The 143,875-nt window shown below is 41.2% G+C and overlaps 5 protein-coding genes across 15 annotated transcripts in view; 2 read left to right on the forward strand and 3 right to left on the reverse strand.

Moving 5' to 3' along the window:
* Positions 1 to 12,394: 12,394 nt before the first annotated feature.
* CASP3 (caspase 3) lies at positions 12,395 to 24,655 on the reverse strand. Of its 2 annotated transcripts, XM_030238786.2 has the most exons (8): positions 24,499 to 24,655; positions 20,275 to 20,411; positions 19,086 to 19,178; positions 18,105 to 18,229; positions 17,487 to 17,615; positions 15,445 to 15,620; positions 14,832 to 14,949; positions 12,395 to 13,787 (listed from the first exon to the last, which is right to left on the reverse strand). In XM_030238786.2, exons 3-8 carry the CDS (start codon positions 19,157 to 19,159, stop codon positions 13,561 to 13,563), a joined length of 849 nt encoding a protein of 282 aa, XP_030094646.1. In that variant the 5' UTR covers positions 19,160 to 19,178; positions 20,275 to 20,411; positions 24,499 to 24,655; the 3' UTR covers positions 12,395 to 13,560. The 2 variants fall into 2 exon arrangements, with proteins under 2 accessions (XP_030094646.1, XP_030094647.1); XM_030238787.2 differs by lacking the exon at positions 18,105 to 18,229.
* Positions 24,656 to 24,665: 10 nt separating this feature from the next.
* On the forward strand, positions 24,666 to 39,700 carry PRIMPOL (primase and DNA directed polymerase). Of its 5 annotated transcripts, none has more exons than XM_050974040.1 (15): positions 24,666 to 24,888; positions 25,686 to 25,836; positions 27,110 to 27,180; positions 28,368 to 28,552; positions 29,390 to 29,481; positions 30,444 to 30,585; positions 31,896 to 32,043; positions 33,313 to 33,597; positions 35,270 to 35,432; positions 35,838 to 35,935; positions 36,335 to 36,421; positions 36,507 to 36,615; positions 37,841 to 37,923; positions 38,002 to 38,048; positions 39,035 to 39,700. In XM_050974040.1, the coding sequence occupies exons 3-15, from the start codon at positions 27,162 to 27,164 to the stop codon at positions 39,338 to 39,340; spliced, it is 1,764 nt and encodes a 587-aa protein (XP_050829997.1). In that variant the 5' UTR covers positions 24,666 to 24,888; positions 25,686 to 25,836; positions 27,110 to 27,161; the 3' UTR covers positions 39,341 to 39,700. The 5 variants fall into 5 exon arrangements, with proteins under 5 accessions (XP_050829997.1, XP_050829998.1, XP_009099170.3 ...); XM_050974041.1 differs by lacking the exon at positions 25,686 to 25,836 and adding an exon at positions 26,737 to 26,832; XM_009100922.4 differs by lacking the exon at positions 25,686 to 25,836.
* Positions 39,701 to 39,835: 135 nt separating this feature from the next.
* Positions 39,836 to 51,218, reverse strand: CENPU (centromere protein U). Of its 2 annotated transcripts, XM_018926577.3 has the most exons (11): positions 50,786 to 51,213; positions 49,273 to 49,390; positions 47,774 to 47,879; positions 47,362 to 47,452; positions 46,210 to 46,282; positions 45,073 to 45,190; positions 44,617 to 44,695; positions 43,534 to 43,581; positions 42,165 to 42,226; positions 40,798 to 40,954; positions 39,836 to 40,130 (listed from the first exon to the last, which is right to left on the reverse strand). In XM_018926577.3, exons 1-11 carry the CDS (start codon positions 50,834 to 50,836, stop codon positions 39,993 to 39,995), a joined length of 1,041 nt encoding a protein of 346 aa, XP_018782122.2. In that variant the 5' UTR covers positions 50,837 to 51,213; the 3' UTR covers positions 39,836 to 39,992. The 2 variants fall into 2 exon arrangements, with proteins under 2 accessions (XP_018782122.2, XP_018782123.2); XM_018926578.3 differs by lacking the exon at positions 43,534 to 43,581 and having other exon boundaries at positions 50,786 to 51,218.
* A 1,321-nt stretch (positions 51,219 to 52,539) lies between these two features.
* Positions 52,540 to 90,723, reverse strand: ACSL1 (acyl-CoA synthetase long chain family member 1). Of its 3 annotated transcripts, none has more exons than XM_018926569.3 (22): positions 90,605 to 90,673; positions 89,957 to 90,051; positions 81,488 to 81,715; positions 75,451 to 75,565; positions 75,017 to 75,081; positions 73,684 to 73,785; positions 69,978 to 70,077; positions 69,635 to 69,813; positions 66,864 to 66,896; positions 66,635 to 66,686; positions 65,772 to 65,845; positions 64,947 to 65,024; positions 62,566 to 62,700; positions 60,809 to 60,943; positions 59,936 to 60,031; positions 58,858 to 58,930; positions 58,118 to 58,206; positions 55,656 to 55,772; positions 55,154 to 55,297; positions 54,539 to 54,640; positions 54,368 to 54,439; positions 52,540 to 54,169 (listed from the first exon to the last, which is right to left on the reverse strand). In XM_018926569.3, the coding sequence occupies exons 3-22, from the start codon at positions 81,680 to 81,682 to the stop codon at positions 54,029 to 54,031; spliced, it is 2,097 nt and encodes a 698-aa protein (XP_018782114.1). In that variant the 5' UTR covers positions 81,683 to 81,715; positions 89,957 to 90,051; positions 90,605 to 90,673; the 3' UTR covers positions 52,540 to 54,028. The 3 variants fall into 3 exon arrangements, with proteins under 3 accessions (XP_018782114.1, XP_018782115.1, XP_009099143.1); XM_018926570.3 differs by having other exon boundaries at positions 89,957 to 90,048; positions 90,605 to 90,667; XM_009100895.3 differs by lacking the exon at positions 89,957 to 90,051 and having other exon boundaries at positions 90,605 to 90,723.
* Positions 90,724 to 142,439: 51,716 nt separating this feature from the next.
* Positions 142,440 to 143,875, forward strand: part of HELT (helt bHLH transcription factor) — a 1,910-nt gene continuing 474 nt past the window's right edge. Inside the window, exons 1-4 of one of the 3 annotated variants that reach the window (XM_018907029.3) lie at positions 142,440 to 142,770; positions 143,138 to 143,242; positions 143,389 to 143,485; positions 143,609 to 143,720. In XM_018907029.3, the coding sequence (XP_018762574.3) occupies positions 142,744 to 142,770; positions 143,138 to 143,242; positions 143,389 to 143,485; positions 143,609 to 143,720 (341 nt within the window). In that variant the 5' untranslated portion in view covers positions 142,440 to 142,743. Of the gene's footprint in view, positions 142,771 to 143,137; positions 143,243 to 143,388; positions 143,486 to 143,608 lie in introns of all 3 variants that reach the window. The other 2 variants (XM_018907028.3, XM_009100879.4) reach the window with 2 other exon arrangements.

Genomic DNA, 143,875 nt, shown 5'->3' on the forward strand with positions numbered 1-143,875 from the left:
AAAAAATTACCAGGAGACAATCAACCTTGTTTTTCAGAGGGACTGTCTCTTGAAGTAGGCTAGTGGAGTCAGTGCCAGCTCAGACTCAGGAAATTTGTTACCTTCCCAGTCTTACCCGTTTGCTGTGAGTTTTCCTCACTACCTTTATTTCTCTCAGACTACATGGATGATAAGTTCCCAGAGATAAGAGCTGTCTCTTATTCAGTGTTACAGTGTCTGGTACAAAAGTGTGTCTCTCTCTCAGGAACCCTGCTCTTGTGCAGTGCTGCAAAAATAATACTGTTTTGTATGGTGGTTCTCCAGTAACACAGGTAATTTGTGCTTGTGTTTTTAGAATTTCAAATAAATCAACAACGATCAGAAGCAACAATTTAGGCAATGTAAATCTAGGAGAAATTTTGCTTCCTTAGCTCTGGAAGTCATGGCATGACACCTGTACCCATGAACCCAACTGGATTTCAGTAGTACATTATGATAGTGGGACTATTTTGTAAAACATAATTCAGGTGCTTGTGGTCACTATTTGCACCTTGCTTTCAGTAATTACATGTAGGGTGGCAAATACTCCTTCTAATGGAAGGAGTACTTCACAGGTATATGTGTTATGATGCTTATAAGCAGTAACCAACCCTGAAGGAAAGCTTTAGTATGCAGATACCAGAAGGAGAGGCAAGAGTAAACAGCTACCAAGCTGAGGCAGAGTTCCTTCTTTCACAGTAAAGTAGTTCCATGGGAATGCTGACTCACCTGCTCTTTGTATAATAGAGGTGGAGAAAATGCAATTATGTATAATTTCACTGCATTTCGTTTCCTCCCGCGCTGCCATTTCACTTGTGGAGTGGATCTGGCTGAAGAGTCAAGAGCTCTCTGTATGGGAAGGCCTTATAAAATTATACCTTGGCTGGACAGGTAAAAGTCTGATAAGCAGGTGCTAATAGTTCCCAATCAGCCTCAAAGAAAGGGTAGTGTTTCACGGCTTGGCAAACCAAATCTTAATGCACATAAACCTGTGATAAATAGTTTGTGGAATAGTAGCAGAGAACATTTACACAAAAGCTGTTAGAAAATCTGCTGGTAGTGTTTGTGCAGACTTACCCACTCTTTTCCAACTGAATTGCTTATTTAAGGTTTCCATCACATTCTCTCCCCTTTCTTCCCAACACAGGGAATCTTGTTCTCCTCCTTGAAAGAAGAACATTTCAGCTCATCTGCAAGTATGTGCTCATCTGCTGGTACTGGTCCATGATCAGTTGTCCAAAGCAGTGTGACTTTTAGCACCTGGCACTCTCAGCAACAACATTTCACTTCACCACTTGAGAAGTCACAGCCTGCCCAGTCAATGACTTCTCTCCCTTGGCCAGAGCCAAATACCAGTACATTAAATGTTTTCATGTGCAAAAGGAAGCAGACATGGAAGATAGCTCTGAGAAGAGCTTCACCAGGTGGCCTATCATCACTGCTGATTATGTCAAGAACTTCAGCTGTACTGTTGCTTTCCTGTCCCTCAACTTGACAGCACAGCTAAACTGTAATACCAACCAGAACTGATCAAGATACACTATTGTTTTTTGTCCTCAAGTCACAGGGTCTGGATTCATAGAATCAATAGAATGGCTTGGGTTGGAAGGGACCTTAAAGATCATCTAGTCCTAACACACTTGCCATGGGCAGGGACACCTTTCATTAGACCAGATTGCTCAGAGACTTATACAGTCTGATCTCAAACACTTCCAGGGATGGAGCATCCACAACTGCTTAGGGCAACCTGTTCCAGTGCCTCACCACCCTCACAGTAAAGAATCTCTTCATTCCATCTAATCTAAACCTGCCCTTTTTCAGTTTGAAGCCATTCCTTCTTGTCCTGTTGCTACATGTCCTTGTAAAAAGCCTCTCTCCGTCTGTCCTGTCGGCCCCCTTCAGGTACTGGAAGGCCTCAGATAGATCACCCCAAAGCCTTCTCTTCTCCAGGTTGAACAACCCAAATTCTCTCAGCCTTTCCTCAGAGGAGAAGTGTTCCACCCCTCTAAACATCCTGATGTAGGTTCACTCCAAAGGTCCATGTCCTTCCTGTGCTGAGGACCCCAGAGCTGGACTCAATACTCCATGTGGGGGTGTCACCAGAGTGGAAGAGAGGGGCAGAGTGACCTCCCCTGACCTGATGGCCACACTGCTTTTGATGCAGTAGCTGTGATAGCCCTGATGAGCTGAAGACATGAGGAAGGTAAAAAAAGACAGGTTGCTCAAAATGCCCCTTTGTCCCACTTTGTTCATGGTTCTGGTGAAAACATGACCTCTCCCTAAAAGCCCAGTGCTCTTCACATCCTCATCTCCCACTGAAGCCAGAACTTCAGTGCTGCTGCTTGCACACTAAGGCTGGTTGTTTTGTTAACTTAAAGGAAAAATGCACAAAGGACAAAACCCACAGAGCTTGGAGGGCTCACTGAGTGTCCATTATCACAGGACTGCTGTCCACCTGCCTTTGTTATTCCATGATTGTGAAAACTGGGAATAGTGGATACACAGCCCCCAGCCCACCTGACCCAACATGGCTGTCTGGATTTTACCAGGCCAAAGCCAGCTAATCCCTGCTGGAAGTTAAACTTCTGTGAGACAGCAGGGCTTGATGCACTGCCAGGTACCACAGCAGTCAGTGGGGGCACACAGGTAAGACCCCAGGTAAGGCCTCTCCTCGCTGCCCAACACTGTGCCTATGAGGCTGGCAGGGCTGACTGTGCCTTAAAATGCCTTTTCTCCCATCCCCTCCCAGCCCCCACTCAGGATCTCACTTTATCTCACTAGATGTGAGCTTCAGTTTTGCCATTTCCCAACCCAAATGCCCCAGTGAGCTGAGTTGCAGAGGTTGGCTGTGCTGCTGTGTCCCACGCACGCCTCCGAGCCGGGGAGCAAAACCAGCCTGGCCACGGGTGGCACTTGCAGTGCTGTTGACTTATGCCTGCAATCAGTGTTTGGAGTGTTTTGCAATATTTTTCAAGATGGCAAAACAAATGACCCTCTGTTTTAGAAAGGAGGTAAATGGTGAACTCCACTACAGATACCTTATCTCTTGCAGTTATGGGGTGATCAGGACACAGTCGAAAAAAGAAGCCTGAAGTGCAGGAAGCTTGCCTCTGTTTTTACACTTTTTCAGCTCTTTGGGTCGCAGAGGTTGGTGGCATTTTTCTCCAATCTTTTGTGGGGCCCTTGCCCAGAAATATCTTGTTGCTCAGAGCCAAATCTACACGTGCATCCATGCTGGAATGTCATTTCCCAGTTTAAGTGTGATACCACCATGGGTTTTTTTCCTTGCTATCGTGATTCAACTGCAGGTGTGATTCCAAGAGACACAGCTTAGAGCTCAAATACAGAGTAAGGCTAATGGGTGAACTGGCTCCCAGCACATTTCCCCAAAGCTTCATCCTTGTAACCTAAATGCAAGATAGTGGCAAGTTCAGTGGGGTAATTATCAGTCCTGTGAAATGTAGATTCTTTTTAAATCACCTCCATCATTAAAATGAAGGAATAGTAGAGGGTCACAATGTCTTTGCACTGCTTTCATTCTGCTCAGCTGCACACAGGTTTCAACACCCTGTTAGTCCCTGGGCCACTGCAGACACCAGTGATGATCAGTGCAAGAACAAACCGCCCTCAGCAGCTGTCACTCACTTTCGCTCTGGTGAAGAAACATGCATAGGAGTCCTTTGCCACAGCCACCCAAAAAACCCTGATGAGACCTCACCCCTTCGTATGTGTGGCATGAAAGGAACATAAACAGGAAGCAAAAGCCACAGGAAATTTGACAACTGAAGTTTCCCTGTTCATAGGGTTTGGGTTTTTTCTAGTCCTATGTCTTATGTCAGTAAAGAGTGTTTGCTTTCTCACTCTGTTTAGACCTTTGGTAAGAAACGTATCCAAGGTATTATCCCTTTAGATTATGGATTGCTTTTTGTTCTGCCTCCTGCAGTGTTACAACCTGGTAACACCAAGCTCTAAATATTCTCATCAGGGGATGCTGAAACCCAGCCACAGGGACACAGCTTCAGCCAGAATGTGTGGAGACTGTATCAATGGGAATATTGTATTGATTTAAATGGGTCTGTAGAGCTCGGCACCTGTTGCCAAGGCTGCTGCTGTCACTTGTGCATGCACTCAGCGTCAGTAATAAGACAGCCTTCGGTTGCAGGACTTGTTTCAGTCACTAGGACAAGGCTGATAATTACTATTTTGTTTTGAAGTAAGGGGGGGAAAGGTATGTGCTTTGTAGCATCTCTCAAAGCACTCTTTTTAGTCCTTCACAACACCTCTTTTTCTGCTTCTCTCAGCAAAATTCTCCAATCTATGAATTTCATAGATGAGCTGTTTTACTCCCAAATATTTCCAACTTTCAGCCGTGAATGACGAACACTCCATGCTTTTCTCCTCCTTTTGTCCTGACTCACCTCTCCTCAGGGATTTCTTCATTCACAGACACAAACTCCATTCCCTCCTGCGTGCTGGTGATCCATGATCCTGCCAAACTGAAACCCGGGTGTACTCAGAGGCAGGACAGAGTGAAAGCTGAAGCTTCCAGGTCAGTCAATCCTAAATAACCTCTCTCTCTATGGGTGTGTCTGCACTGTGAGCTGGCAGGGAAGCAGCACGGGAAGACCTCAGCACCTTTCCAAAGGGGGAAGCAGCCTGTGATGGACACCGGCAGAGCTCACCTTCCCTACAGGCTTGCCTGCCGGGGATCCGTGACCCGGCGTTTGCAGGGCATCCCCACAGCTATAACACTTGCTCAAGAGCTCCACAGCTTGGCTGCCGCCAGTGCTTTGCTGGCCGTCCCGCAGGTGGCTTTAACCCAGGGACAGCCTCCTGGAGGTGGCTGTGCTGCTGGTTTTCCCAGTCCAGCGCTGGCCATTGCCCTCTCTCTTCCTCTCGCATCTCTCTGCTCCTTCATTGCTCTTTTCCAAAGAGCTTTTTTACACAACTTGCTTGTCTGTTTTCAAGGCTTTTCCTGGACCCCATGCCCACCGAATCCACCCTTTCCCCACTGCCCAGCAAATGCTCCTCCTCTTTCTTCCCAGCTGCCACTCCCATTTGGATGATGCTCTAGAGCAGAATCCTGCAAATCTCCTGGCATCTCTCCAGTTACTCCTTAAAATTCCTCCATATTAACTTAGAAAAACCCACAGCAGGTCTCTTTCTACACTGCCTGGCATCATTTCCTTGCCTCCTTTTCTGCCCCACTGATCCTGCCTGCTGTATCCTTTGCTTGTGAAGACACAGAATCACAGAATCATTTAGGGTGGAACAGACTTTTAAGAGAATCAAGACCAATTCTTGACTGATTATCATCTTGTCAACTAGATCACAGCACTAAACACCAGGCTCAATCTTATCTTGAACATTTCCAGGAATAATGACTACAAAATTGAGGAGTTTTAGTTGGATGACTCCAAAGTTTGAGGCTGCAAAGTTTGGGCCTTTCCAGGGAGCTTTCCTGGAGCTTTCCTCAACTCTCTGAAAGAGCACAGGTCCAGCAGCCACTGCTGCTCAAACTCACAGCTGATAGAATCAGCTGCTCCTGGGTACATCTGGCTCCTGGCCCATCTCACAGGGCTGGGCATGACTCTCAGCTAGAGCAGGTGCCTCAAGCTGCTGGTCACTCACAGCTTGCATTTCTCCTTCCCTACCTCCTTTTCCCTCTCTTTCTGCCAAACTCCATTAAATGCTTCCCCTGAACACAATTAGCACTGATGGTGTACCTGGAGGTTTTTACTTCCAATATTTAGGGCATTTGCTTACTTTCAGGTTATGCTGATTTAGCCTTTTTTATTGCAGGTTATTGTTGTGTTTTAACTCTGAGGTAAGCCTGGCCCATGCCTGGACTGGGGTCCCCCACAGTGATTGTCCTCCCTCCTCCCTAATTTTCTCTGTTCCCTGGCCTGTTCCCCCTTGTCCCTCACCCCCTGTTTTGTAAGGCAGGCTGCTTCCTCTTTCCCCCTCTCCCTGGGACAATTTTTTGAGTATTTTTTTAGCACTTCTGTTTTTCAGACTTGCTGTGCAGCCATAGATGACAAAGGTACAGCATCTTTAGCAGACCCTGGAGTAACCCTCTGCTTCCAACTGCCTGTGCTGCCTGTGTGGCAGCACATTTTAATCTCATCAACAACTGCACAAACTATTTATAATCAGCTCTCTGATTACATTCCTGAGGTCAATATCCAAGTTAAAAGACTCAGTGTAGCTGATATACTGCTGCAAAGCCTCTTCCCTCCCAGAGGTTTCCAGAGCTGCTGGTCAGTAGTTCAAGGCTGCAGTCAGAGGTGTCATCTTCTGACCTCCTGATCAGGTCCCCCACCTCACTGCTGCCCTTCTTGCTTCTCCTGCCTTCTCCCATGCCTCTCACAGTGGTGCCTTTGGGAAAAGCTGACCAAAACATGCCTGTGTTGACATGGCCCAGGGGGTAAAGCCTGCATTCCATATTCCCCAGCAGGGTCTCCCCAGCTCACCCAGCCTGTGTCTGGCCCTGAGGGCACCCAGCCCTTGCAGCACCCAGCTGGTGACACAGATTCCATTGCCTGCCCTGCTGCTGTCCCTCCTTGCTGCTCAGGCTGTTGTTCTGCCATCACCACAGAGCCAGGTCACTTTGAGCAGCTAAGGCACATCTTGTTTTTGAACTGATTTCAGTATGACCCAAACCCTCAGTCTTCTTTTGTGACTCACTGATCAGTGCCAGCCTCTGGGCTTCCCTACAGAAACCTGGAGTCCTGTGGGCCACCAAGCCCTGTGCACCACTGGCCCTTAGAGGTGGTCTAAAGGAAGTCCCACTCGAACAGGATGCTGGCCAGGGGGCTTACACATCACATGTAGGCATAAAATACGGGAGCTAGTGAAAGGGGTGGAGGAATCTGGGTTTCATTTTGCTTTTGGATATGGGTTGGTCACCCTGGTGGAGGGAAGGCTCTGGAATGACCTTACTGCAGCCATTTAATACCTGAGGGGTTCTAAAAAAGCTGAAGAGGGTCTTTTTACAAGGGCATGTAGTGATAGGACACAGGAAAATGGAAAGAGGGTAAATTTAGATTCGATAATGGGAAGAAATTCCCTACTGTCCAGAGAAGTTCTGGATGTGCCATCCCTGGAAGTGCTAAAGACCAGGTTGGATGGGGCTTTGAGCAGTGCAGTCTGGTGGAAGCTGTCCAGGCCTGTGGCAGGGATTGTTGAAACTAGGCAGGGACTCTAAGGTCCCTTCCAACCCAAACCATTCTGTCAGTCTGTGCTTTCACCCAGCAGCATTTCAACAAGCAGAAGCTACCAAACATAAGGCCGAGCTCCTGCTGTGCTGCTGGAGACTCAGTAAAGCTGGATCCTTCTTCTGATGCTTCTCCCATCTTCCACAGATCTCAGGAGACAATTTTATCACAATAGTGCATGCATTCTTATATAGAACCCATCCTGGGAAAGAGAAGGTTGACCAAGAATTATGGACTCTTGGTTTTAAATGTCAAGCCTGAAGAACAGTGAGATCAAAGCCCTCTTGGGGGTTTTTACTGGCTTCCTGAGGTCTTAATAACAGGCAGGCTGAATGAAGAAAGCAACTCCTGTGGGGTGTATTACCAGCAGTCTGGGCAATGGAGCCACATGGCAGGTGGGGAAGCCACAGTCTCCTGAGTGCATGTCCAGGCCCAGGACTCATGTCTCCTGCAGCCACAGCATCCCCATCACCTGAAGGTCATCCCTCATCCAGAAAGCTCACAGCCTCAGCTGAAGCCAGGTGGGAGCGTGCTGGGCACGGGGAGCCAGCTGAGGATGAGGAGGCAAAGAAGAGTGAAGAGGCTCAGCAGGAAAAGCACTCTGTGCAGTGAAGGTTACTCCTGCCTTAATCAGCCTGTTTGCATTGCATCATGCAGGAGAGGTATGGGCTGTGCATTTGAGGAAGTGGCTTTTAGCTGAATGGAATAAAAGGGAACACAAAATGTTCTGTGTTCAGTATCAGAAATAGAAAGAGGAAATGCTTGTGTCTGTTGAGAAGGATCTTGCAAATTTAAATCACCCTGTTAGTGTTTACTATTAATCATTTACCAACATCTGCTTTTATGCAGATGTTGGTAAATTGCACAGCGATGGCTCTTTCCACTGTTCTTTGTAAAGGTCTTGTGGTTAAATAAATAGAACCAACATTTTTAATGGTCATGGAGTACTGTGGTTTGTACATCTTTGCATCAGATACTCTCAAACCACTCAGACAATATTACTACTGCTTTGTGCAAATTCTGCAAAACCTGCTACTAGTCATCCTTCAGAGGTCATGAGACAGATTTGCCTGGTACCTTTCTGTATACCATTTGAAACCAGGACCATCTAGGTTGGTCTTGTAACACCCCATCCTATGGAAGTTCATCAGGTAAGTCCCTGTAAAGCTCACCATGTTCAGCTAGACAGAAATATTCTGGTCTTGTGCTCAGCAGCAAAGACAAAGCATCATTGCCCGTCCTTTGACAGCGGGGCAGCACTGGTGAGCAAGTTAACCTGATGTCAAATCTTGCCTGCAAAAACTAAGCAAAATCTCTTTTGGAAAATGACTGCTGTGCATCTTGTTTTCTTTTGAGACACTTTAATTATGCAACCATTTTCATGACAGAACATCTTGGTCTCTAGGAAGAAAAGAACATTGCTTCATTTGTTAGGAGAAGACAGGTCCTAATTTTTTTTTTTGTTTGTGACTATGCAGGAATATCTGAACTTCAGAATTTGATTTGAAGTCATGAAATTAAAATTAAGAGCTTACAAGGTTTTGTTCTCTCTGTTTCCACTAATTGACTGTGATGATGCAGGCAAAGCAAGCTATTGCACCAGTCTTGTTTGAAGACCATCACCACAGATACAGCAGAAACCCCCCCCATGTTTTGGGGGGGGGTGCTGTGGATTTTTGAATTAAATATAACAGGACTATCAGTGGTATGGCAGGTATCTCCAGGGGGACATGCTCCATAGTTGGAAGTATTCTCTGTGTAGGTCTAGGGCAGCAAAGACAACACTTTTTGCCCCAAAATCAGCCAATTCTTGTTTACTGAGATATGCAAAAAGACAGTGTGGCTTTCTTGGGAAGCAGCAATACGATGTTCTCCATGCTTTGGGTGCAAGTCCCAGGATGCAATAAACACATCAGCTGACAGCAACCAACCAGTGACAGCTGTAAAAGCATTGCTGCATTCAGCAGGCCTTTGGATTTCATTTTCCATGACTCATTAATGTGGGCTTTGGAGATTATTGTGCTGTCTGCAGTGACACCCGGTGGTGATGAAGCAGTAGTTTACTTCCTGATCCCTCAGAAAGCCAGAGTTCTGTGACTGTTCTGCTGTCTGCAATCAAGAGCAGGAGGAAATACACAGCTGAAAGGTTGTTTTTCTTGGTAATGAGTACCATTCCTTACAGAATATGAGGTGACAAGTCTTAATTTAGTTGTTACTCTTCATACTGCTAATATTTCTAATCACTAGATGTGATTTCATATGCATACCGACTGGCTTTAGCAAAAATGAACTGATATTATAGTTTAAAATATGAGTTGCATGTGATTGTATTGTAATCCAGTTAATGTATAGTAATGCAATTTAAAATTTAAGGAGAAACCTTATAAACTTCCAAGGGCAATGCATCATGCATAAAAGGAGACCCAGTACATGTTAACCACCATATCATCATAGAAGCAAAGAATGATTTGTGTTGGAAGGGACATTTAAAGACCATACTGTCCACCCCTCCTGCAGCAAGCAGAGATACCTTCCACTAGAGCAGGTTGCTCAGATCCTGTCCAACCCAACCCTCAGAATTTACAGGGATGGAGCTTTACTGGGCAACCTGCTCCTGTGTTTCACCACCCTCATCATACAGAACTTCTTTCTCAAATTTAATTTGAATCTACCCTCTTAGTTTAAAGCCATAATCCCTTTCCTATGCAACAGGCCCTGCTAAAAAACTGTCCAAGCCCTCTGATACTGTCTGCTTGCTGCTCTAAGGTCTCGTTCGCGGAGCAACTCTTCCCGCGACTGCGCCACCACATTTGTATTTTACAGTCCGTCCCTGGGTTTCTTCTGGACAGATCCTACACAGTGTGGCTTTTGTTTTCAAGGAAGGAAAGAGTGTTCATCTGGGTTTACCAGCATTAGGTCTACTGCTTCTGTTAACAAGCTCATATTTGAAACGGGCTCTCTCAGAGCGATCGGAAGAAGGCCAGACTGCCTCCATCCACATACGGATTTGCTTAGTGGCGGGGACTATTCGGCCTGCGTAAATCAGACAGCATGGGGTGCCTCCCCAGTTTCGCCGGGGTCTTTTCCTTTCTTCCTCCTTCCATTGCTTCACATACAAAGGGTTTCTTCCACCCCGAACTTGCTCTGGTCTTCTAGGTTTGGTTTTCGGTTTGGTTCCTACGAACCCGTCCCAGTTGTTCCCTTCATCTGCCCCTTCTTTTTTTCCCTTCTCCCTCCTTTTTTGAAAAGTTTGTGGTTCTGTTGGCTTTTGCCGTCCGCCCCCTACTCCTGTCAGACTTTCAAAGCCTTCTGGGCTCCCATTTGCGTTCTGGCCTTAGGGCCCACTGTGATCCCAGTAAGGGGGCCTTGGGTAGGAGGCAGTGAGATGCCCCGTTTCTTCCAAGTAGGTGGTTAGCACGCACATGCGAACCATTGGCGCCCCCGTTCGGCTATGCGAAAACAAAAACTAGGTTCCTTCATCTCCCTCTCGCCTTCACCGGCTGTCTCTCAAAAAGTCTTCCAGACGGACCCCCATCCTCAGTTACCCGTATTTTCGGTGCATCCTGGCAGTGTTTGACGGAATTACTGATCTTGTGAACAAATGTGGCTCTTGTCCTGCACAGGCTTGAGGGCTACCTCATCTCCTAAGCCCTACCTCTACTAAATGATTGGTGCTTTGAGTATAGAAATTCATCAGAAAATAAACTCCCCTGCTTTCCAACTAGTCCTCAGAGAGGCTGGGTTTAATTTCTGATTATAACCAATTGAGCACTGTTAAGTCTGGCTGTGTTCAGAAAGATCTCAGATGGACAATATGGGCTGCACTCTAAGCCTGGCCTCATTCATGACCACACACTAACAAATAGTGCAGTTCACTTGAGCAACAGGCAATCTAACAGATTCTTGTTGGATTGCCAGTGATAAATTCACTAGACCCACACAATCTGAGAGCACAGCACTACGCCCAAGTGTTTCCAGGCATGCTCTGGTGCAGGTGGAAATCTTACCAGAGATGTCCCATCTTTAGGGAGGAGACAGGAGCAAGCCCATCACCTTGTCTGCATGGTGGTCACATTCTCATCCTCTGCCATGGAAGATTTCAAATACTTCCTGGAGAAGTGAGACTGTAGTCATGTATTCTGTTACTGTCATAATGAAGAGTGGGGTGGTCCAGCCACTTTTATACATAAAAGAGGGATATGGAAAGAGTTACAGAGAGAGAAACTACAGAGACTGTGGGTCATGCCCAGGTAGACACTACATGTAGTGTCACTCCCTCTTCCATCTGGCCAGCTGCAGAGCTAAGCTAAGATTAATGAGAACCCCTGCCCCCCATCACCAGGCCATCATGCCCACTGTAATCCCTCCAGCACCTATCTCACAGCATACCTCAGGAAATCCCTTTACCACACATGCCACACTGTATCTCATGGCTGCAGGCCTCATTCCTCCAATTGGCTACTCATTGTAGCCTAGCTTAGGTTTTGTTTTGCTCTATTTTAAGGACCAGTGGAAAAGTCGTACAGTAATTTTCCTTTAAAGGACCAAGACAAATTAAGACCAGAACTTACTAAATCTAAGGGAAGAGCAAACTCTGTGACAGGAGTTTTTCCTAGCAAAATAACTAAGAACTCAAGGAATGTCCCTATGCCCAATTATTCTGAAGCAGATAAGAAGTCCTGTCAGTCACTTACAACATATAACCTTGCAAATGCTTGTTAAAATTCACAACCTACGAGAAGAAGAGGCGTATTTAATTTTTCAACAGAAGCATGGGCAAGAATCTGCCCAGAAGTTAAATTTCAGGGAGTTAAAACAGACCTACCCTCTCTAACAGAACATTTCTATAAAAGAGAGACAGGATTGTTCCTATCCCGCAGGCAGTCATCAGGGAACTCATCTACAATGTTTAAAATTGCCTCCTCTGCATCCCTTTTGAAACTGCATTTCCCATGTCTCAGTCACTACCCTACTACCTGGCTATACAATGGCATACAATGCTTTAAAGTGGATTATTTTTAATTTCAGGTGGCAAGGCCAATGGGGGAGAAAAAGGACAATAGTAATTTGAGGAAAGAAGGATAGAATTAAAGTTAAAATTAATCTGCAAAAGCTATCAGATCCTAAACAAATAACACACATAAAAAAGCATGAAACAATCCAGGAAACAGTATTTAATTAAAAAAAAAAGTACAAAATGCCTCTGGAAATGGACATCAATTTGCCAACATTGTTTTTGCTACACAATTTTAAAAGGATTTCAAGTCTTGTTTCTCAAGCACCTATAATAATTTTATATTCTGTCTTTCACTGATCTTAAGAAGACTACTACAAGTTGAAATATCAGCAAAAATGTTTTGCAATTTTGTAGAAGTCTGTCTCACAAAATTCAGAGTCAAGAGATATAAATTTACTATTTGTTAACACATGGAATTAGCATTATGAAGTGAAATTTCTCCAGTACCACAAATCTAGGTTTTCACACAGATTACATGTGGCATACACAGAGCCAACCCATTCTTATTTAAGGCTAAAAAGAGGAAAGCAGACTGCTCAGAATGCATACTTCCTTTTGCACTGATTCTTATAGCCCCAAATATGCCCCAACAGCTCCACCCTTAGGGAGCTGCAGAAAAAGACATTTTGGAAGACTGGTCCCTTGGGCACTCAGCTTCAAGGTCAGAATACAAAATTTATTTTCAAACAGCTACCATGCTGATATAATTGTTTTATCTAATATTCCATATACAAAGTTAGTAAATTATCACAAATTATCATGAAAAACTGACTGTACTCTAAACATGCTTTGTAACTGTATGCAAAAATATGAACTGGCTGTTTTCCACAGTTTATGCCCAAAAGTGTAAAAATGGTTTAGGTTAGTTTATAACCTAAACTTGTAGAACTTGAGTTAAGAAGAAATGTGTGATGACACTACTATCATATTACCAGCAATGATATCCTGAATCTTCTTTGTAAGATTTGAAACCAAACTATTTACAAGAGCTGTTTATTTTCTGTGCCCCTTCAGCAAAGTGAAATGTAGCACCAAATGGCTCCAATAAACGATCTGATCTTTCTTCAGTCTCCCTTTCCTAATTCTCTGCAATACTCAGAGCACTACTTTCAAATCTGCTTCAGCTACTCAGCTTTGCATTTCTACACAGCCATACTATGTTTTATCTCTAACAACAGACAAAATCTAACTTTGAGACACTTAATTGTGCCACACACAGTAGTGAACAGTTATTCAGATTTAAAAGTGGTATTTTGTACTAATATTGCATATGAAATGCAGATAAATAGCATCAACTGAAAAATTATTTTAGGAAGGGAAATAAAATTCTTTGGTGAGCATAGAGACAATACATGGAATCTGTTTCTTTGCATTAAAATCCTGTAGAGTTGAGCAGGACTCATACTCTGCCACTTTGCGATTGACACGAGTTAAAATCTGCATGAGTTCAAGTTTTCCTGCATGTTTCTGCAGCATTTCACACAGTGACTGAATAAACCAGGAGCCTTGAACTGAATTCCTCCAGGAGTAATAGCCTGTGGAAGAGAGCAATGTCAAAGTGATGAGACGGAGCAGCCTTTGATACAGGACAGGTCAGCAATTAGGAGAACAATGCATTGTTTCCAATGGCAACCAATGTTTTAAAATAACTCAAAACCACCAACCAACAACATTTTATAATCTCCACAAATTCCAATTCAAAATTTTTTTCTAATCCTGTCACCTTTTATAATCTAAGAAAACTTTCCTGACTTTTGATTTTCTTCCTACTTAAGGTTATTTTCTGCTGCAGCAATCCTAGTCATTAATCACTTACTACTTTTCATGGGGTACACAAATACAAAGAAGTGACAGTACAGGTAGAAAATGGGTTTCAGGGTCATTAGCTTCACGAATATGTGCAGAATTAAAGACTGAACCTACTTCTGCTAAATGGAAATAGGACATATGAAGGGCTCTGCCACTACCAATTTTGCTTAAGTATGCAATACAAATACAGTCAATAGACAAATAATATGCTAGTACTTATCCATTTCTGCATATCTGATTGTTTTGTTCTCTGAGAATAATATCTTTTCCTCTTGCCGGAAATTATCTGCACAACTCCAATTAACTGAATTTCCAGCAGATGAACATTTGAGGGTTTGCTGGTGAGAAGGATATATTCAGGGTTTGGTAAGGGTTTTGTAGGAATCAAGAACAGCAACTACTTCAACAAGAAATCAAGTCAAATTAAAAAAAGTGATTGAGGGAAGTAAATATTTATATCCATGAAGGGGTGTATTGGGTCTGGCTGAGCAGGAGTTCATTTTCCTACAGCACCCACACAGTGCTGTGCTCTGCACTGGTAGCTGGAAATGTACTGATAACACCCCAGTGCTTTGGCTACTGCTGAGCAGTGCTGCCTCCCCAGCAAGGGGGTAGGACTGGGCAAGAGCCTGTGAGGGGACACAACTAGGACAGCTGACCCAGAGTGATCAAAGGATATTCCACACAAATGAATTCACCCACTGGCTGGGTCCCACTCCAAGCTGTAATTTATAGCATGAGTACAGGCTGACATGGATACAGTGCCTCACCTGGAGCTGTAGAATAGGCATACAGGAAGTCTGCCTCTACAGGTATTTTCTGACACATTGTTTCTTCTGATCCACTGTCTGTCTCAATACCCGAATCTAATTCTGTCCCTCTACAAGCCTATTTAGTAGAAAGAAGAATGGAAAATAATGTTAAAATAGAAAAGTAAAGGCAGTGATCATTATAAAAACATTTATATTTTGTGTTTTAAAAATTATAATATCATGATTAAAAATCTGCAAAAATAACAAGAATTTATGTGTCACATTTCCATTAGACAGACTCAGAAGAAAACTAGTAACATTAATTTGAATGAGCTACACAGTTTGGGTAAGATAGATATCCATTCAAAACTGCACTCAGAAACTCATTAAAATATTACCTAATATTTTATTTAATACATAGAATTAATGCAATGCCAGCTGTTATAAATACAGCCTACCTAACAGGGAAAATTGTGCCACTTCAGATCTGAAGGGAATCTTACTTTGAAAGTAATTACATTCAAATCTATTTTAGAAAGGATTAACTTATTGCACTAATAATTAGTGGGAAATGGTTTATTTTTTTCAACTCTCTGGCTGATTTGATCATCATTGTCCAGCTGTACATCACCTGAATGAAGAAGAGCTTGGGTTTTCCTGCTAAGCTTCTGCACCTGTCACCTCTGAAAAGGCTTGTTAGTGCTTTCAGTTCAAGAGGCCCATCTGTACCATAGATCAATCCTTCATCGCCATGGCTTAGCAAGACGCAAACAAAACTGCTTCGCTTGCTGTGATCTTCTTCAGAAACTTGAAAGAAAAAAAAGACTTAACTTCCTGTACTCTGTAAAAATTTGGAACATTCGATCCTTCCTAGGTCACAGAGGTCTTTAAGAACTAATTTGCATGTTTAGAAACCTCCAAAGAGTTTTCATTTCTGAACACCAGAAGCCTGCCTACTTTACTTCAGGAGGTTGGGCATAGGAAACCCCAAATTGAGTGCCAACCCTCCCCATTGCAAGACATGGCCACAGAGCTAGGCCAGGAATACTGTCAGGAGACAAAAAGGATATTCCCACAGTATCTCAAAGTTGGAATGATACACCTCACTCATGCAATAATGGTCAACCTCATGGTCTGGGATTGGACTGATGGAATACCCCGGGTTTTGGGAAAGAAAGGAGAAGTCCTTCCTCTCTTTCCAACTGGGGATGCTTCAACTACTTGGATTACGTGAGAACTAAATGTAGCATGGTGGCTGTTGCTGCTCCTGCAGGTACTAGCAGGACATTTCTCTCTCACTTTTTACCTGGGGTGAGGTCTAGAAAGATTTCTCAATCCTCTTAATTTTGTACTTACAGTTATTTAGGCTTGATATAAAGTGTCTGTAGTTTTATACTTTTTTTTTCCATCTTGTGGTATACAAATAGCATAGAATCTATATTCTCCAATGTCTTTTGTTGCCTGACAGTGTGGGAAATGTATTTGAGGACCAAGATGACTTTTTCAAATTTATGAAAAGATACAAACAAAGTTAAAATAAAGGATCCAAAAGAAATTATGAGTGGTAACTCAAAAAGATGCAAGAGTTTGTAGATGAAAAATAAAAACAGTCCCTAAATCTGAAGTCTTACTGGTTTGTGCTTAACAAAACACTAAATTTCTGTTCTGGAAGAAATTAATTGTTTCAACTTTACTCAAGGGATGTACACTCAGGCATTTCTACAATTTATGGACAAGCACTGCATTTAGAAGAGTCACATTTTCAGCTACTTTCAACAGACCAGCTACAACAACACTAAGGAATTAACCATGTCTGGGAACATTTTCTGGCACAAATATTAACTGGCACTAAAGACCTACATCTATGTTAGCAAACACTTTCATTAAAACAAACAAACAAACAAACAAACCAAACAAAACCAAATACAAAAACCGAGACCAGGATTGCTGCAGGCTAACTGCCGTTGGGAATAAACACTGAAAGTGTTCCAGTGGTTAAGTATGACCTGGAACAGTCTGGGAGAGAACTAGTGGGCATGGGGCCCAGTCATGGCAGAGAACCTTCCAAGAGTTAACTAGAATGGCCTGTGTTCCAGGGCTACTGATACCTCCAGGCACCATTTAATGTATGGGTCTAAATGTAGTCAAGTCTAAATGAAGCAGGACTGACACAGTAGTATAAAGCTCTCACTTGAAAGAAGGGAGTTTTGTTTGACAAGTTAAACAAAATGTGAGTTGTTTATCCAAACGAAAATTCAGTCCACACACCTGCAGTTCTGGTCCCTCAGTCAGAACCCCTCTTTGGGCCACACCACTAAGCATTAAGCACAGAAAACCTCTACCCAATCTAGCAGCTTTCTTTCCAACTCACAGAGCTTCAGTGATCCCAGGGTCAGAATATAAATCAGTCTGCATTTAAGTTTCAGCCTTTTTTCCAGCCTTCTTTAGAGGATGAGAAAGGATACGGAGACAACAGTCATGGCACAAAAGATGGAGAGACAGCTAAGATGAATAAACATAGAAACTATGATGCACATGTCATCCTTAGCAATAAATCACCAGAAGGTGTGAAATAGCATCTAAAAGAACCCAGAAAGAAGAGATGTGAGGGCAACAGATGTATTTGGAAACAGCAGTTGACTTAATGCACATGCAGAACATATAATAACTTACCATTTTTCAATAGTTTAAAAATGTCCCCACATGAAAGATCATTGCTGATCTTTATTTTATATCCCAACTTCATAAAAACTTCTCTGACACTTGCAGCATCTGCATCTGTACCTGAACGGGGTGACATCCCTATATACAAGAGAAATGTGTTATTTTTTCATATTATATGGATGGCATGGTCTGATTGAGCCAAATTATTTTTCTTGTTTATAGCTGTATCAGTCTGAAATATTTCATTATTCCAGATCCGCTCTAGCAGAGACAACATTGAACTGTTACATGGACATACCATCTCCCACCCTCTGTACCTACTGTAGATTTATCTGCAACTTATTTTTATACCTACTTAAGGACATAAGAAGAATTTCATTTGCAAAACAGAAATCATGACCAAAAGGTAAGATAGACTTATACTGCAGATCAGTTTTCCTCCTCATTACTGCTATGCCCTTATGTGTTCCCTCTATGCATATCTGGAAGAATGGACTGAAATGAACCACACCCATGACTTAATTTTAGAGTGCACTTAAAACTGGTCTGCATATTTAATTTTGAAGAGTAACACACAGCACAAATATATCTAAATTAAGAAAAAAGTAAAAAACTTGTGAGCAGTACTGGTATGTCGCTGGAAGTTCTTATTGTTTATTATTACACATTCCCCCATCTCTGGATAATCCATTCTGTAACTGTGCTCTGGCAGAATTCCAGAGTCCATAGACTTGCTAGCAGGTAGGCTCTTTCTGTATAGAAACCAGACAAAATTTAGTTTAGTGTTAATTTCTGATCTCTCTCTTCTCCAAATAATGACAATAGGCTACTTTAGCAAGCCAAATGAAACTGGTGAGACTGGATTTGTAGTAACCTTCTGTGGAACTTGCAACTTCAATTTCTTGCTTGAAATTAAAAGAATCAAGGAAGAACTGTATTCAAAATTGTAATGCCTCTGCACAGGAGAATATGAAAACTATGAAAACTTAGTTTAAGGATGCCAGTTACTGTATCAACAAGAAACCAGTTGGGCTTTTTTACTATCATCTTTTGAAATCTATGTACCTGGAGGAAAGGTTACCTCTGAGAAATCAAATCTGTTCTGAATTCTAAACAAAAGTTATTATGATTGAATTTCCACAATAAAACATTCAAAACCTAAAAAGATGCAGCAGATGCGTGCTCCTTTTCTGCTTAAGCAATAGCCACCAGTGTGATGGCTACATCTGGATGAAGCCGGACTTTGGGGAGACAGCTAACACAATAGCTAAGAGCCATAAGTCTTCCTCAGCATCTAAGGGCTAGCTGAGCATGCACTATCCCAAAACATGGCTCATATGCAAGTGTGACTGTAAGTCACTTGTCCTACTCCACATACAGCAGGCTGCACACCAGGATCTCCCCTCAAGCAGAGATGCCTCTCTCAGTTACTCCTCGAGGCTGAGACATCCCTGGCCACAACAGCTTCTTGGCAAGTAATTGATAGCATGCTAAACTTTAAAATCTAGCTCAGTGATATTAAGGATCGATTGTGCACATATAATCCCTGAGACATAAACTGCTGACCAGTCTTAAATTGAGGACTTAAACCAAAAGCACCTCACTTACCCTTTAAAACCTGGAATAGATTTTGCATCTGCCAGATCTTTCCCCAGATGTGGTCCATCTCCCATGTCTGTCATTATTGCTTTCAATTATCAGCTTGAAAATGCAAGAAAATAGAAGTATTATGACAGTTCACAGAATAACTTTAGCCTAGGATATTAGTAGGCAAAAAAAAAAAAAAAAAAGCTTTCTGAGTAATCTCTACACATTTTATATTTGAAAGAAGAACATTAATTATTGCCTTCTAAAAGAGCTCTGGGTAAAAGTCTGCAGATCCCTATGAACAAATCTTTAAAAGACTTACAAAAAGCAAGGTAAGAGAGAAACAAATCAAAAACAATCCTGAAAATACTGTAATGCCCCCAGAAGCATCAGAATTAAGAACCAAAAATCAAGTAATACAAGTTATTAGATACATGCAAAGACCAACATAGATTAGAAATAAGGTCATGGTAGTTTGAGAAACGAGTAATTTCTCTGCATTCCATTTCAAATGAAACATTATTGCATCCTATTTCTAACTGGTGTATGTGAAGGCAATTGCAATAGTAGTAAAATAAAACCACAACAATATAACTTAAATCATTTGATGGAATGACCCCTATGCTGTGGGCTATTTACTTTTATGAGGACACAGGCCAATAAATTATGAAGGATAGGAAATCAGAAATAAATTTAAAAGCATTAAACCTCCTCCACAGTTACTTTGTGTATACTCATGGAACATACTACCAAAACTTACCTTAAACTCATGTGTCAGAAAACAGTTATGCATCATAAATTTAAACCACCAGATAGAACAAAGTAATAATTGCTTAGTAGTGCCAAGACCTCAAGAAGGTCAAACAAGGCATTACAAGGCAAAAATTTTAAGAAAACTTACTTCAGCAAATATATTTATGGTAAAAAAGAAGGTATATGTAACCAGACCAAGTAGCAAGATTTGCTGGTCAGATGTGATGAAGATTCTTAATTAAGGCTTCTTTGGGGCAAACTATATTTGCCATCTTACATCATGATATTATTATTATTAGCATCATTATCATATTAAGCCTCAACTTTGTATCAGTACTCTTGTTAGTACAACACAAACATCCCTTTTTGTGGCAACAATTACTGATGCATCAGAAGCACTAATTTGGTTATGTATAACCTGCTTTCTTAATGTGTTTCTAGGAAGACATTTACTTACAGTTTTAGTGGCTTCAAAAGATCTTCCGTGTTGCTCTGAATATTATTTCAGAGCACTGATGTAATTAAATCTTCTTCTTCACCAAATTATTCAAGACTTGACAACTGTATTATGTAATGCAGCAAACAGGAAATTTCCTGAAAATCAAATTACCAAAATACAGAATAAACTTAGTATTTTAGAAATAAAATGTCTAAAATACATTTTATCATTATATTTTAGAAATTTACTTTAAAGGCAGTATCATAGGGTAGGAACTAAATCTACAATGCTGAACTAGACTGCCTAGCCTCTTGATCTGGATTCATCCATCCTAACTTCAAAGTCTAATTCATTAAAAGTACCCTGTGGGAAGAAAAAGGCAAGAAACTCCAAAGGGCAATTCAAATACCTATGACCTGATAATGATCCAACCCTATGCCCTAGAGAGCAGGGAACATTAGCACTGCCAGCAAAGTCTAGTCTACAGTGACAACTGGTGTGTGCACCCAGCTCTAATTGAAGGGCAGAGCTCCTGATCCCCAGCAATTGGAAAAAGCCTTTCATTGACAAGGATTCTGTAAGTTCTCCTGCTCCAGTACAGCCCAGCTTCAGGATTTTCTATGGCTTTTTCAACTATCCTTACTACAATATCCTTGGCTTTGGGTCGCAGCTTTCCTGAGCTCTCAGCCTGAGCAGAATTTGTAGGAAAACATCCAAGCAGACTGACCCACCATTCTGATGCCACTCATACTCTTCCTCCTCCTAGAGAAGAACTAGGTGCACAAGCACAACCCAAACCCTTTAATGTGGCTGGGATTAATAAGAGAGATAGGGAAATTATTAACTTCCTTCATCTGTTCTTTGTCTAACAACAGTCATAAACAGCCACACCATATAAAAAAGCACAGCATCATGTGTCAACTCTATTATCAAAACCAGGTAGCAGGTGCACTGACAGCAGAGCAGCCATGTCAGCACAGAAATCAACTTCTGCTAAACCCCAGGTGCTGATCCCAGCTGTTTGGCACTGTGAAGTTCTGCAGCGCCAGTGCTGCAAGTCCATGAAGGAGAGAGTGTAAATTAGAAAATATGTGCCTCCATAAGATGTGGCTAGCCCCTGTTTATCAGATGAGCCACATACCAAGAGCTGCTTGAAGAAAGACTCAGCCAAAGTACAGGGAAAGCTAACACTCTCTGGCCAACAGATAAGCCTTTGGAATCTTGAGGGAGGCTAAGAGGCTTATTAGGCTCTCCTGCATTCACATCAACCAATCTGCTGAACAGCAGCAGCCTCAACGAAGCTAACTGCAGATCCTGAGAACACTGAATGCTGAATGCCCAAGCACAACATAAATGTTAAGGCAGGATGCAAACACTAAGAGAGATCTTCAACATTTAAGTGACCTTAAAATAAGACTTATGTCCTTGACCCTTTAGCGACCTGAAATTTTAAAGCTTTCAAACTGCTGTCCTTGATCCAGTGCCAAAGAAACTATGAAACTGGAAGAAGTAGCTAGCAAAACCTACAATTACAACAAACTATATTAGTTTCTTTCTGAAAAATTTAAAACACAACTTGCAATACTGTATCAAAAAATATTTCTTACTAAGGCCTCTGGGAGCCTAGTTCACAGCCTACAGTTTCAATTATTCAATGAAGTGTTAAGAGCTTCCTGCACTCTACTTCATCACAACTGGAGCTAGTCTGAGAGACTTTACAGAAGCTATGGGGATTGTCTAGAAAAACTGGTTGTAACATGTTGAGTATTTGAAATGCACATGGTTTATCATCAGAACGGAATCCGTAACTCACTTTTAATATCCATCAATTCCTGAGCACCCTCGGGCACCAGGTCACCTGCACTCTTTAAAGAACAAAAAACACCCACAAAGAGGCATCTCCTTGTTGCTAGGCACTCAAATGCCGTGTTTGAGCCAGCAGGATATTCTGTGCTCTAAAGCACCAGTCAGGGTAACAGCAATGCTCTCCGGAGGATGGTGCTGATTCTGACAGGCTACTAAGAATTGCCTCATCTTGCTTTAGGTAATGCAGTGATGCCATGCATTTCCCTATGGAGGATGATCTCATCCTGGTGGGGGGGAGATGTGGGGGGAAGAAACCACGGCAGTGCTTTAAAAATTTATTACAGATTTTTATTCTGCTCTTTGATATTATTTTCTCTGAAAGCTTATATAAAATGAGGTTTCAACTGAAAGGAAATATAAAAATCAAGTTCTTGAAAAGAACAACAGTATTTTTATAATCTAGCAAAATATATTCTGTAGATTTTAGGAAGCTTATTTTATAATACTGTGTCTGCAAAAAATACAATAAAAAGAAAAAGTAACAGCAAATATAAAGGTGATGCTACTATGATCTTTACACATACTAAGTAGTAAGAAATAAAGTAGCTCAAATAGGTCCAAAGCTATGCTCTGCTACCAAAAAATGAACAATGTCTCTCTGTGCAGCAATAAGAGCAAAAATATTTTACCCCTACATAAATGCAGTTGTTCTAATGATTTTCTTTTGATAAGAGAAAACAATAAATAAAACAACTTTTTACTTCATTCCAGCCTGGATTTACTTATTCTACCTGGGCCTAATGAAAATAAATTTACATCATCGTGTGTCACCACTGCCATAAGAACCACCAGGTTTCTTTTAAAAGCAGTATTTATTTGAAATTACAATCAACAACAGAAATGAATGGCATGTGATAAAAATAATACCAAAGATTCTGAGACGGGAGAAAGCAAATAACTAAACTGTCTTTAGTTACCAACTGGATCCTGAAATATGCAAACCACAGGAGACAACACATATTTAGTATATATCTGCCCTTACAAAGCAATGAGTACAGCACTATTAAAACACATGCTCAAAATAGACATCAGCAATGTAAAACATCTCCCTAAACATAGGAAAAGGGCAGTTTTCCACATCACATGACTGCAAGAGAAAATGTCAAGCCTTCAAAGAAGGTATTTTTTGTATATGAACATAAACATGATACTAATGCAGACATGCAAATTAAAAATTCCCCACTCTACAATGTAAAACATTAAACAGTAATTATCTGACTAACAACAGAAAGAAAATATAGATGCAGACTATATGAAAAAACAAAAAACATTTGAAATATACCACTACATTTTCTGTGTGACATTACCCCCTACTAAATACTGCTACCACAGATGGAAGCAGGCTGAGACCGCTCTTCCCATTGCTTCTGGTCTGGATGCAGTTGCTGGAAAGCCCTGACACTGGGCCAGCATTCTGATCTTCCAAAACAAACAGACTTTTAGGTACTCAGCATGAAGCTGTAAAATCAGTTGAAATTACTCCGTGTGTAGCTGGGACCCCTGAGTTACTAATTCACCTGTAGCTATTAATCACATCACCACTGCTATAAGCAAGTTATCAGCCGTATCAGGTTCCTTAACATGAAGGGCACGGTGTGGTAGTTCGAAACCCACACCTGGCAAGGGATACCTGAAGGAAGAGCTGTGAGTTACAGGGTAAAAGACGACACAGAGCCAGCCCTATCCTTCAGCCCAGCAGGGAATAGACAGGACACAACACACCTGGGGCAGGGCCTTTTACACGCTATCAAAAGCCAGCCTCAGTGCCTGCCAGGACCCCAAGCATGCTTTTCGTCAGTACAGACGAGGATTAGCACGCTTTGTTCGGGAAGATCCAAACACGGCTTCTGACCCCGTGTTTCCGGTTAATGGGCTACGAGGGGTCCCCAGAGAGCAGCTCGGAATTACAGCGCCTTTCTTTTCTTTTTGCCCTCTGTTCCGACAGCTTCTCCACAGAGACAAGCTGAAAGGGAACAAACTAGCTACCTTAGGCTTTTGGAAAGCTAACACCTGAGGCCCGCGCTCTGCCCCCGGGCAGGGGAAGCGGCGGCGCTGGGCTGGCACCACGGCCACTCTCTCCCGCCCGGCCCGGGGGCAAGGCCGGGGCTCATCCGCCCCCACCACCGACAGACCGACCGCGGGCCTGCGGGGCCGGGAGCCCCGGGGGAGCGGCGCTCTCAGCCGGGCCCGCCCCAGGCGAGACGCTGCTACCCCCCTGCTCCCCTCAGCCGATTTCCTCGGGGAGAGGTACGGGCGGCCACGCGGACCTGGAGAGCCACAGCCTGGTCCACCCTCCCTACCCCCCTCCGCTTTGTTTGGCCGCGCCGCCGCACCCGCATCCCGGCACCGCCACATCCCGGCACTGCTGACACCCACCGGTTTCACCGCCTGCTCGCTGCACTCCGACCAGCGTTTTCCCGAATCTGGCTTAGCGGAGCGCTGCTCGGTCCGGAAAAGCCCCGCCACCGCTGCCCGGCCCGCCCGGCGCCCCGCTGGCCCCGCCCCGCGCAGGCCGGGCAGCCCGCGCCAATGGCGGCGGGGAGCGGGAGCGGGCCGTGAGTCCGTGCCGGCGGGAGAGGCGCGGGCGAGGCGGGCCCGGCCGTGCGGGCCCTCCAGGCGCGGAGAGAGGGGTGCGAGGCCAGGCATAGGAGGCACGGGGTGGCTGCTCTGCTCTGCTCTGCTCCGCTCTGCTCCGCTCTCCCGGCGGAGCTTGCCGGCCCAGCCCTATGGCGGAACACTGAGCCACCGCGTCCTGTGGTGAGCCGGGTACGGCTGTCCTTGCTGCTCTTGGGTGTGAATGGTGTAACCCAAACCTTGGCAGGTTTGCGCTGTTGCTTGAGTTCCTCTGCCTGCTGAAACAAATGTGCCGTTCTGGTACATTTATACTATATCGGTGCGGCCTCAAATGCTGTGTGCAGTTTTGGGCACCATGAGGATGGTGAAGGGCTTTGGGGGGAAGCCATATGAGGAGCAGCTGAGGTCACTTGGTCTGTTCATCCTGGAGAAGATGAGCAAACCAAGATGAAAAGAGGTTAAGGGGAGACCTCATTGTGGTCTTCAACATCCTTGTGAGGGGAAGAAGAGGGGCAGGCAGGCACTGATCTCTGTGGTGACCAGTGACAGGACCCAAGGGAACGGCCTGAAGCTGTGTCAGGGGAGGTTGAGGTTGAATATTAGGAAAAGGTTCTTCACCCACAAGGTGGTGGGCACTGGAACAGGCTCCCCAGGGAAGTGGTCACAGCACCACCCCACAAAGAGCTCAAGAAGCATTTGGACAACATTGTTAGGTGGTGGCTCTTGGAGGTGGTCATGTGCAGGGCTGGGAGTTGGATTAGAGATGATCCTTCCAACTCAGAATATTATGTGATTTTGAAGGAATGGTGGTTTGTAAAGGAAATGGCCATTTAGAGTAATCAGTGGGGACAATTACTAAATGAGCAGCCCCCCTCATGACCTCAGTGAGCGAGATCCCTGCGGGTGAGCTGTCCCTGTACCACAGCAGGACCTTCTCTTGGACAGGGTTTTTGCCCACCTGCATGGTGACTGTCCCTGGCTGCCCACAGACCTGCCTTGCGCAACAGTGCTCTGACGCTGAGGGCTGATCTTGGCTTCATCATCAACTTTCATGTCAGTTGGTTTCATATTTGTACATCGGCCTTCAGTAGCAGAAGTCAGATAACATGGGAAGCTGTGTATTCCAGTTTCTCATAACAGGTACGAACCTACTTTTTCAGGTGTTATCACCGGGTCTAATGTACTGAGTTTTGCCCTTGCAATCTTTATTTGAGGAACAGGTTGTCCAGAGGAGTTGTAGAGTCTCCTCCACTGGAGCTACTCAGGAACTGACTGGACACAATCCTGGACACAATCCTGTGCCACGTGCTCTACGATGATCCTGCTTGAGCAGAGAGGTTGGACCAGATGACTCATTGTGGCCCCTTCCAGCCTGAGCCATTCCATGATTCTGTAGTTGTAGAGGCTGCTTCCCCTAGTAGGAGGGCAAGATGAACATTTGTTGTTGGGAAGATGAGTAGTGTTTGTTAATATGCCACTTGTCAGCTCAACGTAAGGATAGCTGGGCTAATTCTCTCTAACATTAAGGAATTTAATGTGTTCTTCTAAGGCTGAATCAGTAGCTGGGAGAAAATCTCATGGATTTATTTGTGTCAAGGACCATGAATTTTGCCATAGAACTGTGTTGCATGATACACACAGGAAACAAGTGTAATGTTATTTTGAGTAGCAATTGATTTGCATGTCTCAGCTTCAATTGTCAGCAGGTGTGGGTAATATGTTTTGTTGTTATCATGGGAAGTAAAGGGAGAAGTAGTATTCCATAAAATAGAGAAAATGAAATAGCAAGTTCTTTAAGTCATTGCTCAGGAGACATTTTTCCAGGCTCTCCATGCAGTCATCCTGCTGAGTCACTTACACTGAAGTCCAAACATGTTGGTGACAAAATTTCTTTCAGTCAAGTCAAACAAAAATAAGTACTGCCCTTATTTCTGGTGGGACATAAGAGTGGAAGATGAAGTGAGAATTTCCCAGTGAACTCAGAAGGCTGGTCTGTAAGTGCTGATTGTATGTGCTCTGAATAGATGTGTTGTGTTACAGTTCACACAGGAATTGAAATTGCCTTGAAAAGACATGTTGGACTCTTGAGAGACTGAGTGTTTGGACTGCAAGAACCTTGATAGGTTTCAGTTTAAAGTAAGGGTCATCGCCCTTCTCCCAGGTTCAGATGTCTTCCCAGCTGTGTTCCTGCAAAAATATGGCCTGCTATAACTAGAAAGTTTAAAATTAATAAAGAATTATGGGGCTTCTCCTTTGCTTTTCTTTTTTAATGGTCACCTTGTGGGAAAATGCTGATGTAGGGTTGTCTTTTGCAGCCAGTTAATTTACAGCCAGCAGCATGAAAATGAAACTGAAAGTTTTGTTAGCACTTCTGAGAAATGCTGATTGTTATCTGTAATCTTTTCATTCCCAGAGAAGAAACTAAGAGCACAGAAAAGGAGTGAAGAAAATGCACAGGTCAGAAGATGGACAAGGGGGATAGAGGTAATATGTTTGATCCCTGTTGGAGAAAAAACATTCTGGTTTTAGACTTGATGCAGGCACTGACTATCAAGACATTGGCAGGCTTAGCACAGTGGGCAGAAATATAAGTGTCCAGGAACTTCTGCTGTGGAAAACTTGCAGGGGGAAATAAGAGGATCAAAAATCTTCGGGGCTCCACAAGAATATTTAAATACTTAAATTTGCCTTGTGGATCCAGCTTGTTAAAGGTTTGAGTACTTTTGAGTATGCGTATTTTCATTTTTATCTTTCACTGCAACCCTGGAGCTGTTAGGAGAACCAAGTGGTTGTGCTGGGCAGAACAAGAAGATTCCCCTTCATGTTTGTTACTTCTTGCCTCTCTTCCTCTGTTTCACAGTTTCCTGGCTGTGCTTTTTATTGATTTGCAGGTGTTCTGTTTACAGATAATTGTACACGTGTGTGTTTATGCTTTACTACATTACTCTGCAGCATTTGAATTGCTTTATGGGACTAGAAGCCTAAAGGTTGCAGATAGCAAGAGTCACTACATGCTTCTGTTTCTTGAAAAGAGATAAGATTGCTGTTTTAAAGTTGTGAAAAATACATGAGCTTTTAAAGCAGGTGAAAGTATGAGTGATCGATAGCAAAGGTCAGCAGTGGAGAATGGAGCCCTCATTTTTGATTTCAGTTCTTTTACTTTGAAATACAGAGCTCAGAGCTAATGTCACTGAAGTCTTAACTCCTCCTATGAACTTAAATATTGTACTATCCATACACATTAATGATCTCATTTGTCTCCCCAACCATAAAGGAAAAATATTTTTTTACTCTTAGTTTTTTTTTTACTCCTTACTGATGTTATGTGCCTAGTCAACAGTTTGTTTACTTTCTGAGGAGTGTAATACCATTCTGTAGACAACAATGAAATTCCTAAGCCTTTTTTCACTGTCTTTATTCTGTTGTGTTTATCTTTGATAGTGTTAATATGAAGCTATGGTACTTCCAAAACAGTGTAGAGACATTTAATATTAAAATGACTATCATAGCAAGGTTGGGCATTGGTTTGGAATATTGGCTGCTCCCAGGTAATTAATAAATTACATTCAACAAAACCAGAATGAAAACCAGTGAGGAGTGCAGGATATATTCGAATTAGAATTGCCTTGCAAATGGACTAATACTGATTTGACTATTTGTAATTGCTTTAGGAGAAATGAAGAGAAAATGGCAAGAAAGACTGAAGAAAGTGGAAGAACTAGCATCTTACTATGAAAGAAATCCTCTTCCTGCAGTTTATAGACCAAGACTGTCCAAACCCTCTATGCCATCCTCCATTTGGAAAATATTTTCTCGACAGGCTGAAGCTTTTAATTATGTAAAAACCTGCAAAGAGGTATGTTATGTGTTAGGGAAATGTCTCTAGTCTTTATATACTTTCAAGATTGAACATAATTAAAAAGTGCTGCTGGCAAGTGAAGTCTTTATCAATTTACAAGATCTTTTTCTTCCCAATCCTGAAACTGTGAGGTTTTTTTTTTTTTTGTCCTTGTAAATCACATTGCACTGGAGGTATCTCTTAAGTTGAAGTACTAGTTCTGTTCTAACATACAAGTTGATATGTGGTGTTAACATGGAACAGTAAAAGTGCTTTTTGGGAACATGGTAGTGATAAATTTGCTCCTTCTCAAGATGAACAAGCTGTCAGGGTGGGCAGGAGAATGGGAAGGTAGTGAGAATTGAGTAGGAAGAAAGATGAGGAAGAAAAAGAGATGAAGGAGAGGCAGAGACTAAATAAAAACAATAGAACTCTCCAGTGGCATTTGAGTAGCAAGTTCAGATGATTAGAAGTGATTAGCCAAATAAATATTGTGTGAAAGGTATCCTCTGTTTTCAGTTTAACACTTTTTAAATTGATTGCTATTTTTAAGGAAAGTAATGTGTTTTTTTCCATACCTGTTTCAGGTATTAAAGTAAACCAAGAGTTTAAAGAGAAAACAGTTTAAATTAGTGCACAACAAAGAAAAGCTTCAAAGGTTTACCCATGTAACTGAAATCAGAATGATGTTCTCAATTAAAACTAGATGCTACTGAGTGTGGAAAAGAATAAGTGATCTGTTTATAGTTCTCCACTATTTACTAACCTTTAACGATGCCAAGTAGGAACTTAGAAAGATTTAAACTGTTTTTTTTAATAAAACTAAGAACAATGTCAATGTTTTTACTTAAAAAGGATGTTCATGTGTTTGCTTTGGAAAAGAACACACAGAGTGGACAGAGGTTTTACCTTGTGACAACATATCAAGAGCTTTGGTTTTATTACACGTGAGTATTTGAGCAGGTGCCCTGTATGTTACTAAAAGTTAGTGCTATACTGGATCTGCTGCCTAGTTAGAGCTGTCAGGGGACAGGTATTCCCAGGAGCCATCTGCTGCTCTGAGTAGCACAGAGCTGTAATGGGTTATCTGAGGTTTCATCTTGGCAATGGGAAAAATCTTCACAAGGACAAAACAATATATTCTATAGTGGGTTTCAACTTTCTTTTGAGTAGCAGGTTGCCATTATTTCCTGTGAATTAAGTACTCCGTGTGTTGAACTGAAATTTATTACCAGTAGATTTGCTTTTGCTATCAGCTTTCCTCGGGGGATCATACTAACACATGACTAAAACATACTTCTCTGACTAATCATACACCAGTTTCAATGGGCGTTAATGCAGATGTCTGGAAACTGATTTATGGGTTTGCATTTGCATGATGTAGTTCCATGTACTGACAATTCAGTCATGTACTGAACTTTCCTCCCCATTTATTTCTTTTACAATAAAACATTTGGCTATGAAGTGAAAGAAATCTGAGACTATTTTTATACATAAAGCCTGATTTTTTTATGAAACTGGCCATGGGATTATTTTTTAATTTAATTAGAAAAAACTCCATATAATCTGTTTGTGCTAAAGACATATGAGTAATAACTGATGTTTTTTACTGTAGTTTTCATAGTTCCTTGAATTCTCAATATTTCTGTATGTATTGTAAGACTGCGGGGGCATGGAGAGGAGAGTACTCTACAAAATTAAATTCTAGGCCAGAGAATCTTTGCTGATACTTGATGCTGGTGTTAGTTACAAATTTTTCAAAACATTATAGGGCTACTGCATTTTTTAAATAGGAATAGTTGATTCCAGAACAAAATATGTGGGATCCTTGTTTGCAACTTATAAGCATATTTATCATGCTCATAATGTTTATCATGAGAGGTTGTGATTTGTTTTTATTTCTCCTTAGTCAAGGTTGCAAAACAAGTCTTATGCATTGTTATGAAGTAATTCCTGAAAAAGATGCTTGCAAACTTTATTTTGACTTGGAGTTTTACAAACCAGCAAATCCTGATGCAGATGGCAAGAGTATGGTCATGAAGTTAATTGAGGTAAACTGGAGCAAGGTCATGCTGTGGATGAACATGAATTCGTTGTTAATTTAATATGAAACCAAAGTATTTACTTTATATTGATTATGTTATAGTAAAATTAAAAGAATTGCAGACCCAGTGATTGTTTTTAATTAAGTAAAAATACTATATTAAATAAAGCAAAGGTTTAATCTAAGTGAGACAAAAATTTAATTGAAAGAAAAAAATAAAGAATGATGGCTGTTGGACTGTTTGTATTCATGGTAGGTTTACTGACATGGTAGGTTTACTTTTGAAGATTGTTTTATGTGCTCTGCCACTTCAAAGCTGTAAAATGGAAGGAATCTTTAAGGTACCCTTTAGTTACTCATCAATAAAAGTTCCATTCATATATTCCTCAGTTTATTCCCTTTGCCTAATGGTGCAAAGTCAAATATCAAGGCTTAGACGAATCTCTCCTGAAAGTTTCTTTAGATGACAGGTCATTATAATTTAGTTAAATGATGATCTAGAAAGTATCATGTGACTGCATTTACCAATTTGTTTGGTTTTAATAACATCTCATTGTGAGTAGATGTCTGTTTGTGACACTTCTGCCACCTACATGTCTCTAGCTAGAAGTGAAAAAAAGTAAAAGATTATTGAGGTAATTCCTTCATAAAGAACCCTTTATTGATACAGAACCTAGAGAGGTTTATCCATTGTGGATTTCTACTCTGAAATGCAGAGATCCCTTAGGTTAAGATTTTGGATTTGCTGGGTGGAGGATCTGAGCTGCTAAAACCCAAAGCTCCAGATCTTAGGTTCCGTGTCCCAGTCCTAAACGTGAGTGATCTCTAGCTTGGTTTATAAAAGGGTTTTTAGAGCTAATTTAGAGTGAAATCTGTTTTCTGCTTAGTTGTTCATTGAGTGATACCAATGAATCAGCTAAATCATCCCAGTGAATTAGCTCACCAGTCCTGTGTATCATGACAGCCTACATCTTCCACTCCTGGTGAGTCTGCATTGCAAACATTGCCACTGTGGGTGTGAACTGCTTGGTGGTGGAAAACAACCTGCAGGGTAAAGCCTCCTAACCAGACTTTGACCTGAGAAACTGGACCTCTTCTCAGCTTATCACTGTTAGTTAAGTGACTTGCATATTTAAGGAAAAAAGTCTGTATCAAACTTGGTTAAAACTTGATATGGGTTAGTTTGAATTAAATTATTTGTATGCTCAAAATGAGGGAAAAAAAAGAACTTGAGAAAAATGTAGAATCTGAACTTGTGTTAGGTTTTGTAGATACAACTACTAGAGTAAAATAACATAATAATGTTTATAATTTCAGCTTGTCAGCCAAAAATTAAAAGAATTTTATGATGTAAATTGTTCGTCAAAAGATGTCTTGAACTTGGATTCCAGTACTGATGAAAAATTTAGTCGGCATTTAATTTTTCTACCCCAAAAGACAGTATTTAAGGATAACACTCATATTGGTAAGTGTGTTCTTTTCTCTTACACCTAGAATTAAAAGGTGTCTTTAGACCGTGCCATCTCCCATATGAGTATTTATTTTAATGGCATTATATGTGGAAACAAATATGTATTCCCAGCATACACATAATTACTCTGTTTCATTAAGCCTCATTTTTCCTCATCTTCTACTTTCTTTTCCTATAATTAGCACGTGTTTACAAAACTGTAACTTTTTTTGTGCCTGTATGTTTTATTTACAAAAATACTGATTTCTGTGAAACTGGCAAGTCTATGGCTCCTTAATTTTCAGATTAATGTCAGTCTTAACAATTAAAGCTGCTGGTTTTTGCTCTAAATACAGTTAATTTCTGCTCAGCACGTTGTCAAAAAGGCAGGACAAAGATGATTTCAAGCCACCTGTGCATAAACATGCTTAAGAGAAAGGTGAAAGCAATTTTAATTGTTTACATGAGTCAGGATTTCTTAGATATGGCAACTCCAACACAGAGAATTGCCAGTTTAGTGTTGTCTTGACTCATTTGTGTGCCCCAGTATAGTCCTGTAATGAATTATGAGGATGATGATTTTGATGCTTGATATCCTGAGTCATGCTGCTGATATGTAGCATGGGAGGAACAGTATTTTATACTTATTCATGTTCCCCAGGAAAGCTTCATCCAACAGTGCAGAATCATCCTTGATAGTATTCCTTCCACTTCATAGTTTTTTCCCACATCTTGCTTTCTCCCTAGAACTAATTTGGCCATAGTTTTTATTTGTCTGTCTTTTGCTTACCATCTAGCAGAGCCTGGAGTTACAATGAATTACAATACTGGGAGTTTGAAAAGTCATTACAAAATACTTTTGTAAAAGTAACTTTTTGTTTGGTCAAGCTCTTATATCAGTAAATACACCATGAAGCTGCAAGTAAACATTTCAATCATTCTGAAAGTGAAATTAGGGAAATCAATAGTGAGGGGGACAGTCACAGCCTTTTTAGAATCCTAAATCTGAGCTTGTTAGTATTTAGGGGTTTGGGTTTTTTTTAAAGAAGTTTAATACAAATTCTTGTGAGGCACTGGTTTCTCAGTCACTGGCCAGAACTATTTTATACAGTGGGCTGGTCAAAAGATTTCTTTCTAAAAATCCAGAAGGGCTAAAAAGACCCTGAACTTCAACCACTTCTGTCTTGGCTGTTTTGAAAAATGTTTGCGCAGAAGCTCTCTTAATTTCTTTCTTGACTCATAAATGATGTCTCCTGCTTCTGGCCTTTTTTGGTTGTTTTTAAGGTAACTTTGTGAGAACCATTTTGCAGCCTGCCATAAGATTAATGCAGAGTAGGGCTGCTGTGATTCCAACAGAAGAAGCAGGGAATGCTTTCCAGTGTTCTGCAGGAGCTGGATTAGATGGTTCTCTTACAAACCTCACAGCTGTTGAAGATGATTCTAAAGACATGCCAGCCATTGCTCATAAAACAAAGGATATGGGAATGCCACACCAGGGAGAAAATTTGGATTTTTCCTTCCTAATAGTCAACAATAAAGAAGGCAACAAGCAGCTTTTTGTGGATCTAGGTAAGTATAAGACCTCTTTGGCATGCAACAAAGTTTAAGAATGAAATGTTCCTTAATCTTCGATTAGTGTTGTCCCTGTGGTCAGACTTTAAATACATGCTGGAACTGTCATCCTAAGTGCTGTGCTTCAAAGGAGCCTTAGATTCATGGTCTGTGGAACTTCTTACATTACTACATTTAATTATTTTGTTATAAAGTTTAGAGTAGTTCTTTCCACACAAGACAAATTTTTTTTTCCCCTTAAGGGCTTGGTGCTCCCATTTGGATTGAAAGAGTATAGCATATATTGCATTTTTGTTATTTCAGTTGAATTACAAGCTGCTTAATAAAGGAACAAGTCTTACAGGCATGGCTTTCTGTATTCTTCTACGTGTATGAATTGAGCCTTCTTTCCCTGTTTGGAATGGCAGCTGTGAGCTTTCAGTCATGAAATAATAGGAATTTTGGATTGGGCACTTCATGGCCCAACTGGGCACAGGCTGTTCATGGTATTAAAATATTACAAATCTCCAGGAACACAACCCCATAGTCAAACTAGACTTTGAAAGTTCCACCCTTCTTTAACTCCATATCTGGTGGTGGTTTTTTTTTTTTGTTTTTTTTTTTTTTAATTTTTTTTTTTTCTTTTTGCCTTATCTCAGGGAAATGAAAATAGCTTAGCATGCTATTACACAGCAGTGTGTTACACATTTCAGGACTTTACCTTGGATTTTTTCTTCAGACTCTTCTGAAGAACCTCCATTCCTTCAAATTCTTCTCATGGAATTCAGGATCACTTTTACTGTGGGCCTCCTCAGTATGTCTGATCTATTGAAATGGAATCCCAAAATTGGCTACAGTAGGCTTCTCTGTTACTGAGTCAGAAAGGTTACTTTCACCTACTATTCAAAATTCCTTCAAGTGTATTTGTAAATGGAATTTAAATCTAAACAATTTGTTTCCTGTCTCACTTTTTAAGAATTTTATGTTAGTTTCCCATAATTAACCATTCTCAATATTTATGTTACACTCATTACCTCAAAATTGGAAAGCTAAAGTCAGAATTGCTGAACTACTGAATTATATCATGAGGCTGCAGTGACAGAAATCTCTGTGATGTTCTTCTTGTATGAGCTCTGTAAGTGCTTTCTCTTAATGAAAGTCAAATGCAACCTGCAAATAAAACTCATTTTCTCAGTCAATTGTTAGATAGATTATGCAATGTTAAGATACCTGGTTGTTGTTTTGTTGTTTGAGATTGGAATTAAGCTTTCCTGATAACATGCCTCAGAAAAGCTGAGCAGCAATCCACAGAAAACAGAAAGTTTGATTAAGTTATTTCTGGTTAAAATAATTGTGCAGCTTTTTGGGCTCAGTTGTATTTCACAAAGTTATTGTGAAAGAACCAATTTCTTGTCCTGAAGGAAAACTTTTAACAATTCTAATGTCAGAATGATTAAAATGCCAATGTAGAGGTGTTGAGCATTTGTCTTAATTAAACATAAACATGTACATGTGTGCATGTTCTTGCTGTTTTGCATTTCTTCTATGGGACGTGAGCCAGTCAGTAACAGTTTTTGTCCATTCATTAGAGTCTTAGCTGGACCTAAGGAAAATTATTTAATTTACAAGTGCTCAGTGTCTTAATTCCTAGCCAGCACTGCCATTTTAAGAAATGTCTGTTTTCCTGTAGGAGTTTATACAAAGAATAGAAATTTCCGGATGTATAAGTCATCAAAAGCAGGAAAAAATGTGATTCTGAAGATAGCAGAGGATAATAAGTTTATCCCCAACTGTGAAAAGGATGTTTCCTTGGAAGAAGCATATTTTCTTTCCTCTTTAATCTGCAACACTGGGTAATTACTTAATTCCAGTCAAATGTATGGTATTTTTAAATATCTATTTTAATGATAATCTCCTGTAGCAGTTACAAATAACTATTGTGAATAAGCAATTATTCAATTAACATTGTTACAGTGTAATTTAGGAGTTCCTAGTAGAATTTCTTGGTTTTGAAGAAAAAAATTTCTTGGGAGTCTTGCTCTTTTGTTAAACTTGCCTTCAAATCTGTTACAACCTCTGAATTGTGCCTGAATTGTGAATCACAGGCTGGTCAAAGTTGGCAAGGGACCTCTGGAGGTCTCCTGGGCCCACGGCTGTGTCATGTTGTGCCACCGTGTGGGATGTTGCAGGGAGTTATATTGTACTATGTTATGCTGTAGGAATCATACTCTTCTCTTTGTATTCTCCCCTTTCCTTAGAGCGAGGGATGACATAAAAGTTCTGTCATCTGGCTTTTCAGAGGAGGAGAGAAAAATGTCTGCTTTTTTAAACAGTAAATCTACCAGAAGCAGCAGAGGTACCTCAAGCCCTTCCTACCACATAGACAAAAATACTCTTAATGTGGATGTTGTGTGACTTGTACGCCTGGTAATTTCTGGGAGGGCCCTTCTTCAGCTGCCTTTCTGCAGGAGGCAGAGTACATCTGCACTGAAGGATGCTCTGCAGCACCTGAATGCACTGACCCTCCCTCCTGTACCACAGCTGTCTTGCTTTGCCCCAGCTCCCTCTGCACCTTGGGGGTGGGGGTGGCACTTTAAAGACCTACAAGAAAGTAACAGTGGCTTCCTCCCTGGTTTTATTTAAGAGGGTGATTCATGTACATTTTCTGCCTATGGTCTATATAAAGTGTGTTACAATGGGATATTACAGTGGCAAACCCTCTAACAGTGTGTGTTTGTGCCCTTTGGTTTAACAGATCCCATGGAAGGTTACCAGGGTTCGCCATATCCAGAAATTGATAATTTTGTTCGTTCCGTGGTTAATAAAGATGGGCTACAAGGAGGTAAAGAAACCATCTTACTATGTACAAATGAGTCTTCTGCAGCACTATTTCTAAAGAATTTAAAGTTTTTGGTTTTTTTCCTCAGGGATAAGACAATGGAGTTACTTCTCTCTCAAAGAACTACTTATTTATGATATTTCTGGTTACCGTTGGTGTGAAAATATCAGAAGAGCTCACAAAAGTAACAATATAATGTATGTTCTTTAACTATTCAATTTTAAACAGCTTTATTTATTTTCCTGTTCAACTGTTATTCTCTAGAAATGCTGAAAACTCTTATGGATAGAATCAGCAACTGTTACAATTTTTGCTGCCTTGCTCTGTGGGGATACAATGTTTTAATTACAAAAATAAAACCCTACAAAACCAAAGAAACTATTTATCCCTTCCCCAAGTTTACTTTGTGATAACTGGACTTTTATTTCTAATAATTCTATGAAGTAATCTTCATGGTATTTTAAATACGGGCCCAAAGATGCTAACATAGAGTATGTTAAAGTTATTAAACAGTACTATGTTTTGATACTTCCCAGCTAGGAAACTGAAATTTAAAAAGCACTGTAAATTAATTTAAAAGCAGTCTGCTTGCTTTCTTATTTTTCATTCTTATACTATTAAAATGACTCTGTCATTTTGCAGGAATTACCATTCTAAAATGTGGCAGGAATTACCAGGAATGACTCTGTCATTTTAATAATTGAGAATTGCCATTTTAGAATGGTAATTCCTGCCACATGAATCAAGATGAGTTTTGCTAGTGACTCTACAAGGACTCAGACTTCCTACAGTTTAGCAAAATAAATGACAGAAAAGCAGTTTTTTAGGTTATATTAGAATTATGGTATATAATTATTATAAATATTTTAACTTAAAAATAATTTTATGTAACATTTAAAATCACTGAAACATAAGGAATGTGTTTCTGAGAAACAAGGATGTTCCAAAAACCCCACAGCTGGATGAACTTTCTGTTTCTCAAGTGAGTTGCTTGAAGTTTGGTGTTTCTAAAGCACAGCTGAAAAAGCTGGGTGGCCTAATCAGTTGACAGAAAATAGTGATTTTATGAGGCTTTTATAATGAAATTATCTGTAACAGCAGCAGCACAAAATATTATCTAATCGTTAAGTCCCATATGCTAATCTTAATTTGATGACTTTCTCTTCCAAGCTTAATGTAATGAAATTGACTAAAATTTAACTTTCAGATGTTAATCTTAAAAATTTATTTCTTTAAACTTAAAAAACCTGAAGTTACTAAAATTGTACAAAACAAGTATGTAGTAAGTATGCCAAGAGTATGAAAGCAATGTCCATAGCTGAGGACAAACAAAACTTGTTCATTTACTGTTAGAGTTTCCTACCATATGAATTCACTTCATTTATGTACTGTTACTAAAAACCAAAATAATTTCATTCTTAGGATTCTGGTAGATCTAAAGAATGAAGTCTGGTATCAAAAGTGCCACGATCCTGTCTGCAGAGAACAAAACTTCAAATCACAAAGTATGTAGCCTGTGATCTCAATTATACTTAATACATTTTGGAATGGTAACTTTAATTAATGTCTTGTATTTGATTTAGGTTTCCCATTGCCGCCTGGGATATGCCTCCCATCTCTTTTCAAAGAGGTATGTTTTTGTCCTGTTGACATGCTCAAGTTCTTCTGAGGCTCTGGAAGTCCTTGGATATTCCCACTAACATCCCAGTCTGCTGGGAGAGCCCCACACACTGTTCCAATGGTATAGAAGAGGTTCCCAGAGCAGCTGTGCTGGTGTGGTAGCTCCATATATTCATTTTTAGGTTCCCCAGCAATTCTAAGTTTCTGGAATTGTCTAACTTCACCTGGAACTAAAGACTTTCTGTTCTGATGTGAACAGCAGTTCCCCATATCTAAGCTTCAAGGTCACTCCAGGTGCAGAACAGAGAAACTGCCCAAGTTTAGCTCTGCTGTGCATGTCTGACTTCATGCAAGGTAAAACAGAACTGGTTCTGGAACACTTGAGTCAGTCAGAGTCAAATGTAAGCCAGCAACCCTCATTTCTGAAATTCATTTATCTCCACTGTAGTGTACTAAAGCAGCACATTTCCCCAGACGGGCAGAATATTTAAACTGACCTGATCCTGCACCTAGACTCCAGGTGAACTCACCGAACAGACAAGTTTTTCCAGTGCTTAGGCAATAAGAATTGGTATTTTTTTCAGCTTTTAAATTTAACTATACAGCTCTAAATATCATACAGCAGAATGCACATTAAGCTCTACTGAATAGAGTAGAATAGCTTTTCATTTTCAGAAAATGTCATTTAACTGTATTTTCAGGTCCTGACAGTATCTTTGAACAGACACTTAGGTTAGCCTTAACCTTGTATTATTCTATGAAACTGTATTCAACAGGCTACTTGTAGGCTGCTAGAAAAACAGTGAAATTCTACTTCTCTTAAAATAGGCTTCCACAGGTTAATGTGGCTATATATGAAAATGTTGGAAAATCTAGGGTTGGCCAGCTTTCTGCAGTGTCCATTCTGTGTGACAGCACAAACTCCAAACTTGCAGAGCAGCTGAAAGTATCAAGAGTATCTGCATATGAAATAAGTAGTGTTTTTGTTTCTCAAAGGAAGAAGAGTCCATGCTAATGGACGACGGGGGGCACACAGAAGGAAAAGTACATCCACATTTTAATGTGTCAGACTTGTCAAAATGCTCAGTATCTCCAGAGAACAGCTGGTCTCAAGACTTCCTGTTGTCAGACAGTGAGTGGGAAAACACAAGTGATGATGCCTGTTTCCTAGAAGCTGCTGAAGATGTGGAACTAGCTGAAGCTGCAGATGACAGTCTGAATTATGCCATGGAGGAAATCCCAGATGAAATTCTTTTGGAAGCTTTAAGGAAAGAAGACCTCTACACTAAAGAAGGGAGTTAAGCACAGGCCTGGCCAGCAGTGAATGACGCTTGTGTGGCGCATGCTGTGTGAAAGGTCCTGCGGGGTGGTTCACAAGCACCACTCCAGAGCTGCAGGACAAAGAATGGAGTGCGTGGGTGAACTTCAGCAGGCATGAGGAGATCATGGAAGGTTATGGGGGGCTGAAGAGGACTAAAATATTCATTATGAATGCTGCTCCAAGCTTAGCACTTTTAACGGTCTTTGCTGTACAGTTTGTTTTGTTAGTTGTATGTCCAAGTTTTATTGAGAAGCCAACAGAACAGACTTATTTCCATAAACAAGATTAGATAATTTATTTCAAATACAAATTTAATAAAAATATTTGTTTATTCATCTTTGTTGAACCAGAGTCTGTGTTCTCTTTATGAATATATTCCTCTCAAGATTACTTTAATAGGACAAGATTAACACCCAACATTGTTCAGAGTACAGAAAAGTTTTATTAACTGTGACCTCTATTTCCTTTCATTGATATTCTGAGACTATTTGACAATAAAAAGATACAATCTCTAAGCTGCTGACTTCTTTTAAACACTGAAACAAAATAGAATAACAATGATTAAACAAGCTTTAAGCACTGACACTTCTAATAACTGTTCCCACTGAATGTCTGAAAGTCTTAAAAGGACACTTAATTTTTCTTTGATTTCTGCTCTTTTTGTACAGCCAGAGCCTCTTCAAGTTTCATATTGATACTCTCAAAGTGCCTTTCTGCTCCTAGAATCCTCCGAGACTCCACCAGAAGAGCAGGGAGGCTGGACGTTCCATACTGTTGATAAAGAAATAAAATTACAAGGCAACATTTTTAACTCTTGAAAAGATAACTTACATATCAATATTTATTTTTCCTCTCAAGTGGCACAACATGACCTTTAAAAGTGAGCAACAGGCACAATTAGAGTGTCTACTGAAATGTGAGGATTTCCCTTGCGCAAGGCAGGTGTGTAAGCCTTGTCCACAGAAAGTACCATGTCAGGTCCTGGGTACAAAGGGAATGGGTTCTAAAGCTACATGTGAAGTTACTCTGGTCATGACATACCAGCACTGTTCTCAGCATTAAATATCTTACATGGAAGTGCCAGAGCTTTCCCTACTTCTGAACAACAACAACACAAAAACTTAATTACTTCCGTCCCACTGTTAATCTTCAATGTCTATTAAAAAAAGTTACAACTAAGGACAGCTGTTTTATTTCTATGTCCTTTGAATGCCTGGATACGGAGAGCAAGGCAGCAGAATCTTCTCTGAAATACTCCAGCTTCTAATATGAGACCAAAAAAACAAGTGATATAATACAGTAAAGTTGAGCAGTGATTCTCAAGCTGCTTCCACAAAGACAATTAACATAATACTGCTACTTAAAAAATGTTAATAAATTTCATAAATTAAAATAAAAACACTTAGAAAACTGAAACACGTGCAGAATATGTACTTACTACCAGTTTTTCTTTTGGGTTTTCTTCTCTGTAATCCAAACAGTCTTGCTGTAGCTCCTCTAAATCAGTAATTAATTCAATTGTTTGCCTCAAGGAAGATTTCCTTTCCTGTAACTCAGCATATTCTCTTTGTAGTTGTGTCAGTTGCGGTTCAGCTCTGAAAGAAGATCAAGACTTTGATGCTTACATCTGCATATTTATTGCATGAATAACCATGACCCTATTTCCTCTAAAGGAATTCTTAAAAGGTTGGTCAGAAATACAAAACACAGGTTACTATGGTATAGTGCTTAGGCAAAACAAGCATAGTACTAAACAGGGGCATGAGTCCAAATACGCCAAAAAGACTCAAAACTCTTTTGAGTCTGCCACTCTTTCTTAAGCATTTACATTTTTGAAGTGTAGTTTCTTAAATACAAGGTGTTCTGCTTCTGCACACCCCTGCCTGCAAAGCTCAGTTCAGTGCTTATGCTGAAGCATATTCAGGACCTACAAACTACCTACACCTCTGCTAAATAAACTGGAGTGCCCAATCCATTAAAGAAGCACTCCAAACACCGAGCACCAACAGTGATTTTCATACAACAGGGTTGCATGAAAAAAGCTTTCTTAAAATGATCAAAGGATTAAAACACAACATGTAAAAATGTGAAGACAGTTTTCAGGGGCTATAAATAATTCTCTGAGAAAAGTTTGTCCATAGCACTACTAAGAAAAACACCTCTCATGGCCATAGGGAAAAGGTTTTTACCCTGTTTTTGTGGATCCAAGCCCACGGCTCCCTACAGAGATACCTTACAGGGTGTATGTTAAATGCAGCTTCAGTACAAAGCTTTTCACTAGCAACCTGAGGGATTTGGAGAAGTATAATTGTTCTTCCAACCACATAATTCCGGTGCTGTGTATCTAAATGACACTTAAGATTAATGCCAAGTCAGAGAAGGGGAATTGTGTGGCCACCTGAGAAGGAAATAAATAAACCATGTACTAAGAGCAACCCCTGCCCACCTGTAGAGCTGAAATACACTCTCCCATCTCAGAAACAAAGTTCTCTGTATTACCTTTGTAATTTATGATCCAGCACCTTTGCAATTCAAATCCTAACACTGGTGTTCGTCCTATCAACATATGGTGTGAAACACCCTCCCAGTAACTAGACAGCTAAGAAAATTTGCAAGAATGACTGCCTAGGCAACTGAAATATGTAAAGGAGAGGTTACCATGAGCTTGTGTAAAAACAAAAAGCAAAGTGGTAACTTCATCAAAATAAAATGAGAGAACAAAAAAATTTACTTTCCCTTCTGAGTTACAAAATACCAGACTCTTTAAGTTCTTCAGGCTATTGTTGTCCATCGTTAGAAACACACCCAATTAGCTCTTCTCTGACTTGCACCAGTTGCTGCCTTTTCTTTTTGATGTTGGTTATTGCCTGAAACAAACAGTGAGCAAAGTCTGTGAAACAGTTTCTAAAACTTCAAAGGCAAACGACTCGAATTTTGCTGCCTTTTTTTTCTCTGAAGTTTTAGGCTGATTGTCATTGTGGGATATTCTAAGATACCAGATCTGAAAAACTGTGATCTGTTACATTTCTATTTGAAACAATTTAAAGCTGTTCAAAGTGTCAAACTCTAATCTCCATCCAAAATTTTTCTTAAGAAACATTGGATTTACAAGCCTACAAAAGGAGTTTGTGATTTTTTGATTGCAAACATTATGAACTCTAGGAGGTTTTAGGTTTAAAGATGAAAATTAATGTGAAGGTATGTTCAGGATGATTGCCATAACCAAGTAAGCTTTCTTTACTATAGCTCATACTAAATTTAAATTTAGCAACTAAAAATTTAATTTTAAACAAATGCCTAAGAAGCAAACTAAGGATAAATCTGAGTGGCTGTGAATGCTAGGTGTGTATTAAGATTTTCATTTTACATGCAGGGCAGAGTACCATATCACCCCAGGTCAACAAGACTTTAGCATATTAATTGCTACTTCCCAGGATAAGCTTTATGTTGACTATTTGTTAAAGCTATTTTGCCACTGAAAATTTTGCAGAGGATGTTAATTTGGGCAGACATCCAGACAGTGCCTAAGCTGCTCTTAAATTTCTCTTCTGTAGGGCATTCACCTCTCCCTGATGAAACCACTGCAATGTTTTTCTGCCCTTACACTAATGCCTCCTTCTGTCAACATTCCTATTGCATTTTCAGCAAATTCCTACTTGCTATAAATGAAGAGAGGACCTGTCTTCCTCTGAACAAAAATTCTGCATCTGTTTAGGGAATGCTGCTGCCTGAGTCTTCCCTTCTTTAAATTAAGTAATCCCATTCTATCCTCACAGGTTGCTATCTTTGCTGCTCTCCTAGATTTTTTTTTTTATTTATGTCTTGCGGAGGTTAGTTCTCATTATTTAACTGGCTCTCCAGAGGCCTCACTCATTAACAAAAAACCAAACCAAAAAGCCAAAAGAGTAACTGATATGCACAGATCTTACCCATCCTACTGTGCACTCATTCTTTTTACACCATATAGCAGTAAACATCTGGAGTTTGCAATCCACCACATTCACTCAGATCTTTTCCAAAAAATCCTCCTTTGGTTTCCTAACCTCTGTTTGTGCAGTTGATTCTGAGTACAGTACACCTTTCTGTAAATCATTTTGTCTCTTCCAGTCAAGTTCTCAATATTTCAATGCCCACAACTGCATGCTCTACAATCTAGTGATATGTGTGTATTTACCTTAGCATTTTTTTTCTTCATATTCTTTAATTCCTGGACTCCTGCTATCTACAGAGAAGAAGAATTACAGGTTGACAGGTCATCACTACCCTCCTAAAAATATGGTTGCAAGAATTACTTTGGAATAACATAAAAACTTGGGTTTTTATTAAAAAAAAACCCTGGTTCAAAGGGACATCACCACTTGTGTATTGATTCTTTCCTCTCTCCTCATGCCAGAGGAAAACTGTTGCATAAAAGGAATTAGTGCAAATAATACTCCTAGTACCAATTCCTATAATAATACTGACTTTAATTTTTCTACATCTTTATATAGATGTATAAATCTGGTAATTCCAATACTTGTTGCTGCTAATGAACCACTCAGAACTATAGCTTTAGTAGTTAGCCACTGTACTTGGCACAACTCCTGCAAAGTTCTGAGTTCATTTTACTCATCGTAATCACCTTAATCTTTCCAGCCAATAAATCACACGATGGCTCAGGTTGGAAGGGACCACAGTGGGTCTTCTGGTCCAACCTCCCTGCTCAAGCAGGGTCATCCTAGAGCACATGGCACAGCATTGTGTCCAGATGGTTCTTGAATATCTTACACTTACAGTTATGTTCAAAATGTTAATTAAAAAAGGATGATTTTCCCTGAAATATGTTAGAGGCCTTGCTAAGAAGTCACTGAGACAGCACAAAAATTAAACCCACCTTTTAAAACTCTAGTCAATGAGCTTTGAAAACAGTGTTTGACATAGCTGTATGCCCATCTAAATTATGCAGCTCACCAGTTTTACTACATAATGATTTAAATATGACCAACATTTCAGGATTATTGGATGCTTCCCTATTCTCAAAAGGTGACAATTTGGCAAAGTACTTGCATGACCCCAGTGTCGTGTCTAGAGGCAATTCTTGTGAAAACCTGCACAGAGGCAGCCAATTCTAACCTGCACACAACAAACTGTGTTTTCTTATTACTGACACTGACAAGAGATTGGAAACTTCTACAGCTAGTAAAATGAATGTGTAAAGGGCAATATAAAACCATAGGTATTTTGACCACAAAACTGATTTTATCTCTGGTGTACTTACAAGATCAGTGATTTGATCCTTGAAAGCAGAAGAAAAGTCACTGATAGCCTTTCTGCAAATCTTTGATTCTATGCTTTGTCTGCAGAAGTCAGAGGGACAAAACATATTTGGTTTAGTAAAGGGGAAATCTCATCCAAAACCCTTAATCTGAGTAACAAAACTCAAAGTTAAGCAGCTAGACAACTGCAAATCTTTCGTATACTAGCAATAGCTTCATTTGTAACTTGAAAAAAAGCAGCTGAGATGTGTTGTTCCTGTTTGGAAAAATATCAAATCCCTGGACACCATGTCAAGATTACATGTGAAGAAACATTTGTATCATAGATACTTAATAATCCTTAACATCAGAATGTAACCATGCAATACTGATTCCCTAAAGGAGAGCCCATTACCAAAACCACAGATATTTCCTTTTAAAACTTTGAATATCCAGCCATGGAAAAGCAGAATATTTACCTGTAATTCGTTGCTATCTTCTCAACTTCAGCCAGAACAACATCCAGTTCTGTAATGTCTCTAGGAGATCTCTTCAGCTCTTTGGGACACCAAACCTGCACAGAATGTGGGCTATCCACTGGAACAACAGAATGAACATAAGCATTGCACAATTCTGGTACACATTGTAAAACAATAGAAAAACTCTTATGACCACCATCAAAATAACCATCTAAAGTTATGAATACTTTAACATGAAATTTGAGAAGAGGAATATTCTAATTATTTCATCTGTCTTTGCCTGTGCAACTATGATAGATTTAACTGGGAACACCTTAGAACTGGGATGATCAATGACATGTAACTTAATTCTTATTCTTTACTGATTCAAGCAAGCCCAGGAACGCATCAGTAAACTAAGTAATAAACTACATAGTGTACTGTAGATGTGATTTTTTGTGTTAAAAAACTATTAGCATGAATTTGCAACTTGCATTACTCAAAGAATCACAAGCTTTTATATTTGTATACATTCTTTTAGTAATATCATATATGCTTCAAAAACCCACTACACACAAATAAATTTCGTTAAACTTTGAAATAGCATTATAAAACCAATTCCACAAAAAGTTAAACCATGTTTCTTCACACACTCCCCAGTGTAAATCCAGTACTAAAATGTGATGGGGTTCTGTTCAAAGGAAGCAAGATGACCCAAGGGACAGTTTCTTCCTACTGAAAATGCCACTGTCTTGGAGCTCCCTGTCTCAAGGGTCTTTACACCGACAGCTGCTCCTGCGTGGCAGTCAGGGGCACTCCAAGTTCTGCTTGAACTTGAGCACAGCTGCTGCTCCAGCTTCCAGACCAAGGAATGTGCTGACATCTCCTACAGCTTCATAGCCATAGCTCCAGGCTTCCCTCCCAAGGAAACCAGGCTGACTTAGAGGTATAATGCACACCTATGCTTTACCCCTTCAGCAGAGGAACAGGCAAGTCCAGGGATGCAAACCATGGGGATCACACGGGGGTCTATACCGAAACTGAAACTTCCCATTTCTAGAAGCACTGTGCTGCTACATTCCAGAAATGACAACCATTGAAAAACTTCGATCTTGAATGAAGAAAAGATATATGGGAGTTCTAAAAAGTATACTTTACCAGAAGGATCTGATGTGTTCTCCTCTGGAGACTGCTCCTTTTTTGCCTGGCATTGAGTAGTTTTCAGAGTTTTCTGTGACAAGAAAAGCAGATTAACTTCCAGAAGAAACCCTAGGTTTACTCATCTGAACTCCTAGAGATGACAATCAGGCAGCATGCAGAAAGCATTTCCTGACTGAAGCATCAGTAAACATTTCCTTTGGCCTGTTCCACCAGTCCCAGCCCAGTGGTCACCCTGCTGCAGGACAGAGGCTGCCTGACTGCACTGGCCACCGATCCATCAGCCACTGGCCAGGCAGCAGGGCTGGAGACATCCTAAGGAGCCTAAGGACCCTTGGTTCAGCACACTCATTGCCCAGGATTAACATTTCTCTGATCAACAGTGCCTGCTCACCTTCCTTTTCACCCACATTCTGTCCCAATCCTTTCTCTGTTTTGACTCCTTTGTGACCCCAAACAGCACTTGTACAAGAGTGCTGCTTGCATCCAGCCTACTGATGAAATACTAACACTCTGTACTGAGTGTACAATTCCAATAAATTTCAATACATAAAAAACTCTTGGTCCAACTACTGCACAACTTCTTTCATTATAGGATACTTTCTTGAGCCTGCAGACAGTTGATTCCTGCTGTATGTTTGGCAGTTAAGTCGGCCACAAGCATCTTACACTAATTGTGGAGTAAGTGCTCAAAAACACTCATTCAAAACTGAATGGCTTTTAATTCTAACACATATTCAAAATTCATTTAATCAATATTCTTTTTTCCATAAACCTGTTTTGCTTCAATATCAAACAAGTACAAAGGATTCATGTTCCATCTAGTATGCCATTCCTCAAGAACATATATTCCAGATACAAAGAAGATAATTGAAAAAAGGAAAGAATATACTCCCAAACCAACAAGAGAATAGGCTATAGGATCCAGGAACACCTGGCTATTATATTCCTGGTTGACGTGATGACTTGTAGCTTTAAGCATTTCACTTGGCCACCTCATTGGAATCCTCTGAGGACTGATTATTTGGGATACAATTAAGTACTAAGAAACAAATGGAAGGTCTTTTTCTCCTCCCACCCTCTAATGCAGGCATGGCATGAAGTAAACTAAAATTAAATTGACTGATAATAATCATGAAACTTTTTTGGTACCTCAGTCTCCTTAAGGGGTTTCTCTCCAGCATCAACTGTGTTGAATTCCTGAACTTCATCACTGGAGGGCTTTGAGTGACGTGGCTTTTTACTGGGAAAAGAAAAACATACACTACTACCCTCTGAGGAATGATGATCCATATACACAAAACCTTGTGTTTTGGGGAACATTTTGTACAGCTGTATCTCATATGAGTACTATTAAAATTCTTACTTGAATTAAACAGCAAGACAATTTCAGATTTAAACCAAATTGGATTAAACATATGAGAAATATACTAAAATGTTAATTAAAATATTTGTAAAATAATTTTCTTTGTTACATATCATTTAAATAGAACACTTTCCCCTTTAAATCTAAAAATCTAAAGATTAAATTAAATGCTGACAATTGTATTTTTTTCCAACAGACCGTCTGTCTGTATTTTGCTTTTGAGGTGCTGAAACACGACCAGGTGCCTCATTTTGTGAATGTTCCTCTCCATAAGCATCCACAGCAGTACTGTGCAAAGGGTGATCTATAAAGAACAAAAAATAATCTGAATGAGCACTGCTCCCATCTGTTAAGGCAAAGAGCACTGCCAGAAATTAGGCATTTACTTAAGAATATTTGTGGTTTGCTAACTAATAAAAAGGAAGTTCTTGTTACAAGTATTATTTGAGGAATATGGAAAAACATACAGTGAAAGGTTTCATAGTTTCTGTACCCATCCACCTGCTTTTTCTTTAGGAACCCAAACCAAAGGTAGCTCAGCATGTACACATGGCACAGAGCAAGCAAAGTACCTGGTACAGATTATTACAAGTCCCTCTTTGTTATGGCATACGTAAATCTTCTACACATTCAAACAACTACTTTCTTTCTTTCTTTTTAATATAGATTTTAAGCTGCTTTAGTGGGTGTTAGAAGGCAATCATGGTTGCTACAGAATATTTGTAAATGTAGAATTCTTGAAGGTAGCTACCAAAATAGATTAGAACTCTGAAAAATTTAGGTTTTAGCATGCCTTCCACAGTATAAATTTCTTTTTCAAGCACACTGCCACAAAACTTTTGTGTTAGTTTACATTAGTGTCAGTGGGCATTCTTTTTGCAGTCTAAATACATACCACAGAAACAAGGAAAAGAGCATTTCATTTTGCAGCCTTGCCTCACAAACAACCCTTTTGCTAAATTGTTTTTTATAGCTCATTGTCAATGCTGTTCCTAAGTCATTTATATTTTGTAGTTTGCTCAGAGTAATAACTACTACAGTTGAGAAATAGCTCTTAACATTTTCTCTACAGCTTCTAATTATACACTGGTTTTCAAAAACCATAACCAGATATAACAGAGGTCTCCAGACAGAGGAGCATCTATGACATCTAAATTGAGTCTCTTCCTGTATATTGAGGCCTCATTACAGAATTCCAATATAAAGCATGGAAGTGGTTTTAATCCTTCACCAAAAATTGTATGGCTTTATGTTATTTTTTTAAGTAACACCTGAAAGTGGCAGAAAAATACCCCTGCAAATGACCAAGTCTGCTAACATGAATACTCTTGCAATGGTAAAAATGTCACTTCATAATTTGTGTAATTTAATAAAGAATAAGTTAAGATATTGAACTTTGGTTTTTAACTGTAAGTTCTTACACAACTGCAATATTATGATGTGTGAAATGCTACCATCCGGACTATAAAGGCAGAATAGCCAGTATTTTTCCACAGACTTTTGTTTGCACATACTACAGCATTATTCCTGTTACTTCCCAATTACAGAAAATAACACAAAATCCCATCTGTCTCTCCTCTCCATTACTTTCTCTTGCAAAGAACCAAAACCTTTTCCTAGGCAAGCACCTGAAGTATTCTGTCCATGTGGTTGGTTGTGAAAATCCTACATTAAATGACATTCAAGGTAATACTAACCAAAGGACTCATCAAGCTCCTCAAGTTGATTTGTTTCTGCCACCTTCAATATCCTTGAGACATCCGGTTCCTCGAGAGGAAGTGATTTCCAGCGAAGATTGGAGTCAGCTTTGTGCTTCTGGATGGGTATGAAATTAACAGCCACTTTACCCAGCTCTTTGAGTGTACAACAGATTAAACGTTGACACTAAATTTCAAGAACATTTGGCTAGAGATACAACCACAACCATACTGACTCTTAAGCTATGACATAAGGATTTAAAGCATATTTTCATCTCAGGCTATGGGGTTTTTCCTCCAAAAGAAGTGATGGCATAAAATGTTTATTTCTGCTATTTGATACTATATTCTACTGCAAGCTTTTTCTTATTTCATAAAAGTGTACAAGCTTAGAAATCTTATAGCACTCTAATACCTGGTTTCTATGATCTGTAGTCTTTTTCTTTTCAGGCATTAAAATATTTCTTCTTTCATCTGTATATCACATAAATTTCCACCCTTGTCCAATTTAATTACTTTCATCTTAAGAAACTGAAAAGCTATAGAGTAACTCCTTATGAAAGAAGAGGTGGAATTTATAAATAAAGGATTACAGAGACACTTCTGTAAAGCAGAAGGGTAAGGGAGAATGACTCCAGTTTATGAAACAGTTGTGAAAACAGTTGTGTGCCATTCACAAAATGTGCAAGTGACTTTCCTCATTAATTTCTGTGTGTACTTGTAGGGTGAATTATAACGAGAAAAGACTGACCTCTGGAGCTTTTTAACTTTACCAATGCTTAAGAGCACTCCAGCATTTCTATTATAGCACCAAATATACATATCAACTACTTTCTCTATAAATCTTCTTTTATGAGATTGTTTTTAAACTTTTGCCTGTTTGAAAATCAATGGTCCATTTTGTGCTACTCCTAAAAGGAAAAAAGAAAACTCCACATCAGCACCCCAAGCCCACCCCAGCAGTTCCCAGTGCAAAGCAGGCCCTGCATAGGTGGATGCACAGGCCCCCTGTGCATCCACCTCCGGAGACAATGCCATAACTGCACAGTAACGCAACACAGAATCACAGAATATCCTGCACTGGAAGGGATCCACAAGGCCTTGCACAGGATACCCCGAGAGCAACACCATGTGCCCAAGAGTACTGTCCAAACAGTCCTTGAATTCTGTCAGGCTTGGTGCTGTCACCACTTGCCTGGGCAGCCTGGGCCAGTGTCCAACCGCCCTCTGCGTGAAAAACTTCTAATATCGAACCTCAACCTTTGAGGCCGCTCCCCTTGGTCCCCTCGCTGGTCACCAGAGAGAAGAGGTCAGTGTCTGCCCCCACAAATCCCTTGGTGAGGAAGCTGAGCCCACGATGAGGGCTCCCTTCAGACTCCAGCTGAGCAGACCGAGAGACCTCAGCCAGCCCTCACACGGCTTCCCCTCAGGCCCTTCACCTTGCCCGCCTTTGAAAACTCTACAAAACCGAAACACTGGCTGTTTGAATTCTGCCCAACCCAACGAAACTTACCTCTAGCTTATAGCTGGTATGATTCTTCTTTGTTTTCTTCTTTGAGGACATTTCGCTGTTCAGTGTATGGCGTTGAATACAAAACCGAGGATGAAGTTAGTGAAAAATTGTCCCCGATACAAATCAGCTTTCTCTGTGTCGGTACTTAGGAGAGAACGGGAAATCTCAGTTACTTCAGACTATTTGTTCCTTCAAGCTATCATGTTCAGCTCACTTCAAGAGCGGTAGAACCCCGTCCCCGCCGGCCCGGCTCCTCAGGGCAGCCTCCCGCCGCCGCCTTTGGAAAGCGCGCGCAGCGGGCGGGAAGGAAGGGGAGGCGCTGCCAGGCCGGAAGGGGAAGCGGGACAGCGCCGCCACAACAGCGCTCCGCTGGAGCCCGCTCAACACTCCGAGGAGTTCTCCTCACCACCACTCCCCTCCGTAGTTTTCTGTTAATTATTCTGATTGAACAAAAAAAAAAAAAAAAAAAAAAAAAAAAAAAAAAAACAAACAAGAACGTGCCGGTTTTTTCTCCCCTCCCTTTCCCTAAACTGACATTGTGCATCTGGAAAAGCAAGCGAAAGAGGTCGCTTCTGCAAAGATAAAGTGAAAGCTATGGTCAGAAACAGTTAAAAATAATTATAATTTAAACAGCACAAAAAAAAAAAAAAAAAAGGAAAAAAGGGGGGGGAGGGGGGAAGGGGGAAAGGCAGGCATAGGCTTTAGCTCGAAAATGTAAAATTCCATCTCTGGCAATTAAATTGTTCAGAGGAGATTTAGCAATTTGTCAAGTCCCGTCAGTTGGGAGGGTCTGCCACACCTCTTTATCCATGGGGTGGTGACACTGACACCCACACCCACCCCTTTGGCTTAAGCCAGACAAACTAAAACAGTGAAACAGACACTTTAGGTTTAAGAGGTGATAAGCTCTCTTTACACTTCTGTTTTGCCGGCTATAGCACCTACCTCCATGAGCCACAAACTGTACAAATTTGTTTCTGTAGTGATAGATGCTTTTCCAGAAAGGTTTCTTCAATAGAATGTTGTTAAGAACATAAACCTTGGATCCAGCTCTCATCCATTTCTCAACTATCTCCAGTAGGAGATATGTGGTGACACTTCCCTGCCTTTCTGAGCAGCATACAGCTTTGAGTAATTTACTAAGTGATAAATTTGGTTTAGGTTTCCTTCAGTATGGAAGAAATGTACAAAGGAACATACCAAATTACTTAAAAGGAGAAACTCTAGTTAGGAACAGAAGTTAGCTTCGCATCTTGCCCTGACATCTATATTGGCATGGAGCTTTAAACAGTGTGCAGGTGGTGGTGCTTCCTCTCTCCTGGTCTGGTAACTCCATCTCTGAAATCTCTCAAACCATACCCCTGATTTAAGCCAAATGCATGGTGTGAGGGCAGGAATAAGGAAACCCACTACCACCCAGGCAGAGTTTCAGAAAACTCCACCTTTCACTTAAGTCATCTGAGTTGATGATAAGAACACAACTGCCAGGAAAACGACAAAAATAAAAGATTTGCTTGTTTAGTAATGTACTGAAAGAGCAAGTTACATACAAGAGCATCCTTTTCTTACAAATATTGGCCAACACCTTAAACATAAAAAGTCACTTTCCAAAAGCAAAAGTGTAAACAACCAGACTTTATACTGTATTTAGTATGTCTGTAGCAGTGGAGTTTTACAGCTTGTCAGTTAGAATATTACACCTGGACTTGTTAATCAGCAGCATTTTTCCTTGATAAACAAACACATCACAGCACTGAAATGCAGAAATATTTATTTTGGTTTCCTTCATTGGTTTTGAAAATTGTTTTGGTTTTATAAAACATAGAAATAGCCAACACTAAGCAAACATTTGAATTTCAATGTAAAACTACTGCTCTAACAGTTGACTTGGATTTGTGTACCTGAATTGTATACACATACGAAATTATGCTACAGAGTAGTGCATTACAATCACACACAAATCTTAGTGCAAACCTTGTTGTGCTTGTATTTTACATATATCCATGTTTTCAAAAAACAGCAATGAATGTTAATGCAAAACCAACTCTGTTAAGGATAGCAAAAGACTTATGCTGTAATAAGGCTTATTTCTGCTGATTTTTCAAACAAAAGATAATAACTAGTTATTATTTTGCAATTTATCTGGGAATTAGGTTTTTATCCCTGAACAAATACCTATCCTGGGCCAACACACAGTTCTGCTGGCATGTACAAATCATTCCAATTGCTGCAAAGCATCAGGCAAAAACATTCTACCTGACCTATTTTGCTATTCAGTGAAGAGTACTCAGTGGCTCATACAGAAAGCACAGAAAACAGATTATGTCAGAAGCTCTTCCACTTAGAGAGGGCCTGGCACATTTTTAGAAAACACATTTTAAATACAAGTTCATTACAGGAAAACAAGTGTCTGGTACAGGTGTAATGTTTACCCTGACTGTTAGCATAGCCCAGCCTTCTGATTTGGTTTTTAGGTCTCTAGTGTTCTTGCTGAGTTGGGATCTGCTCATTTGCACGGCTGGCACCACCCCAGATTCATGCTAATGCAGCACAGGCTACACTTGCTGAATGAACTGCATCCACACAGCGCAGAACCACAATATGCAGACTCTGAGGAACTTCTATTCATCAGTCTTCTTTGTGTGGAGTGATGACTTCTACCTTATAGAAGTACATCCCATTACTGGCTGCAGATGTAGAGGGGAGATACAGCTCAGATGCCTTGGCCCAATTAATATTGGGACTAACAAAAGATGTGATACCAGCCATGCAAACTGTAAGGGTTTGGGGTTTGTGGTGGTTGAGTGGGGGGTTTTTTTTGAACAGCTTAAGTAATTTTTCTGAGGATGCAAGATACTTAGAGGCATCTTCAAAGCTGCCAAATCCTTTGTGGAATTGACAACTGCAAAACACTGCAGACAGCAAACATGCTGGCAATAAAACCTTAGCTCCTTGGTGACGGTGAGTCCCATTTTTGACCAAGGAAATATTAAATAACTTACATATAGTTACCATTTATAGTTAAGGCTCTTTTTGGAAATTGTAGGTCACCATAAAAACAATATGCAACATGACTTGACAGTAAGGCAGTGTTCCATTTCTTCAATGTTCCTATGGCAAGTACCCATTTTTGTACAAGGTAATGATTGCACAGTTTCCTTCCCTATTTTTGCTGTAGTCAAAATATAGATACGAAGGCAAACAGTAGACAGACGTGTGCCACTTTGCTCATTCCACTTGCAGTTACATTTTGGCATTAGCATAGAGTTCGTCTATCTGTGACTGGAAGTATTTTCGCAGTTCTGGTCTCTTCGCCTTCAGTGTTGGTGTCAACAGGCCGTTTTCAATAGAAAACATTTCAGTATGCAGGACAATGTCTTTCACCTGGAAAATAAAGAGTTACTAGGTAAGCTGTATTCCTTGAAATAGACAAGACTATTAAAAACTTGCCCAGACATCTAACAAAGCCCATCACTTGAAAAGTTTTCCAGACACAAATTAAAAGCAGTTTTTGGGGAATCAGATCATACTGGTGTTGACAAGTTTAAAGAATTAGGTATTTGGTTCTCATAAGCATCATACCTGTTCAAATGACTTCAAACCAGATTCTTTCCCAACTCTCACCATGTCCTCCAGAATATTTTTTTTTACATCCTGTGGATACAGAAATACATTGTATAGCTTCAGCTCCATAAGCAGCAACTTGAAAAAGTTGTTGCCGAACAGCTAACTGTTCAGTTAGATATGCCTTACCTTGTTTTTGCATAGCTCTTGATAGGAGCCTTCAAATCCCTTTTTCTTGGCCCAGTTGTGCAGAGTATCAGGATCAGGTACCACGACACCTACTAAGAAGGCCTAAAAAAAAGGGAGAAGCTTGAAAAATTCCTAAGTCAACACTTTAGTTCCTACACATTTCTTTGGGGAGCATTTCTGATCCTGCTGTTAAGTCACCAGCCTTGTCTGATGCCTACCTGAACACAGCAAGTGCAGTTCAGTTCAGCTGAATTAAAAGAATTAAGACCTGCATTTTTATTTACACTTGAAAACTCCCAAGATATTCAGGTTCTTTCTTTGTGTGCACGGGTTTCTGTTTTGGTTTTTGGGTTTTTCCCACTGCACACTGTTAGCAATTTATATACAGTCATTAATATACAAATTAGTTCAGCTTCACCACCTGCTGTGAAACAATCCAGAAACATGCTATGTAACTGCTGGAATCCAATCAGAACCAAAATTTAAAATGATAACAGTTTACAATAAAAATTTAAATTTCAGTCCCTAAGTTTGGGCTGAAAGGAAAGAAGAAAGGAAGACTTTTCTGCAGTCTCTTTTTGCATTAATTTTTAAAATTACCTGAAAAATGCTTACCTGCAAGCTCTCTCCATGGACAAACACCTGTGCAACAGCTTCACATCTCAGGTACACATTTTCTATTTTCTCTGGTGCTATGTATTCTCCCTGGGCTAGTTTAAATATGTGTTTTTTCCGGTCAATGATCTTCAATGTACCATTCTGTTGGGAGAAGTAACTTTCACTCAGAGGAGGCACTTCAAGTGAAAAACCAATCTACACACCTTAGGCATGCCACACTGGCACGGTAAAACTGTGCTAGAGCCAGACAACTGTCAAACTAGTGTTTGAAAATAGGTTACATATCCATCTAATCTAAACTGGGGAAAGCCTCAGCACTGGCACTGTCAATACCTTTTTTTAGGCCCAGGCACACAGATTCAGCAACAACAGAGATTATCCACAAATTCTTGTCTTTCACCTAACTAATTCTATTCAATACCAAAAGCTTTCTAATCTGGTTATTAAATTTCTGCCAGTAACTATGAAAGTATCATTCCAACTGTGTAAGTTAACTTACTGGTAGCCATTTCCCAATATCTCCTGTGTGAAGCCAGCCATCTTTGTCCAGAGCTTCTGCTGTTTTTTCTGGATCTTTCAAGTAGCCACGAAACACATTTACCCCTTTAACACACACCTGGAAAGAGCCATTTATTAATGTATACCACAAGGAAGGAAAGTTAGCAATCATTACTATCAATGCTTCCTCCAATGGTTCTTAATGTCCATTAAAAAGGCAAGAAGTAGTTTGTGTTTGTACAGGAACTTCTGCTCATGGTTTTTGGAGACCTAATGTTTTCCATTGGTGTGAAATAGAATAAGAAGCAATTAGAAGGATCTAATCTCTTCCAGTCTAGCAGTAGTCTTCCTATCCACTGTTTGAATAACTGGAACCTATCAGAAGAAATTTCATTTTATTTATGTAAAAAAATTCTGCTAGATCCAGAAATACTATCTCTCAGCCTGGAAACATGTTCTTTTCAGCTTTGGTAAACAGCAGGGGCATTGTGCTAAAACTGGTGGAGAAAAAACAGTTGTTTATCAAGCAAATGACACATACGTTGTCCAAAACTTAGGAAAGAAGGAATTACTAATGTAGCTCAGTAATCAATTTTTGAAAAATTTTCAGTGCCTACCCTGTATGCTGGTGAACTACAACACAATGAACATAAGATGTTGTCAATAGGAGGGACATCAGAGTATTACTGAGGTTTCTCATGACCTTATGGTGACAGTACTAAACCAAACTAAAGTAATATTTTGCAAAAGCAAGTCATTTCTGTTCTAAAATAGACTTTATCTGTAAGGATTCAAATAAAAGAAAACTCTACATGTCCCAGTCAAGTCAAAGACTGACCAATCAAATGTTAATTTTTCACAGCCCCTAAGATCACAGGAAGGCAGTAGGTGACAGCTTTTCCCAGGAGAGACAGCCAACCATTTATCTGTATCCTGCTAGCTGACACTGAGACCTCCTCTGCATATGCTCATATGTAATTCTATTCACATATTTATTCTTCTTGACTGCCAAAAGTGGAAATCAAGGCTGACAGAGCAGAGAATATTGCAAGCTTACTCTCAGAGAAGGGGACTACAAATATTTAACCCAGATGAAAAGCAGAAAATAAGAAAGAATATTTCTTTTAGGCATAAGGAGAGCCAATTCAAAAGCCATGGGCTATGAGTTCTGTGAAGCAAATTACAATGCTTTTTTGTTATATTTAGAATGGTTTATACTGAGGAAGTTAGGCCTGAAAGACTAAGATGGCACCTTTACATTAAGGGGCTACCTTTTTTATTCAAGTCCAAACTAATTCCTAATGCAGCACATTTTCATATTAAGTTAAAGCAAAACACTTTTAGGAGATTTTTTAAAGCTTTTTAACTATTTCTCATTATAAGAACTTATACTCAGTTCCTCTAGCAAACCAAGCTCTAAGAACATACTGAAAGTGAAGCAAAACTTGCTGTTGAAGACTAAATGTGGAGTCATATGCAAGATAAAACAATTTTGACATCGTTCTTCACTCGCAAGCAGTTTCCCACCTCTAAGGCCAACTAAATCCTTGAGTATTTTTGGGAGTTAAAGCTCAATGATTTGTTTCTAGTCTCTTCATATGAATCACAACCAAAACAAATAAATATTATAAATCCTTTATAGCCACAGATTAGTTACTTGCTTAAGCCACTTTTAATTTCTCACTCCCCCAGTTGCCCCCACAGCTTCTTGAAAGCATATGAAAGACCACAGTTAATCTGCTTTTGAGGCTTGGGGAAAAATTACTACATGAACATCTGTTTAAAGTACATACAAAGTTAAATCTGTATACACTTGGAAAAAATATTTTAAAAGACAGCCTTTAGCATCACATATAAAGCTGAGTCCTCAAAATACAAATTGAAACATACGTGTTCAATTTGTGCAGATTACATTAAAAAGCTCAGAAAAATGTGCAGGCAGGCGTCACAAATCATCAGAAACCTTCATGGCACTTGATCTCCATTTCTCAGAAGTTCCCAGCCACTTTAAATTACCTCATCTCACACATCACAAGCTGGGTAACTGGCTGTATGCATCAGCTGTTCTCTGGCCCTTGGCAGTAGGGCAGGAGGAAAGCCCTCTGCCAGCATTCTGCTGAAGGGTAGCTGCAGTATGAGGCAGCCACACTTCCCAGCTAATCCACAGCTGGAAGATGTTGCCTTGTCAAACAGCCTTATGTATGGTCATAAAACCATCTGTTCACCTGTGGGCTAACACTGCTATGTAAGCTCTTTCTTCTCCCCTCCCATATACTACTTCCTGATTTACTTCTGTGAATCATTAAGTGGTATGGCATGCAGGCATCTTAGATTTTAGGTAGCAGGCCACATTTAGCACTTTTACTAAACTCAGTTATTTCACAAACAAAAAAAAAAACCAAAAACACCACATTTTCCAAAATTTCCCAAGGGGCTCATAATTGACTTTCTGAAATTACTTACCTCACCCTCTCCTTTGGCAGCCAAGTAATTCATTTCTTGTACATCAACAAGCTTGATGATGTTGCATGACATTGGTGCTCCAACATGACCTATTAAATAGAGTAACACTTCAATACCCTGATGCTTTTTAGTCAGATTCTGAAAAAAATAAGCTGCTTACACACTCAAGAAAGATGGAAAACTGATTTCTGGTAGCCTAAATTTGCTAGGACTGAAACATTAAATTCTCTGATATCCCTAAGAATGTTACAAACTGAACCGTGTATTCAAGCTTGCTTTTTCTTATAATCAGGATTCCTCACTCTACAAACATATTTAAGTAGCAGCCATGTAGTTTCCATTAGCAATATTATTTCAGTTAGGGAGCTAGAGATGTAACAGCTGAAGGAAGTGCAAACTCTGGATTCCAAACACCAAAAAATTTCCAGTACTGCCTTTCTACACAAAAGATTTGTGCTTGATAGAAACTACAAGTGTTAATACTATGAGCTCCCTTCTCCTCAAGCCACTTCAACTTACAAGAACAAATCCTATTAAAAGTCTGAATTACTGAACATTCATAGCTATTTAGGGGCAGAAATGTGAAGGGATCTCTTCAAAATTTTTTTATTTCACTTGAAGAAAACCAATCTTATCCTTCATTATAGGTCTTACTGAAGGTCAAATAAAGTGATCAGGGACCTCTAAAAATTTCAGTAATCCTAAAATTTAACAGGCAGGTAGACAGTTGAACATCATACCTGCAGTCCAGTCACCAGGCAATGACAGGGAGCATCCAGCTGTGCATTCAGTCTGTCCGTAACCTTCATAGAACTAGAAGGTGAAATCACAATATAACCTAAGGACCATTACTTTTCAACACAAAGTTTTTTCATTAAAATGGAATTAATATGTTTATTTTCTTTAATTGTTTAAATTTGAGTGTACCTCAGGCACCTTCTAAAAAACCCCTGAAATATTAGTTTTATCACAATACAGTTTTAAGTGCTAATATTCCATCTTCAGCTCCAATATGTACTCAAAAGTTTCACACAGCATGTGACACCTGCTTAGATTAAAACAAAAAATAGCAGAAGAAGCCAGAAAGAAGTGAAGAACCATAGCACTAGCAGTGACTCCATTCACATAATATAAAAATAGGTTTGTCTGAGACAGCCAGAAATGGAATCCCTACGCCCCATGACAGCTCTGTGATTGCTATACACAAGAAAGGCTTCCCTTTTCTATGCTAAGTGCATTATTACACCAGCACACCACTGAAAAACTTCAGGAAATTATGGAAGCCTGATATTTAAGATTATTTTTGCTTTCTATCCTTGAAATTTATCTAATGTCAACACATTTGTTCTATTTTATGCCATTGCTGTTCAAATTTTACCTCCAAAAGCATATACTTTGAAGAGACTCTGAAGATAAATGCCATGTGTGCAATTTGATTCACCTGCCTCGCGTTCAAAACAGCAACACTACAATATTACCACATTGATTATTAGATTTTCTACAGTAGTTAAAAATACTTCTGTAAGTAAGGCAAACTCCAGAAAATTAAATAAAGTAGGTAATTTATTGCTTACTGCAGCCCACGAAAAAAATCTTTCCTCTAAGAAGGTCAGCTGGTTACTTCAGTTAAAAGACTTTGGGATGAATACAGAAATTTCAGGGAACTGAGAGAAACTCAGGAAAAGAGCATGCACTTGTATCATCTCCAAGAATACTAGAAAGAGTTATCCACATAATCAGACTGCTAGAAAAGCTCTAACAAAGCTGGAGCCAGGTGTTAAAATATTTAGTGTTTGGGACTAAGGCCAGGCAACTCACCTGACAGCCAAGAGCTGCTCTCAGGAAGGTCAGTACACTTGCAGACACAGGTGCTGCTCCTGTGATCATCAGCTTTACTCTTCCTCCCAAACTTGCCTACAACAGACACAAGATACTGTGGACACCAAAAGCAATTTAGAAATATTTCCAGAGTCATCTTCTATGTCACCCTTAGCCACTGTTCACCTACAGTGCCACCCACAAAAGTTAGAGAGTAAAAGTTTAGTCTGCTATTGCAAGCTGCTTTTCTTGCAGTGTTTCTAGTCTCATTAATGGCTGGAAGATCTGGATTCTCAAACAAAGTACATGGTGTCACTGCAATGCAGACTCTACAAAAAGGAGCTTAAGCCATAGCCTTACAGTGATGGCTTTATATTTCCCTGCCTTGTATCAGTTTCTCATACATCCTGAATGCTAGAATAGCATAGAATATGCTATTCTATATATAGGATAAAATATGCTACAAAAAGCAGAAACATAGGCATGTTGTACAGCCAAGGTTAAGGCCATAGCAGGTGAGTGTCAGGTATAACAGCAGGCATGGCTCACTAGTGACCAACAGGGAGAAGACAGTGGGGGCTACAGGTGGCACTGTGTCATTCTTAGCATTCTTCCTTCAGAAGGACAATGTTTGCTTTCAAAGCGGTAAGAGAGAAGCACCAGACCATTTCAGAGTGACTTCCTTGATACAGTTAGCTGATACTATGACAACTAAGGGAATTGAAAAAATGAGGTTGAAAATAAAAAGCCAGCTCTGATTTTTACTCTGAGGAGCCAGGTAGTCTTAACTCAGTGAAAAAGCCATAATAGTCTGTAAGTATTGGTATGAAATCCAACAATTGCAAAGTTTAACTTAGAGGCTCTCAAGCATACCTGTATTTTACGGAAGATGACTTTATCCCAGAAACTGTTATTTCTAACTATACCACTTCTGAGTTCTGCTTCTTTCCTCTTGGAAGCAAAGTCCAGCAGCCACCTCTTTATTGAAGAATCTGCCTGCCCAAAAATCTATTAAGAAAGATGAAGTATGGTTAGAATTCTCATAGACTACCATTCCCTTTCTTACATATGCATGCATAGAGACTCTTGACAGTGAAAACCAAATAAATTAAAACAACCTTTATTGATAGGCATCTTAACTCTAGTAAGAAATTCTTGTGAATTTCTATTTTGACCTCAGTTCAAGAGTTGAGATCAGCACTTAACTAATTCTTGATATCCATCAAATTGGGTGATGTTGTTTCAATGCATAATTTCTTCATTAAAATGTATGAATGAAAATGAATGGTTTACTTCTCTATTCTAGTATCATCAAAATTCAAATTGAGCATAATCCTCAGCATTTTCTGAAAAGAACCCTATCATAATGCATAATGTGTTGTGAGGATGGTGTGCATGGTGTTGTGAGGAGATGCAGGCCACTTCAGAAACACCAAATGGAATCTGTCTTGCATATACAAATTTGCACTTTAGGTCACTTCTCAAAAGCTCCTTCTAGTTGTTCTTAGGAAGGCAGAGAGCAGGCTCAACAGCAAGCCAAACATTAGTACATTCATTTGGAAAGAGGAAGACTCAGCATTATGACTGAAAGCATGCAGACTGCAGCATTATGCCCCCCTGCTATGCCAACTCCCCAACTTGCTGGCTTCACATGCTAGGTTACTGCAAGGATGGGTGAGGCTGAAATGGTGGAAGCCTCAGGGCAACAGATTAAAGAAAGAGGAGGAAATCATGAGAACAAAGTCCCAAGCTTGGACTGTGCTTCTCAAATTCCAAATTTTGAAAAATTTGTGAGCAGAATAAGGAGCTACATTTTAAGTACTAAAAGCTAGCCTCAGGTTTTCCTCCCCTCCAAATGGATTCCAGTTGCACCATTTGTTCCCGAGCCAAACAGAACCTTGTGTTACTTGGTGTTTCTCTAGCCTTGTGATCAGAGAAATTTCCTGGCTAAGACAGCAAAGACAGCTCTGTCATTTCTTTAGCAGTCATGGGATTTAATATATCCTTTATCTCCCCTGGCTATACCCTAAAAGGAGTCAGTCACCCATATACAAAAGGCCAATTAAAATCTGAAGCTCAGGAAAGAATCTACTTTCGAATTCCCATCTCAGTTAACTGCGAGCAGGCACGCAGCACACACAGGAGAGTGAAGCTACAGACACCTCCCCAGCACTCCCAACTGGCTGGGGAGTTCTCCCAGCTAGAACACACTCTGGCTGCCATGTAGGAAATTTGTATGCGTCCATGCAAACATAGGCAAACACCTGACCTTGCTTTGCAAATTCCACTCCATGAGTCAGATGCTAAAAGTGTGGCATGCAGATGCCAAGCCTCATTTTCGTGTTGTAGACAAGACTTAAATAACTTGCTCAGACCAAAACACTAAGTCATTAATCAAGATAGAGAGACTCAAGTCCCCTAGTCAGACTTTTCAACACTAGTATTTGCTGCCTGAAAGTGTTTTAATGCAACTAGTACTATTCCCTGCACTTTCAGCTCTCTTTTAGAAAGAGATGCACACATTTGTTATCACGGCAATTTAATATCCCAGACACAGCAGTTACTCCTACTCTGGCAGCACAGACTTTATGGAGTCTCTTAAAAGCCTGCACTCATGCCTGTAGACTTACCTTGTCAAACATTCTGTTCAAGAGTCTTGGTACTACAGGAAATACAGTTGGCTGCAGTGTTTTTAGGTCATCCATGAGTAGTCTGATATCCCCTTGAAAGAATCCTATCCGGGCTCCATGGCACAGAACTACACACTGTTTAGAAGAAAGTAAACACTCTGAAAATGCAGGGGGTACAAAGTGTTCCAGCTCTGTATGTATGACAGTTCTAAGCAGTGTAGATTGACCTTAAACCCTCTCCACTCCTGGACTGGTTTTGTAGCATTCTCACACTAAGATGGAACAAGAAAGATCAAGTAGCAAGACACATCTGGTATACACAAACCACACTTTCAAGCTTAGCACAAGCCTCTATCCAAAAAGGGTCAAATAAGGTAATGCCAGTGACTCAAGAGCTAGCAAAAGACAGAAAAGGAGAACTTCATTTGAAATACTTAACAAGTTTATTTCAAATATTAGACTTGTTTGTCCCCTACTTTATACCTAGAAATTCTGCATTTATAGTCCACACATGCTATTTACTAGGCCAGTGAGGATTTCTGCCTACTTGCTACTTCATATCCAATCCTTGCACTCTGGTTTTCCTTCACAGGACTGATGTGAGCAGAGGACTTGTTCTTAGGTGATCAAGATGCTCTTCAGAAGATTATAGCAGAGCCAGAGCTTATTTCTGTATCACTTCAGACCTACATAAAGGTAGGCAGACTTAATCCTGTTGTGTTTGATACTTTCTGTCTAGAAGCTAGAAGACTAGAAGCTTCACCACTTACCTTACACACCTCACTTTATTTTCCTAGTCTTTTAGTGCTTAACATCTCTCCTCTCCCTTGTGTTTATACCTATCTGCTTCCTCTGTAACACCTTCTCCTTCATTCCTTACTATCCATCCTCTTATTTACTACATGAGACATGCTGACACTTTCCCTCTCTACCTACACTGTGCCACCATCTGCTAAAAGCAGCAAACATATCAGTCCATATGGACTGAGCAGCAGCTGCCTTTAAGTAGGAAGATATTTGTCAAGCCAAGTTCACTGACCCTCTAACTTCCACATGATGCCAAAACCAAGGAAGCATCAACTTTAAAACAGGACTACAAAGACTGGTTCTCACAGAGCCTGTGTGCATATCTACCCCAAACAGCAAGAAATCTTTTCTACTTTCTACCAATAATGTCTTGATTAATTTCCTTATGTAGCCATGCCACCTATTTTGTACACACCTCAACCAGCAGAGGAATACTGCAATCCAAACACTCTTTTCATATTTTCTTTTAAAATGAAAGTTCCTATCCTGCTTCTACTGCATAATCAAGAGCAGAGCTGTTTGTATGTTCTGGTGAAAGACAGTGGAGTAAAAGAGACACTGAGGTATAACTGATATCAAGGTGACCAGGAAGAAAAAGTACTGAATGCCCAAAGGCACCTGTAGACCTTAGCTGTGTACTATTCCAAATCTTTGTAACATGTATATATATACAGACACACATATATATACACACACATGAATATAGACATTTTTGCATATATACAGACTTTCTGTAGAAAACATAGGATTCCTAATGGAAGTCATGCAACAATTTCTGGCTTCATATGCCTTTTTCATGCTTGCATGGATGCTCCCTCTATAAAACTTCAACATTTGTATTTGCACCTGAGGAGGAGGTGTTAATTCAACTTCAATAACTGCAGTAATTAATACATAAACTTCTTACATACTGTAGAGGCACAATGGAATTGTATCCATTCAATAGTGAATGGCACCCAAAATGGGCCCAGAGGTTTTCCAGACTGCCAGCATTAAGACAACTGCAGCCCCTTCATTCTCAAAAATTAAGCCTCAGATTTTGCTATATGGTAAAACAAGCAATCCAAGAGAATTTCACAGTTGGTCATTGAAATTGCTTTAAAAGCAGCTTTCATTTCCTAGAAGAAAATTCCCCTGAAACAAAATCCCTTACTCTTTACTGAAATTTCTTGGAAGCAATGGTGAGTTTAATTTCAAATTAGTTTTGTAAGCAAACAGGATGCCTCCTTATAAAATAATTTTGCAGACTAAAGAATGGCATGGATTTTTAATAATGCACTAATTATACTGGAGGCAATTTCTAGGCAGTGTACATGTGCTAAGGGATTGCCTCATGTTCTAGTAAACCAGTTTCTAATTAACCCTAGCTCTAAGGTTAATGTTTGTATTTTGGCATGAAAACCTATTGTCTAGAGCTCACTATGTACTGTTTATGGGACACTGCTTTCCTGAACCTTATTTCAAGCTTTCACACACATTTACAAGAGTCAAGAAGGAAGAGCATATTTCACCTGGATGCATTCTATAAGAAAAGTAAGCTTCTCAGTAATTTAGTACAACAAACAGATGCTTACCTCCACAATTCTCTCAAACATATGAGCCAGGGGCAGGAATGATATCAGAACATCATCAGAAGAAGGCACAAATGATTTCTGGAAGTGTTAACAAAAGTTTAATTCTCATTGAGTCTATTTTGCCTAAGTTAAACACAACAATAAAATCTAGCACCTAAACTCTAGAGCACAGCCCCTGCTTTAGTTTTGCTTGTAATGAAGCTGCATTGTCATTCATTAAAGACTACAGCAATGACTTTCTAGCATGAGTAAAGACACAGCAGAAACAATCTTTTAGAGTTGAGTGACCAGATTATTACAACTTATCATTCATAGAATTCTGAAAATAAATTCTGATATAAACCACAGAGAGTTCCATTACATATATTGGGAGGGTAGGGGGACAAGAGATGTTAAAATAGCATTGGTTTGAAAAAATATACTTTCATCTAAGATTAGGAAGTTTACCTGATTTTCCCTAAGGTTAATATCAAAAGTACCTTACATGAGCTAATTGTGAGACCAGTTGCTTAATTTAGAAACAGTACTCCTTGCACTTAGGAGAAACACTGTAAGCCCATGGCAGAATGTAATCTACATTCACATCAGGAACATTATATCACTTTGGTTACATCAGAACAGATTGGAAATCTGTTGGGTTCTTGACCCTGATGGAATAATCAGTAAACACTGACTTCTGACTGGTGGGCACAGAGTGCTGTCAAGTTACATTTTCGCTTGGATCTTAATAAAGCTTAAGACCAAAGTTAGAGATTTCAATGTTTGTTTTACTCATAAGATTATTTCCCTTCAAGCAAGTCCACAATGTTTATCTTTTCAGTTTACCTCTGTAGATTTCATAAAAGCTGAAGCATTGCTGACTATGTTTTGATGAGTGATCATAGCTCCTTTAGGGTTTCCTAAGGAAGAAGGACATCAGGATTCAACAGATTCAGAAACAAATTCAGATCCTTGAATTTAAGAAAGCAGTGGCAAAACTAATGTGATAGCATTCTTTGAAATTAACAAATTTCTTTGTGTATCTTGTCTATCAATTAAACAAAACACTGTCAAGAACAGCTGGCAACAGTTAAGTAATCAGTTTATGATGAAGTCTTACAACTTTTTAAGGAGCCCAAAGCTTTAAGAAATCACCATATTTTTGGATATGTTTCTCATTCAAAATTCAACTCTTCTGTAAAAATGCAGATACCAAATCCAGATTAATTTCTGTTCTCACATCTGTTTTAAAAATACAGCTTGCTGCTGTATTCTTTCCTTATGCTCCATGCCAGTGGGTATGAACTTCACAAATGTCAAGTGAGTGACATCTAGACAGTCTGTTTTGGTCTTACAGCAAGGTTCTTAGACCTATGGAACAATTTTGCTGATAAAGTACTAAACAAGACTATGAAAGAATTGATAGTTGGAAGTCTGATGCAGAGCCCTTATTATGTAAATACAAATTCATTATTTGTTTCCAAGCCCAAAAACATAACACCTCCACCTCCCAAAACTGCAACTCTGTGTTACTAAACAGGAAAAAAAAATTTAAAAATCCAAGGGAACTTTACCGTAACACTACCCCAGCTACTACTTGCCAAAAAGGTGCAGCACCAGGGGGAAATCTTGGGGGGGGGAAAATTGGAGGGCTTCTGAATTAATTTTGTACATACAGAATAAATTCTACATAATGTAACAAAGTGTACCTGTAGTTCCACTGGTGAAACAGATGACTGCTAGATCTTCTGGCTTTGGAGGCTATGAGAGTTAAGAAAGCATTAGTATAGTTAAGACAGCAAGGGAAAATAATTTTCAGGACAATACATCAGGGTAATAGTGTTATTTCTGAGCTATGGGAGATAGGGAGATTTGCTAGTTTGATCTAAAGAACACTAACCAGCTTCACACTGTCACTTGAACCAATTTTACACTTACCATAGGTTTTTGCCTGTGTGCTCTTCCTAGCTCCTACAGAAAGGAGAAGAGAGAAATTGTAGACATAAAAATGTAACTTTCTTGTTTTAAATTTACCAAACATTACTAAATAACATAATACTTTTAGACTCTGTTAAGGCATTTTAACTTGTTTAGCAACCCAGTGCCCATGGCTGGAGGGTGGATGGGAACCAGATCTTTAAGGTTCCTTCCAATCACACCATTCTGTGATTCTCTGGTTAACATAAGAATAACAAAAGTTTTAAAGCACATTTCAGAAATACACGGAATAACTACCATGTTCTACAAATTTAAAAATGGTAATTTATCTAAAACTCACAAAGCTTTTCTCCAGCTAATAAACTAGAAATCATTCCCTAGGGAAGCTCAAGGTTATGGTAAGACAACAGACAATCAATCCTATACCTCATGCAGAAGATGTGCCACCAACAATTATTGGTTAAATGATGGAAGATTCATCTCAGTCAAGCACCTCCAAGGAAGACTGAGTTTCATTGCTGGTTTGAACTCCTCCTATACAGGAGAAACTCTCATCCAGAACCCTTCTTCCTCCTTAGTTATGCAGACTTGACCACTAATGTTAGGGTTCTTTAGGCAGAAGGGAGAGGATACCAAAACAATCCTTTTACCACCAAGGATATAGCAAATAAGAGGAAATATTTGCAAGCCAATGTTCAGTACCTATGAGCTTTAAAGTTTCAAACCAAGACCTACTCTACTGTCACGCCTATTTAAAACTAGAAACAATACTAGCTTAAAGGCTTATGCAAGTTAAAGAGGACCTTCTGTTAAGTGTATCTTTGGAAGAAGTGTACCTTCAAGGACAGACATCAACTTCACCACTGCCTTTACGTTCCAAGTACACAACAATAGCATAGACATTCCTTTGAACCCTAGACTTCTTTAGTATCATGTACCTCTTAGATTTACCCAAGGAGGCTTAAGACAAAAGCAATTTCTGGAAATACAGTTAACATTCCCATACCTGTAGGCTTGCCTTTTTGAAAGGGTGCATTATGCAAAGATTTACCACTATGGCAGCATAGCTGTGCTCAAAACAGCACCTCCACTTCATGTACCACCAACAAGCTCAGTACCTCCCTACAACCTGCTTTGAGTAAAATCTGGGATTTACTGAATATACAGCTAAAGTCTCCAGACACTTGTTTTGATCTCTCACAACAAAACTCCACCATCTTTTCCCATTAAAGAGCCATTTATTTACTCAGCTACAAGTAATCACACAATGCATATAGATACTGGGCATCAGAAACGAAGCTGATGGCTTCTGGGGGATACACAGAGGATGGTTCACATAATCCAGGCACAGCTGAGCAAGAAGCTCAACCCAGAAATCCAGAAAACAACTACTCAAAGGTAGAAATAGTCATTCTAGTCTAAGCTCCTAAACAGCTCATAGTTACCTTTCCGGAGACACTCTAAGTCTCTAGCCCCTTAAAGAAAACAAGTGACAAAACTTTCCTGTTCACTGAAGGACTACTGCAATTATTTAAATTTGCCTCTAACTTCATGTCGGAGATTTAAACAAAAGGCTCTTGGAACACCTATTACTTAACACTTAATGTTTGCATTAATGAAATAAGAGATACAAAGTACTACTGAACATCACTACTTAAGCATACAAACATCTTTTGTAAAGACAACATTTACCCTCAGTTTTGTTTTTCCACAGCTAGAAGATCCAGTGGAAAGCATCTTCCTCTGTCAAAACTGCAGTTCAGCTCAAGGAAGGAATCTCATTTTAGTCTAACAACTTACAGTTCAGCCACTCTTTTTCTAAGCTTAACCCAACCCTTTGGCTGGTGAACTGTAAGCCATTTAACTCTAGCCCTACTTCATGTTTTTAGCTCCTTTGTAACCTGGCACTCTTATGAGGCCAGTTTGCCAGTCAGTCTTTTGAAAGAAGGTGTGCTGACATTTTTGAATCTTTACCAGAAGGTGGCCCTATTAACGTAGCTCTCTTAACTGCTATGAAAACAAGTTCAGTGAAATGAGGCATTTCACACCAGTTACTGACACCTGCACAAGATAAGTAAATTTATTTGGAGATAGTCAAAGTCTAGTGAGCCAAGCCTTCACCAGAACTACAGCTGAAACCAGGCTAAATCCAATTTCATAATCTCAGAGCAAAGATATACTCCATGCAATGTGATCCTGTATGAGGGTTCTCCAAATAAGTGAAGTTATGAAATAAACTTGCATAAGAGATCTACGCAGACAAAAACTACATGCAAAACCAAGACTTGACATCAGGTGGTTAATTAAAATGATTGCTACTTCCAAAGCCTGAAAGTTCATTCCCCTATATTACCATAACCTTATTCTGTAAGAGGTTGACTGACATGTTCCTTCTCCCCCAGAAAACATCTTGTAGATTCAGCGTACAAGGAAAAGTGCCATTTTTCACAAGACCAAAACCTACACATGCTTTTCTTGAAATGAGAATTTCTGAAATATTAGTCACAGTATATAATTATCACATTATGCTTCACATGGGCAAGCCTTAACACTCAGATCTAGTCTTCAGTCTTGGAAGCTTTCATGCTGTCATCTTGGTATATCCACTTTTATACTTTGAGCATTGTGAAATACCATTAGCAAGTTGTTTTCCTCCTATTGCTTTTCATATTTTTGTATAAACTTCAATCCAAGAGATAGTTAAGGATTTTGAAACTAATCCATGGCAAGCAAACGGGATTAAAGCACTTAAGCAGGTTAAGCATTCTTACCTCTATTTCTCTCATGCTGAAGACTTCCACACCACACTTTTTACCACGTTCCACAAGATCCACACCAAAAGAATCCATGATAACAATGGTGTTGAGTATTGGAGTTTCTCCCTTTTCCACACTGGCTAGCAGAAGACTGGCCTTGTCAGGTTTGTCACAGAAAACCAATGACAAGTCAGCTGATGAAAAAGAACTATATTATCAATATGACAAGTTCAGTTTAGACTAGATCCATACATACTTCAATATGTTGCAAAGGAAGGCTTTGCTGAAGAAGGCTACAGTTCTGCCCTCACTCAGCTCTGCCATCTATTCAGTTGCTGAGCTACTCAAAGTGTCCTACCTTTGTTCACAATGTACGTAATAGCTTCAGCTCCCAGTGTATCATAGAGTGGCACCACCACCATGGAGAATGCATAGCATGCCTGTTCAATGATGACCCACTGCACAAAGAGAAGAGATAAAAGTCACTACATTATGCTTATTGTAACAGACCTCCAAGAAAGCTTCCTTGTTAGATTTTAAAAATGAATCTAACAGGACACAGCTCATATGGACAAGACTTTTTAGAAAGTGGCAGTTTGTATTGTTTTTTTCACTTTGAAGACCTACTCCATTTTTTATCTGTGGAAGAAAGAAAAAAATCCCCAAATAATAAAGAGCTATAGGAAAGAAGCCAATAAAATTCAACCCTATCCCTAAAAGTAATATTAAGTACTTTTGAAAAAAGCAGTTAACATTAACTGTCTCCTTAGTTTACCTACTAACAGAAAGGCTCTGAGCAAGAGTACAGCACTTTTTATTGGGTTTAGGTTATTGAGATAGGCAAAGCTTTCAACTTTCCTTATTACCATGAATCAGTGAAGGACTCACTTATGTCTTGACCACACATTAAATTTATATCCACACAGTATTCTTACCCTTACATTATGCACATCTCATTTGATGGCCAGACCTGCAACACATGCAATTAAAGTAAAAGTCCTTTGGAGAGTCACCCCCAGAAAGTTTCTCAGCATTACTAAAGACTAACCAACCATTCTTATTTATAGGAGGACTTCTACTAAAAAATGCAATTACATCCCTGCAAGCTGCAGTAAGAAGGATTTACCTGCTAACAAGTATATGAATATTGCAGCCTTATGATGTGTTATTTGAGATATGCTTTATAGCCAACCTATTTTCATCTGAAGTATCATCAAGCTAAGATGGTGATGCAATTTTTTTTTCTGATAGTAACTCTTGTTTGTAAGCAACTGGCTACACCAAAATACAGAATAGCATGCAACTTCTCAAACAGGAACCTCCAGACACATGAAGAAGTGAGCAGAACTAGAACATTTCTGATTTTCCCATCAAAGACTGACAAAAACTCTCAGTACCTTTAGTCAGTCCCAATGACAGAAACTAAGCAGCAAGCATCTTTAAAACTTTCCAAAACTTACAATTCAATAAGACTTGCACTAACAAGGGTGTTTCCTTTACCCTCCCTCAAACTGTTACACTTTCCAGGGCTTCTCAGGACTAGCAGCTACCTCACCCCCACATGATGACAAGTTTAAACATGATTCAGCTGAATATTCCATAAAATATCTAAGAGACTATGTTCAAGTTGCCAGATCTTAGTTTTACAAACTGTTTATTAGGGACCAGTTTCCCAAAGTACTCTATTGATTCAGACAGCCTTAAACACAGGAAATTTTTCTGACAGCATTCATGCAAGGGGCAAATTGTACACCTCTTGTCCAAAAAGACTTATAAAACTAGTGCAAGGCCAGCTAACAGGTAACTAGACTTTCATGAAGACATTACACATACTGGTAAGTCTAAGCAGGCATATTTATAATAGCCGTGAAAGGGTCCACTGAATAGTTCTTGCTAAACGGAATCCTCCAGGACATGTAAAAAGGGAGCAACTGGGCTGTTGTTCAGCAGTCAAAGTTGAGAAGTTATTTTAATAGGGTGGGGGTCTGCTACAAAAATACTTCAGAAGCTGCACACAGCCCTTAAAGCTTCCTGTTGCAGCCTCCAACAACTCTTGCACATCATTCTCAACAGTACAACCAGCATCTTTATTTTCTGGGCTATCAAGACACTTTTTTCTATTTTGCATCTAAAATTATGAATAAATATAAATATCAAACCATGACACTCAAGTTCTCTCAAAGCCCAAGCAAGCAACTAGTACTAAATATAGACAGTCAAGACTTTTAGTTTCTTTTCCAACATGGTTCTGATCTTCTGTTAGGGAAAACCATACTTCATTGTTGTGTTTTCTCTCAATCAAAACAAAACCTCCCCACTTCCAATAGAGATGACTGTTTTTCTTTTCAAATAAAGTAATACTTTTATTTCCAAAGTTTTGGTAGGATTTTCCCCATTAGGGGATTTCCCCAGCAGCTGTTCCCTGAAATAACAAATGTGAATAATCTCTCACACAAAAAAATCTTCACATATTCTCCTGTCTGGATTAGTGATTATGACTGGAAAGTCACAACACCCATCCAGTAGTTTTGAGCAGGGAAAATCCCATATTTGAAATTGCTGGTTAAAAAAAACCTTTTAATCTCATTCCTGACCCAACTCAAACTTAAGCATTTTATTTCTGTGATCCAAGAGCAAAACTCCATGCTCTCCTCCAGAAATTCACTAACCCAGCAGAGACTTTGCACACTTAGATCTATAGGGGAACAATTCAAATTGGCACAACAAAAACATTTGTCTCCCTTTGTTACTTCTGGTTCATCGTGTCATATGCACAGGAAGCTGAACTGTAGAGTCTGTACCTCCACGTCATTTAACAGCTTCCTAACTGAATATATTCCAGCCTTCTTTATTACAGAAATAAATCTACAGCTGTTAGAAATAGAATTCCATCAGGAAAATCCAAGAGCTAAGAAGTTTCTTAGTGTGTAGCCTGAGAGAGAAAGAAGGAAGCCACAGTCACATGTCAAGCAGCTTGCGTTTTAATGACAACAAGAGACCAAGACACTGACAGAGCTTCTAACCCTGTCAGAACTGTGGATGCCCTTTGATAATGGCAAACACAAACAGGAGTGTTTAATCAAGAGGGACAGCATCCTTTTGATAAAGGGTAAGAAGCAGTCCCCTGTCTTAATATAGGTTTACACTGAACTAGCTCAATGCAGTAAGTACTAGCTCAAACTAATAAACACTAACCTAGGTTTGAGAAATTCAGTCCTATAAAACAGATTTAATAAACAAGTCTAGAGAACTTAATATTTCATAATTTTTTGAAAGGGCAATCTAGAACCACTTTATGGGTTAAAATGGATAGGCACTATCAACCTGAATATCCCCATGGTTGTCTCAGGTGATTTTTAATTGTGCCCCTTTCAATCTTTCTACCCATTTTTATTAAATTAATTTCCAATTTTTGCTTTCAGCAGCAATTTTCCCCTCCCAGAATCTTTGTGCCCAGGACCTCTGGCAGCAACAAGAATTATCACCTTAACACATTTTTGCCCAAATATTTAATCACTAAGTGTTCCTTGATCTTTTAAAAGTTTAAACACCTTGTGACTTCCTGTCACTTTCAACTACCTAGGCTCTCCATTGTTACTTTTAAAGAGAAACCAATTAGTATTTACATTCACTAAGAACTACATTCACTTCCTATTAAACAAGCCATCTCCATAACATGGAAACAAGATAATTAGTCAAGTTCTTCTGAATTACCTGATTTTTTTCTGCTTTCCAGCCTTCCACATTTAGCTCCAGGAACAAAAAACAAAACAAAACAAAACAAAACAAAAAAAAAAAACAAAAAACAAAAAAACAAACAAAAAAACCCCAGCCAAAACACAGCAGTATATTAACCATTAACATTAACCACTGCGGCAACTAATAGTTTTGGTTCTTAGGTAAAAGGTGCCATGTCTATACGTCACGGGTCTACAATGCCAGTCTTTAGGCTTTTCCTAATACCAAATGGGCTCTCAGTAGGGAAGTACACTGCCAAGAGATAAACGAGTAGGCCATTTTAGTAATGGCCAGACCACAAATATACAAAATGTTAGTTTAATTACCTCAGGTCTGTTTTGTGAAAAGATTCCTATATATTGAACATGAGACGGCTTGAAGCCTCGGTGGAGTAATGCAGAACCCACACACTCAGCTCTGTCTGAAACCTGGAGGGGCCAGAAAAGAGGGAGAACAAAAAAAAAAAAAAAATAAGAGCAAGCTCATAATTGCTAACTCTTCTAAACAATTATTAATTGGCATGAATGAGAGAGAAGTTTTTTTAGGCTATTTTGGATGCCCACTGTGCTCTGATAACCTAAACAGTGCCGTTACATGGCATTGATTGTAATTATTACACTCGCACTCAATATGCAGAAGAAACACTTGATCCAGTCAGACTTGAAAGTGTTAAGCATAAGTTTAGAAGTTCAGCACACAAACACAGAAAAGGCTGTTTTGCTGTATCTGTGTTAAACCCAAGAAGTGACCCTGGAACAATTAAACATAATATTTCTGTTTAATCACAGGCATTACATAAACCCTCTTTTCACTTCATTCAGTGCCTATGGGAATATCATTTCTGCCTTCAAAAAACAATAGAATAAGGAGGGAAAACCAACTTGGTTCTATTAACAAAGCTCAGGAAGGCAGTTTTCTAAATTCTTTTTGTATAGCACATGACTTGAAACCATGTTAGTCACATGACCCCAAAAGCAAAGCTTTAATAAAAGAGGTATGCCTAACAAATTCACAGCAAAGTCACCTTGGGAAAAAAGTGAGATCTGTTGCACACAGAAGGTGTTTAATGACCTTAACAGTATGTAACAGGCAAGGTTTATGCAAATTTGAAGACCAACTGATTAAATCAGGAACAACCTCAGAGTGCACAGCTGTTAATGGAGATTTGCATACAGATATTTTCAGGGATCAAGAAGCATCATGCTGCTAGTTAGAAGCACATCTGTTTGCACCCTTTACAACTGTCATTCAGACTATGGAGACAAGGTGACAGCAAGCCCAAACATCACCTGTAGACAGAACTTCTCCTAGTGTAAAGTAAGCCTCTTGGAAGCAAGCAAAGTCTGAGCCCCTGAACATTACTTCAAACTTGCTGCTTCGCCCAAGATCTAAAGAATTCATCATCGAGATGCCAAGATAACAGTTATTTCAGAATTTTTGGGGTTCACAAAACAAGTGCAGGAGGTGCTCTTCTTTTTCTCCCTTGCATATATTTAAGGCTGTTTTTTTAAGACACTGTAATAGGAACTAAAACCTTTCTGCAATATTCTGCTACTACTTTAAAACATAAATAATTCAAATTAGTTATATCACATTACTGGATGTTGTACGAATGGTCTCAGCAAGCAAAAGCACGTCTAGCACTAAGAGACTAGTTACCTCTTTATAGGAGATCCATTCATATGGCTGGTTTGGTTTTCTAAAACCAAGACACGGACCATTATCTAAAACCAAAAAAAAATAGTTACTCAAAATTCAACCCCAGCTCCTCTGCCCTGACATCACTCTTGGTGTTAAGCCCCTAGATTCTCAGCAGACACTTTCAGATGACAAATAGGGTTTTTTTGGGGGTGCAGGGAAGGAAGCTGAGAAAGGACAGAGGCTACAAAGTTTAGGCCAAGGAATAAGCACTGACTTTATTCACAGAACTCTGTTTCACAAAATAGCAGTTTAATTAGTCCTCAAAAAGAATCACATCCGATACATTCATCATATTGCTAGACAGACACCCCCTATGCCCAGCTGCATTTCAAAAGAGTTCAAATATGTAGTTCCTGACATATTTAAAATATTACCTTTAATTTTAGACTTACTTGATACTTGTAAACCCCTTTGGAAAATATCATGAACTGTTCTCACATCATCATAGTAGTACGCCAACGGTTCATCACTGCTGAGAAGAGCGGACCTTCGAGCATGCTCACCACCCTAAGAAAAGCAATTAGAAAGGTTAGACACCCTTGTTGGCTTGAAGGAATATCCTTCTTGAGAGAACCTGAGAACTATGCAAGGTTTTCAGGACATTGTTTCAAGAGTCAAACTGCTCCCTATATTACCAAAAACCTGCAAGGCAAAATCTTATTCCTCAGCTACCTATGATAGCACAGAACAAATGAGAATGGTAAAGCCTAACAAGAGGCATTTTGTCCAAAACACTTTCTTAAGAAATATTTTACTCTATTAGTGCAATATAAACCATAATTAATTTCATCCAGCTTCCTAAATCTAGCCTCAGAGCAGTCTAGGCAGAATACTAATCGTGCAATCCCAATATATTTTTCTAATTAGGATGACAGAGCATAATTCCACTTCAATGTGGCTTCAAACCCTAAATTATTTTAAGCATGGTCACCAATACCCTAAACAAGTGTTCTCATAAAATAAAATATTCTGTTCCAGATAGAGTCCTTTAATCCAATTAAAAGTTGCATCTTACAAAAAAGGGTTTCCTCCTGATTTATTTAAACGCAGTCAAGACAATACTGTCTCAAAAACTGAAATCACTATTTTTTAGCTGTTGAGCACTTAGATAAGCTAAAATTGGAAGTCAATACAAGAATCTAATAATTCAGATATAATATTGCCTCTTTTTAGACTGATTAAATAATCTCATTTTATAGAGAGCAATCAAGTTTCACAAACTACAATTATGCAATTATTATTAGGCCACAGTTGTTAATTAGTCCTGTCATGATGACAGGCACCTACAAGCAAGTTTTTATCAGGAACAGCCCAGCTGGTTAAACAGAGGGTCTTGAGCAAACACTGTGTAAGATTTTCTCTATCAGGATAATCAATTTCTTGACTTTCAGAAAGTCAAGCCCTAGACAATTCAGGCACAGATTTAGTTAGTCTATCCTCCACAACTAAAATCTGTTCATACGTAGTCATAGGTGCTTCTTCTGTTTTCGAAGTATCCTGGAAGACCAGACCCGTTCATGTATAAGCTACATAAATACAGGTTTATGTACAGAAGATGTCATATTACCCATGTCTATAGAAATCAGCTAGCACATAAAAGGCACAGAGAGGAAAAATATTTTTACACTAAAACAAGCCTAACTTGTTTTAGCAAAACAGTATGAGTAATACAGTGCTTGCCACTCCTTTGACAGTAAGCAGAAACGTACACTGTGAACATGACCCAGAACAAGTTAATGAGTGGCTTACATCTAAAAATTCGTAACATTAGAAATTCAAGAGTATACTTGCTCTCATACCAACATCTACTCTACAGGATATTAACAGATCACCAGTACATGTCTCTGCCTGGAAACAAAAGCAAGACTGCTTGCTTTATTTCACTGGGTTCTCAGATCTTGGATAATCAAGGTCATCTTATAGATTTTCCCAGTGTTGCCACTCTGGAGCTAATCTAAGAAAGATCACACGAGGTAGTTTGTTACCATGGCCACAGGTAACATCAACAAGTGTAACCTATCACATGTACCACCACTGACATGCTATAATTCCCACATCAGGTGAAATACAATAGCCTAGCCATTCCTCAGCAAGAGTCAAGAAGTATTTTTCTCCTCTCATGGGCTACTACTGTTTTGTTTACATGCCCTATTACACAGCACTACAAAAGCAAATTTTTCAGGGCCTGAGGCACTAACCAAATTTGAAGATGAGTTATCAGACAGTACACTGCTTAGATACAAGACTGTCCTTCTGAAAAAAAAGGAACTCTGTAACAGACTGCTGCTGAAAAGTTTGCATTGGTTCTTAGAAGTTTTCAGTAAGGGGAAACAAACAACTTTCAGTTTTGCTTACTTTGTTCTTTTCCTATAGTAAAGTACAATTAACTGATTTTCAACAGTCTTAGAATAAAAGTTTTTCAGAAAAACACCCAGCTCCTTGTGTGAAGGCCATAAGGAGTTCAACTTTATTGATGCAGTGAAATACTCCCAGATATGCTGAAGGGCAAACCAGGACCTTCAATGCAAGGGTCTGAACTGACCCATCTACTAAGCAACAGAATTCATCTACATTTTGCTTGAAAGCAGCAAGAACTACTGTTTTAATACCTAGTTCAAATGGTCCTTTATCCAGAATGTCTGTGCAATATGAGGGAAAAGTTGTTTGCAGCAAAATTTTTTAAAAATTACTGGTCATTACCACCAGGTATCTGAATCCCAGGACTGGAATGTTTGGCTGACTTCACACATGTTAGTTTGAATGGCATCTAATAGATCTGTCCAGTAAAAGATAAGCAGTTCAAAGGGTTCTCAGTTTTAATAACTGTTCTGAAAATAGCCAGGCAACAAAATCGGATGAATTTGAGAACAAATTCTAGTTACTTGTGTAAAGCAGCCCTTGCAGCAGCTCAGGGACTTGCAGGAAATTAACCTGCTGCACATCAAGTGCTAGTCATTAAGTAAAACCTTGGCATTGGTTTAAAATAGCAGTATCAGAAGGAAACAGAGTATATATTACTCTATCAAGGCCTATTCAGGTCATATAAATTAACTGCTTTTGTTCAAGCCATGGGTTTGCTTCTTGTTGACACAGGCTTCCTAAGATTAGCAGTAATGTCAAAGCATGCTGTAGACTCCACCATGCCTCAGAGAGGAGAGAAATTTCCCTTTACCTGAGAGGGAAAGTACACTAGCAAGGAGTGCTTAGGTCACCAACATACTTATTCTGAGCAGCAAGTAGTATAAACCAGAGTTTTCAAACCAGCCATGTAATTTTAAGCAAGCTACTCCCTAAGAAAGCATACAGCACCTAAAACTGATCATTCATAGGGAGAAAAGCATGTGTGTAATCATGTGATTCTTGAAAGACAAGGCATGCTAGAATTCTGGTAGTGTACCAGAAGACCATAAGAAGACTTAGGAAGTTTTCATGAGTTGAATACCTCTTTCCATATTTGAATATCTTTTCTTAAGGGAACAAAAAAGCCAGACAAATTCAGTCTTACTTCTAGAAAATACATCGTAATATTTATTTCTGTTCTATTCTTCCACATAGCATAAACTGGAACAAATAAAAGTTTTTAAAGCAAGATTTAATATATTTGACAGCCCTACACCTGCACACAAAATCAACAGCCAAAGTTATTCAGCTGTTAGTCACCAGTGAAAAGAAAGCAATCTACAGGCAGACAGATCCAGATGTGGATGACATCCCTGGAAGTATTCAAGGCCAGGCTGATAGGGGCTCTGGGTAACCTGGTCTAGTGCAATGTATCCCTGCCACTTCAGTAACTCTTTGCACTCATTTTCAACTACACATGCAATCTTTCTGCTCATCCAGGGATTGTTAAAATGGGTCATGGGGTACTGGCCTACCAAATCAAAACTTTGGGGAGAAAGGAAGAGACCTGGAATAGGATCTTCTTTCTCCCATTTGAAATTTTGAAGATACAATATCAGAACATGTAGAAACCCTACTCTAGTCAATGAGCTCACTTCTTTCCTTGGCATCTAACAAAGTTAAGTTACAAATAAGAATTATGTAGAAGCTTTTTTCTAGTTCAAATTTATTTCTGTAAATGAACAGGTAGACTAGACAGTAAAACAGTAGCAAAGAGGCATTGCCTTCTGACATGTCTTTTTTTGAGCAACTGCTCAGGCCTTTTAAAATTGTATTGTTCAGGCAGAAAAAAATGCTTAGACAATTTCAGAGCAGTATGTGATTTTTTTTTCCCCTGTAGAAGTGACAACCCACCTTAACATAGACATAAGAAAATGGAGTATATGAAGTTAAATTTTAAGCAAAATGTAGTGAGAACCTGAATCCTGAGCACTGTAACAAAGTCTTGTAACTGTTATAGGAGTAGAAATTTCAATATACATTTGAAACTTGATTCAAGCATACATTCTCATTTGATTAAGATTTTAAACATTATTAATAGTTCAGATACAACCCTTAATGAAAACAAAATTGGACAGATCTTACTAATTTCAAGATCTTCTCGAAGTCTGAGCTCTTATCACTGCAACATGCTAACACATTCAGATTTTTTTCATGTAAGTCTTACTAGTATTTAGCTCATTAAAACACATTTTCTAAAGAGGCAGTGAAAAATAATACTGTTATACCTATCTTGCTCTGATCAGAGAGCCAATTAGTGTAATTGGATCAATGATGCATTAAGTAGCTTAGTGAAGTCTCATACTGCCAAACAATGATTTCAATCTCGGAATCCAACAGTGACAAGTAATTTAACTTGAAGAAGTAAAGGCAGTGAACTGAGACTGCTGTCAAGAGTCCTAAGCAAATAAGCACTTGTCATGGGATTTATGGACAACTAAAAGCTATTGTCTTACCATCTTAAAATGCAATGCCCCCCAAAAATTTGTTGAAGCCTACACTGCCTAATGAGGCACTCAACAGCTGAAAAACTTGCACTGCTAGCTCGTTCCAACAACAAAGATAAGCTAGTTTACAAGACTGTTCTATCCACTGTCTACACCTCTGCTGACAGATTTGGAAAAGCTCACCAAGAAGTGAGATCCAACTTCTAGATCCTTACTCTACATGTTGCTTCAACACAGGTTTTTTGACAATTATCACATCCTGACTGGAACTTTTTGTTTCCCTTTTGTGTACTTCTCATAGCAGACCACTATTTGCTACAGTAACATGATGTGTCCCTACACTTGCTGCATGCTCCATTGAGATCAGGAAATAAACTGTGAATGCAGGCCAACTAATGCGTCATTCTTCAATCTCAACAGTATAAAACTCTGAAAAAAGTGCCAAATTTGAAGTAATGACAGGAGTTTGCTTGCGTTCATGAACTTGACCTACTGTAAGTTTCAAACTCTGCCACATTTGTTTACATCAGTTTGTAGTCACATCTGGTCTTAAGCACAAGAGTCATGTTAATTTTATCTGATACAGGACAACTAGATGCAGTCTATCCGTGCAGAAGAATGTAGTGTAAATGGAGAATTCAGTTCCAAGTATATATATATGTATAAAAATCTACAGTAGTAGTCTCTGACTACCATCAGTAAGGCAAGAGCTGTCAGCTTTAAAATTCTACATTTTCTAATTATCGCCCTTCAAGATCACAACCTTCCAAAACTCCCCTTCCTTTAAAGGAGAAAACACCTTGTCTATCCTGAAGAAAGAGAACACTCTTGAAAGAATTACTATTTGACTTGAAGTGAGCAAGAGAATAAAACTACAACACCCAAAAAACACCAGCCTTGCAATCTGCTGCCTATATTTGTTCACAAAGCAACAGTTTCTCCCACTCAGACTCCTTATCTATTTGACTTCACATTTTAAAAGCCACCACCTAAAAGTAACTCTGCTTCTAAAAAGTGTCAGACAAAAGCTAAGCTAACATCCAGAGTTTAGCAGGTGGCTGGTTTAATTTCAGCTTACTCTGTGGCTGGGATCTCTTGTCAGACTAGTATTTCTTTTCACAGATCATCTGAGGACAATTACTACCCTCCTGATGCTTGTAACACAATATAAAGTCTCACGTGTCAGCTATTATACACTAAAAATAAGTTATTAGCCTAATCAGTATTAACCAGTATACATACTCTGACCCCAAGACATAATTTAATAGGTCATCATGTGGCCAGGAACTGAAAACTACACTGCACCAATTCTAATATGAACAAGTTTTGTCACTAGTGAGATCAGAAGCTCAGTTGTCTCAGCAGAATCTGCTTCTCCTGTGACAACCAGCTTGAGGCCTGAGGAAATAACTTTCCATATTCAGAAACCAAAACCATGAGTTCAAGCCACATTTCAGAAATGTATTCTCCCCCACTAAAGGTTTAGAAACACCCTAATGTAAATCAAATGTTTGATTTCTCTGAATGCTGCATTTAGGGTTCAAATTTCAGTGAACTACAGCATTCATCAAGTGGCACTTACCTCTACTTCCACAGACTGCATTGCTAAATCACATGGTGGTTTTATTGCTTTTGGTCTTGTTGCATACCAGTAGGTTGTGAGAGCTGCAAAGGCACCGAAGCCCATCAGCGTGTTTGTTGGAAGGGTGCGCACATACTGTCTGACATCCCCAAGTTCTGGCATCCGTAGGTATCTGAACAACTCATGTGCTTGCATTGCAGTTCGGTGCAGTAGTTACAATGCTGGAATCTGTTGGTATGAAAGAAAGTTGCACAAAAAAAATCTGAAATCCGCTTTTGATTCGCTGTTGCTGTAGGGCAGCGATGTACGCTGTCCTACTGGCTTCCCACTGTCAAAATAACTTGATCTGCCACTAGGCAGGCAATATCTTTAGAAATCTGTGCTGCAACTAAGTAAGCAAGCAATTATTAGTTTATACTTCAGAAAATCAGGTGGGGCTGAGAAGAGGGAATTTCTTCAGGGTTTTAGTATTTCTTTCAGCAAAGACTGCACTCAAATTTTAAAAAAAGAAGACCTTTTGTTAAAGGAGAGAATTTAACAAAGGTAAAATAGTTATTTGTAGAGTAGATGTACTGTAAGATCGTTTAAACAGTTAGTCATCAAGCAGGGAAGTCTGGGAAATGAAGGGCAGGGACATATGTTATCTTGCCTATACATAACAGAGTATCCCAATCCTATAGAGCATAGCAGGAGCACAATTTTTCCTTTCCTAAGTCCAGTAAAATAAACTCTTTTCTACTCTCCCCTCATACATGCACAGAAAGGTCAGTATAGCAAGCTGCTTTCAAAGCCGGTATCCTCCCATAGCTCCTCCATGGTACTTAGCAAGTTTCCTATTTCTTCCAGCACCATGCCAGTAATTTATCTCTGGTCATGAGGCAGACTAAGGCAGTGGCAAATGAGGCCCACGGCAGCAGCACGCAGCAATATAATCAAGCACAGGAAGCACATTTGATTTGTCACGTTCGCACAGAAGCGCTGGAAGAGGCTGCTCCCTGCCAGCACTCACTGACACGGATATTCCACAGCAAGAACCAGCTGCAGGAAAAAAAAAAAAGGGATCGCAGTCCGCTCACTTGGTGCTCTCCTCTACAGCCAAGGTCTCCCGGGACGTGTGTCACATGCCACAGGCCCGGCCGATGCCCACTAGGGGAGAGGTGAGCGGGAGCCGCCGGCCCGCGAGCGGCCAATGGCAGCCGGCAGCGCTCACCCCACCGCGCTCAAGGGCGCCCGCGGGCCCCGACACCGGCACGGCCGCCCGACACCCCGCGACGGCTGGCAACGCTGCCCGCTTGCTCGAAGAACAAAGAGATGTATTTACGTAGGTAATTTAGGTCCTAGCCATTTCCTACGGACAATAGAATTAAACAAAGATCCTGGAGAATGTCAAAAGAGGTAGCTAACAGCTACGATCATACTGTGTAAGGAGACACCGCTGCAGGATGGTGACATAAGAGACTCTGAAACCCAAACGTGCAGACTTGTTTATAAGTTTTAAGACCACCTATCGCCGGTTAACACTTCATATTTCTACAGGAAAATCTCTATTTTACAGTCTGACCTTGAAATCCTTACTGCTGCAATCAGTTATTCAGCCAGACGACAGAAACGTGGTCTAGTTCACAAAAAGTCTAACCAGTATTTGGACAAGATTTGCTAGAGACAGCAAAATAGTAATAAAATTAGTTCAAAGTGCCCATGCTTTCACAATGTTAACAGGACAGGCTGAAACAAGGTCATGGATGGGGGCAGTCAGGATGGAGTCAAGTTCCATCTCTGGAACAGTCCTAGACCCATAGAGTAATCCCCAGCCAGCAGGCACTGCTCTCTCCCCCCCACACTTTTCTCTTCTGGCATAGCCTTAGGGCACAGGGCTGCATCACCTTGACAGGCAGTGCAGGGCCACTACAGAAATGCCTTTTTGTAATTTGCACAGTGATATTCAGCAGACTATAATCAAAATCCACAACACATCAGGCTGTAGCAATAGAAGGTAGAGATGAACTGAATATATAAACAAGCTCTTCATCTTCCTTTTTTAAAAAAGGAATCAGTTATTGACTTAACAGTTATGATCACCATGCAGTCATGCAGTTGCTTTTCATGCACCTAATTATGTTCATTAGCATTGCAGGTGTGAAAACTACTGCTTAAGTTTTACTACACACAGTTGAACAGTAAAAATAAAAAAAAACCTCATACACCAACAAGGAAGTCTGCACTTAAAAACTTAATTTCACATTTATCATAGACACCATGTTATGAATCTAAACAAAGGGGTCTATGATGTGGGTAATGGCTAAGAGCAAGCTTAGCTCTTTCCTCAAGCTCCACAGTGAGCACCTTTGTCTTTCAAAACTGCTTTCCTGTCTGCATTAGTCATGAAGTGTCCTGCACACACACTATGATTTAGGAATGCAATGTAATTGAATTACTCAAAAGGCTGTGATATCTTTACAGGTAACAAGAACTGAAGCAAACATTTAATTCACACAACAATCCCATTATCGTCAAAGATCAGCTATGATTTCAGTCTATGTGAGAGAAGAGATACACATCTCTGCTATTCATTTCCTTGACCAGCTCTTTCTAGGGAACACTGCAATATAAAATTTTTCTTGAGCAGTTATACCACAAGTTATCAGGTATACAGTGATACATTTCGCTGCTTATGTTTATATTGAGATAATATTATACCTTCTGCCTCATCCACTCAAAAGACAAGGCAAGGACACAGTTTTCTGCAAGACTAAGCCATTTCAGGCTTTAACACTACCTGTTAAGTCATATGAGCTCATCTTCGGCATTTAGGGCAAAGCTAGGTGTAACCAAGACAATAAATTTGCATTCTTAACATATACATCCAAATATAACCCATCAAGAAAAGAGGCTTCAATGCCTTCCAGCCTTCAAGTCTCTCAGTATCTAGTCGGCTCACGCTCCAACATCACCAGACATCCTGGGTTTTTATCATGACCAATGAGAATGTATCTCAGTGTGAGGGCTCGAAACCAAAGATCCTCACAGTGGAGCTTGCATATAACTTTCAGTTGTTTCCTCAAGGAAGGGCCCAGCTAAGTTTGCTCACTCAAGTCAAGTAAAAAAAGCCATGCTCCCTTCACAAATTCTAGTCCTGCAATTCTTTCTTACCAAGCAGGATTTGGAACACAAGGGACAGACTCAAACTAAGCCCCAGTGTGAGACACAGCTGAAGACCAAAAGGAACGAGATGCCAAATGAAAAGTACCAGTCTGTAATACTCAGATTGCTACATGTAGGGGGGGGAAAGAGCAGAATTGACATTTGAGGTCAAAAGCACTTTTTTCTCAATGCACTCAACAGACCTTGCAATTTTTTTTAAGACCAGAGGGAAAGCAGTTTGGGTATTGAGGCAAAACTGCTTCAGAGACAACTATCTGTCTTGACCACCTCCAGAGAAACAGCTCCCCCAGTGCAACCCAAAAAGGCACCCCTCTGAACTCACCATATCAAATTTGGCTAAGGAGTTCTATAAGTTTCATACAAAGATGGCTCCCTCTGCTCACACACCCACCCACCCTGTAGCACCCAAGACTCATTCTTTACAGCACAGCCAGTATCTCAAGGCAACGGCCCGAGTTGGCAGGGCTCTGCCATTCTTTGCTGCTCCTACTCTCGGCATACAATGGTCTATTTACAGTGGGCAGCAGCCTGCCTATTGTCTATCCATAGCCAGACATCGTTCGAGTGCAACGGAAGAGAACAGGAGAGCAGCCATCAGCTTCTGTATCGCAGAGAAAACAACCCCAAGAACCAATGGCCTTTCTTTCTCTCTATTCTAATATTTGAATAAACAACACACTAGCACTGCCATAAAGGCACGTCCCTCACATGGTGTAAAAGAACAGGCTGTGTTATTTCTACAGCCTCTTGCAGGGAGGAGAAATCTACAGGGTAAGTCACCTATCTCTTATTATGAGCAATATACCACTAAGATGTTTTCATTATGATATGCTGAAACAGGGAACCAGCCACCCACATATCTTTGAGTTGTCCTGACAGCTACCTGCCACTGCAGTCTGGTTTTTTTGGTTTTTTTTTTTTTACTTAATCTTACAGGTTACACTGCACAGCTCCCATGGATCTCTTTTTCCTTAAGCCTTTCTCCACTCAGCCTTTGAAAGAAAAAGTGCAGAATCATGTTCTAGCCCCTTTATAATGTATAAAAACCAGGTAGAACAAACAGCTTTGGCTATTAACCTGAGAAATCCTTTTGTCTGAATAGAATGCATAATCCTAATCTCAGAATGCATTTACAATCACCTTGAATTTGAGTCAGTCCACCCTGTCCTAGGTAACATGCTGCCTTTTCCACACTAGCCAGGCAGTCACAAGGGAGGTGATCTGGCAAACACAATCTTTCTATATTATTTGTGATGCTAGTTCTCAACTAGATCAACTCTCATTTCAATGACCAGATAGCCATTAGCTCCCAGAAGGAAACACAACAGCGCAGCTGGGGATGAGGGTGGACTACTGTGATACTACACATTAAGCACAAAACTTAAACACTGCTTAAAAATCCTCCCATGATTTTCTGCCTGTCCTGCAGTCAGAGGGGAATCTGACAGAGGTCTTGTAAACACCTGTAACACAGCCAACTAACCAGAAAGCAAACCACAACCACCTTCAAGATGCAGGAAAGGAGCTTTGGTATTTGAGACCTGAAGGAGAAATCCTAGTTTAAGCTCTGTATAACAAACAGGACAGCAATATGCCTACTGTGGTGCAGCCTGTTGTGTCATATATGAGGAGTCATATATGACTCCTCAGCCAGAGAAAATTTGTCTGAATAAACCAAATACACTGAACTGTTTAATCCACTACTATAACCTCCTCCTCCACCACCTCTGTCTCACCCCCCTTCCCCAACTTTTTTTTAAAAAAAAAAAACTTACTCAGAAATCATCTAGTTTATCCAGCCAAGCATGAGAGATATAAAACCTTTTTTTAAAGGAGTAACTGACCTATTTACCTTCCTGCAAGAGTGAAGAGGAAAGAACTAGAGAACTGTTAATAAGGAACACATCCCAGGCAGGAGGAACCACCAGGTCCTTAATATTCACACCTCACATCCAACTCCTCTTCAGCTCCCTAAGTCAGGCTCTCAGCAACCATGGGGCATCACGTACTGGGGTGTAGGTTGCCTCTACTGGTTCAGCTTCTGTTCCTGCATTTGGGACTAGGCAGAACTGGAGGGAAACAACTTACAAGCTGGATTCAGACCCATAAGTTAGGACACAGTGACTTACTTCATAAAGTGCAATCAAAGTTAAGGCTTCTGCTGCAACCTTTAAGGAGCACTAAATCTGAAACTAGTGTGTCAAGGTTATGTTCACATCAACATGGAAAGTCACAGGTCTGTCCTCAGACATTTGGCCTCAGTCCCCCTGCAATCAAGTGGAACTCCACCTGGATTCCTGCCTCTCAGTGATGTCCAGTAAGTAATTTGAGTGCACACTGGTGAGGTCACTAGAGTTTATTCCCGTTCAGGAGTTGAAACACGTGACAAGAATCTGCTCAATGCCTTTTGTGCAATTACAGTCCTCCAACAACATTTGGTAACCCTGTGTATAAAGGAAAACCAACACTTACTGCTAAAACCTTTCAGAGAATGCTCGCTTTAAGTTACCTTTATTCCATGCCTATACATACACAACATGGCACAAAGCAGTCTTACTGGTTTCTCATATTCAAAAACCAGATAAGATGCCTGCAAATATTATTTTTCAGCCTACACTGCTATCCGTTAGAATTGCATACCTGCAACTCTCATTTGCAAGTACATCACGGCACTACGCTGTCAATCTAGTGTCATTTCAAACTCCATTTAGATGAAAACCACCATAGAGAACCAAACAGCTTTTTTTCTGGTACAATCTACTCAAGCTGAGTAGATCATACCAACTTACTCATTCTACTCCTCCCATGAAAAGGCTACTATTCACAGAGCCCAGTATGCAATATCAAGCTAACACAAGGTTTAAGTGCTCACCTGAGACTCTGTGAGAAGGAGCTTCTCACTCACACTTCTGATACCTGAACTCACTGAAGGCAACCTGGGTCAGGCACACTAAGCCCCCCCTGCACTGCACTAGACAGGGTTTACATCCAGCAGGTTGTTACAAAAAAAAAATAACCCTTAACACTCTGAGACTGGAAGATCAGTAAGTACTTATGAGAAGCAATTGGCTCACTGAGTGAGGTCCCAACACCAGCAGCCCAAAAAATAGTATGACAAACAGAACAATCATTTGAACAGAGGTATTAAAGTATGCCTGCATCTAATTCTGAGTCAGTGATAGTAAGCATCAACTTCTTGCTTTCCTAGGAAACTAATTCAACCTTAGTAGGCTGTTATTGCAGTCTGACTGCAGAAGCCAAATTTCCAAAACATGGCACATGCAGTATCAAACTAATAAGCTTAAGAGTTCTGGGTTCAAGAACAGTAATTCATAAACAAAGGGAGAAATCCTCTTCTGGAAATAGAACATCATGCACTTCTGGTATAGCACTTAAATGGTTCAACTACAAAAGCAAAATCCATTTTTCCTCTACATCTCTATAAAATCATGCAAGCTGTTTTCAATCAGTTTTGAGCGAACTACCAGTACCACTGAGATTTAAATCCTAACCAAAAAAAAAAAAAAAGTTTACTATCACAGAATGGTTTGGTTTGAAAAATATCTTAAAGATTATCTAGCTCCAAACTCCCTGCCAGGGGTAGGAAATCATATTTTACCCTGTGTAGAATAGTAACTCTCAACATGAAAGGCAGCAAGAGAGCAGAAGCCTTATGCTATCAAGTGTCCTTGTTTCAGGAGTCAGGTGGGATCTGCGGAAATGCAAGCCCCACATCCGCTGACAGGGTTCAGCCTACAGCCTGTAAAGGTCAACTGTACAGCAGAGCTTCCCTGAGCCACACAGCATTGTAAACTCCCGCACAAAATCCTTCACCAACGAATAAACCATCATCCCTCTTACTTGTGAGGATTTCTAGGGAGTTACCACTGGTTATATTTACCATAGTGAAATATTTAACATATCTGAACTTTTAATTTAGCATAGCAGGGAAGCAGGATATCTGTTCATAAGACCACCAGAAGCCCAATTTATCAAGTAATGCATCCCTTGGGCCAGAACATCTCTCTTGTCTCTGCTGCACATTCAAAAAATTTCATGCCATTAGTTTTCTTCAGTCTATCCAATTCCATCAACCATATTATCAAGAAAAACAAACCACAAAAATCTATAATTACCTTCTGTTGTTCACTCTAGTAAAAGTGTTGTTTTCTTGGAAGGATAAGAAAGAGAAAAGAAACCTTTTACTCTGCCCCACTGGAGAGCAACACACACAAAACAGGGACTGTACAACCCACCTCTGCCTCCCAAAAATCCCATGAAGTATTCCTTTCTAGTGAAGCAAGGAGATAGGAGAATCGGCTACACAGACCTTGCTCAAAAAATAGGCGAGTCACTTACCCACAAAAATATTTCAAAGTTGCCTTACCATCCACTGTAAATTGCTGGATTTGTTTTTTCTACCAATATTAACCTTGTACTTGTCCTTGAAGCAAAAGGCTACTTGGGGACTTCCTTCTCAAAAACTGAAGGCTTACTTCCAGCCTCATGTTGCCCAAGTTGTAGTTGTAAAACAACATCTACCAAATTTAGAAGCTACTTTTGTAAATTCATTGTAATCATGCAGTCCTCAGACTAGGCTAAGGCTGTTTACTTAAGACCTTGAGTTGATAACACTACACACAACAGCTACTTATAATGACAAGCTTTAGATTTTTTTCCATCAGCCATCTTTCAAACATTTCCCCATCCCAATACAAACAAGCTACATATCCTTAAACTTTAAAAAGGCAGTAACAGCAAGAGTCCATGAGGAACTCTATGTATCAGTTTTTGCATTATTAATATTGCTATTGTTGCAAGAGGAAGAGAAAGGTATTTTTCAGTAAACTCAGTGCCCTCTTATATTCAATTTTTTGATGCAAGAAATCTGATCCAAATCCTGGGGCTGAGAAGTCTCAGCTTGTGAGTTCGAGAGCATGTTCCAAAGCAAAGAGGCAACAATAAATTTTCCTGACCAGGCTCAGGAGAGTGCATGATTCCCTGTAAAGCAATGCAGAAGAAAAAGGGAAGTCCATTAACACCACATGGATAAGGTCTGCTCTTTCCTATCACAGAACCTGACCATCATATCTCGGACGCTAACCCGAGTGAGGCATATATTTAGATTACATAGTCCAAGAGGGTGTCCGTAATACTCCAGACAGCTCACAGACATGCCGTTTAGAAATTTAGAAGGCTTTAAGTGCTGCAATTCCTGTTCAACAGGAACAAGAAATGTATGCATCCTAGAACAAAAGCGTCGGGTAACCAGGCTAAATCTCCGTGCTGAAGCACTGCAAGTCCTACCTAGCAGCAGAGGAGGCCTGCAAAGTCAAAGCCACTCAATCTTCCATTTTAGGCCAGTTTGGCTCACGCTGCATTTCCATACGCACTCTAAACTGCTTTAAGGAAGAAGAAAAAAAAGCTGTATCAAATACATGCAGCATTCATGCCCGAAAGAACAACCTACGTGAAGGCACAGTCCGGCAGCTAAACGAACGTGAAGGCCGGGGTCAGCCGGCACTGCCCAGCCCGCTACCTGCTGCTCGGCCCGGCCGAGCCGCTCACCCCGCGCCAGGCCGAGCCGAGCCGGGCTGGAGGGCAGCGCCGGCGCCGAACAATGCCCGGCCAGCCCGAGCTGCCGCAGCGCCGGGTGGAGGCCGGAGACAAACAGCTACGCTTTCCTGAAGGCTTCTGCGCGAGGGGAAGCCGAGCCGGCTCCGGGAGACGCTGATCCCACAGGGGGCCGGGAAGGAAAGCTCCGCGGCCCCGCAAAGACAGCCACAGGGACCGGCGGCGGGATAGGACGGGACTGCCCGGCCCGGCGGTGACAGCGGCCGCGCAAACCACCCCAGCCCCGCGGCGGCCGCTCCGGCAGGCCCGGCCGCCTCCCTCGGCGGCGCGTCCCTGACGACCCCCGGCCCCGACGGCAGCAGAGCCCCCGACCCCGCTCACCTCCCGGCAGCAGCAGCAACCACGGCTGTACGCGCCTCCTCGGCGCCGCCCTATATAAGCCTTGCACGGCGGGAGCGGCGTGTGCGTGTGCCGAGCCCGCCTCCGCCTCCTCCGCCCCCGCCCCCGCCCGTCCGCGCCGCCCGGCGGGGGTTGCGACTCGGCTTTCTCCGTGGCTGTCTCGCGTCCGTCCCCCTTCCCTTGCCCCTGCCCACAGGAACTCACACAAACCCGCGGGGAGGGCGGTGGAAGTGTTGTACCGTGCGGGCACAAATGACAGAGATGCACAGGGAACTGAGGGGAGCACTGGCACTACTGTCACTTAACACCCTACAAGTCTGAGGTGACCGCTTGCAAAGCAAGGACTTTCTTACGGCTTCCGAATGGACATCTTCATCCCGTATAAATATGCTAAAAGGACATATGTTGAAGTATGAAGGTGTTGGAAGAGGACAACGACCTTGTTGCAATTTGTTGCTTACCTCTGCCAAACTTTTTTGTGTGAGGTGCTGTGAATTAGAGGGGCATATGGAGGCAGCTGGGGCTTTATCCAGACCCCTACAGTTATCACAGAGTCATAGAATGGTTTGGGTTGGAAGGAACCTTAACGGTCGTCAAGTTCCAATGGTTCTGCCAGGGGCAGGGACACCTTTCACTACACCAGGCTGCTCAAAGCCTCATCCAACCTGGGACATGGAATCCACAGCTTCGCCAGGCAACCTGTTCTGGTGTCTCAGAACTCTCATAGCAAAGAATTTCTTGTTCAGATCTAATATAAACCCACCCTCTTCCATTTTAAAAGCCATAACCTGTTTTCCTATCACTAAATGCCCGTGTAAAAAGACTCTCTCCACATGTCCTGCAGGCCCTACAACCTCTCTTCAGACACTGGAAGGCTGCAGTACTTTTCCTCCAGAGCCTTCTCTAGACTAAACAATCCCAGGTCCTTCAGCCTGTCTTCACAGGAGAGGTGCTCCTGATCATCTTCATGGCCCTCCTCTGGACCTGCTTGAAGATGTCCATGGTGTGCTTGGGTCCCCAGAGCTGGATGTAGTATTCAGGTGGTGTCTCATGAGAGCAGTGCAGGAGCAAAATCCTGTCCCACGCCCTGCTGGCCACACTCCTTTTGATGCAGCCCTGGACACATTTGGCTTTCTAGGCTGCAAGTGCACATTTGCTGGCTCACATCCAGCCTCTCATCCACCAACACCCCCAAGTCCTTCTCCCCAGGGCTACACCTCAATCTGTTTTCTGCCCAGCCTGTATTCATGCTTGGGATCACCCCAACCCAGATGTAGGACCTTGGCCTTGGCCTTGTGAGCTCTACGAGGTTCCTGGCTCCGCCTCTCAAGTCTGTCCAGGCCCCTCTGGATGTCAGTTAAGTTACCTCAACTGGTTTTGGTTTGGCTATGTGCTGCACCAGTCCAGTAGATGAGTGAATCATCAACTCACATGTCAAAGTCCCACTATGCACATTCTGCATTGCCATAATTTCCCTATGTTTCCTGGGTATTGTTTATTTTAAGTGTGTGTAGGGATGTTAAGGCTGTACACTTTCATATAGAGATATACACACACACACACATGCATAGTATTCTATGAATTACTGGAGGTACTTTTATTTTACATAAAAGTGACTACTGTCTCCTAATGCTTCAGTTTACAGTGGAGTATACCAGGCAAAGGACTTCCCACAGAACAGCGTTTTAAGAAAGGAAGGAGCCTATATTAACTTTTTAGCACAAAGGAGGGGGGCAATTGTGAAGTTGCTGATAGTCCCCACATAACTGCATGTGGTTCATGCTATGGAGTGATTCAGAAATTCAAAATAAATTCCTTTCTCAGGAAAGGAAGTGAAAGCATTTAATCCAGGAGTGCATCTCACTGACTGCTGCTGCTAATGGGCACTGAGTTTCTAGCACCACACTAAAGCTACTTGAGTAAAGCCCCAGAGCACAAGCAGTATGGACATCAGCTGCTCTGCCATGGGTAGGCTGTCCTGCTTCCCTCCTATTGCACCACACTTTGTGCTCATGTAGACACAGCCAGGCTCTGCCAAATGATTTTTGCATTTTTTCCAGGATTTTGAGTGAAAGAAACAAGTAAGGTAGAATTGCATACACCATCTCAGGCACTGGTAATTTCATGCTTTGTCCTGAATGTGTTGATGTTTCATCTGCCAAACATCAAAGCTTACTATTATTTTATCTACTATGCTAGTTAATCCTTTATTAGCATGTTTCTCCACATCTGGGTTTCTAAAGGCCATAAACCACATTTTAGTGCTTTCTCCAAGAAACTTTAGTGAACTGGTTTTCTCTTGTCTTTCACTGGAAAAAGAATCTCTAAAAAATCTGTCTCTCTCTCTCTGTCTCATACCTTTTAATGAATTCTGTCAGCAACGTGAAATTGCAAAAGTCTCAGCAACACAATATTTAAATAGGTATCTCAGTCATGCCAGGTATCACTCCTTTGATGCCCCGTGATGCTCACCACATTATACATCCAGGGACTACATTACTCTCTGAAATCAGCTTTTTGCCAGCTGATCAGAAAAGATAGGGACCCAGGATCAACCAAACTGTGTAGTGAAAAATACACAGGTAACATGGAAGTAGGAGCATAAACAAAATCTACAGTGAAAATATTGGACTGTCTTACACAGGGGAACAAAGGAACCTGGTGGTCCTCTGGATCAGGATGGGTCTAGGACCCTTTACTAATTACATACACGTTTTAACTATATTTGAGGATTCACCAACTCTTTTTATTGTTGTACAGGGCATACAGGCCCTGAACCCATTCCATTAAGGAAATTGGCTCTTTAAGTACATCAGATATACAAAAGAAGTAAATAAAGACATCCAAAAGGAGATTCTGACTTTCTTGTTTAAAGGGAGTTCCCTGTATTCCCGTCTGTGTCCACAGCCCCTTGTCCTTTCATCAAGAAGGGTCTCTGCCTCCATCTTTCCCTGCAAAACAGATATTTACACACCAGCAAGATCCTCCCTAGCCCTAAGTTTTTCCTTCTTGAGGTTTAACCTCACCTCATACAACAAAATCTCCAGTCCCTTTACCATATTCATGGCCCTTCACTCGAGTCTTTCCAGTATGTCCATGTTTCTTTTGTATGGAGGAGACCAGAGTGGACAGTGCTCCAGCTGTGGCCTCCCCAGTGCTGAGTACAGGGGGATGATCATCTCTCCTTCACTGCATGTGAGGATGGACCACTCTTGAGCTTGGAGGAGGTGATCCTTGGAAAATCAATCAATTTTCTTAGACCCCTTCTAAGGGGCATGATATTAACACAGTGTTAACAGATGTTAATAATTATCCCATAAAGAGATTACCCAAAACAAAGGACTTCCATTTCAGCATATGAACATTACAGAATTTTCAGCTTGGTATTTTCTTTTCTCTGATGATATCAGATTATTGTTATATATATACATATGTACTGGTTGTCATTGCTGTTTTCTTTTTATTTAATTGTGCTCTTTTTATTTTTCTTTACAGGATATGCACATCGCTGTACTGAATTGGGTAATCCTAAGTGTATCATCTTAGAACCATCCCAAGCATATCAGTTTTACACAAAACAGACTGTTTAGCCTTCTGCCATACTGTATCTGCATCTGCTAACACTTGTGTGCAATCTCAAGAGAAGAAAACCAAAGAAATGTTATATAAATAAGCAGTTCAAAATGTCTAACATGTATAGCAATTAAAACTCATGAGCTACTGAGTCCATGGAGCAGGAATAGTTACTTGTGTCTTGACAACCCTCTTCCTATTGAGAAATGGAATAATGCTCATTTTGCATTTGTAAATTTCATACACTTGAGAAATGGAATGTCACTACTGACAGTACTGCCGGGGAGCAGGAAAGGGGAGTGGGGTCCCTCCAGAGTCAGGAACCAGCAGGACCTGAGAACAACTCCAGCAGAAGCGACGCTTTTCCCTGGGAGCTCTGCTGTCCCCCCGGGCACCCAGACAGGTGATACCAAGCAGTTTAACCAACAGCCTTGGGCAATTTGAGGTGACAAGTCAGGTCTGGGGTCTATGTGGAGGCCCAGTGAGGAACAGCAGGAGCCAGCAGTAGGATCGAGGACAAGGCTAGGACATATGTCACCTCCCTTGACCTGCTGACCACTTTTCTTTTGATGCAGCCCAGGATGTGGTCAGCTTTCTGGGCTGCAAGTGCACATATTCCTGCCACAAATGGAAAGACAATGGTGACATGGGGACCTAAGTTTGAGGTTATATGACAGTTACATAATGGTTGGATTTACCCTTAGAGGGCTTTTTCAAACTAAGTGATTCCATGATTCTATGACAACTAGAGCTGGGATAAAAAGGTAGTGTGTGAAGAAGATACTAGAATAAGATACTGTAGACTTGCAACAGATGAACTAGTTTGTTGAAGACGACTGAATTTGGTTATCTCTGTGCCCATTTTTTACCCTGATCTATGTCATCATCATACAAGTGCATTTTCATCTAAGAAACAACATATATTGGGCACTGCAGCAAACGTCCCAAAGGTAAGAGAGGCCCAGAAGTAAGAAACCCTGTCCTGGATCAGAGATGAATAATATATGGAAGGGAATTCCCACAGACGACAGTCATCTGCCTCCCTTTCACATGGATGAAAACAAACTCAGACAAACTGAGTTAATGAATGAGCTGTACTGGCAGGGTCCTAGATAAAGGTCTGTGCAGAGCCAGCCTAAAGCTTGCTTCAGTTACTCACAGTATGTAGCCTTCAATAGTTCTTCAACTTAGAAAGACAGAAGTAAGGAAGTAATGAGTGTGTTGAGTATTAAGTCTTCTGAACAATGAGATACCTAACCAGAAAAATAAAATGATTAAAAATCCTCTGTATGAAGGCACAGATAAAAAAATTGTGACATTTCTATGGCACACCAGAAAGGAGATCTGATATATATATACACACAGATACATACATGCAAAAAGATATCTAGAGAGATCTTTCAGGGGAAAGAAAAAGGAAACAAATTAGAAAGCAAATTTAAATAGCAATTCCATGTTTCTAAGCATGTAATGACTTTGCTGGGTTTTGAGGAGTTTGCAGGTTTTTTTCAAATACAGGAAGGATTCTTCAGCTATGTTTACTACTCCTTCCACTTCTGTTACTGTCTCTGTTTATTTCTCTATCTCTTGCTCCCTACCCTCTATAAGATAAATATGTATCTTATGATTTGGGATCTGAGGAACTTCTGAATGAGCTGGAAAACATCTCTGTTTAGCTCACACTCAGCACACAGGAACTGCCCTTTGCACAGCATTAAGGTGTCAGTAAGAATGCCAGAAGATACGAAGGAGACAGAGGAGTCCTATGGAAACAGTATTCTGTCCAGTAAAAATAAGACAATCTGGTCATAGCTGATTCAGCTTGCTTATGTCAGGCTAACAAAAATGTTATTTCCTCAAATGACAAGGTGTCCATGTAATGACACAGGACTGGAAAAGTCAGCCTAAACCAGCAACAGACTAAATTGTGCCAGTTCATTTACCACCAGTGCTTCTTCTTTCTCTGAACTTTGGTTCACAGGCTACATTTACACCCCTTTCCTCCTCTAAGCTGTACACGGGCGCAAGTTTACTGGCAAGTTTACTACTTACTTCATCAAAATGATCAACAGAAAGCTTTTCAGATTTGAAAGCTATTTAAGTGAAATGACAAACATAACAAGAATGTTCTGTTGGTTGTTTATGCCAATGCAATATGAACGAGCCAACTTGTTCACTTTTTCTGTTGTAAAAATTTTCCCCAATCACTATTCCACTGTATATCAATCTTTCTGAGGGTTAAAGGCATCACACAAAAGAGATAAAATTTATGTTCTTTACTTCTAATAACTACTTGAGACATTGAAATGTACAAAGCTATATCGCTAAAATTGATGAACCAACGATAATGTTTCATCTGCTTAACTGAATATCAAGTAAAATATTACACAGAAATAATCAGAGCAAGAAAGCTCAGAAGTTAAATATTTATTATGTTTAGACTCCAACTAAGAAGCAAAAAAAAAAAGAAAAAATAGAATACCATCTATTCTGCTGAAATATATTCTGATCACAGTCTTTTCTGGCTTACAAAAGGAGTAAGTTGTTCTATTCAGTAGAATTTACAGTACACTGGCACATGTTTAACACAAAACCAAACAGGAGAACCCCAGATAGTGCCAGACTACAGTATATTGAATATCCCCCACCAGCAATGACCTCTCAATGCACAACATGTTCTCACATTCTTCACATACCCACACCTCCTTGCAGCTATCTCTATTGAGAATTGATGCACAAGCCAAGTTCAGCCCCAGGAGCAGGCCAGATGTCATGGTAAGGAACATCTCCTTTACAAGGAGATGTCTCAATCTGAGTGTGCTCTCCTCCCCAAAGATGTCAGCTAAAAAGCATGCTCCACCTTTGCAAGGATTCATTTTGGCTCCTCCAACTCAATGCTAGTGCCTACAGGAAACAGAAAGAAAAAACAGAAAGGATTAATGAGCCCCAAGCTTTCTCCCCAAGCCAAAGAGCTTGTACATAGTGATTTTGAGGCTCTGGTTTTAAATTAGTGCCTGGCGTTGAAAAAAGCCTCCTATTTCTTACAAAACACATCTGCAGACTGGAACATGTACATGAATCCTGTCACTTGCATTTCATGTAACACTTATGTCACAATACTTGAATCGTGTGTAAACAGAGCTCTGCTTTTGAAAGGTTGGACCCACATCTCATCTGCCCCAGGCCATCAAATGCCAAACAAATCAAGCTTGCAGATGCCAGACCAAAACAATGGACAAGCAGGCACTGAAGTTATCAGCTGCCTGCCTTAAATGAATGGAGAGGATGCACAGGAGCCACCCCTGTAAGCACAAACAGATGCCAAAGCACAGGCTTCTGGAAAAAACTTACAGTTCCCATGTGTGGCAAGCCCCATTCCAGTGCTTAGCTTCTGTGGGAACAAGGGACTAGGTGCAGGGAGCTCAGGTTGGCAGCTGAAGTAGCTCAGGTATTAGTTAATGCTCCTTTGTACCTACAAAGCTGAGGCTGGATGCTTCTTCCTGCTTCAGTGCAAAGCAGTGTTTAGACATGGAGAGGGATAGAGCCAACCTAATGTTGTGGTGAAGAAAAGTCCTGGGAATACTTTCAATAAAAGGCTTGAAGGATAAGGATAAGATCATCATCCAGCCCATGAAAGTATTCCACAGCAAGGTATGTCAGTAAAATACATCTTCATTTGGGACAAAAGCCAGTTCAGGGATTAACTGAACAACCTGTCAAGGCCCTTCATCATCAATCACCTGCATTGTCTTTGAACATGTGTGGAAACAATTCCACCCTCCTTCCTCCACTCTAGTGGGTGATTCACAGAGTTAATGCAGGGGAGAAAAATAGGTCTGGCTTGTGAATAGCAAACTTGCCTAACAAACTTGTGTTTATGGGAAATAGACATGAAAAACAGGTTAAATATGCCTCTCCTTGGTTAAACACTGATCATAAGAGGAAAACAAGCATTTTTTGGCCATGTCTATGGTATAAGGAACCACCATAAATCAAGTTATCTGTAGCACATGTATCCAGTTGTCTACACAAAACAGGTACCAGGTATTGGCACTGTTTTCCTGCAGGTGAGTGCTGGCTAGCATGAACTCTGCCATCGTGCATGGCCCCAACAAACTTTTAGAGCTGGCACACCAAGTAGTTCTTGGCAATGAAGCTTCCCTATCCAATTCCTGAACAGCACGAGCTGTTCAGGCCATCACTTCTGCTTCCCCAGCACATCCCACTTACAACACCTACCACTCCAATTACCTGTTGGAGAGAGTTCACTTTGTCATATGCCTGATCATTCCTTGTTCCAGCCATGGCCTGCCATGCAACCCTCCATTGCCTCATGTAACACCACAGCCCAGCTGGAGCAGAGTTCATTATCTATTTTGTTTTCTTATATTTTAAGATGCAGAACTCTTAGAGTGATGAGAAGGCATTTATTTATCTTTGGAAATATATCTTTTATTATGCATCCTGGTAATGAAGTTCCCATTTCTTTATATAGAGATGGGTCTGTAGGCATATTCGACTACTACTTGTAACAAGCCACCTAACGGTACTAAAAATTATTATTTGAAGTGCTTTGCTTTACTTTTACATAACATTCATGGACACCTACATATTGGTATTTTAGAAAACAAATTTTTCAAATTCTCTGTCTAGAAATATCTAGCAGCAACAAAAATTTACTAGACAGAAAATCCCCAAATTTTATCTGTCTCAAAATTAATAAATCAAATTTCTTCCTTATATTTTCTTCTGTGAAGCAGTGACAGACCCTACTGCGAGATTGTTTAACCTGTGTGTGATAATGCAAATTTTATCTGACCAGTCTCATATGTATTTCTGAGCCTTGAATCACTGCCAGCCTGAATGGTGATGTATAGGCAGAAAACCCAGCAGCTGGGTCACTATTTAGATAATGCTGCCTTTTTCTCCACAAGGCAAAGGCAACATATATATATGCAGGAGAGCTGTAAACAGTTAGAAGCTAAGAAATTGATAGGTGAATATGATGGATGAAGAGAGCAAAGATTTTAAGTTCAGACTTAAAGTTTAATTTTAAATAAAAATTATTTAAGTTGATCTAGCCAAACTTTAGATTAACTAAACTAAAGTCAATTATTTTATGTCAAGTTATATAAACATTTTATGGTTTCTTTTCTTATTTGATCCTCCATTCATTATTTGTTTTTTGAAATTATCAATATTACAAAGATGCTTAAAGAGAGATCATATGCTCAATCATTTTGAAAGAGTAATTTTAACCCAGGCTCCCTGCAGCAGCAGCCAGCAGTGCCTGGTGTATCTGGCCATGGTAATGGCAGTACCAGGTGCAGATGCTGGCACTGCTAGCAGGCAGAAGCAGTGCTGGCAGTGTGTGAGGCCTGGGGCTCTCGTCCCACTCACAAGCATTTCACGTGCTCCCAACCAGACTGTTCTGCCAAGCTGCTTCACTGCCCTCCTGAGCTCTTCTTGCTTCTCCCCAGGGAGGTCAGTGCTTGCCCTTGCTGGCTGGCACAGGCAACTTTTGTATAAAAAGGGCAACAGGTGGCAAGGCTCACCCCAAGGTCATGGAGAAGCCTGTGCCTTCCAGCTGCCCAGGAAGGAGAACTGACTTTACGTTCCTAGTTCACCTGCATGGCAGCAGGTACTGCTGTAGTTACACGTGATGTTTCCATTACATAAGCATTTACTGAGAGAACTTTAAGAACCCCACACATTTAGGGCAGTTCTTTTTTTTTTTTAATTTTAATTTCCTGATGTGACTATGGAGAATGATGACCCAGGGATATTAGCTTTGAGCACTGAGTACATTAAAAAAAAATGAACAAAACCCAAAGAAAGATTGAAACACACTCCTAGATGAAATTACTAAGGGTTGAATCATATGATTTGGCACAAGTTATTGAAGACTGCAACGGATATCAGTTTGGCTTGACAGAGCTAATGACAAGCTGAAAATTATTTCATAAGCCCATAGAAGGAAGCCTTTGCTTCTTGTTTTTGTTCTTAGGTTGTTAACTGGATACCTACAAGGTTAAATACAGCCCACGGTGTCCTAGAGTGAAACCACAAACTCCAGAATTCCTTACCCCATTATTCCCCTTCGGGTTTTGACATTAAAAAAATTGCAGATGTGCAGCTTGCATAGGCTTTTTCCCACTCCTAGAGAGCAAATGCAAACTTCCCTCTTCTCTCTTTGGCTAACACACCTGAACTGGCAACACAAAGCAGAGGTAACTTTTCAGTAACAATTTAGAGATTAGCTGGTAACAATTCAGAGAAATTAGAAATTTAAAATTAACTGTTAACAAAAGCAAAACAAAAATATTTCCAATAGCTAATAACCTTTCCAGAAAGTGGGATAATATTTTCACCTCCGTGGCACGTGCTTAATTGTCCATAATGGCACTGCTCTGCCTGCAGCTGTCCTGTGCCCTCCTTGGACAAGGCTGCAGGGTGTATGATCCCCATGTTCTGTACCCCCTTCAGAAAGACAGCAAAAAAAAACAACACCAGGTGTGTCCAGTAGCATGTCCTTCTTAGTAAGCACAGACTAATCTTGGATCGTTGATGGTAAGTGATGAAGCTGAAAATAGCTTTTAGTTTTGTAAAAACACAGGTTCATTCAATTTCCTTCAATATGCTCAATATTCTCTTTTTACCTTCAAACACTTGTTGAATGCAACTTCCACTCAACTGTTATGTACTCCACTAAGCACAGAAAAATAACTTTCAAAGTTCATACTGTAAACCCTAGAGCAGCCATAGTCCCAAACTATGCTGAGCTATCAGAGATCTTCCTTCCACAGGGATGAAAGGACCTTCATCATATTCCCAGAGAGCAGTGGAGGGCATGGCTTTGCCCCATGCAGAAGGAGTTACCCCTCCCATGAGAAGGTGGTTTGAGCTTGCCTGGAATGCCATCATGATACGTTGGTGTCCAGCTGAGTGTTGCAATCCTTCAGAACCCAGAGTGAAAGCTGTCTAATTCTAAGCTTCAGGAAAAGCCACCCAACTGAAGCACATCAACAGATGGTTCCTGACATATGTTATCACCTTATGCAGCATAGGGTGGTGAACCACAGGGACATTTCTGAAAGGTTAGTTCAATAAGAATGGTGGAATAGAAATACAAAGGGAGTGGGAGGAATGCAGAGATCATCTTCAACCTTTTTTCAACTAGTCCAAATAGGCCATATTCAGTAATGGTCTCATCCTTATCACTATAGTAACTAATGAGGCAGCACTGAATTTTTTGAAGTCCTTTAGTATGATTACATGGGCACATGAACACTGTGGTCAGCTAATAACCTTATTGAACTTCTTCTGGACTTGATGAAAATCTTTCCCCTAGCTTCAGCAGAATCTAGATTAGGATATTAATTATACACAGAGTACTGCCTAGAAGATCTATTGCTGCTTAGCGAGCTTTTATCTATAGTAAAATGGCACTGGTTTTCCACAGTTTTATTTACCCTTGCTACAGTCAGATTTTCAATGCACATACAGTTTTGAGAATTTGCATATCTTAAAGTGCAAGTTCTCCAGCAAGAAGAAAATTCACTTGATCATCCACAAAGGATTCCCAAAGATTATTGCAATCCCAATGCAAATGATTTTGACCAAAGTGTCTCTGAAAATTTTAAAACTTTAAGAGACTAAACTCTTCATGGTATCAAAAGTATTTCTGAAGAAAGAACCATTACTGAGCTTTTCCACTGACAGGGCATGTGGCATGTTGACAGAGCAGCAGCACCCTCCCACCAAGCAGGGTCTTTTCTGCAGGACATGAAAAATGGATGGGCCTCCTCACCAAACTGCAGTTGTGTAGATGCACAACCACAGATCTTGGTTTGAAAAGGAGCAGTTTAAATTTGCAGAAGCAGGCATACTCAAGGTATCTTTTTTGGGAGGCAATGTCTTTCTTTTTAGTCTTTTGAGACAACAACTGTAAAAGTAATTAATTCATTACCCTTTAGAAATAAAACCATGAAATAAATTCAAAGTGGAAGGTCAAAAATACTGTTTTCATTAATAGGAAGCTACTAGTGTCTTTCAGATAATACTCCAGTTTACAGATTTATGTGATCATTTTTGTGCATCAAAATTCTTGCAAATAACTCCCAGTCCAACAAAAACAAGTTACCATTGATGCTGAGAGGCTCTTTCAGCCCTGCTTCCCCTGAAATCTAGGATAAGATTCCCCTGGCTTTTCACATGGTATGGTCTGGTAAAAGAAGGTCATCACAAATTTGCCTAATATTTCCTCTTTAAATCAGCAACTTCAAATTCAGACCTAAATCCCTAGAAAAAGAAACATAATAAGAGTTTCTTCTTCCTCAGACATTCTTGCTCAGCTCAGTGTACACTTGCTTATTCAGTAACCTTCTGGCATAAAAGTGTTTCAGCTTCTCAGTTAGGAAAAGTGTGAGGGTTCTTTTAAAAAAACTTGTATTAGGACCTGGGGCTTTTTTGCTTGTTAAGCAGGAAGAGGATCAAGAGTGAGAATATGTGATCAGTGAGAAGAACCAAAGGGATTTCACATCTGATAAATTCTCCTTTTTTCCCCAGGAGCCACATTTCTGTCCTTCTTCCTTCCATGCAGAAAAATTAAATCCTTTCCAAAGAAAGCAAAAAAAAAAAAAAATTATTTCAGTCTTTTAGGTCATAGAAAATCAGTTGCCTGGGGACATTAGTCAGGATTAATTCTTCTCTTTCCTATTTGCAATGTCCAGACTCATACACTTTTTTCCAGGATGGCTATGAAAATGAATAGCTATGGCTATTCATTTTCAACATGATGTAATCATAGAATTTCAGATTCCTTATCTATTTTATTCATACACATTTTGTGTGCATACAGTTGAAGTGGACTTACTCCAAAAAACTACATGAATACAGTGATATTAGACTTGCTACAAATTTCACAAGATTGCTTGGGTTAAGTGGAAAGCAACAGGATTGCTCAGCCAATATCTACGTTTGTCAAGGGACCAACAAAGTGGAAAATGTTCTCATTTATATGTACAGCATCCGAAAATACCTAGTGCAAGTGAAATTCAAAAAGATTATGGAGAGATAACTAATCAAAAGATTTCTGCCCAATGAAGAAGCATGCAATTGGCATCTTGCCTTGAGTGAATGGGCTTGCAAATAAGTACAAGATGTAGTAAGTATTCACTAACTAAAGCACCAGGCATAGAATGGTATATTCATCTTAAATTTCAGCAGGCTAATTGTCCTGATATTTCTGACAGATAAAATCAGTAGCAACAGGAAAATCTTTGGATCATGGTTAGGAAGAAAAAATCATCAGGGTAAGCATGTTACTTGATGAAAATTTGTTTTCATACCTTAATCATTACTTCCAAACTTTTTTGTTCAGTTGTGAATATCTGGATTGACAGTCTGCATGGATCTCATTTTTCCTTTCCTCCACTACACTGCTACCCCAGCACAGTTATTCCACAAGTCCCACACCAGGACAACAGGTCACTCTAGGCATCAAAAATTATTTTAAAGGATTAGAAATGAACAGCTTTACACAGGCTGTGTATCACATTGGCAGATTGTGGACCAAGATGAAAGATGCAGTGTTTAAAACAACATTTGTCTGGGGTTCCTGTTGGGGACCCTGGAATGTAACCACTCACAGGGTTGAGCTGACACATACACTGGTAGGTAATCCAAATCCCAGGCTGCATAAACAGAACAAGCCAGCAAGGACTTCTGAAACCAGCATCACTGGGTTACTTAGAAGCACCTGTACGCTCTGCTGCTCTCTCTGCAGAAAGCTACTATCACATCTAGGTTGGGAATCAGTCCCAGCCCGGCTTTCAAGAGCATGGCTGTGAGACAGATAAATCAGGAATTAAAACATTCACAAGCAGCTGATGGGTTAAGCATGGTTACAAGGAAAGAAAATCAAGAAGCTTTTCTCAAGCTAGGGGAAAATCATGATTCTCAGGATGAAGCCTCCACCCCACACTTTGGGTGCAAAAGCCCAGTGCAGTGAAGGCTTCCAGAAACTTTCCCTTCAGTTCACCCAGGCCCTGCAGGCACTCATATGCATCTTCACACAGTACAGCAAAAAAATGGAAGTGTAGGTATAAACTGAGTAAACACCATGCAAATGATTAAGTGCTCCACACTTGTGCTCTCAGGGGTGGAAGATGATTAAATAATTCACAAGACTAGCCTGGAGCTGACACTCTACTTAGACAAATGCGTCCAAATGGCTTTGAATAGCTCATTATCCATCACGGTTGCATAGAGCAAGCAGAACCTGAGAAGTGCAACAAATGCAGCTCCCTCTCTGCAGTCACTAGGAGTTAGGGAGGCTCAGCCATCAGTGGACATTCATCTCATTGTTACAGCAGAAAACAGCACAGTGCAGCTCTTCATACTGTGCCCCAGTCTGTGCTTTAACTTTATTCCCCTCCATTACGGAAGATCCAAGACTCCTCATAGCAGGCTTCACAAAACTCAGCATGGATCGTTTTCAAGGGAACAGCAGCAAGAACAAAAGGAACACTTTGAGCTCCAACCAGTGCCACTGCACAGCCATAGAGGGCTGTTCATTATCTTTCGTGGCCATTAGAAGATGAGAAGTAGGTTACCCTACTGTCCTGCAGGAAGGGAAAAGCAGAAGTGTTTCTAATTCCAGGGAATTCTTCCAACTCTGTCTGCCCTCTGCAGCATCCCACACCTTGCAGTGACCTCAGGAGTAGTCAAATGCCAAATACTGTGTGTCAATGCATTTGACTCCTCTACAATTCCTTCAAGAATGCACAGAATTTTCTCCTTAAAAAGCTTGCAAGCTTCATTTGTGTGAAGACAGACTAAACTTCTCCTTTAACCTTTAAGTTCTAGAAGAAATTAAGATCAAGAATTATTCTTTCTAGCAATCCTCTCTTCTGTGTAATGAGCTGAGCCCAAAGCAAAGCTTAATCACCTCCAGGCTTCCAAAGACATATGAAATCACACTGAGTCTTTGCTGTAACAGGCTACTCTTCTCCAGCCCCCTACCCAGCTTCACTTACACAGCAACTTAATTTTGAAACCTCAGACGTGCACTGTGCTGCTTGTGCACTGTGCTGCTTGCAGCCATCACCTGTTGAAAGACCAAGCATCTGAGTGTTATTTTGGTGGAAGTGCTGTAATAGTAGCTTACCTGAATATTTTTATTTTGCTACCTTGTGTTCCTCCCATCTCCAGTGAAACATCATGTTCACTTGCACATCCAAAACCAACATCAATTTCTATTACACAGTGTAAGACTCAACAACCCTGGGCTCACAAGGATTGCTGGCAAGCTTCCTTATTTCTTTTCAAGTCCCCTGCCATTTTCCAGGAGTTTCACTTCCATTTTCATTAGGAGATAAATAGTACAAACCATCTACAGATAGGTTGATTGATAAATTCTGAGTACAATATTGATATCCACATCTCAAACACCCGCAGTCTTTTACCACCAGAATTATTTACAAGCAGCAGTAATAAGCCCTCAATGAGACAGGAGTGGGTAATACAGTCCTAGGCTGGACCCGAACACAGAAGGTCCCAGAAACTTCTGACTGATAAGAAGGGCTGACCTGGAAGTGTTACATTTAAGCAAACCATTAACAATCTCAACAGTTATTTAGGACCTCGTTTCCATAGTAGGTAAAAATGCAAAGCCTGGATTTTGTTATGAAGGCTTTATCACTTTAAATAAAATAAGCCAAAAATCTCCAGTGCACAGGAAGAAGGGCCCTCGAGGCTTGGCTGAGATGGATAAAATTAAAAGCAAGACTGATTTTTCAGCCAGTTGTGGCACAACAGTGGCAGAGTGCTTGATCATTATCCCTTGAAGCACACAGCACTGCCAACACATAAAAATAGAGAGAATACCCACAAAGAGATGGAAAGAACTGTTTTAAGATCTGTGACATAGCCCACTACATACACACAATTGGTCAGGCCACAACAGGAGAGGAGAACAACAGTGAAGACAGTCACAACTACATCTCTCAGCAAGCCACTGGTCTCCATAGGTAGTAAGCACAATTCTGTCTTACCTTCTCACATAGCACACAGTCATCTGTCTCTTTCCTTCTGACTAGCTCAGCTAGGAGAAAAACTCCCTGACTACCCAAACAAAAGGTTAGCTACAGTAATATCTTGAAAGAAGGTATTCAAATAGCTGCTGCTCCCCTGGATTAACTTCATCCTCTTAATCAGTGTGGATTGGTAATTCTTCATTATTGTGGTTACCCACTCACATCCACGCTTCACAAGTGTGGTGTCTACAGACAGCAGAGTTGGGAACTTGCAAAGCTTACAAAGTAATTTAAAGATGATGGATGGGCAGGAAATTATTTTCTAACTGCAAACTTTCTGATAAGTACATACTTCTTGCTTCCTTTCTCCTTAACACAGGTCCACATGGTGATTGGAACTACACCAGCTCACGACTCCACACCTTTATATGCAAAAGCAGCTCTCTCCCATTTCTGCACTGCCATCAAAACCAGATCATTTCCTACATTAATCCAACAATAGTGGTATAAGTCCACTAATCCCTTGGTACCTGCCCTCACTTCTGGGTTAAAATCTACCCTAGGGTCAGTTAAAGGATTTTATGTGTTAATAAGTTGGGAAGGGAAATATTCTTAGGGTTGATTTGTTTCCAGGTGGGCTATTCCCTACTTCTCCTGTCTGGAGAGAGGAATTTATCACTGAAAGGTTCACTTATAGAGCTGACACCTCTTCAGAAAGGATGGAGCAGCTGAATTAGGAACTCACCACCTCTCTCTGCAGTGATGTTTTATAGCTTTGCTGCTTTATGGCCATGGTGCTGGGAAGCATTTTATGCCAGAACAGTCTGACATAGGGAGTGCTTGAGCCACACATTCATCCATGCTCCCAATGAAAGTCCAAGAAAAATAGTATTTATTCAGGTTTATACATGCACTGGCATATTTGTTCAAGGATGTATTAAAGAAACAAGAAGTCCTGAGCTGTCCTCTGTGACACAAAGATATCGTAATATTGCAGCTGCCTTTAAGGAGGAACTCCTTTTGCTTCAGAGAGCTCTTATGGTGCCAGGTGGGGAGAATCAGAGGTCTGACTGGATTAAGCAGTGCTACTGCAATCCTGACCCAAACCACCCTGCCTATGCTTCAAGCACTCTGATAAGCACAGCTAATTTCCATGAGTGGGGGAGGAAGGGAGAGAGCTTCCAATATCATCAGAGAAGGACAAACAGAATAAGAAGCAAAAGGCACCTATGTGCTACAGTAAGGTCAGAAAAGTTCAGACACATCTGAAAAACAATTGCAGAGACTCTCTTTCTTAAAGAGAGATCATAGTTTTGAAACAGGAACAGAAATAACCCCTGATGCAGAAATCAGGACCCTTGCATAAATCTAGGTTATAAAACTTGGTGCTCACTTAAATATCGTTTGTTCTAAATATGTAGTTTGGCCAATGGTCAGACAGCAGCAGAGAAATAGTCTGGCATTCCCCTGAGCCCTCCATGTCTGTGAGCACAAACCACCTGACTGTGGAGCCAGCACACATTTTTCCAATCTGGCTCTTTGTCAACAGAGAGCCTTTTGCTCCCTTACTCCAAGGTGCTATGATGGATCAGCGATCACAAATATTGTTTCTACACCAAGGGCTCGCTGCTCCAGTCTCCTCTCTTAGTAAGTAGTCCCTCTTCCTTGTCATTTCCCAAGGCATACATTTCCTCTCTCCTGGCAGTAGTTTTTTTGCTTGCTCTCCCTCAGAAATGGCAGTCAGCTCACACCAGCATGTACTCCAGCCTTCCTTCTCACACCCAACTCTTCTTATAGGCACAGCATTGGCATGGTCAACATTCCCCAGCTTCAAGAAGACAACCCACAAACTTGGCATCACAATTTTTCTGCTGCTCTAAGCAGAAGTCCAAACATAGAGAGAGGAGTAGTAACACCCTAAAAAAAAGACCCCCAGTTCCCTTCCCACTCCAGATCAGCACAGAGGTACAACATTGGAGTATCTATGAGACTAACTTCCAGAGACACATCTGCAACAGCCACAGGAAAGCCACCTGCTCCCACTGCATGCTGCAATGCATCATCAGGCTCATACGCATGTGATGCACTCAGAGAGAAGAGGAAGTCCTGACCCGTTTTGTGTCAGCACAAGTTTCTGGTATGTGAAGAAACTTCCTGGGGGCCGAGCAGCCAGACAACTGTGATTAATGGGATCCTGAAAATCCTAATGGCGTAAAATTGGAAGGTGACCATTTTCCACTATGATCTTACTCTTTGTATGCATCAGTTCTCTGATGACTCCTACCTGCCCCAAACACCTCTCAGAGAGAAATAAGAGTGTACCAGCTACATCAGCTAGCAGCAATGCAGCAAAAACTCTGGCACAGAGTCATTACCGGGCCTGCATGGGGAATGGAGAGCCAGAAACAAGGACTTGTGAAGACACCAGTCTCCTGTCATTCCAATCAGTGTTCTCTGGGATTTTACATTTCATGTAACATGTCAAATTAGACAAGAGTCCTACAGTACATTAAACCCTCTCTGCAGAGATTTTGGGTGATCTCTTTTTGCTGCTAGGGTAGGTTTGAAAAAAAACCAACCAAACAACAAAATACAATTGGCATTATAACCTGAAGTGGAGTAATTTTGTTCCTTTCAAAGCAGAGAGAACAAGAGCAATAGTACAAGAGCTTAAGAGCCTCCAGTGTGGCAGAAAGAATTTCCTGCAGCGCAGGTACAGCCTGACATTTTTCCTCTGAGCATATCCTCCAAGTCTTAAACAGGGGGTGGTGAGACTATAAACAAACCATGGACACTTTACAGGGCTGCCCAGAGGGCAAACTGGAGTGTGACTGAGGAGAGGTTGCTATAACTAACGGAGCCAGCCTTTCAAGAAGTCTCTTTGGAATAGTATATCTTATTTCCAATCATAAAAGAAAACAGTCAATTCCTGTAATCCTATAGGAGAGAGGGTAATTGTCTCCTAGTGCTCTGGTCAACGTATTTTTTTCTTTCACAACCACATTTCCTAATTTCCTTCCAGACCTACAGCTACCACAAAAGCAACCACAAGACACATCTTTGAATGTACCAAAAGCACGTCTCCTTCAACAGTGTGAATCTTTCCTTGCATTTCACAGCATTGTCATGGCTAGTAGAAAAGTCACAGTTTCAGTCTTACCCTCCTAAGGTCAATTTTTCTGCTGACACATACCTAGACCAAACCAGGACTGTTCCCAACTAAGTCACAGTGATGCTGATTCCTTCAGGTTTCTGAAACTGCTCTGGGATTTAGACCACAATGGCACTGCCCAGCCATCTCAACTCTCAGAGCAGAAGTATCTCTGTTTCACAGATTGAGAAAGAAGGGCAAAGAGAAATGCACTGATTTGCCCACACAGCAAAATGAATATCAAGAATAAGATATTCTTAACCTCAAAATGTTTCTCCCTCTACACCTACTAAGACTTCAATGAAAAGTGGCAAGATAAAAGTATGTGTTTCTTCACTGCTACTTGTTGAGTATTCATTAGAGAATAAACCTGAAAAAACAAAGATCTTTACTTCTATTTTGCATTAAACAGATCAGATATAAGTTGCAAAACTTCTCTGATGTAATTCAGGGAAAGGTGGCAAAAGATAAAATCCCCTATCAACAGAGTTTGATAAGGGCCCCTGGTGCCAACACAATGACTCGAAAAAACTGGCATGGTTTATTTCATCCAGAAAAATAGGGAGTCTTACCATGTGTGCTCTGGTTAATAAGTGCCCTGACAACACACTCCTTCACCAGATTTGGCTGTGCTGCTCCACTCAGGATGGAACTGCTGCAGCTGAAGTTTTCGTAACTCCCTTCAATGCTAAAGTCATTTCTTGAGAGGTAGCTGAAAAAAACAAAGAAAACCCCACCCATTCTGTGTATGTTCTCTTTTACAGATTTCTCACTATCAAGTATTTTTCTTTCTTAAAGAATATAAAAAGTGATAAAACATTTTTCAAAGCAGAATGTCAGTGTTTTAGTTTACTTTGTCAGTTTTGAGCTTTAAAATTGTATAGAATGTATTCGGTACCTAAGATGATTGCAGCAGGAGTCAATAAAAACTAGTTCTTCCTGTTCCAACCATAGCACTCACTTTTTTTAGGCTCTTCTTGCTCACAGCTTGGCAAATTCCTGAATTTCTCCTCTTGCAGACATCCTCAGAAATTATGCAGGAACACCACAACTTGAATCACACTGTTGACAGCATCAAAGCTAGCAAATCTCACATTCAAGTGCACAGCAATGCCATAAACTTAACCCTTGGGTTTTCCCTACTTTAGTAAGTAGGGAAATAAATCAGCATTGATAATAATTTCCCTCTTGTTTCTAAAACTATTTTTGGTGCTTTGTGCCCTCTACAACCTTCCCGGATTCCCACATGATATCTGGAGTCAGAAAACAAATCATGGTCATTCACCTCTGTATGATGATCATAACGAAAGGAAACAAAAAGAGATTAATTCTTTGAACTTTCAAGAAAAAATCTACAATATCCCTGCTCAGACAAAAGCTATGGTAGGACAGAAATTTATGCTCTGGGTATTTTTCATTATTTTAAGGATAATTATATGCTGAAGCTGATGTTTTATCATATCTTTCTCCATTAAAAACCTTCCATAACAATAAAACATCTGAAGAAACGAAGCTGAGGCTGAATGTAGAGTAGCTAATGTCATCAATGCTGACCTAATAAGTGACTAAGCTTTGACTTATATTGGACTGTCATGCAAGGCTCCTCTGTGTTCTCTTCCTCTTGAAGCTCCCCAGCAGCTTTTGGCAGCACTTGCCCTTCCCAAGATTAGCCCAAATTAGGTCAGAGTTTATCTGAGGAGGGGGGAAACTCTCTTTTCTGCTTTCTGAATGCACACTGCTGGGGAAGTGGTAACAATAAGAGCTAGTGTTAGGAGCTGTCAGATGCAGTGGCATAAATAAAGAAAAACTCTCCAGAATTAATGAAAATTGAGTGATGAGATGCACATTTTGAAGTTCATTCTCAGATTACCCCTTGTGACTATAAAGCTCCTGTATAATAGCACTAAACTCCACTAAATACTACTTCTTCAAACCGATGAGCAGCAATCTGGACTTTCAGAATTGCCATGTACTTTTGTCCTTCCATAAACTACTTTTATGGTAAATGCAGAGATGTCACTTGTGCTGATTTGTTTTTAAGGATTTTAAGATCATTTGAATACCTTGAGATATATTGGAAACTTTTTCAAATTAGTGGCTTTTCAGGGTAAAGCCTTCATGCTACATTGATCCACTATGGACAAACTCCTTTCTGCAGTTTGAGGGAGAATAAATTATAGAAGGAGTCAGAGTTAAATTAGAGCATGTTTTTCCTTTAGTGATCCACTAATGGCAACAGAGTGCTGCAAGAAGATGTAGTGGATACCATAAAAAGCCTGGATGGAAACAGTAGTAAAAGGACTCACAGATGCAAGATTTGGGTAAAACCTCAGATACCACTGGAATGATAAGATGTTCTCCAGATCTTACATGGCATTCCCTGAACATTTGTCCAACTACTCTGTTGAGGATTCCTTAACAGCAGGAACAGGCCTGAGACTTTACTGGGCTGCACACTGTAGGAACAGTAGAGATGATCAGTAGAACAACAAGATGCTGGGAAAAATGTGTCAGATTTGAGATTTGCCTGAAAAACACAGGGGGAGGATGGGCAAGAAAATGGGAAGGAAGCCAAACACAGCCCATAGGATGTGAAGTAAAAGTAAGTAAAAGTAAACTTAGTTTATACACACAGTGAGGATTCCTGAGCCAGTTTTCTCGCTAGCAGAATAGGAGTCATGTTCGCTTTGAACAGAAGTATTAATTTTCTAAAAACATAGAAACTTTCTAATGAATAAAAAGATCATGAATGGAAAGCCTCTATTCTTCAGAAGTGGTAAAAATTCCTCCAAGTTACTACAATGCCACTGCAGCATTTCCTTGGATAATGATATTCACTGTTAACAAAAATCTGCAAAGTAACGACACTGCTAAAAAGTAAGCATTTCACCCTGAATTTCACCCTGTTAAGTGTGCACAGTGGGAATCTTGCTCTTCCTGGAAAGCCCTCTTTTGAATGCCCTCTTTTGAATGTGACACAGTTATGCCAGATGAGGAAAAAAATAAAAATAAAAAATAAAAAAAAAGCTGTACCTTCCAAATGTCCAAATGCCATTTATAAGGCCATTTTGGAACAATCCATCAGGAACCATTAGTGCAAGCACACAATTATCCTAGGACTGTAAAAAAGATAGCCCAAAGGAATTTTGGACATGAACATAATTCAATTTTACTGCTTTGCAAAAAATTGTAGCCTCCCTATTGAAGGCAATGTAGTCTCCCTATAGCCAGTCATTGAAAAGGACAGAAACTATGTAGAGACTTATATATTATAGTAGTTGTCAAAATGTAGATGCCTGTAACAAAGATCACTACAACTACTCAATTATTGCTGCCTTCTGCAACATGAATTGACAACCAAAGCCCAAGGCCTTGCAAAATAACCAGTGAGCAAAACAGACACAAAAGCTCACTGAGATTCTGAGCAGTGTGGTTAGAGTAGGGGTAAAAATCCACACCCAGAATAAGGCATGCATTAAGTGATTTCAAATCCTTTTATACTATTGTTTGTTTTAGTGACATGAGCTCCTCTCCCACCATCATCCATCCAAAATAAAAAAAAAAAAAAAAGAGAGAGAAAAATATTCTCTTTTCTCTGCAAGCATCTAACATTTGTCCAGCACTGTCAGGGTGGTCCAAGCTCATACAGTCCATGGGCACAGCCCCCAGCACCCTGCTCTGCCAGGCTGTGCTCACCATGCTGTCTCCTCCCTGGCTTTTAATGATGAAGAACAACTGAGCTCAATGGGTCAAAAAACAAATTAAGAAGACGTGCATAACTTCAAAATTTACTCTCCAATACATTACCATCCAACTAATCTGCTGTAATTTCAGGGTATGTGCATCATGCCCTTGCAGGTAATATAGCTTATGAGGTGCTCCTCTTGTTGCCTGCAATCAGGCTATTTTTATGAATAAAGACTTCAGAATCTTGCCCTTAACAGAAAGAATTCAAGACTCATGCAGTCTGAATTAAAAAGTTAAGTAGTGACTGTACAATTTACAACTTCATTTCACATAATTTGTTATCAGATGACTTTTCTTTCCACAAATCCACATTGGCATTGCCTACAATGAAAGTGTATAATAATCTATGATTTAATAAACAAGACTTTTTAAAATACAAGGAAGAGTCTCCCTACCCACTGCCTACAGAAATTTATGTAAATATCAGTCACCCACTATTTTTAGGCAGAACTCACTATCAATTCGTTAAACTCCTATTAAGAGTCATACATATAGTTGAAATATATAAAAAAATCAGAATTGTGTTTCTGTAATGTCCCAGATTCACTAAGGCCAAACACTACTTTTCCTACAACACTGCTTCCTAAGTAGTAATTTCAGATGGTAAAGCTGAACTGGGGATTATCTTTATACAGCACGATCTTGGCAGCCTGACAGAAAAAATTAAAGGAGCCTGCTGATCAGTTAAAATACTACAGCTCCAAGTATGTTTGGATGACCGCCAAAGTCTTGGAATTGTTTTGCCATGAAATCTGCTTTAAGACAGGAAGAACAGGAAAGTTTTCAGTCTGGAAGGGGCTTCATGATGAAAAGCCTGGAAATCAAGCCCATTATTCACATCCAATCAAGCCTACCCCTCCCTGCTCCTTGCTGTCCTCTCCATCCCCAGCACAGGAATGTCCATGCATACAAGTGCTCTCCACACACCACATAAACTCCACACCTCTTACATGCTCTTGGACCTAATTTTTTATAAAATTGCTCAATATTGAATTCAAAGTTATACTTTGCCATTTGAGTGAGCTATGCTTCTTTCATATACTACAGTCACAAAGATGACTGCCATTTAAAATAAGTTATTTGCCAGTATTAGATGTAATTTAAACCTCCTGGCTCCTAAAGACAGAGTAAGTTCAGGTGTAACAAAGAGGCTCTACCTGCTTTTTCCTCTGCCTGCCTGCACTGCAGCCTTGCAATCATCCCATGATCTTATCTGACACATAGGTTTCTATACAGTCAGTGCAGAACAGATACTTATTTAAAATCCAGGTGACATGTAAACCTCTACTGCTCTTGTGGCTGCAGCACAGGGAGCTCTCCAGGGCTGCTGCTCTTGGTGAATTATTGTGGTCATGCTCTCACTGAAGTCAGCAAGAGCACAGTCCAGGGTCTAATCCTGGAAATCACAGGCAATTAAAAAGCAGAGTCTGCACAGCTGCAAAACACTCCCTGAAAAATATTTAGCCATCTTGGTTCCTGGGACACACAAGGAGACCCCTCCATTCCTACCCAGGCCTGCATGTAGCTAGGCATCTGCCCTTTTGTGCCCAGCAAGACTGGAGAAGCAGCCCCAGCAGTTACAAGAACACTTGCTCTGCACTGATCCCATATTTGTTTCCATACAGAGTATTCAAAAGCTTTTCGTAAGACCAGTTTGTCACCACCCTGGATATTAGACTGTATAGATATTGTAGTGGTTTCACAACAATAAACTGAGTTTCACAACTCCTGCTATTCAATTAGAAATTATCTCCTATCAGATGGCAGAAGCCTCAAGTGTGCTAACTCAAATTTCTCTGAGAAATTGTGAGAAGTTAAGACTGTGCTGGCAGGCTTTGGGCTAGCTCAGATCACCTCTGTCACACTGGCATCAGAGTATGGATGCCATGGACTCCATGTCAACTGTTCCAGTGCACTGGATGAAAATGCAGCTGTCTGTCCTCAGCTGATCTGTGTTCCTGGCACAGCAGCTTTAGTCTGCCTGAACCACGCTGAACTGGTGTGCATGCCTTGCCCAGAGCCTGTGGAAAGCCACGGTCACTGACACAGGGCGCTGCCACCAGGGCTGTTATCTGATTTGAATACAAATCTCATCAAGCCTGTCTCACACACACCCTTTCCCTTTCTCCCTCCCACAGAACCAACAACAATGTGAACTGAATCTGAAATCTGAATTTCAAGTAAGCCACTCTTTCTTAAACTCCTCACAAGTGTTTTAATACCTATTTGTTCTAGAAGATGTACTTACATTAAAGATTTCTTATGTAACTTACATGACCAAAATACAGCTTTTAAACCAAGAGATGTAAAGCAAATAATTTCAAATTAACATGGAGAGACCACTTGCCTTTAAGTTCTCTTGTTCCAAGCTCGGAGGCTCTGAAAATTGGTAGGGATCATGACAGTTTTACTCACCAAAGCTTAAACAGGACTGAGAGATATTTTTGCATTGTGTTGAAGCCTTTTGTCTGTGCCAGTCTGTACTTAGCAAGTCGTGGGCAATTTCAAAATTACAGTTTTATCCAGCTGTCTCTTGGATCACTACTTCAGAAATACTGAAGTGATCACGCAGGCCCTCATGGCTTTTGAGTACTGAAGAGTCCATTACAACCACAAATGTAGTTATTTCACAGCAATTGAGCATCTGCTTGTCAAGCCACGGCAGTCAAAATCTGACAACCTTGGCTCTCCCAAGCTGTTTACAGCTGTCATCTCTTGGATCTCACCTTGTCCTCTCAGCCATCAGGAAGAGGAGAGTCTGCAGGAAGGACAAGACAGCTCTAAAAGAGCTGGATGAGGAAAAAGTTATGCCTCCAAGACCTGAAGCCCCTCAGTGATCCTTCTCCTGCTACCCAGGCAGGGTACTCTTACCTACAGCCAGCCCTGGTCTCAGAGAACAATCTTACAGCCTTTGAGGAGACTTCTTGATGGAGCCCCTCCAGCACACTTCTTATTTGGCTATTTATTTTATCTATAAGTAATTTTCTCTTGTTACAGAATCATCAGAATCCATGGGTCTTATGCATATATATCTTATACTCCATCCAGGTCATGAAGTCCATTGTGTAGATTTTTCATTTTCTTCTGCCTTCAGCTGCAGGTGAGGAGTGAAATGGGTGGGGTGGCCATATGACCAGAGTCTGGGATGTCAGACTCTCCTGATCCTCTCTGCATTAGGGTGGCACAGGTTTATCAATGGATGGCAGGGATCAACTAATGGTAGATAAAATGAAGCCTGGACCACTTCCAAAGACATTAACTTTCTCATCCTGGGCACACTGTTGTAACATTCTCAGAGGAACAGATGAAATTGCCTCTATTCCTGATCTATTGCTGTCATGAAATTTGTTTACACCGTCCTGAAATCTGATTGTGTTGAGAGGGATTCTTTTTGTTGCAAAAAGAATGCTAGATTTCTGAAGATGGTCAGAAAATGTATGTTACAGGGTGATATGTTTTTATATTACGTTGCATACCTCCTTGGAATATTTTGTTTATGAAGATACTTTACTGCTTCATGACTTCTTTTTTATCCTGAATATCTTCAGAAAACAAATACTTTATTTAAATACTTTGACTATCTTTTGAAACATGCAGATTAAGGCATTGCAAACATTCTTAAATGCAATGCCTCTCAAAGCATGGTTTATTTCATCTGCTAACTAAGCTTGTAATGGATTTTCTGCCAGCTTAGGTCTGTAGTCTATTACACCAAAGTAACAGTGCTGAAGTCCACTGTTACAAGTCCAAAGGTTTCTATTTCCTTTTTCCATGTAGCCAGAGATTTGACTTTGCTCTGGCAGCCCCGTTGTACCAATCTCAGGGGGTCAGATCTGCACATTCAGCACTTCTCAGCAGTCTAGGCAAAGTTGAACTGTGCTTGCTCTGAGGATGAAGCAGAATGGCACAATTTGCTCTTGCTTTTGGAGAAGTCAAATTCAACTGACCAGTGGTGGCAAAAGGGCTCTGACAGGACTGCCTCAGAGACGTTCATGGTACTAGGGCTAAGTGAGCTCCCTGATCACAGAACAGGAGGCCACAGTCTAGTTCAGCTCTTTGCACACATAAATGCCCGCAGTATTCAGCTTTTTTTTGTTCTGCACCCTATCACATTCAAAAGACATATATATGGTACAGCTGACCTGGGGAGAAGAAGGAATTGGAAAACTGCTTGGTGTGTTATTTCCACCCCAACTCCTTTGTCAGGACATAATTTTTCCACTCATGTCTGTCTACTCTTGGGCAGCTGTCGACTTTGCTTACATCTAATGCCAGATTTAGATGATACCAAGTAGCTTAACATATGAAGACAGAGAAATCCAGGTACGACCTTGACACCCAGAGTTATCTCAGAACTCCTGACTGAGACAGCCGGGTTTCCCCCACTCTAAATTCAAGTAACAAGCAAGTTCTCCTTTGCAGGCTACCTAACATACTACCATGTGCTCATATTACCTAACAGTGATGAGGTAGTCCCTTAAACTGGTGTCACAGTCCACAGAAGTAACCTGTATTTTGTCTGACCTTCAAAAGGGGTCATGTACCCTGATATACTGATTGGCTTTGTAGTTGATTGGGTGTGACAATAATGCTATGCATACATGTATTTGTACTCACCACTCTCAGAGCATTTTGACAGAGTATGGTGCAGACATGTCATTGCATGAAAATTGAGACTTTGTCTGCACTAAGAATTCAAATTAATTAGACCACAACAGTTTTCAAATTGGTTTCATTTTACAAATCTGTACAACCCTCCTGTGAGGATATTACTAAAAGTATAAGAACACTTAGGCTGGCATCACTTACACTAACAGCAGAGTATTTGCTCAGAGGAAGAGCTGTTGTTGAGCTCTTATGTACTTGCAGATACTATTTTATTAAATCAGATTTCATCTCAAGAGAAATTGAGTAAGAGAAGGGCAAGGGAGTGCTGGCTTTTATCATTCTCTGCATATTTCTTGCATTGTTAAGTTGGTTTATGGAATGGTTATATGGGTATTCTTGCAAAACTAATTCTAATTCACTGCATGATCTTATTTGTTTAGTTTGGTTCCAAAGAAAGATGAGTGTAACATACCAGTGTATGTGTTCTCAACACTAGGGCTCTCTTACATGTCACCATAGATATGCTTTATCTCACAGCTAGCATCTAGATTCTTATTTTATTCCCCAAACAATTACAAGAGAATGGTTTCAGAGAGACAAAGAGAAAATATCTGTTCTGTTTATGATTCAAAAGTGCACAGGAAAAACTTAAGAGTAAGTAAAACTGTCATATGATTTGTGAGGTCAATGGAAGCCAGCCATTGTTTTGTTTGCAGTTAAAGTTCAAAGTGGTCCCAAATTATGCCAAAACCCCACCCACTTTGGCTGAAAAACAATCACTGTATTTGAAAATAAGCCAAGAAAGGGATGCCTAATCAAACTCAAGGCTTCTGCCTTCAAGCCCTGCAGATAGACTTACAAAGGTAAATATACCCTGACCTGACAATCCAGTACAGTATCTACTTTTTCTCATCCTTCTCATCTTTGATCAAACCCAAGAAAGGGAGGAGAACAAACTTAAACAGGTGGGTAGTCCCTGCTGTATTGCTGCTGCTTGCAATTTCCACTATCTATTATTCTCATGCAACCCTGCACAGTCTCTTCTCTGTCATGTTATTACCAGAACTTCTAGCCATTTTCCATCATTTCCATCATTTCCCTTCTGATTCAAGACTTTTCTTCCTCTGATTCCTCAATATGTCACATTCATCCACAGTAATTCCATTTTCTTCTCAAGAAACCATTCCATCCCTCAGTTGTATGTTTTATCATCATCACAACTTCACGCAATTCACAGCCCTTTTTACTTCCATTTAAAAGGGTCTTGAATTAAGATGTTTTTTGCCAACAGTTCACCTCCATTTCCTCATTTAATGTATAGCTGTTCTCTGGTCACCAGCTCCCTAAGCTTTTCCCCAAGACACTCTATCCTCTGAGATATGGTTTGCAAGGAATTGTTATACTTTGGCCCTTCCTTCTTGGTTTCACCTTCTCTTATCTCAGCACAATATTATTTCTCACCATTCCATATCCTCTTTTATGTTTTATTTCCATTTTCATCCATTACAACTTCTCCTACTAGTTTATCAACACCTGTCACCTGCATTGATACTATAGCTCATCTCTGAGAGAAATCCTGTAGGAAGGATGGTCTTCCTTATCACAACAGTGTTCTGTCCTCTTCCAGAAACACCATCCCCTCATTACAGCTTGGTTTCTGCCTCTAACAAAATGCCCTCCCACCAGTTTTCTTTGCACAAGTTGTTGGTGATTTAATCTATTGAAAAATGGACCATATTCATTTTCCAGCAACTCCTTTTATCATTCCATATCACCAGATTAGAATTTTTCACGTTCACAGGGGCTGATCTTGCTTCCAGCTTGGGACAACAACAGAACAAAACAAACAAAACACTACATTCCCACCACAACCACCAACCCCCCCCCCAAAAAAAAAAAAAAAAAAAAGCGAAACCAAGCAGACAAAATCTATTAGCCAGAGCTTATTTCATAAGCAAGCAGAGTATAAAGAGCATTCAGTTCCTGAACAAAATACCTCAGCATCCTTTCCAAGCAAGCATCAGTGGTGAGGTGAACCATTAGCTACAAATGCAATTCTTCTCCAGAGTTCTTCCTTGGGCAAGCAAGCAGTTCTAAGAAGAGCCTCAAACCCTACCTGTTCCTCTTGTACTGGGGCCCAATATATCAACTGGGGATCATATTCCTGGGCTTATTTCCAACACCTGTTTGGCACAGGGCCAGCTGCTCCCCTACATCCTTAAAAGCATTTTCTCCCTATTCCACTGCTCTTTAACTTCTCAGTGCACTGGTGATTCCATCCAGATGGATGCAGCTCACACCTGTGCCCATCCCCTCCCCTCTCCCTGGACCTAACCTGCCATTCTTCCTTCCAGTGCAAAGCTGAAAGCTTCTCCAAGCTATTGACATCCACCCTTAGTCACTGCCTTCCCCGAGGTGCTTCCATGCTTTCCTTCCATCTTAATGCTTTTTTAAAGCCTTGCTTCACTAAGAAGGCCTTCAGGAAGACCAACAGAAGAGATCTGCTGGCATCATTGTCTATCAGGCTGTACTGCAGCTTCTCAGTTTCCTCCTATCCTGCCAAAACACCTTTAGCCTTTGACCCAGACTAATCTCCTCAGGGTGGCCTTTGACACAGACCCAGCTCCTCGGGGTAGGAATATTTGTTTGCTCAGAATCTATCAGCAATCAGTCCTAAAGCAATCTTCTATGCTCTGGCAATTAATAACAACAATTCAGACACCTATGGCAGAACATTTCCATGCTTGACAACTTTATTTAAGGAGATATTTCCCTTCTATTTTGTTTTCAAGTATCTGTTTGACTCAACTGTCTTACTGGTCCTCAGGCATAGTGGGGGAAAGGAGGACACTGCATAGAAATCTCAAGATGAATAAGCAGAATGGCAGTGTTCCTTGAAGACAACTGCCTTCATGCTGAAAATAATTGTGTCTCAACAATTATTGTTTTAATCCCTGCCCCAGTACACAGAGATTTCAAAGCCATGATCTGTAGGTCACTGTGTTTTTCCCTGCAGCTCAAAACTAGTCATAAATTTATATCAATATCAACAGTTTCAGGCTTCCACCTCACCATTTACTCACCACTATGTTTTATTTTTTCTTTTTGACATTTTCAGTACAAAAGTTCAGCCTGTCATTTCAAATTGCTCTTTCAACCCAAACTTAGTTTTAAAATAAACAGAAAACAAAAAGGAACATTTGTTTGGGGTTTTTTTCTGAACCAGTGGAGATTTGTAGGATGTTTCAGGGCAAAAAAAAAAAAAAAAAAAGAAAAGAAAAAAGAGGGGGAAAAGAAAATTACTTCTGTGTCTCCACTTTTTTCCCCATTTTTACCAACCCAAATATTGTTATTAGTAAAACTGTAATTTGCAAGCAACTGCCTTAGTCTGGATAGTACATTATCTTCTCCTAGTTTCCAGTGTTGAAAAAAAAAAGGTCCGATTTTAATGTTATTTTCCACAAACATTCCTGATGCCATTGCCACAAGAATGCCCCTGCAGATAACTGAATAGTCCTCTACCTCTTCAGCACACCTTGGTGGCACAGTACTCCATCAAAGCACTGCCTTGGGCTTTTTGCCCAAGAACTGTTTCTGCACAGAGCTGTGCAGGTAGATTTCTTGGGGAACGTCCCTGCAAACCCTATGACCACATCCCTATGATCTGTATGTGCTGAAGCCTAGATATTCCAGGTGCCCTTCCCATGACCATCCATCATCCTCTGTAAAGCTTCTGTGAGCCAACAAGGTCAGGTCCATGAACCTTGGCATGGATGCAAGCTGTATTTGAAACACAGCAACGAGCAAAAGACATCTAAGGTGCATCCTGACCTGTAGATCCCATTACATCTGCACAGCTTGGCTGAGCTGGGTTCCTTCCCCAGGGTCGTTGGCACCATGGTGACCCATGGCAAGAGGCAGCTTCCCACCCTGGAGGCTGACTGCATGACCTCTGCACCTTCTGAGGCTTCAGCAGACTGGGTTTCCTCCTGGAGTCTGGACTCTCCACACTCCCAGCCCCTGTCCCTGTTGCTAACCTCTGCCTGACTTGCAACACTGCTTTTTCCACAGCATTTCATCAGCCCGTTGTAGCAATTTGGGCCCATGCTTGCTTTCAGGCTGGCTTTGCCAACCCTCTTGTGACACTGCATGTTGGAGAAACATGCACAACTATTTTAAATGGTCATCCCTGCAGTTCCTTCAGCAGCAAAGATGGACAATAATATGGAGGAGAATGTTAGTATTTTGCAAGTTACAAGCACATGTGTTTGCATGCATTATCTATTATGTGTTATGTATTTTCTGTGAATACCTGAGCCTTTTGCTGGGTGTGCAAAGTAGGCAGAGCAGAGGGAACTACAGTTGTTCGGGAAAAGTTAAGTAGGTAAAAGGTTAAAATAATGTCACTGGCTTGGGCTTCCTGAAAGAATGCAACCGGTTATCTGAGATCAGAGTTAACCATTCACATGTGCTGAGGTGCCCTGAGGGGGCAAAATGGGATCAAACTGCTCCCACTGGTACAGAGAATTAGAATTCATTAGGGAGAGGATCACTGAGGCAAGAGATAACCTAATAAAGAAGGGACGAGGTTACAAAAGGCCGACTCTCATTTTCACAATGATTGTACAACCTGCACAGTATGCCCATCAAGTGATTCTACATAAACCAAAGAACAAACAAAACCCCTTCAGTCTCCCAAAATACAGTAAGCACTTTTTAATGAGATAAACTCAAACAAAAACATTAATGATCTTGCATATTAATACTCATATCTGTGCATTTCAACATAATAATTCACCCATGGTTCTCAGTGTTAGCCTAGAGCCCACATAAACATGATTATATATGCTGTATTTTATAGGTGGAGCTGTATATCTTAAGACTAACCAGATTAGACTGGATTTGCACAACCTGGCCAAAGACTGAAGGAGCCCCTGCACAACTGTTGGGCAGCCAAAGGGACTCTTTGGTCCCACTCAAATACTTCTAAGAGCCTTTTTCCCAAGTCACAGAATGTTCTCAATGTATTGCTGATGGAAGCTCTGCACGTTGCATCACTTCATAGAATTTTAAATCAATTATCCTTTTGAAATACATCATACTGCTTGTAAAGATTATTTGTCTTATTTTTAAAAACTTATTTGTAAAAGCTCTGTAAACAATGCTGCCATTTCATATGAAACATATGAAACATTTCATATGAAACAATCTGCCATTTCAGATTCACATTTTTGCAGGACAGTATGCAGGCAGCGGTGACCCGAAGCTGTTTTAGCACCATACCACAATGGCATTTTAAAATAACTTTTTCCTTACGCACATTTAAGGTTTACAAATATCCATTTGTTTTTAAAATACTTTATTACATTTAAAGACTTGTTAAAAATTTCATCTTAAGTTGTTTCTATTTTATCTAAAATACAAAGTGCAGACAGACTCAGTCATGGCAATGATTCAGCTGAAACTCCTGGTCTCAGTGACAGTTTCTTGAGTAACAGAAGAGGATTAAGTACCTAGCTTAACAGCTACTTTCAAATCAAGTAAACAAACTGGTCTGAGGTTCACCACACCTTTCTTACCAAGGAGTCTCTAGCTGAAAGGCATTCTGCAAAAGAAACACCTGTCAGAAAATTCAGTGGCAATGCTTCCAGGCATCCCACCTCAAGTAGTTCCTGAGATGTTACACTTACACTACATTTTAGGTTAGTACTCTTTCCTGTAACACTCACAAAAGGAAAAAAACTACCTGAAGCATTCGAGAAACAGAATAAGGACTAGGTGGATCAATATTATTTTTCAATGCTGACTTGTCAAAACAATCCAGCTTTGCTCCTTGGGGTCCTCCTGAATAAAATATGCTGTTCCATCTTCTTCCAGGGGCTGGTCAGCTCACCTTTTTACCAAACAAAATACACCAGTCCAGCCACACTTCCTCCATAGCTCAATTCCTCTTAAGCCATCACACCTCTTGTCTTTTCTCCAGTCCTCACTGAGCTGTCCATCATATCCATGTGCAGAGTGGGAGGGTAAGAGCAAGTCATGCTTGCAGGGAAACAGACCTTTACAAAACTGCTGTGAAATTAGTCCTAGTGCTGCACAGGTAGAGCTCAGACACCAAAAGACAGATCTCCATCAGAGTCACAACTCTTAGTGTATACTGAACCCAGGAAAAGAAACCAGGAGAATCACCTTGGAGAAGACAAGATTTCATCCACAAGCCCTGAATCTCAGCAGAAAGGAAAACAATCAGAAATAAGTCTAATTTCTAGGAACAGGCAGCTCAAAGCTACCTTATAGGAGCTTCCAGCTGACCAAAAAAAATTGAGTCAACTGTTAAACACTGTAAAAAGAATGAAGAGTAAGGTGCCTTATAAAGTTGAGACGTGTAAGCAGTATAGTTTAAAATACAAAAAGAAAGGGGAAACAGCAAGCAGATCTGTGACTAAGAAGTTCGGTGAACTTCTAACAAGAAACATGATTCATACTTGGGGCAAGAAATGTTTAGCAAACTAGTACAGGGAAATTCAGAATTAACTTGGGACAAAGCAAAGAGAATTTGCTGGCCAAAGAAAGGCACAGCCATCACACTGACCTATGGCAGTGCTCTGATACTGTGAGCACAGATGAGAATCTGAAGCAGCAGATGAAAGCACATGAGAATTAGAGCCATGAAGCACAGCAGTGCCAAAGTCCACATGAAATCAAAGAATACTCTGGAAAGAATCACACAATGGTTGCAGTTAGGAGGGATCTCTGGCTCTCTTAACCCCTTTGTCAATGTAGGTTCTCTCAGAGTAGGCTGCACAGGATCACTTCCATGCGGACTTTAAATGTGTCTGGAGGAGATATATGTCAGCATTGCTCTGCTCTTATCATGCCAAGCTGCTGCTGAAAGGGCCTTCCTCTTCCCCTGCTCCTTTGAAAAACATTGACTTTTTAAATCCCCAAATGGATTTTTTGTGATTTAGACTCCAAAACTGTAAAATATGCAGAATGAAAGACTGGTGAAGGGCAAAATCCCAAGCTGAGCTGACATGTCAGTCCAAGTCAAATACACACTGTTTGGTCTCCCATGGACTGTGAACTGCAGCTGTGTCATGGACCAAATCCTGAAGAAAACTGTGCAATGTCCTAGCATGGGATAGCCAGACCAGTATTTTTGTGACCTTATTACAGATCTAAAGATGAACCCTCAGATTTAACCCAGGTTCTAGTTGAAGGAATCAGGAAGATAATTCCTTGCATTAGAAAAAGATGAATGACAACTGGTAAGAACTTACAAAACCTCAACTAAATGTCTCATCTGGAAAATGACAATGGTGCTGCAGAAGCAAACATACCCAACAGAGAAAATAAAAGAAAAATGTGGGAAGAACCTCCCAAGGGAAAGCAGGCATGGGTGCATTGGTGGCAGAAGGAGGGTAACCACGTCTCCCACGTGCCTGGCTAGAGTAACCCCCAGGCTATGGTGCAGAAGCACCTCAAATCTGGGTGCTGGTTTGAGGGATGTATGGTATCTCAAGCACTGCACAGGACATCCCTGTGATTTACTGAAGGGTCAGGTCTCCATTTCTCCAGTGGGATACCTGGGGTGAGGCTCAAGGCTCATTTCCAAATGCAGCTCACAAATGCCAACAAGGTCAGATAGAGAAAACACTACTTTCTACCAAAACGACAAAAATTAGGTCAAATAGTAGAAAATACCAAATCCACTGTTTAATCTAAACCTAGTAACAAGATTTGCTGCAACAAATCTTTATCTGTTGGAAGAGCTCTCCTCAGTCTGTAGGAGATGCTCTGGATTGTTTGCCAATCTTCACGGCATGTTTAGAGGTCAAATTGTATCCCCTTTCATGTATGTTGTTTTCCGAGAACCACAGGAAAACAACACCCCCCTTAGCAAGAGCTGATTTGGGTAATTGACTGTTTGCTTATCGGGTTAAGCCCTCCATTGACAAACCTTTCACACTGATTGAAGAGTACAAATTCCACTGGAAAAGAAGAGGTCTTAAATACAATGTTATTTAGCAAAATATGTGAAGTACCTGAGCTTATCTGGCCCTTTAAATTTCTAAAAATCCTAAACTTCTTGACAATGCATCTCATTGATACTGAATACCAGCAATTTGCCTTCAGCAAGTTTATTTCAAAATCTGCTTCTGTGCTTCTGTAAACCTAAATTTACACTGCTAAATAAAGCCCCCAAAATCCTAAAATAGTACTGGAAAATGAAGTTCTCAGAAAAAGAGGGAAAACTCTCTGATCTGAAATGTACTACTCTGCTATCACAGCTGCTGCTGTTAATGCTCAGTGATTAGGGTGAAATGTAATAAGGATTACAAATTGAGAATAGCTTATTAAGCAATTTATTTCTCCCTTTTACCGGGGTTGGAAAATTCCCCACAGTGCTCCCCTGAGCTTTCTGCCCAGGACATTTAAAGATTACTGCTAATGCAACTTTGAAAGCTTATGCCGTAGTATAATAGATCAAATCAAGAAAATTAGTCTGGTTTTCTTCCTAAATTTTCTTTTAATGTCATCCTCCTTCTCCCTTTAACTGTTTTGCCTGAGACCACAATTTATCACTTTGATAACACAACAGTGGCACATTAAAAAGTGCTTTGAATTAAAATGGTGTGCCCCAACTTCCAGTAAGAAGAGTACATATAAAAACTATGAATAAAAGCTGCTTTTTTTCTTTTTTCTTTTTCTTTTTCTGGACTCCCATAGGTTTTGCTAGTGCTAGTTGTGGGCTCCCTGCACCATGTTCTGCTGCATGGGATACATTCTGGGGCTTTTCATTTCCTTACAGATCTTTCTTCTCCTAGCACCCATCTGGTAATTGCTTGTGCTTGAACATCAGCATTACAAGACATTTTTGCAGCTCAAGTGCTCTTTCGTGTATTCTGTATTTGGGAATAAAGAAGAAATCTCTCTCTCTCTTAACCAAACATATTTCTAAAACCTATTTAAGAAGGGTTTTTTTAACAGTGAGGTTAAAGACTAGAGCAGATTGACAGCTGCCTGGAAAGGTTTGCTCTAATTTAACACTAATGTAATTTCATTGTGTCCAGAAGTAATACAGCAGAGGTGAATTAAATATTTTGATTCCACACGTATCTGAAAAACCACAGACTTCTTCAGACATTACCTGCCTTAAAAAATAAACTTGTATTTTTCATGGAAATAAATATTCAGTGCAAAAATCAGTAGTATCATTACCACAGAAAGTATGTACAGACACTTCAGTGTTTTAACTCCATGCTTAGAAAATGACCATGATGAACATGCAGGTTTAAAGAAAAATAATAAGTAGGCTGAAACTGTTAACAAGTGAAAACAGAAGTTTCCAATGCCATCAGAGACATAATTTAATGCTCTCTGGTGTTAATGGAATCACTCCAATAGTTTCACATGGACTGTTTGAGAGTTTAAAGGCCCAATAGCAGTGAAATAAAATTACTTTTGGTCTAAAAGAGAACACCCAAGACCAAGAGTGGCAGTAGCCATAGCCCCTTTCCTCCTTCTGCTCATTGCCCTGCACTGTGCAGTCAGTGCTTGCAGTACCAGCTGCTGAGCCTCAGCACTCCTCTGCAGAGAGCTCAGAGGCACCCAGGCAACACTGCCAAATGGAGAAGGTCTAAAATAATAATATAACAATACCCCAAACACTGACATTGCCATGACTAGGGTGATTTCCAAGACCTCCTTCACAACAGAATAGGAATGGTTTGAGATGCAAGCAGTAGCAAGGTCAGCTCACATGGAAAGAGGAAGAAATAAGTAAATAAAGACCAGAAACTATGCCTAAAAGCTCCAGTACTGACATCAGTAGCAGGATGACTTGGTTAGTGTAAGTAGTCTTCACATATGGTGTCATTTGTGTTTACTATATAAAAAGGAAAATATCTATAAGCCAAGGTTAGGTGAGGACCCAAGTAAAAGAACTTGCACTTACAAAACTGTGGATAAAAATAATTGCTTAATAAAAATAGCATCCTTGTACTTCAGAATGAAACAATCCTGTCCCAGGTGCCATCAGGCACAGTTGTGTCCATCCAGCATCTCATACACAGTCTTGACCAACTTCTCCTGGCCATTCCTGTCATGATGGTCAAGAGGACAGCTCAGACTTCTTACCTTGGTGGAAATCTAAAATTAATATTAAAACAGCCCCTTAGTGTTCAAACAGCTCCTCAGTTCATGAGTCTATTAGTTCATCAATATATTTCTTGGCAGTCTCCTCTCCATCCTGCAGAGCAATCTCATCTGGCTAATATGACATTTTAAATAAAGATACTTTTTTAAAATATGGAGGTACCAAAAAAAAAAAAAAAACCCAAACAACCTTGTACTCTCCTAATTTCACTTCCAGATTCAGTTGTGTTTTTAGCTTTCAAGCCAGTTTGAAGGTTTATGAGAACAATCTGCTGATGCATGCCACAGATATATCTCAAAAAGGTAGACCATAGCAACACCACTTCACATGCCCCTTCTGACTTTAGGTAAATCTGTTTAGTTTAGCAGTATGAAGAACAGGATTAAAACCACAAGTGGTGCTTGTGTTTTATACAACAAATGCACTGAAATGCATCTCTTGCAGTGCTGTCTGTGCTGCTTGCCAGTGCTCTTCACTCCACATTTGCTCTTGAGTACCACAGAGCAAGACAGCCACTTTTTTCCCCTGTAATTATTTCAAACCAAATTCTTTCAGACAGATACAGCATAACATACTCTACCTAAAAACAACCTGCACAGGTGCTGAATTAATAACTTGTTTCTATGAGATTATCTTTGGACAATCTATGATTATCTTTGGACAATCTTCATCTCAAATTGTCAAGGAACTACATGTTTCCTATAGGTTTTTGATCACAGGTCCAACACAAATGGGGGAGGTTGTGGGTTTCACCTCCACAAAAACACTGGTAAGAGGAAACAGCAATATGCAGAAGACTGATTGTGTATGTCCTGGCCACGCAGAAGCAGATGGATAGTGGAGGAAGGGATTCCAAAGCACAAAAGAGAGAGAAAAAAAAAGTAATGAAAGATGACAGAAAAGTTTTGGGAAAATAATCTTTATGAGAAACTTGATGATCTCTCCTCCCAGTCCAACTCCTATCCTTTTCCAACTGCCACTGAGTATCCTGTGTAGATGTCAGTGATGCTAAACATTATTTATTCCATCAATATAAAATGGTTGTCAAAATTCTCCTGGATGCCTCATTAATAAAAGGCTGTATTTCCTTCCTGCTGATCTGCAGTGTTTTGGTAGTTCCCTCAGACTGGGACTTCATGCTAAGAGAACCTGAGCAGCAGTTAGCATGGGCAAGTACACCATTTACATACAAACAGCTTTATGCAGGCCTGTGCAACAGACACCAGAGAAAAACTTTCAATGTTTAAACACCAGTTACTCCCCCAGCTTTAATTTTTATCTTTCATCATCCTCTTCCCTTGGTATTTAGTTATCTGAGCAGAGCAGTGGGGTAGGCTGCTGGCAGCTTCCCTGGGCCTCCCTTGTGCAACCCAGCCCAGCCCCTAAGTCAGATCTGCTGGGACAGGACTCTGTCCCCACACGAGTTTTTTCACATGGGATTGCCAGTTATCAAGCCAGACAGATAGAATAACTTGTGACAATTCAGGTGCAGGGATTAAAGTCAATTATTATCATTTGCCAATATGTATAGGCTTCTCTTTTCCCAGGAGCTGCATGTTGGCATCCAGGAGCAGGTCAGAGGGAAGACCATCTGAGGACAGCCTGAAGAAAGATAGGGCTCTGCAGACCACCATCTCCAAAGGGAGGAGGCCAGTTATAACACTGGAAAAAGCTACTGAACTGCTCCTCCCTGGGATGAATTATTTTTCTTCTTCCACTGCGTGGTTTTAGGTGACAGCACATATTCTGGCTGATGACCAGTCACTAGTGGGGTTCCACAGGGCTCCGTTTTAAGGCCAGTTCTCTTCACTATCCTCATAAACAACTTGAATACAAGATTGAAAGGTAGTCTAAATTTGCTGATAATACTAAACTGGGGAGCTGTTCCCTCCCTCAAAGGCCCTGCAGAGAGACGTCAACCAGTTAGAGAGCTGGGAAACCACCAAGTTCATGAAGTTCAACAAGAAAAAGTGCTGGATTCTGCACCTGGGACAGGGAAACCCTGAAAATACAGACTGGGGAATGAGAATGCTGGAAAGCAGTGCCATGGAAAGGGACCTGGGGGTGCTGGCTGATGGCAAGTTGAACATGAGCCAGCAGTGCCCTGGCAGCCAGGAGGATCAACCATGTCCTGGGGGGCATGAGGCACAGCATGGCCAGCCAGGCAAGGGAGGGCATTGTCCTGCTCTACTCTGCACTGGGGTGGCCTCACCTCGAGTGCTGGGGGCAGTTTGGGTGCCACAATGTAAGAAGGATATAAAGCTGTTAGAGAGTGTCCAAGGGAGGGCACACGAGCATGGAGAAGGGCCTTGAGGGGAAGCTGCATGAGAAACAGCTGAGGTCACTTGGTCTGTTCATCCTGGAGAAGAGGAGGCTGAGGGGAGACCTCATAGTGGTCTCAACTTCCTCATGAGGGGAAGAGGAGGGGCAGGCATTGATGTCTTCTCTGCAGTGACCAGTGAGACCTGAGAGAATGGCCTGAAGCTGTGTCAGGGAAGGTTTAGGTTGGATATGAGGAAAACTGTCTTCACCCAAAGGGTAGCTGGGCACTGGAACAGGCTTCCCAGGGACGTGGTCACAGCACCAACCTGACAGAGTTCAAGAAGTGTTTGGACCAGCACTCTCAGTGCCTCTCAAGAGGCACCTGATGTGACTCTTGCAGTGTCCTGTGCAATATTGGAAGCTTGATGATCCCTATGGGTCCCTTCCAACTCAGGATATTCTGCACTTCTTTGCTGTAATATGTTAGTCATGTAAGTTTGACTTGTATGCCAAACATCTGCAAATGCCTCCACAGAAACAGCAGTGTGGGATGTGCTCAAGCAGCAGCAGAGTCTATTGCTTCATTGAGCTGCTGTTTATAAAGTTTTCAAAGATTTGGAACCCTCCTCCTATGGACTTTCTGGCTGTATTCAGAGCACGCTTACTGCAGGCTGATTGATGCACCTGGAGCAATGAACCATAGGAGATGGTCAGGATTTTCACATTTCAAATGCTGAACTCCTAATGATACTTAAGAGATTCCTCTGTATCTAGTATCAAAAGGCATTGCTCTGGGCTGATTTTAGTGGAAATCCAGTCTTTCCAGATTCCTGGCTTTTACTGGAATCAGTATGACTCTGATAAGAGTGGGAAAAACTCCTAGCGGGTTTCTTCTGCACAGATGTATGCAGCAGCATGGGAAGGAGGTTTCCAGGAGACCCAGGGGCAAAAACCAGCCTGACTCAGGTTTGGCCAGTTTTTAGAGAACCTGAAGCTACCCTAAAAATTTTCTGTTTCACCTCACTACCTGGAAAAATCTGCTCTGTTAGCAAAGCACCTGACAAGATCCCTGTTCACCTTTTTGAATGGCCCAACTCTCAGCTCAGGGGACACAAGACTTTCCTACCTTTGCAGTTGTCAGCCATAAAGAGGGTTATCTTCAAAGGTGTCCAGGACACATTGAAAACCATAGCAATTGAGAGGATGCTGTTTTGGAAGGTACTGTATTGCTGCAGACAAACATCATCTTCCCATAGAGATGAAGATAGAGCATTGTTTTGCATAGTCAATAATTCTGCTGACATTTTAGGGAAATTACTGGGAAAATTGGCATCTCCAGTATCAAGCTATTTTTAGGACCATTCAAGATCATTTCAAGACAAGTGATTGCTGAATTTGGAAGAATCATCAAGAAACAGAGTAGCTGTCAACATGGTTTATGCAGAGGTGATTCAGGATCTGAAATATGTTCTCCTCCAGCTCATAATTTTTTCCACACTTTTTTTTTACCCTTCCCCTGCCCTCAGCTGATGGATGAATCATTATCCTCTGACAGTCCAATGTTAATTAAAGATTATTTGCTTTCTATTTGCTCCATAACTTTTCCTTATAAGTAATATAAATGTGAGATTTGTAAAATATTCTCATGCCTTTGTAAGGATTCATTTTATAAAGCTTCCTTCAGGACATTTTCCTACAACACACAATTTTTACTGTATAGGAGGCAGTCTGCTCAGCAGACAAAGTGAACATTTTATTACCCAAACATATCTCCAAAAATATCAGTGGATTACACAAGACACTCTCTGCTGATGCAGCTTTCCTCCTACATGATACGGCAGATGCCAAGAACTTTTGTAGCCTTTGGCCTACATAAGTCTGAAGTTTAAGCGATGAAATGAGAAGACATGGTACCTACAGATGATGGTAGGCAGTGTTCATGGGCCTAGAAGCAAGAGGCCAAAAGGCATGGCAGAACCAACAAGTTGCACTGTGTGTATGTCTGGAGCAGTCTGTGTGATGCTGAAGAGAACTTCAGCGCATTCATTTCACCAAGCTGTGTTGCTGAAACCCAGTCAGAGCTGTGAACCACTCAATTACTCTTGCAGGATAAAAGTAAAGGTGACTCCCTTGCCTGGTGTGTTTCATACACAGGCCAATTAGATCAGCACACCTGTCACTGGGAGGATCTCCTAATTGCAGCTGTTGCACCTGCAGAGCACTCGGGCTGCTCCTACCTCGATGTTGATGTTCAGCAGTGACTGGCACAGCTGGGTGCTGGACTTAATGACACAGGGGGTTTGAAATGACTGTACAGCCTTTAGAGCAAAAATAATCTCAAGCTGCTTTAAATTAGATCCTAGCCAGACTGATAAATTTTTAAAAAAATCATAAAAATAAACCCTCAAGGCTGCCCTCTAATGCCAGCATCAGAATTCTGCTCAAGCAGCCCTTCCATTAGGTAACATTGGATGAGAACTTAAACAGGGAGCTGAGCACTTTGCATCAATAACCAGAGCAAAAAACCACACCTCCTGCTTCTTAACTAGCAGGTATTTGATCATTTTAGCATAGAGGAGAAAAAAAAAGAAAAAGGGAGAGAGGTGTCTAGTGCTACTCACAAATTCAGCTAAACCATGACTTGAACCATATGCTCTGTTTCTCAATAATTTATATTCTTTAAAGCTTCCCATAGTCATTGTTTTGTTATGTTGAGGATTTTTTTTTAAAGAAGGGTGAATTGCTTATTATTGAAAGGCTGTATTTAAAGTGCAGCAATGTTTTTATTTAGGCAAAAATTCGATTAATAAGCTTAGTCAAGCCAAGGTATATCTGTTTCTTAAGAATTGGGAAATATTAACTTTGGTGACAATATAAATGCCTAACAGCATGCTTGGATTGCATTAACTGTATTTTTAGAGCTGTATCAGCTGGTGTCCATGCTAGGAGCATTTCATCATCTGGTGTAAATTCTGAGATCTGATGAATCAGGCACTGTTTCATAATACCGAATTTCATGCATCTGATCACACGCGAAGTGTATTTTTAGCAATTTGATTAGAAAAGGCGAGTTAGAAACCTCAGGCGCTGGTGACGATCACTAGAGGGCAGTAGCCAACCCCGAATGTTCCCAAGGTTTTCCACAAAGCCTTGCAGGCTTCCACTCGGGGAGAGAGCGGAGCAGCCTCCCCGGTGACCATGCTCATGAGATGGAAGAAAAGCCTGCCTGTTTGCCACAAGTGTTAACACTGTTCCACATTAAGCTATTTTTTAAAGTTCGTGGGGACAAGTAATGCAGGCAATGTCATTTCTTTATCTAATGGTGGCCGTCTTCAGCACTACAGATGGGCTGTGGAAGAAGAATTTGGATGTTCTCACCTTGCAAATGCTGGGACCAAACTGTGGGACTTATTCTCCACTCCCTCCTAGCTTGTCAGTCACATGTGCCATGGGGCACAGTGACATTCCAATCAGCATTTTATATGGATCTTCACATATTCATATAACAGTGCAGAAGTTAGCTTTTTATACCACTGCCATTTATATATTATTTTCATGTACATACATATATTGAACAAAACAATGCCTGATCAGTAGAATGGAGTAAGTGATTCCAATGGTTGTCACTGAGAAACTCTTCCCAGTTCTCCTTTCTAGCAGTGAAACTTTAATGTTCTATTTTTCCCTACCCTATAACCAAACAAAAGTTATTAGAAAAAGCAGTAACTAATGTTCAAAGCACCACAACAGGCTGGGTGCCCAGACACACTCCTATCTATGTCATGAAGAGGGTGGGATATGAATGTGAAGGAAGAATGGGACCTCAGACCATGCACAAGATGGTTACACACCCTCATGACATGTAAAGTAGCTTTCCATCAAAATGGACATGGCCTTAAAGCCAGAGGGGACATGGGTACTTCTTCCCTGCCTGCTATAATTAATTTAAAAACAAGCCAGATTAAATGAAAAATGGGTGGCACCATATCTAGCACTGAATACACTTTCTAGTATTCCTAAAGCTGTTATGTTTTCATTAAGCAAACCTAATTATATTTGTGCTTTATACTTCTGCTTCAGGATCTAAAGATTTCATAATAATTACTTTTCTATTCTAATGATTATGCAGAATGCAGAAATAACCAATCTTCTGACTAACCGGCTTGTTGTTATTGCTGACAATTTTAAGTTCCTGACTTTTCACTTATCTTAAGAGTTTAGGGGATCATGACTTATGAATGCTGGGATTTCAATATGCTTGTAATTTTACCCAGAAAGGGAGAGTTGTTGCAGGAATATTTGGTCACAGGGATATCTGCTATCCCTGTGTCAGATGCACAGTTTTGGCAGAAGAAATGTCCCTACAAGATACGATCAGGGCTCTGTTTTTCTCTCTCTGACATTAGACATGCACTAAGAAAGAGTCAAAGAACAGGGCAAGCAGGGGATGATGCTTACCCAGAATACTTTGACAGCTTTTAAAGGAAGTGTTTGCATGTAACAGTTTTGTTTGTCTAGCAGAAGAGATCTCACTCTGCTATCACCAAAGGTATACTTATGCAAGAAGTGATCATTTTAAAGCCAGGACATGCAAGCGAATTTCATACTTATTTTTGAGGAATTTGTGGGCACTTCACACATTGTCATAACCTTTTGGATTGCCTTTGGGCTAAGAGTTCAGAAACAGGCGAGGGTTATCGGCAGTGTGCAAGACCAAGAACTAGACTTGAAGAAAAGCAACCTAAACTTTCCAGGAGCAGAACACTTTTCAGTGTTCATTCAGAAGGGTAAGACTTTCATAGAACAAAAAGTCAGATTGCAATGGAAAATCTTTAACTCTTGAAACATACCTTTTCCCAGTAGCAGACAGAACAGCACCTCCAAGCTGCATGTTCCTCCCTTCCTGGCTGTATCCATCTCTCCTCTCTTTGGATAAAGGAGACAAGCATAGATAACTCAAAGATAACTCAAAGCTGTTATGGGATACAAAGAAACAAGTGCTGAGTCAGCCTTCAGCCACAGAGACCACTCAGTATCCATGACAGATATCCATGGGCTGGCCACCCCACCTGCACAGCAGTAATGAAGCTGCAAAAGGCAACTGGTTGGGGCTGCAGTCCTAGTCCAGAAGACAGGCAGACTCTGCAGGAACCCTGAGGCATCAGTCCCTCTCTCTTTTTTATTTCACAGTATAAACTTTATATTATCTGCCTTCACAAAGCCTCTGAGATTTTAGACTTATGCTGCTTGCCGTAAGCTAAGACTGGATTAACCTCACAAAAGCCAGCCACCAGTGCAGCATGCAGGACCATTGATATCACCTCCCTGTTACACAGGGGATCCTTAAACCTAAAAAGATTGGCACAGCTTGTGCATAATGCAGCATCCTAATTCTCTGATTTAGCAACAAGGGCACATTTCAGAAATAATTCTCTAGAAGCCAATGTAGCAGGGACTAGTGTTTGGTCCATTCAATCTCTGGGAAATCAGAGCAAAGCTGGGCTGAACCAAAGAATATTGCTGTGCTGAAAAGTCCTATAAGTCCCCAGTCCACTCAATAAGCTCAGTACTGAGGGTTCATAATAATAAGATGCTTGAACTATGGCATTACTAAATTAATAGGCTTTGCAGAGTCCATAAACCTCTCACAGGGGTCCCCTTTTCCACTTCAGCTAGAAAGAAAGTCATGGCTAGGAGTTACAAAGGACTCTAGAGGGAATTAGGCTCTGAATTAGAATTGTTTACAAAGCAGTCATAAGTATAATGGATGTTAATGAGTCTTTAATGGGCCAGGTTGCAATACAACAGTGGTGAAGTACAATTAACAGAAAGACTGCGCTTCCCTCCCATTTATTCTGCTTGACACAGGTGTAGAAACCCTGAATCTAAATGAATTGTCCTGTTGAGAACAGATTAAAAGAGCTCAATCTGCTGAGTAGAGCAAGAAAAAATACATTTCTTCTATGTCAAACCAAAGTGGGGCTGAATTACACCAAAACTAAATGTTCACACAGGAAGTGCACAGAACTTGGTTGAGGTTGGCAAACATCAACCAACCACTGGAGGTCATCTGGTCCAACCTTCCTGCTCAAGCTGTCCAGGACTACATCCAGACCCCAAACCTCTGTGGGCAACTTGTGTCAGTGATTAACCATCCTCACAGCAGAAGAGCTGTTTTCTATTACAGACAGAAACTCCTGTGTTTCTGATTGTGTACATTGCCTCTGTTCTCATGACTGAGAACCACTGAAAAGAGTCTGGCTCCAACTTCTTTACATCCTTCCTTCAGGTATCTGAACACAGTGGTAAGCTTTTCCTGAGCCTTTTCTTCTTTATTCTGGGCAGAGTCAGCTCCTTCAGCCTCTCCTCCTCCACAAGGTGCTCCAATCCCCTAATCATCCTCATGGCCCTTTGCTGGAGCCCCTTCAGTGTGGCCATCTCTCTTTTGTACTAAAGAGCCCAGAACTGGATCTAGAACTCCAGATGTGGACTCCCCCAGTGCTGAGTAGAGGGGCAGAGTCACCTCCCACAGCTTGCTGGCAATAATCCTCCTAATGCACCCCAGGATACCATTGGCCTTCTCGGGGCACACTGCTGGCTTATATTCAACTTGATGTCCACAAGGACCCCCAGGCCTCTCTCCACAGAGCACCTTTCCAGTCTGTCAGCCCTCCAGCATGTACTGGTGCAGGAGGTTGTTTCTTCCCAGGTGCAGGACTTTGGTTTGCCTTTGGTGAATTTCATGTCATTCCTGACAGCCTGTTTCATTAGCCTCTGGAGACCCTTCTGGATGACAGAATAATTTGCAGTGTATCAGCTGCTCCTCACAGTTTTGTGTCATCTGTGAACTTGCTGAGGGTATGTTCCAGCTCATAAATGAGGATCTTAAACATGACTAGACCAAATTCTGGACCCCAGGGTACACCAGGAATTACTAGACACTAGACTTTGTGCCACAGATTATCCCTCCCTGAACTGGGCAATTCAGACAGTTTTAAAGTTCTGCTCATCCAGCCTGCACGCCATTGGCTTCTCTACAAGGATGTTACAGAAGACAATATCAAAAGCCAAGCAGATCACAGAATCATAGAATACCTTGGGTTGGAGGGGATCTTAAAGATCATCTCATTCCAACCCTCCTGCTGTGGGCAGGGACACCTTCCACTAGACCAGGTTGCTCAGAGCCTCATCCAATCCGGCCTTCCACACTTCCACCGTCACAGTAAAGAATTTCTTTCAAATAACTCATCTAAACCTACTTTATTTCAGTATAAAGCCACTACCCCTCGTACTGTCACTACGTGCCCTTGTAAAAAGTCCTTCTCCATTTTCCTGGTAGGCTCTTTTCAGGTGCAGAAAAGTTATAATAAGGTCACCCTGAAGTCTTCTCTTCTTCAGAGCATCCACCTCTCTTTCCTTATCCACCAAGCCAGTCACTTCATCATAGAAGATTATTGGGTGGATTAAGTATAACCTCACCTCTGTAAAGCCATGCTGAGCAAAAGTTTTTACTTTTGTTTGTTTTTAGTTTTTACTAAGACTGGAGAGGAGGGGCTAGACATTTTTCAGCATTAGACATGTCATTGCAGAAAAAGTCCTTGTATTTTCTGCCTTTATTCGTGCCAGTCACTAATCTAGCTATTTAGCTATTTAGAACACCTCAATCACAAGCAATTTAATATACACCTCCCCACTGATTCATGATTACCTAAATCCCACTGAAATAAATTTTAGCACTCTGTTCTCAGTCTGACAGGCTGTCATTTAAAGTGCAACATAATTCTGTCTCAATAGTGACATGGCTGAAAAGATAGCTATCATTGGGAAAACTGCAAACATCTATCCACGGTCTTGGGGGGACTCACCTTGTACAAACATGCAGTGAACAGTCTTAAGTTTTGCCATGTATATGCATTTGATGGACAAAAGCTGTATCAGGTCTTCTGCCAATGTGAATCAGCCCCTGTAAATGGCTATAATATATATAACTATGCCTGATTTTAATCAGTGAAACTTTTTACCCTATGTAATTCTGAATACATTAGCTATATGACATAAAAATCTAAACCTAAGCTTAAAATCTAGTATCTGGGAAAAAAGCCAACAAAGGAGATATTACAAATTACAGGAACGTATGAGAATGACTTTCAAGCAATCCGTACTCAAAAAAATGAACTCAAAAAAGTTCATACAAAGAGTAATCTAAAAGTAATCCATAACGGAGTTTACATTCCTGAAAAGCTTTTAATCATGAAGAACAGAGTATGTTATATTGAAATTACACCACAAAATATACTTACAGTGAACTGTGCCTCCTGAGACATGGAATTTGACAAGCACATAGCAGCACTCAGGAGCACTAATGATCTGTAAGTCCTGTCTTCCACCACAGAGATACTTGACAACTTCCTATGATAAAGATCAAAGTTTTAGAGATTTTAGGACCAAAGTTTGGCTTATGGGCTTATTACCATATCTCACAGAATGAGAAGAACATCATCTTCTGAAGCAGAAACAGCATCTCTTTGAGCACTCTAGGATTTTGAAGAGAGCCCTCTGAATTTATCCAACAATACAAAAGACTCATAGTTATAAGCATGGCTTCTTCTGTGAAGGACCATATTGGCACGGAGTCCCAAGACCTATCATATTATCACCTCCCCCCTGCTGATGCCACTATTCGTGGCAGGTGAGCAAACAGAGGAGCATGGTCCTTCCATTAGGAAGGAAGACATGGAAGTGGACTATAGCTGGAACAAACAGGATCACTGAGGTAAGGAATACCTCTGCACCTGAGGAGCAAGACATGGACCGAGCATGCACAGAGGCAGAGTGCATTAGGAGCTATGAAAAGACTGGAAACTTGCTAACCTTGCCTAGCCTCACTGAGAGTGAAGAGTAAACCAACTCACAGCAAAAGCTGGCATCACGTGATGAACCATATACAGCTGAGGGTTAAGCTCCTAAACTAAATGCTTTCTCTTGAGTGGATTTCACTGCTTCTTTCCAGATCCAGGATTGCCAAGTAATGAAGCTATCACTTCTATAAGTAGGACCTTTTGCACCTCGTGGGTTCTCCCTAGCAGCCACGAGATCATCCAGAAGTGTGAATGCCTCTCCACACTACACAGCAGGATATCCAGTATGGGGCTGAACCATGCTGGCAGGGCCAACCCCAGCCCTAGCCACACAAGGACGCTTCACTCTGCACTTGATTCACCAGTTGCATGGACAACTCTTTCCATGGAGACTGGTCATCTGATTTCTTGCTCGCACAGTAACCATTATTTTCAAGCCTAATATCCACAGTTTCGATTACTTGGTGAAGTAATTGTGTGTAACCTCATCTTTATATAGGAATCAAAAAAAAAAAAAAAAAAAAAGAAAAAAAAAAGGGGGTGAAGAAACAGAGAGAAGACGATCTGTTTTCACAAAAAGGCAAACCAAGACGCCAATTCAAAGCAGATTGACTCCCAGAGGATCTCCACCTCCCTGTCAGAGACCATGTCTGGTAGATGTCGGCAGCGTCAGTGCCCAGGGGACAGGGGCCACACGCCGTTGAGACGCGGCACCCTTGCGCACCCCAGCAGCGAACTGGGGGGCCGAGCCGGGCCGCTCCCTCGGGGCGCAGCCCCACCAGGCGGTGGGCCGCCCGCGGGGAGAGGGAGAGGGCTGTAGGGCGAGGGCAGGCGGTACTGCCACGGCCGCCCCTCCTCCTGCAGCCTCCTGGGCGAGGGCGGGCTCATCCCGCTCTGCGCGTACTGGACATGGCTTTGCGCCCCGACCGCTGGCCAGCCCCTTGCCTGGGGAGAATGCTGCGGCCCGCAGGGCTCCTGGGCGAGAGGAGACAACTGGCGGAGGGTGATGGGGACGCGGGTGTCCCCCGTGGGTTGCGTGTCCCGCAAGGAAAGCCAACAATCGCTCGAGGGAAACTAAAAAATAAATACTCAAACCTGCCTTCTCCTGGCTTCCCTACAAGGGTAACAGTCCGACCGCCGCAGTGTCGGATGATCTCCCTCTGGCTTCAGCCCCGCCGAAGCCCTCCAGGGCCGAGGCTGCGGTACACGCGGGGATGCTACGGCCACCCCGCGCCCCCCGCTGCTGACCCAGGCAGCCCAGCCCGCGGGGGAACCAACGAGGGAACAGCCAGCGAGCAAATAAACAACTTCCCTCGTGTAAGAAGTTGCCTCGCAGGTGCCTGCAGCTGGCGGTTAACACAGACAGTAAGAGGATCAACTCCATCTCCGCCAGTGCAGCAAAAAGAGGAGGAAAAAAATAAAAGCCCCCTCATTTACTATTCAGAATTTAGTTAATTTGGATGATAACGGTTAGTGTTTAATCCCATTGTACGAGAATGAATATACCGAAACCTACAAGGCTCCTGGAAGAATAATACGGCGGGCGGCACGGCACGCAGGGGTGCCCAGGGTGGCGGCCGGTCTTGCCCACTCCGTCCCGCCGACAGGGGTAGACGCGCCCCGGGGCCACCACCGCCTCCTCCCGCGGAGTCGTTCGGCGCTCCCGACCGGCCCGGAGAGGTGGGAACAAGCCCGGGGAAGTGGGGCGAGGGCCGGCACCTGGCTTATCCTCCGGCCGCTTCTGGGGAAACGAACGGGCGAGAGCGGCGGTGCCACCCGCCGTGCTCTCCCGGGGACATGTGCTGGGGATGGTTTTCCCATTTTAAACCGCAAAGGGAAAAGGGTGGAAAAACGCGGAATACGGGAGAGGACGAGGGAGTTGCCTAGAGAACAACTGCCCGAGCTCACATGGCGGGGATATCGCCGTTTACCGCAGCCCTGCCCGGGGCTCGGTGGCGTCGCCCGGGAGGGCAGAGCCAGGCGCCGGGCGGCCCCGCTGCTGGCCCGGTCGCTCTCGACTTTTCCCTCCCCCTCGGGGGTGGTGGAGCCCCGCGGCAGAGCCGGGGCTGGGGGCGGTGGCGGAGCCGGGGTGGGGGGGAAGACGGGAGGGCGGCCTCGGGGTCCGTGCCGGGTTCGGAGGCGCACCGCCGGCCGTGGAGAGGCCCGGGGGGGCCCGCGCCCGCTGCCGCGCTGTCGGGGGGGCGGCGGGCGGCGGGAGCGGGCGGCCCCCCCGGCGCGGCGGGGCGGCCCCGGCGGGGGCGGTGCGGGGCGGTGCGGGGCTGTGCGGGGCGGGTCGGGGGCTCGGCGCGCTCGCCAGGCGAGGAGCGCGGCTGCCCGGGCGGAGGGCCGCGGAGAGGAAAGCTAACAATGCTGTGAAAATATGTTTGCAGAAAATAGACAATTGTTGGATTAAACGTATTCAAGTATGAAATAATGCCTTTTTGTGTAAAAAACCTCAGCAATGTGAGCGTACAAAAGTTCCCCTGTGGCAGTTACTTGCTCCCTTTGTGAGCTTTGCGCTCCGGCGTCTCCACTTGGCGCGTTTAACTCGGAGCCCCCCTTTAAACGCGATTGTTTCTTTCTTTTTAATGACATTTACCGGATCAAAACATGCTGTTAATTCGATCAGAAAGCTTTACCCTCCTTAACAATGCCACAATAATTTCTCCTGAAGTTTGTTAAATTGACCAAAATTAGGCAAATGAATAGGGGGTCTGTCGGCGATCCCGCTCGCAGGTGACACCGAATAATGCACTCTCGGACCAGCTGCGATCCCCTCTTTATTTGCCCCTCTTTTCTTTGACCCGCATTATTAAAATTTAGGCCCAATGAAACTATTCATACTTTTCAATGGGACATTTTCCTATAGGATAATAGGCTACAAATTGAGCCTCTCCAAAGGAGAGGGGGAGAGCAGGGGGGGTAAAACAACAACGCACAGACGCGCACACCACACAAAAAAGGAGCGTCGTGTGCCAAAGGCTGGCGAGAGCCTCCCCGGGCCGATGGAAAAAAAAAAAGGGGGGGTGATGGGGGGGGATATCGTGTGCCAGCCCCCCGGTCCCACACCTGCCGGGGTGTCCCCGGCGCATAAAGCGGTGTAAACAAAAAAATCCTCGCTGCCATCTCTTATAAAGATGGACGTGTCACCAAGTCGTGTGAGAAAAGCCTGAGAACAAACGGGGCCACTCCGTCTCCAAGGGTTCTCCCTTGAACTGGGCGGAACAGCCTATTAAGGGCTTACTTAATTACTTTAATGACTCTGGACAGGCTTTAAAATGCAGTCAGCTCCGGGGCTAAGGGGAGGGGTAGGGGGTGCCGGGGATTTGAAGGCTGGCGGCGGGGACGGGGCCGGGGATGCGGCGAGCGGGGCGCAGGGCGCGGTATCGCGCCCTGCGCCCCGCTCGCCGCATCCCCGGCCCCGTCCCCGCCGCTATTGTGGGACAGTCACGTGTGTCCCCGAGGTCCACGTGGGGCGACACAGCTGGGCCGCCCCCGGCTGCGTGGACGGGGGCGAGGAGGGGGAGAAAGGAAGAAGAGAGAAGAAAAAAAAGCCCCTCATCCCCTCGCCCCCTTCCACCCTGATCTTTAATGCATACACTCCCTCGGCGCCGCTCTCCCGTAATCCTATGGGATCAGCGGGCCCGTGGAGGCCCCCCGGGGTCCCCCCCAAGAAGTGATGGCTTTATAAGGGGGCCGGAGAGAGAGGGGATGCAGAGCCCACCATGGCCTCCAAGCTTAAGGAGCGGAGGGTGAGTCGTCGACCGCCTTGCGCGCACGGGTCTGCGGGGCCGCCAAGCCGGTCTAGCCCCGAACCCTTCGCCGCCTTTCCCTTTGAAAAGCCCCCCCACAAAAAACAACCACACCTCCCTCACTAAAACAAGGCTGCCCTGCCAGGGCCGTCCGCGCAGTCGGGGAGCCACCGGGGCCGCGTGGAGAGGACCGGCCACCGGAGCATTATCCTACCCGAGGCCGCGTCGCGCCCGGCACCGCTGCTCGGAGCGGGGTTGGGAACTGGCTTCCCTGGAGGGGTCGAGACCGGGACCGGGGGAGGCTGTCACAGCGAGACTGGATTCATCTGTTTTCTCTTCCCCCACTAACGCGCCCCATGTTTTGCAGAGAACGCCAGTTTCCCACAAAGTGATTGAGAAGCGGAGGCGGGACCGCATCAACCGCTGCCTCACCGAGCTGGGGAAGACGGTGCCCATGGCTCTGGCCAAGCAGGTAGGCGGGGGGGAGCAGCCCCTACGCCCTTCTCTCCCCGGTGCGCCGCGATATCCCCCCCGATACGGCGGGGCTAGGGGGCGGCCCAGTGGTACGCAGAGCAATCTCAGGGGAGAGGTGATGCCCACCTGCCCTGCCCGTTGCAGAGCTCGGGGAAGCTGGAGAAAGCGGAGATCCTGGAGATGACGGTGCAGTACCTGCGGGCCCTGCACTCGGCGGACTTTCCCCGCGGCCGGGAGAAGGGTAGGTGGGCGGGAGCGACCTCCCGCGGCCCCCGCCGGGTCACTCGCGGCGTGGAGGCGGCTTTACCCTCTCCTCTCCCGGCCAGACCCTGAGAAGTTCGATTCCCTTCCCTTTCCTTTCCAGCAGAGCTGCTCTCCGAGTTCGCCAATTACTTCCACTACGGCTACCACGAGTGTATGAAGAACCTGGTCCACTACCTGACAACGGTGGAGAGGATGGAGACCAAAGACACCAAGTACGCTCGCATCCTGGCCTTTCTCCAGTCCAAAGCACGCTTCGTTACTGAGCCTCTCTTCACGTCCCTGGGCTCCCTCCCCGAGCCGGACTTTTCCTACCCGCTGCATCCTGGGCCCGAGTGCCCAGGGCACGTCCACAGTCCCGCCGAGGGCG

Source organism: Serinus canaria, chromosome 4 (assembly GCF_022539315.1).
Source record: "Serinus canaria isolate serCan28SL12 chromosome 4, serCan2020, whole genome shotgun sequence".
Classification (NCBI taxonomy): Eukaryota; Metazoa; Chordata; class Aves; order Passeriformes; family Fringillidae; genus Serinus; species Serinus canaria.

Excerpts from the sequence above, each read along its gene's own strand:
- ACSL1 (XM_009100895.3), bottom strand. The coding sequence starts at position 81,682 with ATGCAAGCACATGAGTTGTTCAGATACCTACGGATGCCAGAACTTGGG. Across the intron at positions 75,566-81,487 it reads TGCAGTCTGTGGAAGTAGAG|GGTGGTGAGCATGCTCGAAG; the intron begins GTAAGTGCCACT and ends TGCTTTTCTTAG. Across the intron at positions 65,025-65,771 it reads CTTTTATGAAATCTACAGAG|AAATCATTTGTGCCTTCTTC; the intron begins GTAAACTGAAAA and ends TAACACTTCCAG.
- CENPU (XM_018926577.3), bottom strand. The coding sequence starts at position 50,836 with ATGTCCTCAAAGAAGAAAACAAAGAAGAATCATACCAGCTATAAGCTA. Across the intron at positions 46,283-47,361 it reads AACCCCTTAAGGAGACTGAG|AAAACTCTGAAAACTACTCA; the intron begins GTACCAAAAAAG and ends TTCTTGTCACAG. Across the intron at positions 40,131-40,797 it reads ACCCAAAAGAAAAACTGGTA|TATGGAACGTCCAGCCTCCC; the intron begins GTAAGTACATAT and ends CTTTATCAACAG.
- CASP3 (XM_030238786.2), bottom strand. The coding sequence starts at position 19,159 with ATGACAGACATGGGAGATGGACCACATCTGGGGAAAGATCTGGCAGAT. Across the intron at positions 15,621-17,486 it reads TTTTAAACTATTGAAAAATG|TTTCTGAAGAAGATCACAGC; the intron begins GTAAGTTATTAT and ends TTTTCTTTCAAG. Across the intron at positions 13,788-14,831 it reads TGCCTATTCTACAGCTCCAG|GCTATTACTCCTGGAGGAAT; the intron begins GTGAGGCACTGT and ends TCTCTTCCACAG.
- PRIMPOL (XM_050974040.1), top strand. Across the intron at positions 32,044-33,312 it reads TAAGGATAACACTCATATTG|GTAACTTTGTGAGAACCATT; the intron begins GTAAGTGTGTTC and ends GTTGTTTTTAAG. Across the intron at positions 33,598-35,269 it reads GCAGCTTTTTGTGGATCTAG|GAGTTTATACAAAGAATAGA; the intron begins GTAAGTATAAGA and ends GTTTTCCTGTAG.